Source organism: Hippocampus guttulatus, chromosome 5, assembly GCF_054856545.1.
Source record: "Hippocampus guttulatus isolate MCC_2025c chromosome 5, RoL_Hgut_1.0, whole genome shotgun sequence".
NCBI classification, from domain to species: Eukaryota; Metazoa; Chordata; class Actinopteri; order Syngnathiformes; family Syngnathidae; genus Hippocampus; species Hippocampus guttulatus.
Genome location: NC_141265.1, coordinates 4190888 through 4335066, shown reverse-complemented (window position 1 = coordinate 4335066; position 144179 = coordinate 4190888). Strand labels below are relative to the sequence as shown.

At 41.1% G+C, this 144179-nt stretch overlaps 2 protein-coding genes across 2 annotated transcripts in view; both read left to right on the top strand.

The window, feature by feature from the left end:
* Positions 1-29630: 29630 nt before the first annotated feature.
* Positions 29631-126447, top strand: sema4c (sema domain, immunoglobulin domain (Ig), transmembrane domain (TM) and short cytoplasmic domain, (semaphorin) 4C). Its single transcript, XM_086112086.1, has 17 exons — positions 29631-30080; positions 67283-67442; positions 89230-89438; positions 101636-101790; positions 105388-105450; positions 106199-106297; positions 106546-106642; positions 106985-107104; positions 109821-109972; positions 112785-112960; positions 114350-114494; positions 114841-115054; positions 120823-120938; positions 121999-122156; positions 122547-122638; positions 122863-125180; positions 125278-126447. Exons 3-16 carry the CDS (start codon positions 89315-89317, stop codon positions 123756-123758), a joined length of 2607 nt encoding a protein of 868 aa, XP_085968212.1. The 5' UTR covers positions 29631-30080; positions 67283-67442; positions 89230-89314; the 3' UTR covers positions 123759-125180; positions 125278-126447.
* Positions 126448-132853: 6406 nt separating this feature from the next.
* cdca2 (cell division cycle associated 2) overlaps positions 132854-144179 on the top strand; it is a 15440-nt gene continuing 4114 nt past the window's right edge. The window contains exons 1-13 of the mRNA XM_086112456.1: positions 132854-133012; positions 133484-133646; positions 133717-133853; positions 134913-135081; positions 135680-135831; positions 135972-136145; positions 136453-136579; positions 137260-137585; positions 141247-141298; positions 141395-141469; positions 142342-142469; positions 143111-143170; positions 143378-143446. Of these exons, the coding sequence (XP_085968582.1) occupies positions 133484-133646; positions 133717-133853; positions 134913-135081; positions 135680-135831; positions 135972-136145; positions 136453-136579; positions 137260-137585; positions 141247-141298; positions 141395-141469; positions 142342-142469; positions 143111-143170; positions 143378-143446 (1632 nt within the window). The 5' untranslated portion in view covers positions 132854-133012. The remainder of the gene's footprint in view (positions 133013-133483; positions 133647-133716; positions 133854-134912; positions 135082-135679; positions 135832-135971; positions 136146-136452; positions 136580-137259; positions 137586-141246; positions 141299-141394; positions 141470-142341; positions 142470-143110; positions 143171-143377; positions 143447-144179) is intronic.

Below are 144179 nucleotides of genomic sequence, written 5' to 3'. Positions count from 1 at the left end.
TGAGACACTCAACAATTTGTTTTCAAGCAGTTCAAAAAAAGTTTCCAGATGTACCCTTTGAATTAATTTGGTGGACGTAGTTGTATTATATATCTGTCAGCAATAAATCCCTCTTCGTTACTTTTTCCTACAATGGCAACTCAATGGGCTCCCTTTCCGTAGATAGCGCACATGCACTCGGCGGAAAAACTGGCGCATCTTCATTTTTGTGCCGGGGCAGTCTAGTTTAGACCAATATGCACATTGACATGCCATTTCACACATTTCAAGTGTGTTATTATTAAAATATGTTTCTGATTTGCTTTCCCACCATGATAATTATGGTGTTTAACATGCTGGACAACAGCTGACTGATAAACTGACCCATTTAGCATTCACTCTCCAGCAAGAGATGAAGACAGCTGAACGGGTGATACAGGAAGTTATAACAATCTGCATATAAAGATTGCTTTGACCCTCAGTGTCCAGCCCTTCACCGCCCTGCCCACAGCCTGAGTGGAAGCAACAGATGTTCGGGGAGCCAGAGACAGTGGAGGAGGGGAGTGGTAAGTAGACAGCTGTACAGTTTTTTTTTCCATGCCAGCCATTGTCTGGACTGAAGTTCAAACTCTAATTTGTGCCGCACTCTGGCAGGAATGACAATAAAATAACTTTGGTTCTGTCAGAATGAAAAGCTGCAGCCATATTGACAATTGGAGGATGGCTTTCAGCTGCGACAACCCTGTGTGTGTGAATCTTTGACTTCAAGTCGTGAAATATAATTCAATTAGTTCCTTCAATTGCCTCTTGAGACTGTATCATTTTTATTTTAAATTAGAATGATCATTTAAAAAAAATCAACCGTTATAAAGTGATAGTCAACATAGTGACCAAATATTTCACTCTTCACTTCATAGATCGTAGCGTTTCCTGATTGCAAGTAATATTTGCATTTGTTCAATCGAATTTGAATTTGGAAGAACATGAAAAGAGAAGGAGAATGTGTTTGTTGTTGTTGTTTTTGATTAAGAATAATACTAAGACCAAAAAGTCTGGAAAAATGAAAAACAATTTCCCAGATGGGGCCGTGATAAAAGTCAACAGAGTTTTTAATTTTCATGTCTGATTATAGTACAAGATTAACTCTAGAACTTTCAGGCCTGATGAGTATGGGGGTAGGGGGGGGGGGGGGGGCTGGATTAGTCGAGAAACAGATGGGTAAGCGAGGGCACACATACGGCATTGTGGCCAGCCAGCGCTGACAACTGAATGTAGGACACGCAGCAGGAAAATGCAAGGTCAGAGAAGACACCGCAAAGGGAAAATACATTTGATTCACATTTGATTATCAATATCAATTTACAGAAACACTAAAAAAAGGACGAGAGACGGGACTGGCTGATTTGTGGCATGTGACACTTTGGAAAGAGGAAAATAAGGCAGAAGAGAAGCACAGGGAAAGTATCAAAACGTCTTTTCCAAATGGCTGCAAATGCTGCAGCCAAGTGAGGGGAAATAAGGGACTTGTATTGGTGCAGGAAATGTCTGGAGAGCTGGAGAATGACATAGCCAGCCCTCTCCCTGGGGAAAAAGTGATGAGAGTTGTTCCAAACACTTTGTTGCAATGCTGACAACCAGAAAATTGAAGGAAGGATGACAGCAATTCTAATAGATATTTTTTCAGGTCATGATTTTGAGCTTCTAGGTGTTCAGGCCGAGGCAGAGAAGCACTGAGGTTGCCATGGGAAAGTGCACATCAAATATATTCGGAAAACAGAGTTCTGTTTGCTTCTTTCAAATGCGATGCACTCATTTGTTCTTGATTAGTGTACCCTGAAGTAAAACAATCTACCCATTTGACAGTCAACCCAGTGGCCGTCTGATCCCATGAATTTTTTATCCTGTACTGTCCTAATCCCATGATTAAAGGTACATTTGACTCCCATCCCATGGAATTCCCCCCCAAAATGTCAACCTCTAATGTACAATTTAAAGTTATTTTAAGAAGTTGAAGTACTCGTCTGCAGTCTCGCCTCCTCATTGGTGTCCTGATGGTGTGAGAGTCCACAAAACAGGGACACTTCAGTGAAAGTAAACCTGTTATTAAACACACTGTCACGTTATTCAGCCTGTGGCTCACACCCGATGACAGACATTCTTACTGCTTTTGTACCCAAAATCCTTTGCATTTCTACATATTACGGAAGGCTGACAAACACAAAATCCATAACACTTGGGAAATTAAATGACAACAATGAGCTGTCCTGGCGAATACGGCATTCAAAAGGAAGATGCATTTTCTGGGTGTAAGCATGGCTAGCTAGCTAGCTAGTTCCACACTGCAGTGGTCGTAATGGGCCAAGGAGTTTTCAAACTGATGATGGATCGCGAGCTAGCCCGCTAGCTAGCCAGCCAGCCCGACCGATTGCCTGAGAGAGAGAAAGAGCAATTAGATAATTGCACCGGATAAGCGTTGATGTGTACAAAGGGGCTCAAGTCCTTATATAGTTGGGGAGGGGCAACCAAGTGCACCACAGGGCCCTGTATTAACTAAGCCCATGAAAGCAGGAAGAAAGAAATTATGATAAACTGTTGAACGCTTCAGCTCCACAATCGAGTATCAAATAATATAGTTCCCAGTCATTGCATGTTTTCAGTCATTATTTCTAAACGTGTATGTAATGTACATTGAAACAAATCTCTGAATTCATGACAGGGTCTTTAATTGTGACCAGACCAGGGCACAACTGTGCAGTAATCATGGTCTTTTGTCATTATCCTAATTTGTCACAAAAGGATTACGACTGTGTCACTTTATTATTTAATAATACAGAAACCCCCTCGACTTTAGGAAATCTTCCGTATAGTTGTGACATAACTTCTGTGTTTTAAATGATAGATTTGTTTGGTGTAGCTATGGGGAGCACTAGAATCTTAATAAATGTCCTCCATTATATATATTTATTCCCATGAACAAATAAGAATCAGAATTGCCACATATTTTTTGTTGTGGAGCCAACCTGTCAATTTGCTGCCTGCATTCTATTGCACATTTTATTGAGCTATTGTCCCCGCAAATGAAACGATGCTCGTGTTCTTGTTTTAGGCTCTGTCTCTGTCTGCAGGCAGAATGCAGCCGCTTGTTTTTTGCTCAAAAACAGTCAGACATTCTTTTGAGCGGCAGGTCTAATGCAGGGCAATACAGTGCGTGGACCTTATCAAATATTTACAGGTACATCATCTCCCCATCGACCGTTATCTGCACTTGGTGTTTTGGACAAAAAGCCTGTCATGCGCATGCATGTCATAAACAGTTGAGAATAATTCACTTAAGGTGAATGATTTAGTATATTGATTTGAATCTATGTGGTTGTCATTACATTAAAGCAGCCAAGAGAATCACATTGGGAAATTGAACTAACCTTTCATGTTACATTCATTGCAAACATGTATTGACGATGCTTATGATCATAAATAATCTACTTTTCATACTACAGATTTCATCCGTATTTCCATTATTAATTTATGATAAACTGTCTTTGCTGATTGGCTGTGAGAAATGACAGGGTTCTACTGCCCCGAATGAGGAGTTCATTTGAAATAATACACTTTCTCTGTGTGTTGCATGTTCTCCAAGTGCTTGTATATTTTTTCTCTCTAACTACTCTAGCTTTCTTTCAAATTCTACAATTGCCATTCTCAGGTTAATTGAACACTCTGAATTGTCCATGGGTGTTAATGTGAGGGTGAATTGTTATATCTTTATGCGTGGCCCAATGATTCACAGGTGACCAATGCATGATATACCAGACCATTTACTCAAATTCAGGGAGCCAACTCACCCGTACTAAAAACAGATGGATAGCTCTGTGCCCTGTTAAGCGTTTCAGAATCCCTGCTGTCATTACACTAAAATGTCTTCATGTTTTGGGTTTTGTTTGTTTTTTTTGTTGTAGTTTTTTTACATGTACCCATATGTACACATCTTTGGACAAAAGATTTGGGAATTAGATGATGTTTTATGACTACAACTAGACAGACAGCTAAGTTACTAAAAATTGTAATTGAATTTTCATCTTACCAAGGTATTTTCAAAAATGTGTTACTTTGGCAAGGCAAGCATAAAAACATTGTTGGGTGAATTTTGTGTGGAAGAATATGAATGAGATCAACCCCATCAAACACCATTTTGGGATGTCCATAGATTGACTTGTCATTCGGGTCCTCTTGTCCAACAACACCAAACTCCGATTTTCGGAAAAAGACAAAAAATAAATAAATAAAAAGTCCCGAAGCACATTGAATGTGGTTATGTTTTATAAAATGGTGTGATTGGTGAGGAAAGACTTTCCATGTATTGTTAATAAATATGTTACTGCCTTCTGGTTGTAGCTCCATATTTAATCAAATCAGCGATAAAAACAGACAATAAAAATGGCAACAAATACTCAGTTTAAAAACCCATACCTGCACATTCAGACGCTCACACACACCGCACACACAGCCCATATTACCCGATAGTGTCAAAACATGGTAAGTCACTGAGGACCCAGGTGAGGAAAAACTACCCATGGGAGCCATCCACAGCAAGTGATGCTAAAGCCCTCAACCACAGAGGATGCCGCCGCATGACCCGGGTACACCAGGGTGAACTCTCCACAATGTGCTGAGCCCCCCAGACCTTGGATCCGGAGAATAAACAGAATAACATCCCAGCGGGCATATCGAAGACACTTCCCAGGCTGGAGGCTCCCATAAGGAGACAATGGAGTTTAACTTCAAAAGACTTAAAGACCATCGGACACGATTAAAAACAAACAAAAAACAAAAACAAAAAAACCTACAATAGAATACATTTTAAAAAATACTTCAAAACCAAGTGTGCTGGAGTACAATGCAGATTCCAAAAAAAAAAAGCCATATTACAGAGCAGTTAGATGAGCAAACGAACAGTATGAGCAATGAGAACCACACGCCCTATTGGCAACTTTTTGTTGAATATACAGTGACACACACGCACAGAACACCCAGGCAACAAACGTCGCCCTTTCCACGTATCCACATCTTGGAGTTTGATTGTAAATGGTCACTCAAGCAGGTAATTCTTTGACAATGAATAAAATAAGATGTCATTACTTTCAAGCTGTCACTTGTGAAAGAAAAGTAAACGAGCACACGAAAAACGTGTATAGCTCACGGATGTCATTATTTTTGAGCTGTTCATCCAAAAGGCCCACATAAACGCTTGGCAAATAAATTTTGTTCAAGTGATCAGTGGGAGAGGTTCAGTTCTATGACAGTGTGGTGTATTTGAAGGAGCTGAAAATAAGTCTGGCTATCATCACAGGAAATGGCGCAAAACATCAATTTTTCTGTCTCCCTGTCACCCATCATCCTTGCAGGTGTTATCTTTTTTTGTTCATTCAACCTTTCTCCTCTTTTTCTGCATCCTGAGCTGCATCTCCCCAAGTCTTCTTTCACTTTTCATCCCTTCACACAGTACACTTGCCGTTTTTTTGTTTTTGGCTTCACCTCAGGATATTTCTTTTCTCAGTTCTTCGATACTCTAGGTGTTTTCCATTATTTTTGGTATTTATCCAGCCTCTTATGCACTATCCACACATACACGGTTATTTTCAAAAAACACAATTTCTCCACTTTCCATGTTAATAGGAAAATAAAAAAGTGAAAATAATCTCCATCCACATGCACTTGTGTGGGTGCCAAAGTGACGAGTAGAACTTTAGATGAAAGCCCAGAACACCGACGAATATCCTTTCCCAAAAAGGCAAAAATTAGCATGACTAAAATAACGTTCATTGGAGTGGAGACTCTTTTCGCTAAACTTTTCAGTGTAATGTTATTTGTCCAGTTGCTCTCTACATTTCCCCCAGTGGAACTGAAAGGAATTGAAAGGAAGGAAAAAAACATTGACGAATGCTGTTGTGTGTCAACAATACTCTGCTTTGTGGGCACAAAAAAAAACCAGAATTATTATTAATGCACTTGTCATGTATTAATGTATTAATGTCATGAACACAGACAATTCCACACCCTTTTTTATTCACATTTGAATTTGAACGAATGCAGCCTGGCTTTTAATGCTTCTTTTCTTGGATTTGCTGTTCATAATTTGTGATTTTCTAGATGTTAGCAAGCTTTTTATACCATCCCAATTCCAATGAAGTTGGAACATTGTGTTCAACATCGATTAAAAACAGAATACAATGACTTGCAAATCATCCATCCATTCATCAATTTTCTGATCCACTCTATCCTCACAAGGGTAGCGGGGTGTGCTGGAGCCTATCCCAGCTGTCTCACAGCACTCACACCTAGGGACAATTTAGAGCAGTGTTTTTTTCGAGCCAAGGCACATTTCTTTCATTGGAAAAAAAAAATCCCACGAGCTGAAAATGTGAAAAAAGCTTATTTTAACAATTAAAGTGTGATATTGTTATTATAAGCGCATTAAAGAATACCGTAATATTATAACACCTTGAATAGGAATCAAATAAACATCAATCAAATATTTTATAATCTTTCATATTTATTCTCACTCAGTGTGATAAATGGTTTGGATGAACACAGATCTGATATCCTTTCATGGTTCTCCCGTTTACCTTTGCGGTTTTTCTCATGCACCTTGCTTGTTTCTCCGTGTGTTCACACAGGCGAACAAAATACTCCACATTTTTGTTTCGAAATGAAGGCTGTTTTGTTTGGAGATGGAGTTTAAGCTTACTTGGGGCTATAGCGCTGTTGGAGAACTTTTTTCACCACATACCAAGCACAACGGAGTCGGTGCTGTTGCATCTCTGGTAAAAGCAAATCCAAATGAAAGAGAGCTTTCATTCTATTGCCTCGCGCCAGAAACTTCGCTTGTCTCCAAGCACAAGGCAATTAGCTAGCTGCGGCTGCTACCTACCGGTATGGAAGAGTACTACATCATTACTCTGCCATGCGATAGACTACACAGGCATACAAATTGGATCATTTCCCACGGCACACCTGACAATATCTCAGTGAAAAACACTGATTTAGAGTGTTCCATTGACCTGCCACGCATGTTTTTAGAATGTGGGAGGAAAGTGGAGTACCCGGAGAAAACCCACACAGGCACGGGGAGAACATGCAAACTCCACACAGGGAGGCCGGAGCCGGAATGGAACCCTCCACCTCTGCACTGTGAGGCGGATGTGCTAACCAGTCGCCCACCGTGCCACCACTTCAACCCATATTTAATTGTAATACACTACAAAGAGAAGATATTTAATGTTCAAACTGATCGACTTTGTTTTTATCAAATGATCATTGAAGTATAATCTTATGGCTGCAACATGTTCCAAAAAAGGACTGCTCATCAAACATCTGTTTGGAGCACCCAACAGGTGAAGAGGTGAACTAGGAACAGGTGAGTGCCATGGTTGGGTGTAAAAGGAGCTTCCCTAAATGGCTCAGCCATTCATGAGCAAAGATGAGGTGAGGTTCGCCTCGTTGTGAACAACTACGTGAGAAAATAGTCAAACAGTTTCAAGTAAATGTTCCTCAATGTACTTTTGCAAGCAATTTACGGATTCCATCATCGTAACATCGAGGTAAATACCACCCTGTCTGTTGCAGCGATAAAATTCTAAGGCAGGGGTGTCAAACATACGGCCTGCGGGCCGGAAACGGCCCCCAAGGAGGTTCGATTCGGCCCACGGGATAATTTAAAAGTAAAAATAAGTGCATTAAAGACACAGAATTAATATTTTAAATAAAATGTAATTCGTGGATTATCCACTAGGAGCACACTGTTTTGATCACAGTAGAAGACAACATTGTTTTGATCGGGGAAGAAAACCGCAGTCTCGGTCTGTCACCGAGATAGACCCAACGCAGCAAATGATATGAAAGCGCCAATCAATGCTTCTTGAGACCAAAACAAAGGAAAGAGATGATATTACGGTGATTCATAGCACAGTATGGGATAATGTTAATCGTCCGGCCCACTTGACATCTACCGAGTCCGTATGTGGCCCACAATGTGAAATGAGTTTGACAACCCTGTTCTAAGTTAATGATTATTTGCTAAAAGCAATAAAGTTCATCAGTTTGAACATTAAATATCTTGACTTGGTAGTGTATTCCATGAAATATAATTTGAATATGATTTGCAAATGATCGTATTCTTCTTTTGAACACCACATGTTTACTTCATTGGAATTGGGTTTGCATATTCCGTCCATACACTTAAATCCAGGTCAATGATCAACCCAATATTCACCCCGAGTTGTCTGGAAAGCATCCGCTCGAGTTTTCTGCGGTATCATCAATGAGCTATTTGAAAGCCACCTTCACTTTTATCTCTGAGTGTGTATGGATCAAACCATTTTTTTTTGTATACACAGCACAGATGCAGGCATTGGCTTTGAACTGGTCACAAAAAGGCGCTCCTGCTTTGCACACCACACCAAAAGAAAAATTGAAGGCAGTTTCATCTGCTTCTCCCTTGGTCGTTTGCATCCTTACTTTAAGTGGCTCTGGAAGGAAATCCAGTTTTGTTTGGCTTTGTTACTTGAATCTCAAGGCAATGCGCATAATACACACACACACACACACACACACACACAAATAAGTGGGGCTCTTGCCGCATAAAGGTAAACAAGCACACCCATCACCATTCTCTCACATTTGCTTTTACCTTAGCTGGATGGGGTTGCGGGACTGGCGCTAGATCGTTTAACAAATTAGCGGCTCCCCGAGGCTGGTGTTTGAGGCTGCTCACTTCAGAGAATACCGGTGGAAAGCCAGGCGAAGCGGAGCATTAAGCAGGGTCCCCGCGGCTCTCCGGGGTCTACCCAGCACTCTCAAACGTAACAAATTTGCCCAATGCAACATGACATGGCGACGATTTCAGAGACAGAAAGGCAAGCAAGCAAGGCATGAGTACATACAGCCTGTGGATGAATTGCAACTCACGAAAGTTCATCTGGTTTCAGAAAGACAGTGAGTCAGACATGAACAACACGAGATGATAGCCTTTAACCTTTTTTGTAAGGATGAAAATAAGAAAGTAGTAATTGCTTTTCTTATCACAAGTTGGAGAAAACAGCGGAATGTGTGTCAAACTGATTTCAGGTTTGTTTTAAGACAATTCAGCGTGTGTTTACTTCAGGAGATTTGCTGTTGATGAAGATAATCATCCATCTGACAAATATAGCCTCCTTTGATGAAATAAATACTTGTAAACATGACATCGACATCACCAGAAAGGTGCAATCACAATCACCGTTCAACTGTTAACATAAACAAAGACATTTGAATACAGTTTGTGAGCATGTGTGTACATAAGTGAGATCTAAGTTTTTTTGCGGGGGTTTCCTACTTTTTCTACTTTTACTCTTCATCCACATAGAACATTCAGAACAGTTTCTTATTTGCAACGTTAAACTGGTCCAAGAGGCTTAAACAAAAGGATTTGAAGAATGTGCAAAGGAGGCTCCTGGACATATGCACAACCTTGTACAAAATACAAACGGGGAAAAGCGTTCTGGTCTGGGCAGAATGTACCGGTAGTTGGTTAAACATTATCCATCTCATGAGTGACTTTGCATTCAACGAGGACAACAAATATTGCAAGGCTATTTTATAATTTATCTTTAAGTTACAGTATATTTCTAATGCTGTCCCTCAATAGCATATAAGATGCTTTATATATGAAACTCTTGTTATATTAAGTGCAGTGGTTGAAATGAATAGGCAGTTGTATTCAGATTCTTTTTTCTTGTATGATGATTAAAATCTGCAAATTAACTCAGGGTTCAGGAAATGGAGAGGAGGTCTCAAACGTTGAAAACCCAATGAGAGTGCTTACAATAAAGCTATTAGCAAGGGGTCAATGTGGCATCAGGAAGTCTGCTTACTCCGAATGTTGAGTATTTCCACCAATGGTTTGGTCACATACGATGAAGTTTCAAATAAAAAAGGAGGTGACACAAGACCTTGAGATGTCAACCTGAGCCAAACATCATATCATTATTGAATATTGCTGAAAAGAAAATAATTTTCATATGGATTTATGCCAGTGAAAACATGTAGTGCAGTTTTTCACCGCTGAAAACAACAACCCAAATAATAAATACCATATGCCACCGTTTGTTGCTATCTCAGGGGCTGGCCGTTTTGCCACCTTCTGTCAACTGAATGACATTACAATTTTCCCAGGGCTCGGGTAACGACCAATCATGGCTCATCTGTTTTCTGACGCTGAGTAGCAAAAAGGCCGCCTCCTGAGATGGACAAAAACAGGTGACTTTTACTACTTAACTCATATTCCACGAATACAATATTACTCAGAATGCCGTTTAGAATAGTAGGGCTGCATAGAACTTATTATAGAAAAGAACATTTTAGGTTTGACCCCTTTAATTAGCCTTGCATGTCTTTCTGTCAGCATCGTTGTTGATATTCAACTCAGAGAGTTGGGAAACTGAGAAAAATGCATGTTTTATGCACAGAATAAAAATGCTGCTTGTTGGCAAGCTTCCCCAATTTATTACTTGTATGCTAACTCGTCTGATTCTGCCCATCCATCCATTTTCTTATCCGCTTACCCTCATGAGGGTCGCGGGTGTCTTGGAGCCTATCCCAGCTGTCTTCGGGCAGTAGGCGGGGGACACCCTGAATCGGTTGCCAGCCAATCGCAGGACACACAGAGACAAACAACCATCCACGCTTACATTCACACCTAGGGGCAATTTAGAGCGTTCAATCAGCCTGCCATGCATGTTTTTGGAATGTGGGAGGAAACCGGAGCACCCGGAGAAAACCCACGCAGGCCCGGGGAGAACATGCAAACTCCACACAGGGAGGCCGGAGCTGGAATCGAACCCGGTACCTCTGCACTGTGAAGTCGACGTGCTAACCACTGGACTACCGGGCCGCCCGATTTCCTTACACAAATGTGCAATTTACTTTTATCATTCACATATATGTATTGCAACTGATCCCACTGACTGTACAAAGGCACAAAACCTTAACAAGTAATTGGTATTGAAAAATATAATACAGAAATGCATTGTAAGATTAAACGAGCTTTATAAAGAAAGGAATTTTTAAACAATTTATTTACACATGTGCATATAAAATCTGAACTGAATGCCTGCCTACACCTTACAAACTAAGGAGAGTGCTATTAAATGTGTAAAGAGTAAAGTATTCACATCTCCTTGATAGCGTCTGCTGTGTTGGGTCTGTCTCAGTGACAGACTCAGATTGCTGCTTTCTTCTCTAATCAAAACAATGTTGTCTTCTACTCTGATCAAAACAGTGTGCCCCCTAGTGGATAATCCATGAAGTGTATTTTATAAAAAAAACATTTATTACGTGTTTTTTATGCATTTTTTCACTTTTAAATGATCTTCTGGGCCTGATCGAACCTCCTTGGGGGCCGGTTCCGGCCCGCGGGCCTTATGCTCGACACTACTGGGTTTAGAGTGTTCCATTGGCCTGCCATGCATGTTTTTGCAATGTGAGAAGTAACCGGAATACCCGGAGAAAAGCCACAAAGGCACAGGGAAAACATCCAAACTCTACACAGAAAGGCCAGAGCCGCAATCGAACCCTGCGCCTCTGAACTGTGAGGCGCACGTGCAAACCAGTAGTACACCGTGCAGCCCCAGTCTGATTCCTAGTTATTCTCATTGCTTCCTCTTCTGGAGAGGCATCACCACTCATTAGCCCCGAAAATAGTTTTAGAAATTCATGTCACACTTCTGCAGTTTATCTCTGAAAATTTTCTGCTGTCTGACTTACGATGCTCTGAACTCCTCATTTTATGTGACCTTTGAGGAATAGTTAACCGTAAAACTATTGCTGAATAACAATGGCCTGCCTTTAGATGTTTCACAATAATTCAATCAATTCAGTAACATTTCACTTGTTTGCATGATTTGACACATTTGACACAATCGGGTCAAAATGCATAGTCTTTAGATCGCACAACTTGGTTCATCGATGCGTCTTCATTCTCCATGCAAGTGCATTACTGTAGACACATACAGTGTGACGTTCGGACTCAACAACTGCCTTACAGTACCGAGTCACACTGTTCACCACGCTCAAGTCAGCAGTGCATTCACATGCTCCTCAGTACAACGGGGGCTCTATGTGGCTGTGTCCTCAGGGACAAGGAGTTCAAAATGTATCCAAAGGGCTGCGGCTGAGACAACAGAGGCTCATGTTATCCCGCTGCCGCTCTGCTCCTGGCCTGGTGGAAGGAAGCACAGGGGCTGCTGATGGAGAAGAGTTTCAGGTTACAAAAGGTGGTTTGCCTCCTTTCCTACCCCTAATGGCTTGGTGCAAGTGGATGTACGCTACACGGTGTGTTTATTATTGCATTAGGAATAGAATTTAAACACACAAAAAGAAAAGTGTATGGCATGAACATGTTTTCTCGTGTTTACGCAGAGAGGAACATGTCTGTATTAGAGCGGGGAGAAAGTTACATGGAGTCATTATGTCACAGAGTCAATTCAACTCATATGTGCCTTGTTATCCTGCTTTCTCCTGCCTGGAGTACAAAGCTTCATCATAGTGCTTCCATCACATGGTGAAAGTGAAGCCAGCCAGGGGATATCACCCGAGGGATTGACTGAGGGGATTTGAGATCAGGAAGTGTTTGAGTGAAAGCAGCAGGGTCTTCCCTCCCCCTTCTGCATTGTACTTTCTCTGCCATCTTAGATCCCTCTGTCCACCCCCCGATCACCCTCACAACCCTCACATCCACATTTCAACAACACTGAACTCCATAACCACGAAAATGTGATTTCATGGAATTGATATGAGCTTTAAACATCAATAAGCATAATTGGACAGCATTAAACAGATTGCATGCAAATTTACCAAAGTAGGATAAGTCAACTCGGACAAAGTCTACTTCAATCTACTGTGCACAGGTGGAAACCATGGAAACGATAAATTACATTAAACAAGATATTCAAAGAGCTCGTTGCTTTTTGGGGGATTGGAACATTGGGACAGTTCAAATGGGAATGCTTTTTAGACAGTAACTCATTCCTTGTTACGATTGTATGACTCTTCGTGTTTTTTTGTTCTGTGTTGTGTTATGTTATTTTTTGTTTACTGTTCTGTAGAGCGCTTTGGCGCTTTGGAACAGCTGCAGCTGATGTGAAAGCGCAACATAAATAAAAATGTACAGTATTGTTTTGCATTGTATTGTACTGTATTTGTTGTAAGAACAGGACTTTTACACAGTAATACACATTGTATGCGCATTTTAATTACAATGGTGATTGTTTGAATCCTTCCATCGTTCTGAAGGAAGCATTGCAGACTAAATTGAGTGATTAATATTAATTAACAGGACCGTGTGTGTGTGTGGGTGTGTGTGGTGTGTGTGTGTGTGTGTGCGTGTTCTCTCTTTGATGGCCATAATGTTGGACTGTAGTCCAAATCAGGGAACTCTATCCAAGCCCTTTGTGACAGATTTTTACAATCACTGAACAAATGATGTAAATAACGGGTGAAGCACTGTGCTGGGGGTCATTCATTGAGTATGTCTTCACAGAGATGACTTCCAAGGTATATTCCTTAGTTTTTGATGGTTAGAGAGGAATAATCATTTCAACTTCAGTCGAGGGCAGCAGGATTACCGATGGCGCTGCCCAGCCCCCACCTGCCTCCCCTTTCCTCCCAGGGTCTTACTGGGAGAGTTGTTAGAGAGCTAGTTCTGTTTTCTTTGTGTGGCCAGGCCTTACTATCACATTACTGCACACATGCTGATGCAGCAGCCCCACCTCCACCCCAACCAACCCCCATTCTAGTCTTTTTTTTTCGGAGACAACCAATAATGGAGAGAATTACTGTGTCAGTTTGAGGAACGCAAATCACAATGCGCCGTCACAGGGAGAGAATGTATCACTTTTTGTTATCACCAGTTAAAATAAGAAGTCAGGTTAAATCGGAATTATCCGAGAACTACAACCCACCTCCAAAACGCCCAGCCACCCTTATTAATTGAATTAGTCATCACACATAGCGGCTGAGTGTACCTTTGCCTTAAGGAAATGTAACTTTGATACTATTATGGAGAAAGAGGGAACATTGAAAATAAAATGATGTCCAGTTTTATGGCATATATAGCTAACAATCTTATGACGAAACTCGAAACAAGATAACAGTTTAAGTTGCCAGATGTTCCTTCTAGCTTTGGACTTTGCAAAAACCGCTTCCTCATTTGAATGCTGTAATGAAAAGTTAAAAAGTACATTGTGTGTAGAGGAATGGGACGTATAACACAGGGTGACCTGGGTGGACTGTATGCAAGGCAACTTGCATCCCCCCACTTCATATCTATCTATCTATCTCTCTATAGATAGAGAGATAGATAGATAGATATATCCATCCATCCATATTCTGAACCGCTTTATCCTCACAAGGGTCACGGGGCGTGCTGGAGCCTACCCCAGCTGTCTTCGGACAGTAGGCGGGGGGAAAATTGTTTGATCGAACTACAGCAGTTGGGCGGAGGTCAAGACACACATTGTGTGTGTGTGTGTGTGTGTGTGTGTGTGTGTGTCATGATTCGGTTTGGGACCAACAGGTGGCACTGTAGGGCTCCCCCTGCAGCTGCACACCTGTTGGTCATTAGGTAATTAGTGCTTTAAAAGGACTCCCAGCCCGACCACTCATGGTCGGGTCATTGTTTGCTCTTGCTACTGTCATGTTCGTTTGTTTGCTGTTGCTTTTTGCTGCTGTCATGTTTGTTTGACATGTTTCTGGTCATGTTTCTGTTATTGATAGTTTTGAGCTTCAGTCATGGTTTTTGTTTGCTACTTTGGACTTTGTTTGTTTAGGATTTCGTTTTCTGTGTTTTATCAATACACGTCTTCCAATACATGCTGCTCCTCTCTCCTGCCCACTTTTTGGGGTCCACCACCACCGCGCAATGTGACAGTGTGTGTGTGTGTGTTTATGTACTGTATGTATTTATAGAAATTTGTGTATTTATGCGTGTGTATTCATATATTTAAAATAAGATGTTCAAAACTCATTCAGCTTAATAAACATCTTTCCTATCCAGTATTCTTATAGTATGACACTCCAGCAGTGATGAATGGCGAGATCCCTGAGAAGAGTGACTCTTCCATTTTTTTGCTGCACACGTGAACAGAAGTTATAAGCTGCAACAAAATGTAAATAAAACTGCATTAGTTGAGTTTGAATTATTATTTCCAAATGAATTGCTCAGTTTTACGATTATTATTATTATAAGTAATTTAGAAGAATTTGGAAGTCAACATGTGTTTTATGTGATTACAAATCTTCACTACTTCTGACATGTGAATGGGAAAGGCAGCAAAGTGGATGCTAAGGGTTTGGATAGTATAGGGGACACATGAACCTGAAAACCATCAACTCTGGCGTGGCGCTGTAGCTGCAGTAAAGTCTTGTGTAAAACCATATGGCAGCATAGGAAAATGAAAAGGGATCAGTGAAGGGTGTTTATTTTTGCTCCCGGCAGACAAGGCCTCCGTTGATGGTTTTGGATATGCTGCCCATTTGGAGACACAGACTGGTTCAGGCCTGGCCTTTCTTTTCGTTAAATCAGCCCCTCTCCAAATCCCCTCCAAAAGTCACTCAGGTGCTTGAAGGGGCCTTATAAAAGTCAACAGCCACGCGATGTGTTATAAAATAATCCACACTTATTGGGATTCCCATGGGAGGGTAGCATGGGGGGAGTGAAGGTTAAGTGGTTATATAGCACAATGCACCTTTTTCAAGATGAAGCTTTGGTCTGCCACTGCTGACTGATACACACACATGCATACACTGAGAAAAGAGTTTTGGATAAAAACATTGTAAATTCTTGGAAGTCAAAAGTAGAGCATTGAGGTTAATGTGTGTGACTATACTGTATCCGCATGTGAAGAGACATCGATGTGATGTGATTCAGTGGTATTAAGAACATGCTGGTATTTAAACTGCTGCTCTGCAACAATAAACGGCTCTTGAGTTTCTGGCCTGCAGCCACAGTCAGTCCGTTAACGGGAACAGACATGATAGAGGGATCACAGATACAGTCTACGAATATCACTTCAGGGTTTTTTTCCACACTCAAAGTGAGTTTCTCTTGTCGCAATTGGTAAAGGGATATTAAATTGCTTCATTCCCATTATCGAATCCCCCCCCCCCCCGCACACACACACACACACATAGACATTACCAAACTGGTACAGCCATCCTTGACGAGTCGTTGCAACATCTGAGGATACATGTTTAGAAAGTGTAAAAATAAATACACTAGTTACTGCTCGCTTAACCTGTTGCAGTACATGTATTTGTCCATCGGCTCCACTTTGCTGCGGTGATCCGTGTTCATGCGCTCCGCCCATCAAATAAAAATGTTTTGTCTTACCGTGACCAAGGAATGTTCAGTGACCACCGTAGCTACTTACTGTTTTTCATGTGACTATTTTATAGAAGTCTAGAAGCTCGCTGTAAAAACTGGCACGTTTTCATTTACGTGCCAGGGTAAAGTCTCATTTACCGTGTTTGTGAATTCAACGGTGTTGCGCCAGACCAAAGGCATTTTCTTTGACATGCCTTGGCGCACCTGAAAAGTTTGTGACAGAAATTTGATTGGAAACCAGCAAAAAGCATGTGTAAATTGGGGCGCAGGTGGTGTAATACAATTTTGGCAGCCAGATTCTGAGCTCTGCTGACGTGTGGTGGATGTCATCACACCTCTGATTCCTTTAAGAAATCAATTAATTGAACACATTATGATGATGATGATGATGATCATTATTATTATAATTGTCAACTTTTTTTGACCACCCCTACTTCTAAGGGGCCGGGGGAAATTCTCACATGCGGACACGAACAAAGGCATTCCCCAAGTGCACAATTCACAGAGCTGATCTGTGATCGTCCAAGCCAATTTGACAACATCTGCAAGTGGAGGTCTGTTCGTACAGTAGTTCATTGTAAAAGTAATTTACGCAATCTTCTGCTTGGACTTTAGCAAGTCAAAGGCTTTGCACCCCTCTATTGTGCTGAATTTAAAGGGAATGAGTGAAGCTGCGGGCGGCCCGGTAGTCGAGTGGTTAGCACGTAGACTTCACAGTGCAGAGGTACTGGGTTCGATTCCAGCTCCGGCCTCCCTGTGTGGAGTTTGCATGTTCTCCCCGTGCTTGCGTGGGTTTTCTCCGGGTCCTCCGGTTTCCTCCCACATTCCAAAAACATGCATGGCAGGCTGATTGAACACTCCAAATTGTCCCTAGGTGTGGGTGTGAGTGTGAATGGTTGTTCGTTTCTGTGTGCCCTGCAATTGGCTGGCAACCGGTTCAGGGTGTCCCCCGCCTACTGCCCGAAGACGGCTGGGATAGGCTCCAGCACACCCCGCGACCCTAGTGAGGATAAAAGCGGTTCGGAAAATGTATGTATGAAGCTGCTTTCATTGGTCAGGAAGTAATTTGGCTGTGTTCACTCGCACAACGGCGCAAACAACCCATTCTTTCTGCAACCGTCTATGAAAAATACAAAAAGAAAGAAAACTCCACCCACGCACACAATTAGCCTGTAGGCTGTGCTAGATTTGCGCTGAGCACCAGAATAGGGCCCCAGAAGTAGTTTTCATCAATAATTTATAACTCACGGTCACCACGCTGCAGTAACGTAAGTTTTAGTGAAGTTGGCACAAATTCTGTTTATGTTGCTGGAGTACGAATGGAACCACGAAAACTGAGGACCCACTGTAAATAAATATTTATTTGTATCTATCTTTTATTTGTGGTGATTTCACACACTGTGTGCATATTTGTGACATACATCATCTGTTTTTAAATCATCAATTTCATGGACATGTCAAGCCACACACTGTGTACAAAAAATTGGAGTCGAGGCAGGACTGTGCAATGGGAAAGTGTCCAAAAACCTTCACAAACAGCCACACCAATGCAGCGTCTTCCTGTAAACATTTAAATATTTTACGTTGGTAATAGTATTTCATATTTTTAAGATAAGATATCCTTTATTTGTCCGGCAATGGGGAAATTACAATTTCCAGGAGCCTTTCCATTTTGTAACATGGGGGGATGTCAGTATGTCATTTCAGACACAGGAAACCTCTCAGTCAAGGTGTTTTGACTAAAGGTCACTGAATAAATGTGTCTTTGCAAGTTCAAACATTGCAGAAGGCATTTCCCACATCAGAGCTGAATGCCACTCGGCCCACGTAACACTCAGCCCGAAGGACAAAGAGCTTGGAGGAAAATTTGATACATTAGGAAAGGCCACTGTCAGTCATTTATTATTTGTTTTCCTATCAGAGACCCTCAGTGTTGCCATTTTACTGGGGACAGCATAAAAATAAAGGTTGTCGTGCTTAAAGGTTTTGATTACTGGTTTAAGTATTGCATCAGTTTTTTTCATGGCTGAGTCAGCTGCCCTTTAGGATTTCAAAGATGCCATGCCAAGGCATTCATACGCCCAAGCTCCCGAGAATGCAAGATATGGGGTAAGGCCAGGAGCTTTGGCAGACAGACAGAAGCTTAGTGTTTGTCCAGCATTGTCCAGCGTCTGAGGGGCCGGACAGGGTCACCGCAATAGAAAACGCCTCAGGAAGTACTGTCAACCTCACGCATTTGCCGCGCCCCTAACAAGATGAACCTGTAAAATTAGCAGCCAAAATGGGTAATTATTTCAGCGGCAAAGGCAACGCTGTGACGGGGATATTTCTCAGGGAACGGATTAAAGCAGATGGCTCTCTGAAACCTCCAACCAGTGTGATTAGATTTCCACCATGGAACACTGATTGAAGAATGATTGCATTAGTTGACACTGTTTTGTGGTCGGGGTGGGGAATAAGCCAAAAAAAAAAACAAGCTTGTTTTGAGCAGTATGCCAGCGTTATAATCCCAACGGGAACTCTGTTGCTTGCATGTGTATGCCTTGGCCAAGCCAGCGTGCACGGCGATCAAAAACTGTTATCTGTTATCACAGTTGGGTGCATGTGACCATTTGAGCCTGGGATGATGATGATGATGATGATGTCGGTCGGATCCATTGAAAAACTAATTTGACAAAAATTTGAAAAGATAATGTGACACAGGATATATCTGAAACTGTCTGGCAAGGTTCCTATAGTGAAAACCGGAGACATTTTTGTAGGAATTCATTTCTGGTTTCAAAGGGTTTGTATTGTAATAACTAAAATTAGACATGCTACCCTAATAAAAGTAGTACAAGCAGCTGAAGAATCTTTGATGATTGTTTGGCTAGGAAATTTAGGGTACACGCACACTTTATACATATATATATATATATATATATATATATATATAATTAGAAACAAAATCCAGCTGTAACCCACTCTGCTAAGCATAGTAGCCTTAAAATCTGCAATTTTTTGTGTGTGCCAAGCTGCAAAAGAAGATAGCTCATCAGTCTCTTTGCTGCAAGGAGATTGATGAATCAGAGGAAGAAGAGGGCTGATGTTTCTTGGAATTCTCCAGCTGAGAGACCGGAGGAGAAGAGAGATACAAAGATTTCCAAGAGGGCAGAGGGCAAACCGTGCCCATTTAAGATAAGACTGTTGAAATCCTGCATTTATTCAGTTTACGGTGCAATTTACTATACTGTACAGTAAAAACATCCTCAAATCCTTTCTCTTTACGGAAGACAGTAAATCACCATGCTGTTATGCCATCCAGAAAAAAAATTAGGGGCAGTAAGAGAATCTGTGAAGACATCTAAATGAAGCACAAATTCAATACTGATTTATGGCTTGGTGACAAGGTGAAATGAGGAGCAAAAACGTAGCTGTGAACCAGTGGTTAATCAATCCCCCCCCCCACACACACACACACACGTTGGACAAAATGAAGATACTTTCTAGTTTAGAAATGAGCTACCTGGACTTAAACAGCAGGCTCCTCTTTAGTTTCTAATCAAACACCGCTATTTTATCAAATAAATGAAGCATCTTTGTGAAGTGGCACTTGGCAGTAACTCATTTTTTTTTTACCATCTCAAAAAGGCACTGATTAAAACCTTTCTTGTCACTTTCGATCTGGCTTGAATGAATACACAAGTTGAATCCAATTATGGTCTTTGAACTGTAATTTCCTTCTTCCGCTGGGAAAAGGCAGGAGCCACCCATCATATGCGACATGCTTTAATACACTCATTTCAATAGATATGAAGCACCAGTCAGTTGCACAGGCAATGAAACATGTGGGGCATTCATTCTGAAAGAAGACCAGAAATGTTTACCCATGAAAGTGTAATGAGATGATTTGTGAGAGAAAGGAATTTTTACATGGTGGAGGGAGGAGGGTAGGGGTGATGAAATAAATATGTTACAAAAAGATTTAGAGATTGAATATGACAGTTTTAGTTCACGGTGATATGGGTTGAATTTCTTTTACAGTTAAAGTTATGCATTGTATGTATTTCAAGGGTTTTTTTGTGTCGCTTTTAAAAGAATGCTAAGAATGTTACTTAAAACAGAGTACAGTTAAAATAGGTTTTAGGACAGCAAGAGTTGGGTGATGGAGCAACTTGCTTTCATTCACAGGAATCATTGGGAAATGTTGTTTTATGATTCAAAGTACTTGGAAGTTGACCAGTGTCAAAGAAAGGATTGTTGTCAGAAGTGGAGCTTCCACAGTACTGCGCAGTTATTAGGTCAACTTTTCAATACCGATTGTAAAAGGGAAGATTTGTGAGTATGATTTTCACTGAAATACAAAAGTCATTCTGACCTTCACTTGCTCCGCTTGGCTGAGAAGGTGTGGCAACCTCGTAAAAGGGCTTTCGATACCTCAAAGATAAAAATTTGCCCGTTAACCAAAAGATGTCTCTGAGCTATAAACGCTGAGTCCGAATTGACTGTTTCCCACAATATCTTCCAGAATAAATTGTGTCCAAAGTAAACCCCGCCTGTGTTAGAGGACAAAAAAATTACTAAATAAAAAGGAGAAAATTATAAAAAGCTGATCCACACAGGAGATGACCTCTGCTCTACCTCATAATGAGATGTTAACCCACTTTGCTGGGAGGAAATCTGCTTTCTGACAATGCGACACACTCTTCTCAGTGCAGCTTGACACTTCATCAACCTTGGCACTGTCTTTTGTAGGGCACATGTCTGGTAGTGGAGCAAAAAAGAATAATATTGTCATCTACATTATGAGTCCGCAAGTTGTTGATCTTCTATGTGGAAAGAGCTACGTTCATTTCATGTGTTTAGCAGCTTTTGTTAGCAACATAATCAGGAAAATCTCCTCCTCGGCTGTTGCCGGCAAAGATTGACCTGAATCAAATCACTCAATTTAATCCCTCCTATGTGGAGTATATGAAGAGTGGCCTCTCCTGAGCCAGCCTCACCAGCCCTTCTCAAAAGCAAACAGTGGGGATTAAAAGTCACTGTGCACACGGTTTACATCTGATGGAACACAAAAGATGTTTAACAGTGAAGTATCTTTCCTTGTAGTGTGAACATACTGTATAGCCTCCGGAATGATCCTTTGTGCTTTGTATCGGTACAGGTACTTTGTTTTTTGTTTACATCTTGACAATTCAATGTGGTTCAATACATCATACAAGTATTACTTTAACCATATGCCGATTATGGTGGTATGAGTTTACAGGTGGGGCAGCAAGGTGGACTAATGAGTTGGCACGACTGCCTTATGCTTCTGCTGTTGAGGCTTTTGAATGTTGGCTACGTTCTTCCTTTGTGGAGTTAGCATGTTCTCCTTGGGTTTGTGCAGGTTTTCTCCACATATGACAGTCTCTTCCCACATTCCAAATACTTGCATGTTGGGTCGATTGAACAATCTAAATCAGTGGTATCAAAGTCAAGGCCCGGGGGCCAGATCCGGCCCCTCACATCATTTTATACGGCCCATGGGAGCAAATCATGTGTGTCAGCTATCATGATTCTTGCTGAAATGTGTACCGAAATGTCAAATTGTCATGAGTAATAAATAACCTTTAGTAACTTCTCTTGGTCACGGGCCACATCATAGTTATGGATACTCTATCAGAAGCCCTGAGCGTTGCCGCTATGACTCTGAACCCATGTAAATGTATGATCGCCTTGTAGTACCACGTATGCACAACAAATTGATGGAAAACTATTTTTTTAAATCAGAAGCATGTATATTGTTTCTTCAGCTATTGTTCAATTTGTTTATAGGGAGGACTGGACACAAAAAAATAATCTTTAAAATCATCTTTCAAAATTAGAGTCATATTGTTAAAGTAACAAATCTATGACAAAACATCATAATAGATATTAAGGCTCTCTGTCATGGTTTTGACAGGAGTTAGCCCCTGTGATAGTGAGAGGAGGTTGCATTTTAAAGTTTGGGGGGAAAATAAAATCAGCAAGTTTAGGCAGTAATTACGGCAGTCCAGTGCAGAAGATGCGCAGTCAGCTAATTGTGGTGAGGAGTAGCAGAAACAAATGACCTGTTGCTGCTCTCCTTCTTCTGGGCAGAAGGCACAACCCTAAGCATAACATAAGTGGTGGGAGGAGCTTCCCATTTTGTTTCTCTTCCTTTAAATGAGAGCTTCCTTCCTTGCGATTGTAGAGATGTTGCTGCTCCCAGATCACAGTCACATGTTTGACACGCTTATGTAGCCTGAGTCCATATTATGCAAAGCTTAGTCCAGCTCTTTCATCCTGCTGCATGGAGAAACTTAATCTATCACATTTCGGGCCTTATTTTCGTTCCGAGTGCAAGTCCGGTGGAAAGCACTGTTTACCTGTGGGCATGGGTGGAATTTACAAAATCTACAAATATGGCGCTGTAGTTGGCGGCCGCCTGCAAGATGTCTTCAAGAGCCCTGCTTTTTTCTGTTGTTGTTTTTATCTTTTGCTTTGTCATATGGTGTTTGTTGTCCGTGTGGACCCATCCTCGGCTGTTTTTAGTGTTTTGACCATGAATTTTGTCGAAGGAGCACAATCTCTGCTTGATGGTTGCGCTTTCTCGGCAACAAGTGTGTACCAGCACTGATTTTGAATCTCGGCGTTATTTGGCTGTCGCTGCTCGACAGCCCAGGGACGCTTGGGTTTTTTGCGCCTGTAACGACAAGCCTTTTGCACTGCCCCGTTTTGTTCAGCGATTATGTCAGCACTGCTGGACAGTCTTGGACAAGGAAAAAGGAGGATTGGTGTGGAGCGTGGCTGCGTATTTGGAACTGAGAGTCGGCGCTTGGAATTGAAGCGGATTTACATGGGACAGGAGCAACAACTTCTTGTTTACTTTCAAACTTAGCTTGTAGCAAACGTGTGGCGACGTCATGCAGGCTTTGAACATGACATCTTTGCTCCACTGGTGAAAGTACACTTTGATTTTCTCCTCTTTTATTTACAACTGCTTCAAACAACAAGACGTATGCAGGAAAAGTGCTTATGATTGAATGACTGTCCGTCTCTTATGTATTACGACCATATTTTGTTATTTTATGTTAATTGTTCTCTAAACTGCTTTGTTTCAGCTGCAGCTGTTTTGAAAGTGTAATATTAAAAAAAAGAAGTGTACTGTATAATATTTTTGGGGTATTTTGCTAGACTTTTGCACAGGTGGAATTGGGCAAAACAGGGTGTTTGCGGCGTTTTGAGATGGAAGTATTCTTTCCTCTGCCAATCCTAGTGGCATCCCTCATTCGCATCAAAATCATGCCGTACTTGGGCGGACTGCGTCCCAATACACTGTGCTTGACATTGCGGGAACAGAAATCGACTCACTGGGGTCCGTGTATGACACTGGCAGGTCAACCACAAACTCTCCCCCTGCAAATGTTGTAGTCAGCCATGCATGTTATGTGGGCAATTGGAGACTGCCTTGCACACCCAATTGTGCATTTGTGTGTTCAAGATAATATTTGGAAGTTGAGCAAGGATAGTTGTGTGTGAAGCCCGAATGGTATAAATTCAAAAACGATCCTTTCTATGGCGCGTTGGCCGATAGATTTGTTTGGCCCTAGTACAAAAGACAAAGAAAGATGCTACCGCATTACTTATGTATCCTGACCGATGTTATTCTTTCATCATCATCAGATGCTTTGACAAATTCCACTCCGCTGATGAGCAGCATTCTTTTCTCTGCTCAGTCTTTAGTTTTCAAATCATCCTTGCATACTCTCAAGGTTTTATGCACAAGGCTATGGCAAAGGGTTTTTGCCTTCAGCGTGTTGACATTGCAGCACAATGACTCATAAACAGAAATGCAGATGAATTTGAGGCTCCTTCCATCACCCTCACCGCAGGTGTTCAAACATAAATAGCATTAAAAAGGAATGAAAAGCTCTTGTATGAGTGAATGCAATTATTAAAGCCTCATAGCAAGCTGGCGTTGATTGTGGTACTGAGATGTACAGGAATTCAACATGTACACACAGAAGCTTCGGACATAGACAATAAATATTCCACAGGATGAACTTCTAAAAAACAAACCAAAAAAGTATGAGCCTATACAAAATAGGAAACTTAATCAACAACCGTAACTACAAGAATACAATAGGAGCTCCTTAGTGTATCAAAATCCCTTTCAAGAAATTCAAGAAAACTGTTTATTTCCATCAATGGGTCAGTGATGTGGTGTAGGTCAGCATTAAACATAATACATTAAATTTGGGTTATACCTGTCAAACTTGCATTGTGATAACTAACCATTATGGGATACTTGACAGAAACTTTGACATTAAAAAAAAAAACATGGACGGTGACTGGAGAAAGGTTCTGTCTACCTTTAGGTAACAATCGGTTTACGAAACACAAACTCAGTCAGACACTGAGTCAATAGAAATACTTAAATTTCATTCTGTTACTGTAGTTTGGCGCGATATATATTTTACTGTTTCCCATTAAATAGGATCTCAAAATATAAGATTAGAACTGTTCCATATTTTTTCCCAGTCCTTGGGAATGTAATGATTTACTTTGTGATGCTTTTAGGGGTGGAGCTGGACAGGATGCTGTTCATCAATTGGTTGAAAGGGAATCGGGTCTTTCAATGAACTTGTCAGTAGTCTAAATGTGAAAATGTAAATGATCTTCAAAGATATTTGTCTCCTGTAAAAGATTGTTCAATACGCATTTCGATATGTTTCAAAGTGGAACGATTGGGTTTGGTTCACTTCGATGCACTCACATCTTCGAAATCAAAACATGGTTTTCGGGTTCAAAACTGTTTTTCTTACACCCCTAACATATACAACAACAAGCATGCCTATAGCTCCCGCCTCTGCTAATTCAAAGGATCAGAATGGTCATTTTGAACCAGTCAGAGCAAATCATCTCCACTGATGTTGGCAGTGTTTGTTGTAGCTCGTGTCAGTAGTGTGGACTCACTTATGTATACAGTGAATGTCAAGACAACCAACAGCCTTTGCTCATGGGAGACATGTTGATATGAATTGCATTTTTGCTTCTGTAATTACACTTATCCGTGCTTTGCAGTAATGGATCGTGGGGAAATGTTTTGGTGGCAATCTGGCAGTGGGATAAATTTTCATCAGGTGTATGTATTTTTGTGTCATTCACTGGAATAAACATGGCATTTTGTATTATGGTTAACTCCTTTGTGTTCATCTTCAAAGAGGACCAAAGTTAACATGATACCTAATGTTCGATATTTTGTCCATGGTGTTTCTTAATGGGATGTCTTGTCACTGCACCAATTTTCCTTTTCATGTTTAACTCGCATTGGAGTCCAAGCGAGTTTACAACGTTTACCTGTCAAACAAATCTGTCCCAGAACATCTGCCACCTGATGCAAATGTATAATTGTGGGCATTGCACAATAATAAAAATCCTTGTTATTATGACGCCTTGTCCGCTTGAAAGGCCGTTTTTGTAACAATTTTGGATAATCTTTAAAGCATTACTGACACTCGGTCAGAATATACGTTCAAGCGGGACAGGGCAATTTATCGTTAATGTGATGCCTGTGATAGACACTCCAATGTGTTCTTACAGAAAGCGCAATTATAACAGATATGTACAGTATGTAGCCTTTGTGAACAACCTTTAAGGCGGTGTGTTTATTGATTTGGACTGGGGTTAAGAGCCCACATGAGGTCCTGTTCCACATAGTAAATTTCGTAGTGTACATTTTACTCTGCAAAAATCTACATTTGGTCCCAGAATAAAATTTACACTTGGGTGAGAGTAAAATATTCAGAGTGAATTTTAGTGGATTAATTGTACTCCAAATGATTACAATCTTCTTTTTTTGGGGGGGGGGGGGGGGGCGGGGTGAAAACATAAGGTACTCACACACATTTTACACGAATGAGAGCCTCACATAGTCTGAGTGAAGAGATTTGGACTCATTCTAAAGCACATGTGTCAAAGTCAAGGCCCGGGGGCCAGATCTGGCCCACCACATCATTTTATGAGGCCCGCGAGAGCAAATCACCCATGTCAAGTTCCATGATGCTTGCTGAAGTCTGAAATCAAATTTTAAAATTGTCATATGTAATCCACAATAACAGTCATTATTCTTGACTTTTGATTTTAAACGAGTTAGTCATCAATTTGTTGTGCGCTGTGTAAATAATATGTAGAGGGGATTAAACATTTATATGGTTTCCCAAAACTCATAACGGCCCTCCAGGGGAAACTGTAACTACAATGTGGCCCACGACAAAAATAAATTTGGAGTGATATTTAAAAATTGTAGTAAAGTTTTTTTTTTCACTTGAATAATCTAAGTACATTTGTAAAAGTGTTTTTCAGTACATTTTCGGAGTATTAGTTTATGAAATTATTTAGTTTGAGACCATCAGAGCCATGCAACTCCTGGGAGTTAGCAAATCGCTGATGTCGGGTGGAATGCGCCTACCTCGAAAAGGAAACCCAAGCATTTGGGGTTTCATTTTGCAGATTTACTAGCTCACAGTAAGAGTGGCATGGCTCAGGTGGTAGAGTGGCAGTCCCCCAACTTGAAGGCTGTTGCTGCTTTCATTCAAACCTTGAGTGGCTTGTTGTTTTCAAACTAATATTATGCAAGTGAAATGTGCTTAGAGACCCTCCTTGTAAAATTTAATTCGAATTTTGGAGTGAAAAAACTTTACTAGGTTTTTTTTCAAGTAAATATCATTCCACATTTTCTGTATTAAATTTACTCTCTTCCATTTCCTAATCCGCTTATCATCACAAGGGTCGCAGGTGTGCTGGAGCCTATCCCAGCTGTCTTTGGGCAGTAGGTGGGACACACCCTGAACTGGATGCCAGCAAATCGCAGGCCACACAGAGACAAATAACCATTCACACTCACAATCACACCTGGGGGCAATTTGGAGTGTCCATTAACCTGCCATGCATGTTTTTGGGATGTAGGCGGAAACCAGAGTACCCAGTAAAAACCCACGGAGGCACAGGGAGAACATACAACCTCCACACAAGAAGGCCGGAGCCAAAACCGAACCCTGCACTGCTGCACTGTGAAGCAGACGTGCTAACCAGTCACACACCATACCACTTACTCTCTTATGAGTACAAGTTTTACTCTGTTGAGACTGGAACTAAATGTAGTCATTAGAGGAAAATGTGCTCTATGAAATTTGCACACAATGAGAAAAATACACTTTGAAGTATTGTAATAGGGCGTATTTGGAACTGAGAGTCACCGCTTGGAATTGAAATGGATTTACATGGGACAAGAGAAGTGAACCAATCTCTTTTTTTTTTTGCCAATAGATGCTACAGCTTCTTGTTGACTTTGAAACTTAGCTTGTAGCCAATGTGTGCACATTTTGAGCATGACGTCTCTGATCCACTGGTGAAAGGACACTTTGATTCTCTCCTCTTTCATCCCAAATTGCTTTAAACAACAAAGCGTATGAGGGAAATGTGGTTAGGATTGCACGACTGTCCGTGTTTTATGCTATGTGTTGTGTTTATAAATTTACTTTATGGTAACTGTTTTGTTAAGCGCTTTGTTACAGCTGCAGCAGTTGTAAAAGTGCCATATAAATCTGGTTGTATTGTATTGTATTGTCATTCAAAACATTTCAATAAAACAAATCTCCAATATGTGGATTACGTTCTACAGTTACTGAATTTAATTTATAGGTCAAGATTATGCATCTGGTATCATGGATTTTGTTTCTTTTGGGCACACTACAGACATGGTAGAAAAAAATCATCAACAATTCCGTTTCTGAGCTTCATCCAAATTCTGTTGAGACACTGGATTGCAAGTAAACACAATTCAGGAGACAGAGACCATATCTTTGAACTTCTCTCAATCGCAAGCCATAGTATTTTATTTCTGATGTTGTTGGGTTTTTCCAGTTACATGCACTTGGTTGCAGAGAGTTGACAATTTTCTTACAACCAATGAACATAGTGTCGTGTGTCTCGTTCCGCCATAAAGTTACCATGCAGAAAATATCTTACCCTTGTGACTCAATGGAAACATGTCAAAACTTTGAACGATATGGATCCAATGTTTTTGCCACCCTCACAAAGTTTAGCACTGTCACAAAAAAAAAGGTCCATGGTTGGAATCTATTCTTGTGGTGTTTGTATATCTGTGTGGATTTTCTTGAAGTTTTCATGTTCATCCCATTGTCAAATAGTGGAGATGTGATCTCTGTTTGGCTAACCTCCAGACTGATGTTAAGTGGATCAGTCAGTGTGTGACTTCACATAGAACAGCAAAAAATTTTCATGAAAGCTAGCACCGTCCGTGTGTGGTGAGCACGCCTCGATAATACCAAGTAGTTTCGAGTCTTGCATGGGATGTTTCTGCGTGGAGTTTGCATGTGCTTCCATTGCTTTGTGGTTTTACTCCAGATACAGTAATGTGGTTTTCTTCCATAGGCCCAAAACATGCAAGGGATGTTAGTTGAAGACTCCAAATAGCGATGTAACAGAATCAAGGTTATCAGGTTATCTGGATTATCACCAGGTGGCTAAAGCAAATAGTGATACAGATCCATGCAGCTAGAAGACTGAAACTTTTATTTTGAATCCAAAAAATATACAAAATCAACAACCCTGTGCACATTTGGCAAATTGGAAATTGTAAACAGCGACAGCCAAACTAAATTTTCTCTTTCAAAATTCTGAAAATTGATCGTACAAAAGCTTGTATTTTAAAGAAAGAAAGAAAGAAAAAAGAAAGTGTACATTTCCTGCCAGTCTTGATTTTCAACTGCAGTGCCAACTTTCTACCCCTGCCAATTGCTCATTTGGAACTCGGTTAAAAGGACCAGGGACGTGTTAAAATAAAAGGTCAGACTCCAGGTTGGGGAGCGCCTCCTGAACAAGCCTTTACTTTACACACGCCCACAAAGGAAGTGGTCTTCACCGGGCAGCTAATGACCGCTGGGGGCCCCTCGAGCCTGTTTTGGGGTCCTTGTTCAGAGAGGCCAATGGGCGGGGATCCATTTGTCTGCTTTTGAAAAAAAAACAACACTCGAGTCCCGCTGTGATGCGTGCTGCAGGAGCGCACGCTGCGCCCCCGCCACCCCCCCCCCCCCCCCACACACACACACGCCGCACACACACACTCCCACGCGATCGCAAGCATGTAGACGCGCACGCGCACGCATTCCCAGTTGCACACACATTTTCAGCAGTCTGGCACAGCGACGCATTCAGCATAACGGCTACTGTGCAACGTGTGCCTTGGCTCTGGAACTTCAAGAGAGACGAAGAGGCAGTTTTTTTTGAAACTCCTTCAAGACTCTGGATCATAAAATCGCACTCGATTTTCTTTCCTTTTTTTCCACCCTATTTTCTCCTCCTCCTTCCTCTGGTTTCCTGTTACAAAGCCTTGGGAGGGAGTTGCGCGCACAGCCCAGTTTCTCCGTTGAAACTAAATGACAGGATCAGAAGCTCAGATTTTTCGGCATCGTACGGACATTTTATAGCAGCGGAGCAAAGAAAAAGATGAAAGAGAAGACGGCGCGACATTGACGAGGATGTGGAATGATTTATAACTAAAGAAACAGACGCGAGAAACAAATCCGCTGTTACGGGGAAGACGAAGAGAAAGCGGTTGCTTTCTATCGGCTGAGGAAACACACCATCGCCACTACCACCCGCCTAGTAATAGAAGAAGGTAAGTTTTTATGCATCTTAACCGTGATGGTGACCAGGGAAGGTACTGTGTAGTGCGTGTGTCCCGAGTTTTCATTGTGCTTCATGGGAAATCTTGGCATCGGTTTAATTTGGTTGTTTTTGCATTGTTTTTCGTAAATGGTCTTTTTTCGGGGTTTCATTGTGGTGCAACTTTATCTCCAGTCATAGCGCAGTGTAAACAAAGCGCACTGCGGTCAGCGGCAGTTGGAGAGGAATCAACTCGGGAGTCTAAATCACTTCTAAATTTACAATATTGGGGCTTTCTGTGTGCTTAAACTGGCCACTCACTAGCTTTTCTTCTGTAGAGACTCTAAAAATGAAATGATAACTTTTAATGTCTGTGAACTTTTACACGCTTTGGTATATCAACAGTTTTCTTAACTGATGACTTGATGAATTTAGGCACGTTGAAGGAACGGCAATCGTGGTTGCATCCCGCACCTTTCAACTCGCTCTTTCATGTTGTTTTCTGCCAGGCATCATATATGCAATATCAAATTGCAATATATTTCAGAATAGTAGCCTAGATTTTACACTCCAAAATAGTTTAACGACCTGTTGTCCCCCTCCGATGTTTTGCCATAATGAGGAAAGTATTAGCTTTGCTTGAGTGATTATTGTAATTACTGAGGTGGAGGCAGGCCGTCCACTCATGGAGGGCAAGGAGCAAAACTGTTTTTCAGGAAAAAAAAAGTGGTGGCTTGAGGGGGGGGGGGGGGGGGGTTATTTTACAAGCTGAATGGAGCCAGTGCCTGTTAACTAACAGACAGCGTGGGAGGGGGTGGTGGGGCTGCGTGGGAGAAGTTCGTGTTAATGCGATGGAGGAGGAAGTCTTAATTTTATGGCTTTTTACATTATATTTCCTGTGTGACATGAGGACATATTTAATACTCATCATTTGTTGTGATTTTGTTTTTATTGTGGGTCAGTGAAGCGATGGTTGAGATAACAGTATCGAAAAGAAGGCAGAACAGCGGAAGATTGGTCAATAAATTTCCCTCACAGTCGAGAAATCCCAGGTCAGGCGGTCCTTTGAGGCGTTTGCATGTTCTCGCTGTGCTTGTTTGGGTATTCCGTCTTCCTTCTACATACCAAAAACATGCATGTTATTTTCATACTGTATTGTGAATCATTGTTTATTTATCCTGCATGTGCCCTGCAATCGGGCTGTTGACCAGTCCTGGGTGTAGCCCGCTTTTCGGCTGCAGTGGGCATCAGATCACCTGGCACCATAATGAGGACAGGTGCTCTCGAAAGTTAACGAATGGCTAGGGAATATCAACTCAGGGTGTTAGCTTGATGTTGGCATTTGGATTGGGTGGAGCAGAGGATAATCCATCTCAAATTCTGTTGACTTGAGTTTTGTGATTTGGCAACTCAAGTCCACAAACACTTGAAAATAGACATAATCCCTGTATTTGAATTCGCAGAGTCGATTATATTTGATTGAGGAAGGTGAATTGAGAATTTGATCAAGAGGTAAATCAACCCCCCCCCCCCCCCCCCGCCGCCTCATTATTCCCAGTTTGGCAGGAATGTGTTAAAAATCAGTTTTCATCCACGACACTTACAACAAAGACACACACACACACACACACACACACAGGTAGCCCCTGGCCCGAGATGTTAATGACTCTATTGAGAGCACGATAGGACTCCTGCCGATTTGATATCTTCATTGTCGGACAGACAATGGACTCCACGTCCTGACAGCCAGCCTGCTTCCCATGTTGCCTCACGTACCCTTCCCTTCGTGTTCCTCTTTCTCTCTCTCTCTCTCTCTCTGTCACTCACACACACATTGATCTCATTTGTATGTTCCTATATATAGCCACTCGTCCCACGATTCGAACCCCACATGCAACATGCGCAAATATAAGTGGGCATGTTGTTGTGGTTCTGGACCATGCCTCTGTTCTGAACATTTTGTGATATTACAGAAGTTTGATTATTCTTCCATCGTCTATTTTCTCTACCATTCATTCTCACGAGGGTGGCAAGCGAAGTGGAGCCTATGCAAGATGATTTGGGTGTGGTTGGCCAGTGGATTGCAGTATAATCTAAAAATAGATCATTAAGGTTTTGGTCAGATGTATGATTTGTCAAAAAAAGTGTATTAAAATGGGGTTAAAAATGACTGCATAGATGGCTGTAAACAGGCGAAATTCTGTACTCTCATTTAGTTTGTAGTCTTTAAAGGCAACATGTCAGCTGTGGGAAGTTGAGCCTCCGACCAACATTGCAGACCTCCTCCATTGCATTCTACTCTGCATCGACATTCTGCTTGATAGGACACTGGTGACAAAACAGGAGTTCAGAACATTCATGAAAATGTGCTTTCACTCCATGGGAATTCATATGAAAAATAAACTAAACAACTTGACATCCCTCATAACAAAATTGCACCATTGATTCACTTTATTTGTTCCTGGATACGTATCCTCCAGCTGCCTTCGCCTCTGTTGGTTTTATATTTTCATCCACTGTATGTGACAGAAATGTGTGTTTTGACACCAAAGGGTCAACACTGCATCATGTCCGCTATGTCGCCACTGTGCCAGATGTCCACTGCCTGCTCTATGTTTAATTGTCATCAGTGTGTCACATGCATCACGTCAACGCAACAGATAGTGAAGGCCACATGGCGAGCAGCTGAATGCACAGTTAACTCCCGTGATAATGGGATGATTCCAGGTTATGTAACCCAAGAGAGGATTCACATACAAGATCACACACAGAGGCCATTTAGTCCTTGTTCACGCCTGATATGTCTCTGTGAGAGCAAGATGCGTCTGAATTTACTAACGATATGATGTGTTTTGGTTGGTTGGAAAGGCTTTATTTTGCGCTTCCTTTGCTGAGCAACAGCACCAGCTCCCTGCAGTCAAAACAGCCAAGCTCGCAACCTTGATGATTCGATTCATCCTCTGTCTGTCTTCCTGTTCCTTAAAAAATCCCTGTCAAAGGCAGATTAGATTTTGTTTCAGATGCTGTGTGTTTTGTGCTTGCTGCCATGCGCACTGCAACTCTGATGCCGACTCAACAGTATGACCCGACTTAGTTTGCTGTGACGCTTCACAGTGTGCGCTTGTGTTTGCGTACCAAGTTATGGTTCATGTCAGGCCAGATGCAAGGTCTGGAGAGTTGAACAGATGGGTCGTGTGGATGTGAACCTCTGTGCTTACGTGTGCGGCGGTGCGCGTGCATGCGTCTACGCCGCAGGGTAACAACATGAGGTAAGGCCATTCTGGACAGCCTGATGTTTGGAAATGAAGGAATACAAGTGCTTTGTGACCATGCTAATGTGCCAGCATTATTAGTGCAATGGATTCATTAGTAATGATGGGGCATACACTCACCAAGCACTTCATTAGGTACTTGTGTAAACATCTAATGAGAAGACTTAAACTATCAAGCATGTTGCCTCCCACCTGAATAATGCTGTGTTTTAATTGGTACTATGGTGATGTTGAAATGCATTGCGTCATCATAAGGAGAGCTGCTTGTGATATACAGTATGTATCATTATTTTAAACACGTATCTGAGCGAGCTGTGCTAAAAGTCAAAATGCAATATACTGTGTAGACCAAATTATACTTTGGCAAAAGAAGAAGCTGTTTTACTTTTACCTTCACTCATAGTACACTTCACAAACGGTAGTCTGCTCTGAGCACTTTAACGCCTGTTGAGACATTTCTGTCAGGCCGCTGGATGAATCCGGAGGGCTTTGGCAGGGGCTGCGATTGCAGTTGTTCCGAGACAAGAAGCTTTTGCTCCTCTTGCAACTTACCCTTCCCTTTGATCTCTCGCTCTCTCTCTCGTTCTCTTTTTCTCTGTCGCTCTGTCAGCGTATGCCTCGATCTTCCTTGCTGCTTGTTTTACCTGACTCCAGGTAGAGTGCTGGGGTCCTTTTAGCATTGCCAGAGAGTGAGCACTTAGTGCTTAAAGAGCTCAAACTTAATTGATCAGACAACTGCGTGGTCAGCGTGTTTTTGAAGCGAATGTGCCTGAGGAAAGCTGTGTAATAATCCGTATGGTGTCTCTAATTGCACTGCTTGTGCTTAAAATGTCCCAGCAGAAGCAAATCAATTCAGATAAATTAAATGAATTCTCATCTGTACCATCTTCCAAAGGGCTTTTGTAAACTCACATTATAGAGCATATGGCCGTAATAAATATTTGTCGCCCTGAATGAATGATGCAGCCCAGCCCCTGCAGCAGCAATCAATAAATGAATAAACCTTGAGGGGCAGACCCTTTTCCAGGAAAGTCATACTGGTGGAAAATTCAATATGGTCCACACTCATGGTCTGAAAGGCAAATCAGAAGAGCAAGTTCACTTGGATGAACCAAATCTTTTTTCCATTTGAACATTTTATGGAATAAGCCCTTTCATTGTCACCTGTAATTTCCTCTGCTATCAGGATGATTGGTGTCATTTTAAAATTGACACTGGACCATGGGGAGGAGTGTCACAATCCAACTACTGTTAGACACATTTGAATTGTTATATGGACCTTTAGATGGTGGCAAAAGAAGCTTTTTGAAGCACCTCACAGTGGCTGCACTTCTGCATAATGTATGAATGGTCCGATGGAAGTGGAGGAGAGGCCTGACCCGCTTACTTACTTCATACCAGCTGATCACGATTGGCCATCTGCTCCCAACCAGCCCCAGTCTCTATTTTTGTCACTAAAGCTATACCGCATCACTCTTTTGCACTCTCTTTAAATTAATACATCTGCATTATCATACTTTAAGGTCTTCCGAGACTCATTTAAAGGAGAATATAGAGCATCATAAATGTTCGCCTTTTTCTCACCGGCGGAAGAGCACAATGAGACAGTGACCTTTAAGAATGTGTGAACCCATAAATGTCCAAATTCATGTCTCATCTGAATGTTCACTAAAGATGTGTGATGTTATAAACCATGAGCCACAAGGTCATTTCGTCAGCATTTGCAAAGCCATGTTCCTATTACAGGACTTCCCTTGATTCAGGGAACTGCAGTCTTCACTGTGTACTGACCTAGGTGGATGACAACTGGGGGGCACAATTACGAGAGTATCAAGTGGCATCTGCTGTAATTTTAGAACAGAAAACGTACTTTAGTAGACACAAAATATGCAATAGTACAAATTGGAAAACGTACAGTACGTGATCCAAGGCCTCATTTGCAGTGGGTAACGGGTCGATCGCCGGAGTTTGGTTGTTCGAAAAGATGAAGGTTCATTGTGTATTTGCATCCAACGTAGTCATTTTGATAGTAGCCTAATATAGCTAATATTAATGTATACAGCATGTGTTGCCTTCACTTTAAGGCTTATATAAGGCTTTTAATTTTTTAGACATATTTGTTTTTTGTTTTTTTGTCCAATATGGCTCTTTCAACATTTTGGGTTGCCGACCTCTGACCTACACCAGTTGGTGACCAAACTGTTTTACAAAACCTCACATTCAGCCATTCACAATTTGATACACCAATGGGAGGCTGCTGCCATGCAAGGCGCTGCCTGGTCCAATAGCTGACATATTTTATATATATATATATATATATATATATATTAGAGCTGTCAGTTTAGTGTGTTTTTATTGGCATTAATTTAAATAAATTTTAACAGGATTAAATTTTTTCTCGCAAGATTAACGCGGCACACGTCACAGCGGATGTTACGTTGCTCGATAAATAAACTCGAAACAAAACAATAAGCGCGCTGCACAGGTCCACGCATGTTTGTTTTGCCAGCCACAGCAGCGCAAGACACTGAAAACGGATACTTAAAGAGTTTATGAATGGAAAGTTTACTTTTAAAAAGTTACCAGATTGTTCCACTGACAAGACCAAAGTTACCTGTATGTTTTGCAGTCGTAAACTGAGCTATCATCATAGCACGTCGAGTCTGAAATACCACTTAATGGCCAAGCACACAGCTGACGTGAGTACTCCGCCCCCTAGTCTCAGACAGACAGCTGTGGATCATTTCAAAGCGAAGAAAATGGATGACACGACGAAGAACAAATTTGCTGAAGCCATAGTTAAATGTATGGCTACTGCATGCAAGCCTGTCAACATTGTGCACAGCTCGACTCAAGCTGAAATCATTCGCATTGCGTCGAACGACTCCACAACAGATTGCCAGCGAGAGCCTCCATTACAAGCTGTGTACAGAGATTGTACATAGCGGAGAAGGCTTAGGTACACCAAGTGGGAGAAGACACCGTTTCGGGAGAGAAATAAGAATAAAGAGCTGGTCGCCTGTCGAATACGATGTATGCCACTGATGTGATTGTTACTTGTTTGGAACTATTTTGTGTGGAAGGTTACAGTGTTCCGTGTCCATATAAATAAAGCGGGTGGAGCTTCTCTGTGTTCGTCTGACTGATGGTGCGTTTAGGCACGTCGAGAGACACAAAACCGTAGAGAGACTTCCGCGCAAGAAGGACCAACAGAATCAACATAGCCTGACTGCTGTGTTCAAAGCAAACTTGAGAAAAACTAAGTCTGCAACCATGGCTTAAATCCACTCTAGGCTGAGTACTAGTTTACCTTAGATGTGCACTTTATAGTGTTATATTGCTCTGTTTTGATTCTATAAAAAGAGCTGTTAAAACAGCTATTGTGTGACAAAATATATTTTTCACTGTTGTTGATGGACAGTAATATTGTGTGAGAGATTATGTGTGAATAGCTCCCTCAAGTGAAAAATGTTCATGTAAAATTTAAAATCGAAATTGTTATATCAGTAAATATTTGCATTTTGCACATAGAAAACTGATTCATGATTCCATGTTGATGAGAGCATTAAAATGGGGAAAAATAGGACAAAAAAATATAAAAGGGAATTTTATATTTCGAAACGATAAAAAATGCGTGAGTAATCACGATTAATTTTTAGTGAATTTGAGTGAATTATGACAGTTGCATTTTTTATTAGATTAAATATTTTAATCGTTTGACAGCTCTAATATATATATATATATATATATACACACACACATACAGCGAAACTCCTCTACAACAAAATCATGTTTGCAGCAAGAACATTTTCACAACAGGGGACTTTTCACTGAAGCAAATTTTATCTCAGACATAAGCACACACACACACACACACACACACACACACACACACACACAAACTATATTTGGACTCTTTTTATTCCAATAGTGCATAAGTAAGAGCATACACTTATTTGACACTTCATATAGCCAGTGTAGAAAGAAAAAAACGGGAAAGAAATTGCGAAATTTATGATCAGCACTTTCACTTACATCAATTTCTTGCATAATGTATTTTACTTTGCTTCCTCCATCTTTCATTTTTATTCCTTTTATCCTGTCTTCAAGCGTGAATGCTTGTCTTTTCTTAACTCCTTGGTCTGAAAAGGTCTGTTTTGTAGCCATTTTATGCAGCGTTCATGCTGCGTCTGAAACTAATAACAAATACTTCCTCTACTACTGCGCATGTGTAAGCCAGTGTAGTGGTTGCTGTTGCCGTTTCCGAGCTAAGCATTAGCGGTGGCTGTGGCAGGCTAAGGTTGGATCAGACTTTTGCGGAAGGCTTGTTTTCGTTGTAGTGAACCTCGTTGCGAGGCAAGGGTGGAGAAAAGGATTTTGTATTATGCAACAGGGGGACTTTGCGTTGTAGGGGGAAGCAGAAAAGAGGGAATGGCTTTAATGCATGAAGATTTTTTCACACTAGGGGGTATTTTCACATATGTAGGTTTTGTTGTAGAGGAGTTTCATGTACACACACACACACACACACATACTGTACAGACGTGAATGTTAATGACTAACTGCAAAAGTCATTTTCTGGACTAGTATAATCAGATTTTTACCCATTTTTACTGCATTGAGTTGTTAACGTTCTTGTTTTGTTGTGTTTCCTGCGTCCATTCATCGTCGCTGTGATTGAAAACGGAAAGCCCGATTGGGGAGAGATGATAAAATTCTCAGGGAGATATCGTGTACATGAGCCAACTGTGTTTCGGGGGCACTGTGTAAGGTATTCATTGTGGAAGGTAATCTGTTTTCAGAGCTCATTGGCTGCAAGTTTTGTTCGCGCTGACTCAGCAGATGTTTTGGGGCTGAGTATCTACTACGTTTTTGTCTTCTTGTTTTATTACTGTATTTATTTTATTTGGGGTCTCATGTCAAAGCCATTTGGACCCTCAACAAATGCTGAGGTGCATATTGTTTTCGTGGCACTATTTCTTTGCATGTCTGTTTGTATGTTTTTTTGAATGCTTTTGCTTTGTCAGCCTATGCATTGTTTCTGATATGTCCAGAGAAGTACAGTCATCCAGTAGCGTGTGTGTGTGTGTGTGTGTGTGTGTGTGTGTGTGTGTGTGTGTGTGTGTGTGTGTGTGTGTGTGTGTTGTCATGGTGGTATCAAGACCATGGTATTTTGTTTTTATGACCGCCTTTTTTGGCATTGTTCTGGTCCAACAGATCTCACCCTCCCTACCGTGGGACTGCCCGTTAGTGAGCAGGAATTGCTGGTAGCACGCTGTTTGAGAGCACCCACATCCTGTAATGCAGAGGTTGTTCTGCATATACAGCCCCTCCCTTGCCATCGCCTCAAAGTTTTAAAAAGACAATAAAAAGTTATCCTGTGGCTATGAGGCTTATAAGCTGCAACTTATCCAGGAAGGAGCTGCAACCAGGGTAATGGCTTCTCTCCGGGGTAGGTACTGTACAGGGGCCAGTGCAGGGTTATCAGCTGCAGGAAGCCCCTTGCGTGGCAGCTCTATTAGAGCTCCCATGAGCTTGAGTGTGGGCGAAGCTTAGCTCTGGGAAAGTGCAAGCAACTTTTGCCTTTCCAGGCTGTGATTTTGGTGTTCTCATATTCGCGTTTTTGCACATTTTAAGTCTCACTACACGTTTGACTTGTGCCCTTTGAATTGAAGATTTTACACCCTGAAGTATATTTTCTGTGTCTGAAGCACTATCAAGCATTTTAAAGTTAAAAAGACTGATAACAAACCAGTGTGGCTCTAAGTTTTAGGTACAGTTAAACACTGTTTATTGTGGGGATACAGTGGGGTCCATACCCACCTGTGATTGGTGAAAATACATCATATAGACAGACCAACTACTTTTACTCATCACATGCTTTCAACACATTTGAACCTATTAAAACACACTTTTCAAAGTATTCCTGAGTAGTTGTATCATTAATATAATGCTATATAAATACTAAATACTATATAAATACACAATTCTCAATATTTTCTTGTGTGTGTGTGTGTGCGTGTAGATATATATATATATATTTTTTTTTTTCTGTTCAACCAAAGTCCTGGCAAATGACACTGAAGACGATGTATGTCTGGATTTAACTGCAGCGTTTCATACGGTGGATCACAGCACTGTATTCCTTTGGTTTGTTTGTCCACCCAGGTGGGCATTAGTGGTCGTGCCCTTGAGTAGTTTGGGTCCTATTTGGTTGACAGAAAATTTTATGTTAGCCTGGGTTGCTCTGAATTACAAACTGCCCCACTGTCGTGTGGTGTTGCACAGGGTTCAATTCCGGGGCCTCTGCTGTTCTCATTGTATCTGCTCCCTTTGGGTTCCATCTTTAAGGAAACACCGTATTTCCTTTCACTGCTGACTGACAGATTTTTGTCCCAATTGAGAAAAAAAAAAGATATTTTCTCACTGAGGCCAGTTGTATCCTGTCTCGTGGAAATCAAGACTTCAATCAAGAATTTCTTGAATTTCAATGAAAAGAAATGTTTTTTGGTTCCGGGTGCCGCATTAAAATTATTAAAATCAGTTTTGAGGTATGCATTTTTGAATTGACTGATTTTAGTGGGTGACACAACCGGCATGCCATTGTAAATTTGACTCGCCGGTGTTCTGTAAAAACAATGACTTAAAAATCAAAGATACAGCAGAGGCGCCGAAGATGAAACGTAATATAGCAGGGCTTCACTATAGTTAATTGCTGAGATTTTACTTGTTCAGAATTCATTTTTAGTGAATGTCTATTTATGAGCAACTACAAAGTCAGTAAGAAATGTCTAGTATGGTTTGGGGAAGTTGCTAGGTCGCATTTCCCCTCTGCCTGACAAATTAGATTCTACCTCACGTATGCCAGTATGGTAAGTGTGGAAACATGGGAACCCACATGCCACTCCTGCTTTTCTTCATTAAGCAGTAAGCGATACAGTGCTCACAGCATCTGCTGACTCCAACCTGACGCTGCCTCTGGGTCCTTACAAAGATTTATGAAACACGCCTCATTTTTACTCCAAAAAATAGATAAAAGCTCAAATATCTTGTCTGGGCACGCTGTTGTTTTTTGTTGACGATGCACGCTTTGCACCAGGACTGTCTCAATTTAAACGTATTCATTTCTGGAGGGGAAGTCTTGGGTGGATGGGGGATGCAGGGGTAATTACATTATTTATACAAATATACACTCATACTCAAGAGACAAAACCATATTTTCCGCACTATACATCACACCTAAAACATTCAATTTTCTCAAAAGCCGACATTGCACCTTATAAATTCAATGCACATTTGTTATAGATGCAGCGGTTGTGAAAATTCTATATTAGTAAAGCTGTATTGTATTGTATTCTCTTTAGCGTAGCTCCATCTAGTGGATGCATAACACAACCGCAGCCACTATTGTGGCTTCTATTCTATACACCTTATAATGGGGTGCGTCCTATATATGAAAACAGTTTTAAAATACGACATTTATTGAATGTGCGCCCTATACTCCGATGTGCCTTATAGTGCGGGAAATACAGTACACGTTTGTATGATAAGCCATACAGTATACTGGAAAACAGAATTTGCAATACATCATATCATGTGGTACCATTATGCATGTGATTGAAGAATTGAAACCTTGCAGAAACACACGCAGCACTCGCCAAATTACAATTAAATACTGTCATTGAAGTGAGTAGATCTAATAATACAAAATGTATCTCATAACATGCATCTACATCCCATAGAACTCCATGCTGCCCCGCCTGTTATAAAAGCTGAAAAACTGAATAGTTGAAACACCTGATGCTATTCATTACGGTAGCAAGATGCTAATGCGCATAATTTCAATATTTTGTTTCAGCTTTAAGGGAACGTGGTCTGCTTACATTAGAAGATATCCAGTCAATAATTGTCTCTGTTTATAAGTGCATTATTGAAAAAAATTAACACATATTGAATGACAAAAACAATTATAAATGGTGAAACATGACTTTGTCGGTGCAGTGTAACAGGTGGTCGCATATCACAGTCATAGGTTCTGGGTTTGCATCTTGGCAGTGGTGCTGGGTGGACTGTTCTCCGTCTCACCTGTGAGCCTGAACCGCATAGGCAGGAGCCCATCTCGGGAACGACCTCCATGCGGTGTTGGGCGTGCCTTCGGGCCACGAACAGTTCCCAGTCAACAGCCGGCAACTGGGTCTGCAGGTACCCGGGTCGCTGCGGATTTTGGAGCCATTTTGGGACCCAGTTGGAGGTTGCTCAACAGCAACAGCATAGGCAGGAGAAAAATGATGGATGAGTTGGGGGGGGGATTTCTGGAGTAAAGACAGTCGTACAGTCTCTATTCCACTGCAGACTCACCTTTGACCCGAGGTTGTTGCACTTCTCTAGTGCTGTTCTTTTTTTCCCCAAGTCCACTGCTCTTAGCAATATGATAGACTGTCTGAAGAGACAGATAGATTTAGATAAATAAACGTAAAGACATGGGACACTTACTGGGATGAAGCCACAGTGATGATAGTGGAGATACAGAAATTGGCAGCAAGAGCACTGGTGTGAGAGAAAACAAGATAGGGTTGAGTTGCCAGACAGCAATGCACGCAGCATGCACAGACATAATAAACGCAGCATGCACAGACAGGCTAGCTGGCGTCCTGGTCATTTTTTTTGTTTGTTTGTTTGTTTCTTGGTCTTCTTTATTTCTCCCCTTTATACCAACAATGCTCCATGTGCATTTAACCACATTGGGGCCTATTCTCCCATTCGCGCTCAAGTCGATTTCTTAGGCGCCTTTCTTGCTCACTTTCAAAGTCTTCTGACACACCTGGGAATCTGCGTGCAGCCATTGAAGAGGTATGACCCATTGAATTCTGAGGATTTCTGCAGGTCCCAGATTATGGAGTTTTCTAGAGACGTGAATTTCCATCTACAGTGGTACCTCTACTTAGGAAATTAATTGGTTTTGGAAGAAATTTCTTCAATAGAAAAGTTTGTAATAGAGTGAGCTAATCCGTTCCAAGCATATAAATGCATCAAAATATATAACAAATACATGTTACAATTAGATTATTGCACAATAAATGAGGGTTGAACATAATGTAAAAAACAAAGAATAAAGAATAAAAATAGTGATTATTTAACGTTTAACTGCATCCTCATCGTTTTCTGCTTTCTTTAGTTCATGTTCTCTCTCAGAAGTGGTTTTTGCCTGGCGTTTTGTAAAGAACTAATCCGAGGATGTTTGTTTTTGTCAGCTTTTCACGATCCTTTGAAAATGTCCAAGGCAAACATCAGCATAGTGAGCGACCGCCCAACTGGTGAACACTTTTTCTGGGTGATTCACATTTACGTGAAACTATCGGAACGCCTCATGGCCCGAGGGGCGAATGACGAGGACGCTGCCTAGGCACACATCTATTTGTCGATCTACGGTAACGGTCCGTCTTGGCCAATGGGATGCCAGGAAGATGCTAGATAATGGCCAATGGCAGAGAAGCTATGAGAAGTATGTTGCGTTCAGGAAACTCGGAGCTGCGATTCGCAGCCCATACTGTATTTTTACCTTTCGCATCTTGAAATTTATTTCGTAACAACAGGCAATATTTTCCTGTTGAAGCGTTTTGTAACTTGAAAATTTTGTATGAAGAGACATTCGTAAGTAGAGGTACCATTGTATTTGGAATACATGTCACATTTTAAATGTGAACTTAATTGCGCAGTAGATCCTGTAGTTAGACTGACCATCACCAGTGACGTGTGCGCGGCTTGTGTAACAGGCTACTTTGAATGATTATTTGTATTTTATTTGCATTCTGTTTGATGAATACAATAAAAGTAATTCATTCAGAGCAGTGTGCTCACGCCTGAATGCATTTTGCAGAGTTTTTCCATTTGTAAAAAAGCGAGTGAGAACGGTGTGATCGAAGCATTTTCTAGCAATGCGTCTCGCCGCAAACGCAGGAACATCCAAAATCCAAATAAAAACAAATACTTCAAAATCGAACTCACCCTTGGCCACCTTTACAATGACTGCAGTTGTTGTGAGCAAAATCTTGAAGCCGCCAACAGTAGTCAGCAGCTGCTCTGTCACGCGCCTGTCACCAGTGGAATATGCCGCTATTCAAACAAAATTAGTAACACTCACCTCGTAATTAATCAATAAGCGGTTGGGCAAGAGCACCTCATTCTGCCCGAGTCTTAAATTCTTAAGCAAATCAAGGTATATTGGAACTGGATATCTTTAGAGACGAACCAAAGCCCTGGACAAATGCAAGGACGGAAGGGAGGTTAAGAACGGAGCCGCAAAAATCATACAAGTCACAAACATTGCTTGTTGCGGTAACCCTTGACCGGGGTAAAGAAGACATTTTGGACAATTGTATGCTTACAACTTTGTGACAACATTTTGGGGAAGGCCCTTTTCTGTTCCAGCATGACTGTGCCCCAGTGGACAAAGCAAGGACCGTAAAGGGAGAGTATTGACTCCACCTCATCCCCATCAAAGACTTGATGTAAGCGCTCTTGTCCAACCTTGGTAACCTCTGAATATAGGAACAAAAAAATAGATCGTTTTAGACATTTTAAATATTTGTCAACTTTCTGTCAATCTGATGTCATCGGTCCTGCGCGTATTTTTTACGAGTTCCATTTTGAAGCTATATCTTTCTGGATATTATGCTTTTGGGGGAATTATTCACTCATACACAAAATTTTGATAGGTTGCATCTCTTGGTTCCTTGGCTATTTGTACAAAAAAAAAAAAAAGAACATACTGGTAATAATAATAATATCCCGTGAATCTATTTCCAATGATTCAGTTACTGGAGCATGTTTTCTAACATACAGTAATTATTTAATATCATTCTATATGTCATGTAGCGTGTTGTCATCCTTGCTTAATCAACATTGTAACAATACTGTGCCATGTTTCATGTACTAATTAGGTAAAATAATTTTAAAGAAGACTAGGGAGAAGATAAATCTATTCATTTTAGAATCAAGCCAGGCGTGCTGCAGTGAAGGCACAATGACGCACACACAGACACACATAGAACTCCTCTCGGCTTGTTTGTGTCAAAAAATCAATAACACTCTTAAAAGGGCCTGAAACTAATCGGAAGAGACAATGAGGAAGAAATGGGGGTGAATATCAATTAAACGCACACAAAGCCATCTTGCTTTGTATCTGCTGATCAGTTCCTCCCCTCTCGCTGGAGAAATTGCCATTTGAGTACAGTAGTAGGAGTTAAAGCACGCTGAATCTTATCATATTAAATCAAATGAATTAAATCGATTCTCCTTTTTAAGATGGATATTCTTTCAGTCTTCCACTACTCTGTCTGTATTCATTTTGTTTTTCCCCATTTCTATTGCTTAGCATCTTTGATTTGTGTACCAGGGTTAGGGTTCTGAAATAATTTGTTTTACTCCCTCTGGGAGATGGCCTAGCTTTTTAATTAATTGATTCTGAAATTCACTTTGCTGCTGAATGTGTGTGTGGGGGGGGGGGGGGTAAGGGAGACTTGGTTGTATGTGACTTATTTGCTGTTTTCTTCACCAAGCGTTCCATTGACATTGATGGATAACAGGAGGGGAGGTGTGTGCTCCTCTGAGGGTGTGTTTCTATGTACATGCAGCTGCTGAAATGTGCGCAGTAAATATAAATGTTTTGACCAGATTGCACCGTAGAGTCATGCAAAGTGGCAGCCACTTGCGTGAAAATAACGGCCAGGCGTTGTGTGCTGAAGTAACTCGTACAATTCTGGGTTTGTTGTCTTTAAACGAGACAGATCATGGACATTTGACTTTTTAATTACTTGTATACAAATACTTGAGTATCTGGAGGGTATCCAAACCCCCCCCCCCCCCCCAAAAAAAATCAAATGTATTTTTACCCATGTTTGTGGGCTCAGCTTTTCTGCTCACTAAATTATGACGCGACAATCAGAACTTAACTGACAACAGGTCCTGCATGAGCAAAACAACAACAATAAAAGCTAATGCACTTCACTTGTTGTATATGTGGGGGGGGGGGGGGGGGGATTACACAGAGAATTTTGAAACACCAGAAGCTGGTGATTTTATTTTTTGGGCAAGACTCTGTCTCTAAAAATTATTCTTGAGGCCAACAACCCAAAAATTATCTCCAAATATCTTACGTCTCCGAATCTGTTGTGTTATTGTCGCTAATGCTCTTTGTTTTACGTTCCTCCCCTACTTTGTTCTTCGTTATTTTTGTTAGCACAGATCGGAGTTCGCCTGGGGTCAAAAGCCGTACTCATCACTTGCACAAGATCAAACTGGCCACCTCAAAATTGGGTGATTTCATCTAAGGTGTGACACGTGGATGATAAGCAGGCTGTAATTCTTTATCTTTTGTGTATGAGGACTTAGAATGTCAGAGAGCATTTATTGAGACACCTGGGAGCTGCTTTAAATTGTGAAAAAAAAATCTTCTGTCCTCTTACCTGTGTCTGCGAGTACCTGAGCTCTTTGCTGTCTGTCCATGTGTGTAATTTGTCTTTTGCTTCTGCTGTATGGGCTGTTGTATTGTTCGCCATCTGTTGTGCGTTATTGAACGCCTCATGTATTATGCAGAATCAACATAGTCCATTTGTAAACTGCTTGCACTGTGGAGTATTGCTTCAGGTTTAGGCTTCATGAAGATTGTATTGCTCTTTGTTGGACCACTTGAACATTGCAGAACTGATTGTGGATTTGCTGTGTGCTGCCAGGTCCACACCGTCTGTCACGCTGTGTTTCTTTCTCTGTTTTAATATGTATGCATTTGCTTTGTGTCTGTGTGTGCCGCTTCCTTTGTTTCACTGAGCCTGCATGACTCTTTCTTTGTGGCTGCAATGGGAAAGGGAATTAGCGTTTTAACGTCCTAATGTCTTTGTGCCTCTGTTGGTGAATATTTCGACCCGTTATGTTTGAATGACAAAAACATTCAGTGGAATATTCAAACACATTCACACAAACTGTGTTAACGCTTATGCCCATCCTGTTGTATATGCTGCATCATCACACACACACACACACACACACACACAAAACCATTAAGTATAAATTGCATGCTGTTATAGTTTATGATGATTTATATGCCTGTCACATAAAGGTAGGCCAGCTGTTTCCCCCGACGCTAATGTTAACCGATAACTATTTCGCTCAATAATTTCACATGAAACTGTTCCTTGTCATTTATATCCACATATTCTTCCTCTTCTTCTTGCTGTATTGAACAAGTGGCCATTCTTTGCTTTGGATGAACATGGTTACCATGTTTTTTGTCGGGTTTAGGTGACTAAAAGATATCTTTAATCACCTTACTAATGTTTTTATCCTCCTTGGTGCTGTTTTCGTTTGTCCTATTTGAGGGGTCAAATTCGAGAAAGTAGTTAAATTTAGGTGCCAGCCTCTTAATTTTTTTTATTCAGGGGAGCCAAGTTAGCAATTTATGTCAGTCGGAGAGACAAATTGCACTCTATACCTAACTTGAATGCTGTGGTCTTGTGAAAGTGTAATGTGAACACGAGGGTGGCACTGAAGTTTTGCTTCTAGACTCCACAACTTGTTGGGAGCTGTACTGTAGGCTTTTAAGAGAATTTTCAAGTTGTCTTGTGTGTTCTTTTGTGAATAATGTATTTTTGTAAAACTAAATAAATGAATTATTATTAGTAGTAGTAGTAGTAGTAGTAGCAGCAGCAGTCGTCTCCATGACAACTTTGAATTCGTGCTTTGACGGTTGCCGAACATACCTCTTGGTCAAATTTCAAATTTACAGCTGCATAGAAAGCTGTTGGGTTTCTCTCAAAGAAAGACCAGCGATTTATTTCTGTTTCACAGTGGCATTCTATGCTCCTTTTCAGAATTTATTCACCAAACCAAGTGATACATTCAAGTTAACCATTGACATTAGCAGCCATTTTGTGTGTTCAATAAAGACATGAAAAAAAAATACATAAGGAGGCACACAGTTCTGACATAAACAGTAAAAATCTGTAACTCCCTCAAAAGATTTGTAATTTTGGATACATGCCACAAGATGGTGGCATTGATGCAAACAAAATGAAGAGGATCATAAAGCATCAACACCGTGCTTCTAACATGTACACACTGATGAGCCCTTGTTACACTAATGGCTGATTGTAAATCAGTACAGTCATACCTCGGTTTTCAACCATAATCCGTTCCAGAAGGCTGTTTGAAAACCGAAACCACGCTCTTTTCAAAAAAAAAAAAAAAATCTCTATTGAACACGTCTGCTCACAATGGAACGCTACACGAGGAAGCATCACGTCCTCGTTTACCCGAGGAAGCGTCACTCCCTCGTGTAAGGAAGGCGAGAGGAGTCAAGTGGCGCATTCAAGTGCGTTCAGTTTGGTCGAGAACCGATTTTCAGGCGTAATCTTAGGCATAAAAAAACTCGAATTTTTTGGTCGAAAACCGATTTGGTCGAGAGCAGAGACGTTCAAAAACCGAGGTTTGACTGTAGTTAATTTTTCAACACAAATTTTTGTTATTATTACAAGAGGTTCATCATTATTATTATCTAGTATAACAACCTAACGCGAACGCATGCTGACATGGCGAACAAATATGCACTCTAGCAATCTACACAAACGATGTTCAGACCACCTTTTGGACTTTAGGCACAATAACACACGCTAGGGAATACAGGCAAATTTTAAAGCAAGGTAGATTACACACGCTATTTGTAGCTACAATGGGTTAAAACGTACTCTCAATGCCACTTTTGACTCTATACGAGGTGCATTCAAGGGCTGCTGACCAAACAGTACATTTCAACGGCTGGTGATAAATTCTATCAATTATTTAAGAGTCCGCCCATTGGTACCAAAGTAATAATTTAATGGCTTTGGCCTTAGTAGGAAAAGCAATGAATAGTCAACATTTTAAGTGAATAAACGGAGGATAGGTTCAAAACACAAATGCGAATGACTAACTGCAAATATGTGTGTGTTCACTGTACTGCAATAAAAATAACAAAGATAGTAAAACGAAACCTCTATGGGCCAACAAATTACTTATTGTACAATAGAAGTAGTAAACACATAAATGAAAGAAGGAAATGGCACCTTCAGTGGTATATTTTCCTTTCCCATCAGTACCTAAGGGAGACATCAGTCTACTCAGGAAGAAGAAAGTGATGTATACAACTGGAAAAAAAAAACTATTAGATGCAAACATGAAAGCAAAAGAACATTTGTAAAATGAATTAAATAGGCAACTGTATAAAAGATAGTTTTTCAAAAAGACAGGTGGAGACTGATTTTATGACTTGATTGTCTTCTGCATACTGACTGCAGGCTTTCTGTAAATGGTCCTTGCATGGACACACACACACACTTGCCACAATAAACTATGCATCTTTTCCACCGCATCAACAACCTACTTCTATTCATTGTAGCTCATGCAGACTTTCTGGTGTGCAGTTGTTGTTTTGAGGCTTTATTTTTGTGAGCTTTTTGAAAAGTTGTTTTTCTTTGAAGACACTCACTATCTCGTAATTTCAGTCTTTTAAAAGACAAAATGACAGATCCTTTTTATTGACATTAATTTGTATCTGAACACTGCCGGCATGTCTGTGTAGTTAGTTAGCTCACCACTGGGTTGGGCTTTGTGCTGCTGATGTGGCTTCCATTAAACAGACCGAAGACAATTTTCCATCTCATACTGACTGCTGAGCTTTTGTTTCCAGTGCTGACAGCATGTGAGGCCTCCAAGTGAACATCACTTTTATTCAGAGGCAGGTTTGCAAATACAGTCGGGATAGGGACCGGGCCTGGCCATGAGGAGCAAAAAGCCGCATGTAATTGATGAGTAGTATAAATGCGATTGTGATTGGGAGGGTGAGATGTGTACCCTGCGATTTGCTGGCAACCACTTCAGGGTGTCGGCTGCCTACTGCCCGAGACAGCCGAGATAGGCTCCACAGCATGTCCACGACCCTGAAGAGGAAAAAGTGTTTCGGACGATGGATGGCTGGATGGATGAAATAAATAATAATTTAACAAAGAAAATTATTGGGAAAAAAATCGAGTGAAACCTCCAATGAGTAAATTGGGGGTTTTCTCGCCAACCTCCACCAAAGAAAACAAAAATATGATGGAAAGCAAAAAAAAAAAAGTACCAAATTAATTCATGTTTGGCTTCTGCTCCATGCCCCTTGCAAATGTTATTTTGGATTTATATTTGTCTGGTTGTCCCATTCAATAAATGACTGTAAGGGCATCAATGACCGCGGTTCGATTATTATTATTATTATTTTTCACTTCACTCGCGCAAGAAGTCTTGATCATAATTCAAAAAGCAAAAGATGAAACAAGCAACAGCTTGTACCTTGAGGAAATGGTAAGATATCATTTTACTCATATTGGTTCACATATTATAAGAACATCCGTGAATCTGCGATGATGATTATCCAGTCAAAGCTAATCTCACCCCAATACGCCGCATACGTGGTGCTAAACTGTCAGATAGCTTGTCTCAAACATCGAAAGGAACGTTGAAACCAGAATTATCAATCCGGTCGTCTTAGTTGTGATAGGGTTTTACTTTGATCAGCAAGACGTTCCTAACGCATCATCAACACAAAATTTGTATCACCAGGAAAGTTACTGAGCTTACAGTACATTTGAATTTCCACATACTTTCTAAAAGGATGGCATCAGTATGGCTTAAGTCAATTTTTATTCCTCTTCCCTAAATATAGTCAGAAGATATAAATAAATAACTAAAGAAATCTGCAAAAACAGCCACATAAGAGCTGCATGCAATGACAGTGTTCAGTACTCAAGCTAATTTTGTTATAGCCACATGTGACTGAGATGTACATAATATGAAGCAGTTATGTTTGTCAGCAGCTTCTGCAGCCCATAAAAAAAAAAACAAAACACGGTGGCGAAAACTGCCAGCCCATCTTGATGATTCTTTTTTTTTTTTTTTTTTTTAAATTGGATGTCACATGCTGGCGTAAATGTGGCTTTAGATTTTTCCACCCTGTCAACGATAAAATGCATGGAGAGAGAAAAAGAACAAATATTTGTTCTCACTGACAAAATTATCTCTCCAACACCTTCTGGTTCTCTCCTATGTACTTTGAACATTCCTCCTACACTGACGCACAACATATTATACAGGCCTAAATTACTGTCTTAATATATATGCATATATATATATATATATATGATCGTATAATGTGACTTCGTGCAAATGGGCTTATTGGATGTGACTACAACGTAAAAGCATGATCACCGTTTGATCATAACATCTTCACAAGTCCTGACACTTTTTAGCTTTGGCTACAGGCCTGCTTTGCAATGTCATGACAAGATATAAACCTTGTTGGTCATGGTGCCTGTGCTGACAGTTGTTTACCAGTTACTACGCGTCAGAAAATGATGCCGAATGCTGATGCCGGCATCCTGTCACTGTTTCTTGAGGAGCCGTCAAAGCTACAAACGCATGTAAGTAATTACCGATCGAGTCGTGCGAAAACACTGAAATATTACAGAAATAGTGTTTTGGAACGTCGCGGTTGCGTAACTCATCGTACCAACAGTGTCCTCATTGTCAGCTGATTTGGGTTTGTTTCATTTCCAACTTAACTCAGACATCTAAACCGAGCAGACAGGCTATAAAACAACTTTGGTTTGTGGGGAATCATAATTACTATGAAACTGTACTTTTAGTTGCTGCTAAAATTTTCCAGACACTTCACTGCAAAACATTGATCCGTTGGTGCTGAATTGTATCACATGCAATATTATGGAAGAACTGGTCGATTTGATGTGGCCTTAGCAATGACAATACAGTTCTTTATGTAGCATACAGTAGCATAGATAATGCATACAAACACTTAGCGTGCTTGCACTCACATGCTGTGACGGTGCATTAATGCGCAAGTAGTACAAGTCAACTTATTCGTTGATGCATTTGACTTTGCTGTAATGTGTCATGTGGGCCATGAGACTCATGTTTGCAGCAAGAAGAGAAACAACAGAAACACAGATCTAGTATCTCTTTTTAAGTTTCACCGTCTCCTTTGCTTTCCGAAGCCCTTTTTATTTTTTTTTACAAGATCAGTTTGGTTCAGTCTGGTCAGGCACCTCAAAAAATCTGAGCCACACTTACCACTTTTGGCGCCCTTTAGTTGGGTTATAAAATTTGCAAATTGAGTTTATACAAGGCACTCTGACATATGTTTTCTTCCATGGTGTTTTTCTCCACCGTGCTATGAATTCTAGTCGATGAAGTTTTTGCCTTTTCTTTACATTTTAACATTGGTACACGTCTTACCAAGAGTAGGAATGTATTTTATTTGCAAAAACATGCGGACATCCTTTTCAGTTTTCACCCTCAAATTGTCACTGTTGAGTTGAAGGCCTACAGTCTTTTGTAAGTCAGCAAGTAGCATCATGGGATGTCATGTGCCTTGTATTTCACAGTTATTCTTACTTTGAAATTGCCAGAGGGCACGTTTAAATGAGGCGCCAAAAAAAAGAAAAAAAGATCTGACTTAAAAATAATGCCTTAATTTTGATTCATTAAGAAAGAAAATTGCATTACAAAATCTATACATTTAATCACATATTTCTAGTTCTGCACAGAACTTTTCTTCGTGCCCTCACTCCTGGCACGTACATGAGATGCCTTAAGTGATGTCAGTGGACCAGAACATTAGGCTAACAACATGATGAAAGAAGACTGCATCGCTTGCCTGCTGGATGGGAAGTTCATTTTTTAACGGTGCAACGGTAGCACGGAAAAGAGCACTGCAAAAAAATGGAATGATATTTACGTGAAAGCGGAACGGTGGTTGACTGGTTCGCGAGTCGGCCTCACCTTGCATAGGTGCAGGGTTTGATTCCGGCTTCGGCCTTCCCGTGTGGAGTTTGCATGTTCTTCCCGTGCCTGCGTGGGTTTTCTCCGGGTACTCCGGTTTCCTCCCACATTCCAAAAACATGCGTGGCAGGTTAATGGAACACTCGAAATTGTTCTTTGGTGTGATTTTGTGTGTGAACGGGCGTTTGTGTATGTGTGCCCCGCCTACTGCCCGAACACAGCTAGGATAGGCTCGAACAGCCTCCGCGACCCTTGTGAGGATACGCAGATCAGAAAATGGATGGATGGATTTTGATAAGGAGAGTTTTTGAGTACCATAATTTCCGGTCTATAGAGCGCACCTGATTATAAGCCCCACCCACTACATTTTTCAAGGAAAAACGATTTCTGACACACACAAGCCGCACCTGTCTATAAGCCGCAGGTGCCCATATTGTAACGCAATATTTGCAAAGAAAGACACAGAAAGAGCTTTCAACATTGAAGAACTTAACCTTAACGTTTCTTTGCCTGTTTACGCTGCAGCATGTCGGCAGTAAAACAGCACTCACACGGCTGGTTTAAAAAAATAAAAATAAAAAAGGCCCTGTCGGTCCCTGTCAACCATTCCTTCATTAGGCTTTCTACCATTCACGCTTTTGTGTCAACTTTCAAGACAATGTCTTTCAGGAGGTTGTCTTTTGGCGTCTGTAACCAGGTGAACAATACTATGACTGTTGTAGTGAATGCTGCCTCGTTTAATATGGAGCGCTGTCACTTTAAAAGGAGCATTGGATGATCTTGTGGGAAATCTCGTGAGACTTGGACGAAGTCAAGGGAGACGAATGCTGAGCCCTGCTTATTCAGACCTGATGTATTTGCAATCGGCATTCTAACCCGGCTGATATTTAGAGTAAAATATCGTCGTTTGGGAGTTTGAACAGTTTCACACAGTGGTTTGTGTGAACAACCATTAAGCAGGCGAGATTAGTTGTTTTCCACGTGTTTTGAGCACATACAACAAGCAAAGTGGTCACAAGCCACTACTGTTGTCTATTTTTGTATACTTTTCTATTTTTTAGTCCCATTTGACATACCTCAGTCATTTTATTAATACTGTATTAATAAAATAATAAAACTTTGTTCAGTCAGGAATAAAGCCTTCAAAAAAATTATTTTGTGTTCGGTCAAGTCTGTCATAGACCCAGCCACACAGCTTTCGGATTGCAGTCCAGCTCAAAACATAGCTAAAGTGCACCCTCTCATGGCCCTTTGTTTTCATTGTGACACATGATAGCTTCTCACTGTTACCTTTTCTGCTCGAGCGCTCCCTGGCGGCCGTCGGAAAAATCTTTAAACAGGCCGCATCATTCAATAAGCCGCAGGATTGAAAGCGTGTGACAAAAGTCGCTGCTTTTCATCCGGAAATTACGCTAAATTTGACACCTTTGTTTATACAGCGCTTTCACAACAGCTGCAGCTGTAACAATGCACTTTCCAGAACATTTAACATAAAACAACAATAATACAACAGGACACTTGCATAGTATTGTTTTATTGAAAAAAAAAGTCACGAGGCTTGAGGAACATGAGGCACGAGGCCCCCGAGCAATAAAGCTATGCCTCCCGTACTATGTGCTAGTATATTGCAGTTGTCTACAATGTGTGTACAGGAAAGACTGGGAAAGTCAGTGCTTGTGGAGAGCAGGGATCGAGGGGGACACACAGAGGGCTTTATTTGACCTTTGCAAAACGTCGTTTTCAACGGGCCACGGAGGGGAATGCGATGTCAAATGACACGGGCTCACGGGACGCAGCTCTGTCAAGTAGTGCAGTGATTCTCAACCCATTGGCCATGGCACATTATTTATTGCGACTTGAGAGAACATCAGTTGCGCCATGGGAAATGATCCAAAATCAGTTATTCGGATTCAAAATGATTTGTTTTATAATTTTTAAGAAATGCTTTTGTTAATTGCTCCATGCTAACCACATGTAGTAAAAGGAAGAGCAATGAAATTCTCTTCCGCTCGACGGCAGTAGGTACATGATTAACCTGTATAGCCTTTTTTTGTGAATCATTTTGCTCAAGGGCATGCCGGGAGATTTTTTTTCCAATGTGAAACATGTGCTTTGGCTCAACAAAGGTTGGGAAATACTGAAGTACGGAATCCTCAGACGCATTTTTATCTTGTAAGATATTCAATTTGATTTAACGTCCATCCATCCATCCATTTTCCGAACCGCTTGATCCTCACTAGGGTCGCGGGGGGTGCTGGAGCCTATCCCAGCCGTCTTCGGGCAGTAGGCGGGGGACACCCTGAACCAGTTGCCAGCCAATCGCAGGGCACACAGAGACGAACAACCATCCACGCCCACACTCACACCTAGGGACAATTTAGAGCGTCCAATCAGCCTGACATGCATGTTTTTGGAATGTGGGAGGAAACCGGAGCACCCGGAGAAAACCCACGCTGGCCCGGGGAGAACATGCAAACTCCACACAGGGAGGCCGGAGCTGGAATCGAACCCGGTACCTCTGCACTGTGAAGCCGACGTGCTAACCACTGGACTACCGGGCCGCCCTTGATTTAACGTCTTTTCCTTATTTGCCTTTTCATGAGCATATGTTTTGGGGAATATGGCGTTGCGTCTGTCTGTGGCGTGGAGACACCACGTTGCTGCCACACCAAACAGTGTCCCACCTTGTCCCTCAGAATCATACCACTCCCCCCCCCCCCTCCCCCCTTGGGCTAATTAGCAGGTTGTCACCCTAGACCTCGGAGGTACGAGTGCTAGGTTTTTTGCAAGTTTTTTTTCAGTGAGCATGGTTATGCTCAAATTATCCAAGAAACACTTTGCTTATCACTGAAGCACTTCAAGGTTGCAGTATTTCCTTGAAATAAAACATGTTGCTAGAAGCACAAACACCCAAGCCCACAGTTGCATAAATTGCTGTTGTACGGACAAGCCTTGTCTTTTGGAATTAATTCATACGAATAAACTGATAATAAAGTGTAAGAATTTTGCTCAGGATAATGTGCTTTTAGTCCACCCATAAAGCCCTTAGTTACTTTTATCGATAACTTGAAATGAGTTTGTGCATCTTGTCAGGTTGAAATTGTATTTCTGTCATTGCACTTAATAAAAAAATAGCACCTATTTGTTTGCTTATATTTTAGCCTGAAAAATGTTTGTTGTTTTAGTTTGTTTAGAGCAGGGGTGTCAAACAAATTTTTGTCGTGGGCCACATTTTAGTTACCGTTTCCCTTAGAGGGCCGTTATGACTGAAACCATATAAAGAAGTCAAGAATAACGGTTCACTCCACTTTTGTTTGTTACTGTTAGGACGGGTTTGGTTACAAGAAAAGGCTTACAATATCCTTCTTGTTTATTACAGATGAGAATGTGAAATTTTGGTTCAGATTTTAGCTAGGATCATGGAAGTTCACATGTTTGATTTGCTTTTGCGGGCCACATAAAATGAGGTGGGGGGCCAGATCTGACCCCTGGGCCTTCAGTTTGACACTTGTGGTTTAGAGCATTGTCATTGAGAAATGTTTCTTAGATGTTTTGATTAAGTCCGATATTAAAATTTAAAAAAAAAAGTTTTACTTCAGCCCATCTGTGCAGTCGTATTCACAGAGCGTGATAAATACAAAGGGGAAGATGGAGGGCTCCGTTTTTGTGCCCAGCACAAGTTTAGCACAAAGCATGGTCTAATTTTGATCACAGATGGAGTATTTTCACAAACAAGCACACTTAGAAAGGGGCGTTTGCACCACTTTGGGTGTGAACACAGTCGACATGTGCGCTGTCTTCGAATATACAGCCTGGACTCTCTGGTATTAGTCTGCAGCTCATTGTTTTATGTATTACAGTACATTATAGCAGTATCAGCCAGTCTCCATGCTAGACTTGGTTCATGAAGACATTTACCCTTGAACCAAAAAGATTCTTAAATTATGAATGAGCTAGATCAGTGGTCCCCAACATTTATTGCGCCACAGACCTGTTCAAACCATTCTGTGCAAACTCATCTCGCATAATCCTGCTTCCCACATCATCACCTGCTCAAATGAGTCAACAGGATTGTTATGTCTGTTTTGAAGGACTTTGCACAACGCCTTCATTTACCTCATGTCTCTTTGGAGATACCGCTATACAGGCAACGGTGAGGAAACATTTTGTCGGAATCGTTTCATCTTGGGAAGATAACGGCAAGCCATGGCTGTCCATCAGCTGCGCGTTTGGCTATTGTTTACTTCTTGTTTCTTTTGCTTCCCGTCTACGTCTTCAATCTGCAAAACCAAAGTAGAGAAGGAAAACTTGCATTCAGATTAGCTGCTGCCATGCACATTTCCGCTATGTCTGAATAATCACAAAAGCTCACAGCTGGTCGCCGTAATATAACAATTCTTGACCTTGTAATCACAGAGCCCTATTTATTTTGCCCTTTGGAAGGTCATCGACAGAGTGGGAGGTATTTTGGCTTTCTGGGCAGATGTATGTGAGTCTGTCTCTCTGTGCGGCCCGCTATCAGTTCCCTGGTAGTGGGCCGCATACCAGTGGTTGGAGCCCACTGACCGAAGGACCTATTGCAGACTTTAGACTTGCAGGTTGAGTCATCGATTGCCAGCATGTCAGCTTAATCAATTCAATGTAGTCTGTCTGGCAGCAGTTTGTTCTTTTTATGTTGTTCTTTTCTCTTGGTGATCAAATATCCTCAGCTGTACACGTTCCGCTAGCACATCGATAAGTCAAACATGCTGATTGGACTTCATCACATCACCAGACCCTGCAGTCACACATTGTGAAAAACACCCCCTTGTACGGTTTAAATGAAGTTCTATGAGCACTTGCACCCAAACAAAAATACTCTGTTGCACAGAGAAGCTTTTCACAACGAATGATTAAGTGTGTGTGAGATAGCTCAGGGGCACTTCACCGTAGTCTCCATGATCCCGAGGTCAGGCTTTAATGTGCCAGAATAACCTCTGAAGAACACGCATGCATGCAGCACTCATTACCGAAAACATAGACACGAATGTTGACTTGTTCAGCTACAGCATAAGCCGATTCAATCATTCCTACGCTTTAATGCAAATTTTAGTTGCCTATATCTCCCTCACACACACACACACACACACCCACACACACCTGTCATCCTCCCTCAGGCTCATCTTGTAGAGATCCATCGCTCTCCTCTGCTGTCAGTGGGAACAAATGAGCCGGGGCATGTTTCTTAGTGCTTCTTAGTGCATGTGTGCAGGCCAAACTTCCTGTCTGTCTAACTTCACTTTCTTCTGTTTCACTGACACACACAGACACATGCACGTTCACGCACACGCACAAAATTTCACCGGCTCCGCACTGTTACCCACAGACAGATCACTGACACACAGTTTCCCGTTGAGGTTGCATAGTGTATGTGTGTGGAAACTGCACTTGGATGAATGTGTGTACGTGGCGTGTGCGTGTGTGTATGTGTGTGTGTGTGTGTGTGTGTGTGCGTGTGTAGTCACAGACTTCCCACCCTACTGTGTCAGTCTGGCAAGTGCCATTTCACAAGGAACTGAGGAAGGGGAGTCAGGATGGAGGGAAGGCAAGGGCCTTGATGCAAGTGTGTTTGTTGTCAGAGGGTTTATTAATAAAGATGACCTCAGCTGCTCAGAGGCTGTCGCTGTCTTCACTTTTTCTTCCAGCCTTTCTAAACACACACAAATCTCTAAAATAATTATCATTCCGAGAAGCTATTTTATTTGTGTATTCATGAATAAATAAATGTTCGTCTATCTTTTCTCTTTCTTCAGCTTTGTTTTTAGTTTTTTTTTTGTGCAACAGTCTGGTAAGACACTCATGTTTGCGCGGACGAACATTCTTGCGTGCTTGAAATCTGGGTCTACGTGAGTGGACATGACTCCTTTTTGTCTCGTGGTCCCTGGATGTGATTATGTGCATCATTATGTTGGGCTAAGTAGGTTGAGTCCTTGTATGCATGTGTGCAGATACCTGTGTGCAGCGGAAAAAGCAGGAATCCTCACACAAATATGAAATAAATTATTTTCTTTGTTTCAGACATCTTTGACGATCATCCCTACGGGGATGATTTTTTTCCATTGAAGGGTGTAACATTGCACTTTATTTAGTCTGGACAAAATGTGTGTTATATTTTTTTACAATCCCTGTGCTGTTACAATGGCAATCTACCATAGTCAGCCCAAATTGTAAGGCTCCAAGACTATAAATCTATGCTTCACTAACTCTCGCAATGTGGTCAATACTGTAGGGAAAAATTGCATAAATATAACTTTAACCACAGCCTATGTGTTTTTCAAGTCCTACCAGTTGCTTTGGTGCAAAAAAAATGGTTTAAACTAACTTGAGACATTCATTATTTTTTGGAGGAAGGTACCATTAAATGTTTTCATTCTTCAATGCAGAAGCTCAATACTGGATCCAGATTTATCACCTCTCCGTTTAGAGGTGACAATATCTCAATCCACATCAATATGGCGAGATTCAAGGCCCACTACAAACCAAAAAATATCTAGGGAAGCAGTAACCGGGTGGTATCGCCTGACTTGACTTGACTTGACCTCTGCCTTTGTATGCAGCGATGGCTGTTTGAAAGTGCTCTATAAATACTGTTGACTTGACTTGACTTGACTTGCCTCGCTGCTCTTGAGCAGGACATCCAAAAGTCAAATTGGCCAGGAGTGTGCACATACTTTGGATTTACACTTGGTGCATTTGATTGCTGTTTCGTGTGTGTAATGCACACTAATGAAATGGATAATAGCCAAGACAATAAAAGATTATATGTACCACGCTTTGGTATGACTGATGATACCCAAGTAATGAGCTGGCAACATATGAAGTGATCATTCATGTAATTATGTGTTGAATTGGTCCACAAAATTTAAATTAGTCTCCATATCAACTGCATCTGAAGGCAGATAGGGGTTAGCATACCTGTCAACATTTCGGAGCGCCAACCTGTATAAACTACCAAAAAAATCCTTATAAAGACCAAAAAGTCCTTATAACATACCAAAGAATTTAAATGTCAAAATAACGGCACCCCCCCCCCCCCCCACACACACACACACAAAATTTTCAATGCTATTTATTGTAGATCACCATAATACAATGTCTGGTTAATGTCTAATCATCATTCTACTTAGTGGCATTACTGTGTTCAGAGTTGTATTCCTGCGTTACTTTTTTCATCAACTCCAAATGCTGACCCATCGGCTCGAAGTTACAGCATCCATTCATATTTACTTTGGAAATGAAAGCATTCGAGTAGCCTAGCACTATTCTGGGCAAAAGCAAACGGAACTACCTGTTGGGGGGGGGGGGGGGGCTTTAATTGTCAGAATCCGTATGATTTGTGCGATACGGCCATATAGTAAGATTCACCACAAAATCCGTATGAACTATGGCTAAACCGTATGAGTTGACAGGTATGGGTTAGGTAGTGGGAGTTGATTTCAGTTGCAGGGCTCGGGCACCGGTCCCTGTGGGCTGTCACTTGAGAGTTTGTGCAGGATCCCAAAGGGCACAGCAGTTACCATGGAAGGGTTGGGCAACTTTGAGTTTCCTCCCCTGACTGAGGGAACGCATGCAGGCCAAAAGGGACTACGTGTCAACAGAGTAGAACCATAAAATGATATAAAGTATGGGAGTCATGTTGTCGTTAGCATTGAAAATACAATACATGCACATTTCAGGACAAATCCAAATAAACGATGTGCAAGGTGTGTCAGAAAAATTCCAGGACAAAAATATGAATCCATCAGGAGTCCAACAAATTTTTGCAGTCTTCCTGGTCCCGCCCCTCATGCACTACTGAAATGATTCTCCAAGGATCCCTTCCGTCCCGTCTTCACAGCCATCTTGATTTCCTACACAGGTCTTCAAAACGAGTCTCTTTGATGATCCCCTTGGGCTCAGAAAAGAGTAAAAAAATATATATATGCAGAGCCAACTTTGGTCCAGATGTTCCTTTGAGCAAGGAACTGTCAGATGCTCGGGGTAATGTTGAGCAAGCGGGTTGTCAAGGAGATTCAGCCACGTCTCGTCCCTCCACAATTCCCGCAACTTTTCACACACTGAACAAAGCATTCGCTACGGGATCTCTTTGAAGATGTGCTGGTTGATTGTCCAGCATGCCCTGAGGGCGAAAACTCATCCTTTACAGTCTGGGTTAAAAATATATCTTTTGTGACACTGGTCCTTTTACAGAATATTTTATTGCATGTAGATCAAATAGAATAGAAACACTGTCAGACATTGCATGAATGGTTAGTTGCATGGATAGATTTATAACACTCATTAACATTCTTACTTATTAAAAATCACCCAGCCATGTATGGTGAATATTTGTTTTTTTCACTTGGAGCTCCTGTTTTGGTGGAAAGATGGTGATTTATGTTGAAGTCGGAGTGGAAAGCTCATGAAAGGGGATATGGCTGGTTATTTTAAATGATAAGAACTGGAAAGATTCCGGTGAATTTTAACATGGGTGACTTCCTCAGTAACTTAACAGTATGGAGAGATTTGGTATAAACTTTATTTTGGAAATTATGCACATTTATCACGCATCCTACTCGTGATTCGTGAAAATTTCTAGTTGATAAACAGTATGGATTATGTCAGCGGTCCCCAACCTTTTCTGCCCCACGGACCGGTTTAATGTCAGACGATATTTTCAGGGACCGGCCTTTAAAGTGTGGTGTATAAATACAACAAAATAATATGATATGAATGAAAACTGTGATATTGACCATTTTCTAAATATAATAATAAACAAGAATCATAACCCGAGGAGCGTCCTTATCTGGCCGCAACACTCTCTGGTCGCTATGGTAACGGTTAGACGTGCCTTCAAATTAAGATACACTGCAAATATAAAGTGCATGAAAAATACAACTCACCATGGCCACATATTACGCAGAGTGTGTTTGGTGCGTGGGAATCTCCTGTTGAGATTAATACGTATTTTAAGTGGGACTCCGGATACTGTCTATTAAATGTAGCCTTCTTTTTTCTAGAAAGAGGCTCCTCTTTTGTCTCCTGGCTGGACCTTTTCCACTTCCCAAAGAAACTTTCCAATGGCATTTGTTTTATACTCATTTTGCAAGCTTCTGGGTTTCATTTTAGCAGTAACGTGTTACGCGACCGAGAAGCGCGCCTTGACCTGTGTCAAGAGTGACATACTGTAGAGGGAAGGATGTAACAGAGAATCCGGTAATTTTTCAAAATTAAAACAGATTCCAAAATGAATCATTCTTTCTGTGAGGCCCGGTACCAAATGACCCACAGACTGGTACCGGTCCGCGGCCCTGGGGTTGGGGACCACTGGATTATGTTATTCCCAAAGGACAAAGGAGGAGTCAATGGAAACCCAAATGCCGTCATGAACTAGGTGCGGACTGGGTTCAGAATCATCCTCAAATCAAAATGAACACTTAGATCACAGACGGATACAATTTCTGTGAATTGATGAACGTTTGAATGCAACTGATAAAACCACAAACTCGATTAGGCTAATTTTGTGTTCCCTTTCTTTTTTTGAGCAGGTGTACTTTCTGGCTAGATTTCCGCTGGGCCGATTCAAGAATCTTTAAATGTTCTGCATAACCTCACCATCCTCAGCCATAACTGGAGGGGGGGATTAAAATATGAAATAAAATGCCTTTTCACGTACGTTCTATAAATAGAGCACACTTAGGTATTAGTATGAATGAATAATAAGTTGTTGATTTTGACTGATTGTCAATGCGGAAAAACAGACGGAAGCCAAAGCGCTCCAGTGAAGGAAGCCGGAATGCTGCACATTTTATCCTAGTGCATGTCTTTGCAGAAAGGATTTGTTGAGCTTACTTTTATGAGTCAAACATTGGGACCTTGTCATGAAAAGGTCACGGTCAACATATAATAAAGCTTCTTTTTAATTGTTGAAACTCTTTACCGCTGACAGGTTGTTTTTATGACGATTACTTCCAAATAAATTACGCTTCACAACTTTACAACAAAGAGCGGGGAGAGGGCCGGGGGGTAACCTAGGAGCCAAAAACAATCCGTGTACTTTTTGCTTTTGCTTTAAACTACTTTTTCCCACTGCAAAAATCCAGTCACTACATCCTGGCTGGTTGTAATGCCAGCGGCTTTGATGGCATCTGTGCTGCAGGCTGCACTTACAAAGTTTGGAGCCGGGAGTGTGTGTTTTCTTGTGGTGACGGTAATGTAAGGGCATTCATCAAAATAGCAAAGAGCTCACCACCAATTTTCTGCAGTCATTTTACATCTTTGAGTAAAAGGCACGAAGTGAAAAGGTTTGACCTTACTTTCCAGCATTTGCACCAAAATTAAAATGGACAAAAAAATAAAGGCAATATTGTATGAACAGTTAAGCTGCAACCTCTGCTAATCATTGACACTTCACACATCACTGTACGTCCCCAATTTAATGGATGTTTGCTTTGCAAAAATCAGTTTCATTGTTTGATTTTTTTTATTTTTATTATTGTTTACATATTCAACCGTGAAGCCTCGATGAGATCTTTTGAAAAAGCGCTCTGTAAATGAACTATATTCTTATGATTATTATTCTTACATTGTCATTAATGCGTAAATTAATGCTCACATCATATTATGGGTGCTCACAAGCCACTGTGGCTAATCTTGTTTTGTGGCCATGATTCTGATAATGTCACGTAGCAAGGTGGTGGTGGACCCCAAAAAGCAGGCAGGAGGGAGGAGCAGGGTGTATTTAAAACAAAGAAAACTACATCCAAAAACAAACAAAGTCCAAAGTATCAAACAAAAACCATGATTAAAGCTAAAACATAACGATGAACTAAACATGACAGAAACTAAGAGCAAACAGCAACACACATGACAGTAGCAAGAAGCAACAACAACACACATGACAGTAGCAAAAAGCAACAATGACCCGACACTGAGTGTTCGGGCTGGGAGTCCTTTTAAAGCCTTAATTAGCAAATGGCCAACAGGTGTGCAGCTGCCGGGGGAGCCCTACAGTGCCACCTGTTGGTCCCTAAACCGAATCATGACAGATAAAATGCTTTTCATTCCATATCACATGTTCACTTGTTGCTTTTCAGAAGTGGACCCATCACTGAAAATGTATCGGGAGCCCAAAAAAAATCTTGCCAAATAAAATCTCAACACTTATCTTGAAAATCCTACATTTGATGAACACTATGTTTTTATTTTGTCGAAAATGCTTTATTTTAGCGGGCAGCCCGGTGGTGTTCCGGTTAGCGCGTCGGCCTCACAGTGCATGATTCGATGTTGGCTCCGGCCTTCCTATGTGGAGTTTGCATGTTCTCCCCGTGCCTGCGTGGGTTTTCTCCGGGTACTCTGGTTTCCACCCACATTCCAAAACATGGCAGGCTAATGGGGCACTCTAAATTGTCCCTAGGTGTGAATATGAGCGCGAATGGGTGTTTGTATCGGTGTGCCATGCAAACGTGACCCTCTTGAGGATGAGCGTTTCGGATAATCAAACAATGGTTCAAAAATACAATTCTCAAACAACTGTTTGACCTTCCTTCTTCTTTATGGACACACAGCAATACCAATGCAAATACAGTTAAAATAAAGCCCAAAAGCTCATGTGTGATATTAACTGACAAAGTTGAAAACAAAGGACACTTTTGCTGAAATTATCGTTAATTTTAGTTAGTTTTATGAACCTAAGATGTAATTCCAATTACTTTTCGGTTTTATACAAGCATTTTCTTTGATATTTTAATTCATTAACAAAAATGGTTTTGCAATTTTAGTTTGAGTTATTTAATTAGTTTTCGTTAACCAGTAATAACCTTGGAGCAGCAGCGAGATTCAAATGCATGGAAAGGTAAATTTGTCACCATTAGCTTTATATCGGTCATGACATGCTACACTGACTAATCGATACATTACTTGAGTATGGATGGACGACTCTCATGAGAAATCTTTGTGCCGATTGACTTTGTCGGGCTGCGGCGCTGATAATGGCCTGAGCAAATGGCAACCACCTCAATTTTGGCTGATAAATCACAACCTGCAGTAATGAGCTACACTTAAAGTGGTCAAAGTTTATGACTAAATCACCCCAGAGGACAAAGCCCGTAAAGCCTCACTGCAGACCAATTTTGGTGGGAGGTGGGAGTACACTCTGCCCTTGGCCAGATGTTCACCAAACACGGAGCGTGATTGTGTGTCATCAGGAACGTTCTCGGAGAGTGCTCAGCTCTAATAGATACTGGCATGCCATTTTGTTGGACTTTTATTGCCACATGCCTCTTCCAGTCCTTCACTTATTATAGTTGTCATTCCTGGCATGGGCACGTGCGGTTACGTGAACAAACTCCAGCACTTTGGCACACGCTCAAATCTTGGGCTTCTGCATCCGATTAGCATCCCATTGCATTGTCTTGCGGAGGGATCAAACTGAGCATCGAGTCGGGCCCCTGTCGGGGCTCGTTGGAAGAAGTGACGGTTACATTGTCGCTCCATTTTCACTCAGCTCATCAGGGGGCTGTCAGCTCTGACAATATCAAATTAGGCGCAATGCAATTAAAGGTCTTAGTTGACACAAGTGAGCCTGATGGGCAAGGCTTTTGTATCATATCTGCATGCTGGCTCACATATTAACAGACTTTAAGGCTTTGTTCGAAATGCACATTTCACATGTTAACACACATGAAAGCATGTCCTCCCCCACCTGCTAGCACGTGATTAGTGCTGAAAGTGCGGGTTTAAACTGTTAGTCATTGCTGATTCACAAGGCTCTGGCTGCTTGCCACATGGTCCCTCACGGCGCTGACTGTCAAACACACAGACCGGCAGAAAGAAGATGAAGGTGTGTGCACGTGCATCTCTGACAGGGTGTTTGGTGTGCTTAAAATCCCTTTTAGACCACTTTGCGCGCTCTCATTTTTTGGCCTCTCTCGCGTGTAGCTGCTTAGAGCCCTCGCTTGGAGTGCATTAGTCTTTCCGCACGTGGACGCATGCATATTTAAGTTTGCGTGTTTATGCAGAGCCTTTCAGTATTTTGGCTGCTCGGATCTCCCGGATGAAGCCGGTGGAAAGCTGATGTGTGGATGACTCACTTAATTAGGAACAATCCACCTGTGATGGTCAGTGTGCTGCCATGCCGTCAGATAATCATTTGTTTGCATACTAATTTGTGCAGATCTGAAATTGTTGATGGAGGCTCTGATTCCTGAGTTAGAGCGATCCCACAAAATGTTGAGCAGGTCGTAGTCGAAGCCGATTGCTGCACTTGCTATAGCTAGCTAGCCGTTGCATTGTCTCGCCTCGAGCAGCCGACTACTGGGCTGCAAGTGGCATACGCAGCCCGACGAACCTTTTCCGAATGGTCATTGCTGTTGAATTAAGGGGGAAACCTAAAAATCTGTGATTCTCAATTTTTGTCTTTTTCGTGTTTTGCTGAGGTTGTGGTTTGAAAGCTTACCCAGCAAGTCCTTTTATTAATCATTATTTTGTTCTTGTTTGTTTATTCTTTCCCAAAGCAGTAATATTTGTTTATTGCATTCACCCACCTCGTTATTTATTCATTTTCATAGACTTAATTTCGCACCATACCTCTGCAGTGTCGCATGACTACATATGATTCAATTCCACATGATTGTTTTTTAGTTTGCCACCTCTTGGCATCTGTGGCATAAGATTACACAGTAAAAGTGTTTGCCCATTGAATCAAGCTTTTCTGACAATCACGGCAAATGACGACAGCCGCGATAATAGATGAACGGCACGATAGACTCATTTCTGTTGTGGCGACTGTCCTTATGATGTTTTTAGAATACATTAAGAGCATAAAAACCAATAGCCATAGGTATGATTTGAATTTTTATACTGACGTTTGAGTACATGCGCCTGACTTAGAAGTGGTTGCAGCCGGCATTGAGTTAGAAACAACGTTGTCAGGTGCACGTGCCAAAGAACACACTCTCGCTGCACTGGAACGCCCATCTTATTGTCTTTTTATTTTTTTTCCGTCACAGATCTTATTCATTATGTATTACAGTAATGTCATAATCATAGCAATAGCAAATACCCAGACAAAAAGTGTTTTTACTTAAACTCCCTTGATAGTTTTCTTTGTAAATGGACTTATGTCAAGGTTTTCTGCACAATTGACATTTTCTTTCATTCTATCAATCAAACCTCCGGCACATCTATTTTATTTTTGTCCATATGGCACAATGCTATGAAGCTGAACATCCAGAAGCTAGTCTATTGACCTCAGTGACTGAAGTATGATGGTCTCAGAGGTTTTTGGTTCTTTCTTTGTTCACTGCCTCTATGTAACCCAAGCCAGCCCCTATGTCACTGACAGGATCTGCATGGCCCTTGGCACTCTCATTGTGTCTCGTGAGCCATTGATGTTGACATGCTGCTGATCCTGGTCTTTGCTCATGAGCACACATGCACATATAAAACCTGATCTGCAGTGTGAACATGAGGATCCACTCGATGTGAGCCTTCAGGGCTGCGGCTGGGTGGAACTGTGTGTGGATGTGTGATCAACCGCAATCCATCCCATTTCTGTACTGCTTATGCTGTTCAGGGATGCGGGAAGCTTGAGCCTATATCAGCTGATTTCAGGTAAAAAGTGGAGCATACCATGGACCGGTCACCAGTCAATCATAGGGTATATATTGTGCAGAGCGATGCAATCCCCATTCCTGTCGTTTGCTACACCATCAGAGATGCTATTGTCGACTTTCATGTGCAAATTTACGTCATTTTCTCCATCTTTTGAACGTGAGCTGAAGTCTTCATTCCTAATATCTGCCAGTCTTGGTTCATATATCGATCTCGTAGAGTTTGTGGAGTTGGGCGACTGTGTGATCTGCCTTTCAATGTGCCTTCAACATGCCTACATGAGACCACGTGTGTGCAAGTCTACACAACTTGCGGATAAGGCAGTAGTGTGTGTTTTACACATGTACATATATGGAAAATAAATGATGAAAGCACCTATGCAGAACTTAAATGAGCCTAAATTCCCTGACTTTACTCACTGCCCCTATGTTTGTGCCCTCTCTTTTAGTGACATGTGACCTTCATCTGAATAGAGTCTCCCTGTTGGACGTATAGGAAGACAGCTCACAGACACACTGAGGAGGAGAAGAAAAACACGGACCTGAAAACAGAACAAAGGGTGAAGAATAAAAAAAAAAAATCAACATCTGTGCTGTTCACAAATCCAGGTGATAAATGTAGAAAGGAAGAGTGTGTGTGTGTGTGTGTTTGTGAGATTAATGTGTGTGTGCGCACATTTGCGCGCATCGGGGGTGTAAATATGCAGATGGAAAGGAAATCCATGGGGGGAGGGTGGTACTTGTCAAAACAGGACTTGGAAATTACAGGCAATTTCAGGTACACCCGTGAAGAAATCATTTTAGTGTGAGACAAAGAGAAAGTAAAGAGCGGGGCATGAGCCGGGAGATAAGAAAGAGGCAAACAAAAAGACACGGAGAGAGACAGAGAGGGGGAAAATAAGGTGAGGTAAGATATTGGATGCCAGATCTGAAAGCATTTCATTTAGGAAAATACTGAAGGTTGTGTGTGCATGTGCGTGTATGCATTTGTGTGTGTATGTGTGTGATAGCGATGGTGCAACATTGCAGATGGAACACAAAAAACTGAAGTGAAGTTGAAATGAAGGGGGGAGGGGGGCGGGGATATACGAACATAAAATTTGGTCTGCAGCACCGCCATTAGTGAAGATGAATTTCCTTTTTGTGTTAATTTCTTGCATCCAGTTTGATTTTGGGAGATACATCAACTTCTTTGTGAGCCAAAGACCACCAAAAATAACAATCATAAATAAACCACAAAGAGGCAGCGTCAACTAAAAAGGAAAAAAAGGCTCATAATTCAACCAGTATCGTATTTTATATGTAGGGTTCCAAGCCTCTGACTCTCACCTTTTGGAAAGAAAATGGCCCTCCAATGATGACAATTCTAAACAAATTCAAGTTTACCACTACTTTTCCCCACATACAAAAGCCAGTGGTGCAATTCGGCGCAACCTTGGTTTCGATCAATCGAATCATTCAGACTTCTAGACAATTTGGAGATTTACATGATCCTAACATGCAAATGTTTGAAATGTGGGAAGAAGCCCAAGAACATGCATCAGAACAACAGAACAAAAATCAGAACTCGACTATGCTGCCTGCTGTTTGTTTTATTAGACGAAATGCTAATGTTAGCAATTATTATTATCCAGTCGGAAAAACCAAAATAATCCAATATCCGACTTGACAATTGAACATTAAAAGTCTTCATGAGAATTCTTCAGTGATAAATAATTTTCCCGACACCAAGTAGGCAGCAGGTCTTGTCTGTCAATGTGCGACTTTTTGGACAACATCAACTGTCTGTTGGAAAATGGAACCTCAAGCTTATTATATATTTTTTAATATATCTGTGACTACATTTCCATGTGATATTCATTAATATGGCGTTTGCACAGTACAATCCATGTCCTGGCCATCCCTCGAAACACAAAGGTGTTTGCATCTTCAATTATGGACGGAGTGTACTGAAGAGCTGGTGGCAGTTTTAACCATAAAATCGACAAAACCCCCAGAAGAGAGTCAGTTTATTATTTACGAGTCCCAATTCCCCTTCGGAGCTGACGCCAAACCTATGTCCTTGTCATAGCAGCATACAGGAGGTGAGGAAATATGGCTGGGTGTATGTGTTATGCCCGTGATGAATGACTCTCTTATTTACAATCTGTTGTCAGCTTGATGGGGCAAACAGGATCTACGGCAGACTTTAGTAAAGTGACTCCCTCAAAAAAAAAAAGTCATTTTTATCCAGTTATAAAATGCTGAGGTTCAGGAGCAAAATGATTTTCTGCTTAATTGCATCCGGAAAGGCACATGTGAAGAACAATCAACAGGCATGTCCCGAAAATAAAGATGTGAGGGGAAATTCAGCTTGCGGGTAATAATTCAGCAATCCATATTTGAACTCAAAGTCGGTGTGTTTGCCTCACTTTCTGAGTCCCAATGCGCTTATCTCACGTCCACTCCAATAATTGCTATCTATCCTTCTGTCTGTCACAGTTATGGAGGATATTGGTTGTCCAGGTTTTCCTCAGACAGGATGCCATCATTGAGCCTGAGTGAGGAAAACAGGCTCGGATGGGGGGGGGGGGGGAGAAAAGGGGAAAGGAGGGAGTTGTGACAGGGAGATGAGATAAGGGAGGAAATGGAGGGTGAAGGAAATGCAGCAAAGATGGTGGAGGTTATATACATCACAACAGCCTGACACTTGTCAGGTAGAAGCAGATTAAATGTTTCACTTAACAGCGTACCCTTTCACACGTTTTGTGACAACACAACCTTGTAGACACATGCAATACAACACTTTTGGCTTTCAATTATTATCCAATTTTGATAGCGCTTGTCTTCTTTGGGGTTTGAGGGTGAACTGGAGAATATCCCAGGTGACTTTGGGCTAGAGGCTGTGCACACTTTGGACTGGATTCCAGTTAATCGCGGGGCAGCTTTCAATGACTACAAACTGATTATTTTGAGTTGTCACTGGTTGCATTAACACGAAAAATCATGTCACACTCTGCGTACAAATGGCACCCCAACTCCAGAAAGGCCATATTATTCACCTTGCTGCAAATTTTCATCTACTTAGTTCATTATTCCCTTGTACCTCCAGAGTGCACAGTAGCAATACAGCGGAAATTGATTTTCTATTCATTTTTAAAAAATATTCTGTTTATAAATTAAAGGGATTCTGATATGAGCTTTGCGGAGACAACCAAACAACCATCCTGTGGACAATATCAAACCCCCCCTTTTTTTTTTTTTTTTGCGAAAAGGAGTTGCTTGTAGCCAAGGCTCGCCTGTTCGACGTGGTTGTTTCCATACCGAGTATTTCACGTACATATTTGTACACAAAGAAAAGCCGATGAGCAGTATGAATAGCAGCACAAGATCATTAAACACATTTGCAAAGAAGCATATTACTTCTCTCATTTCAAGGACGGGAAAGAGACACTGATATCGCTAAATTTCAAGTTGTGTTTGTTTAGAACTGTCGCACAATACATGTTGCTTATTCACATGCTTTGAGCAAGCATCGATGTTACATCAACCAGGCTGTGAGCTGCGAAGCGAACGACTCAAAGAAGGCCACGATATTTATTACTCCGAATATAGACTTACTTGGAGAGGTTTACTTGCTGTTCCAGAGAGTTGGTATCGACCCCAGGGTAAGTGAAAGATGTTCAGCTAACCCATATTTGTGTTGTCCCAAAGTGCTAAAATAGTCGTCAGTAAAAATCTTTGCCAGATTGTCAGAATGGAAATATTGTTTAGTAGGAATGTGAATTGATGTATTATTTATAATTAGATATATACACTAATTTAATTCGAATCTATTATCAAAACTGATTATAGACAAAATTTACTATCAATTTTTGGGTGAGGGATACAATAGAAACAATGCATGATCAGTTATTGATGTGAATATTATATAATAAAGAATATGCTTCTGCTTAATGATGTATATTTTTCTTTCCAGATGCAGGCAATTTTATTTTATGATTAGCAATTTTCTCTGGCCCAATTACTATATGTAAAATGTATATTTTGTAAATAAAAACAATGAACCCCCCCAAAAATACACAAAACATAACTACAAATGCAATTCAATAAAAAATATACAATGGGAAAAAAAATCCACCCAAAAAATGTGGTAGTGCAACCAGTTCGCAAGACTGTTTACTGTTGATTTGTATGTTGTAATGTAGTGCAATGTCCAATGTTGTTTACATCCATGCTCCTCTAAGCAATCCCAAAATCAAATATTTGGGGCCCATATAGTAGCCATGCTGCAGTTACATAATCTTCATTCATTTTTAATACAATGTTAGCGTAGCGCTTAACTCTTCCACCCAAAAAGAGCCCATGCGTGACGGTAGTCCTGCCTTAGTCTCAAACCCACGGTTCCACCGGCCTCTGGGTTGAGAGTCGAGTCCCCACAGGCTTCCGCTATCTCTCGCTCAAGGAGTGAGGTTTGACTAACACACTTTTGCACAGTACGAGCTGGTATCCATTACACAGGCACACTGCACTGACTCCGTTTCTTGAACTCAGCTCTCAAGTGACCAGCGTAATAGTGACAGTTGCCCCTTTTCCACATCCCCGCGCCTCATCCTGGCATGACTGATACATTTATGATTAATCTAACTGTTGCACCAATGTACAGTTGGATTAAGCATACGTTGATTTGTCATACCTGGACATGAATGATGTCATAAAAAGGCAACTCTTGTGTTCCTGGTTTGTATCTTGCATTAGTGTAGTGTAAATTGTGTCGCATTTTCCTGTTGAATGCAGTAAAGACAACATAGCGCGTTTGCTTTAACTTGTGTGTTATATTGAGTGCTATATTCACCTGTTGCATAGTTTTGGAATACATCTATATTTTGTAATTAGAATTGTAATTTTCCTCTGCATGGTTGTTTTATCTGTAATCAATTTTATTTTTTTTGGCGCGGGAGGTTCGTATTTTGAATAGGTAAACAAAAAATTACTACTACTTTGGCTGATATGAAGTACATTGTGATATTTTTTTCAGCCGTATCGCCCTGCTTTATTTTCCAACTTCATAGTGCCATGCTTAACAATGCATGTGTGTAGATTCCACAGGAAATACAATACAATACAATACAATTTTATTTATACAGCGCATTTCACATCGGGTGCAGCGGTAACAAACCACTTTACATATATCATAACAACTATACAACAAAAGAACTTGAAAACAGTAAATTCAAAAGCGAAATTAATGGTAGTAACTCATATACAGTTGATACCAAAAAACTATTAAACAGTTTCAGTCTCATAGTAGGTCAATAGCCAACACAATAAAGATATGTCTTCAAACGAGTTTTAAAAATAGACAGAGCGGGAGCTTGCCTAACATTTAACAGAAGGTCATTCCAGAGAGAAGGACCGGCAACAGAAAAGGTTTGATCCACTCTGAGGCTTCCCTTACTCCTCGGCACCTCCAGTAGCGTCTGGTCCACAGAAAAAGCTTTGGAAATGTCGCAACTACACACAATATTGTCTTTTTTTTTTTTCAAACATTCATGTGCTTCTGCGTAGCTCGGCTTGATTGACTGCTTAAATATTGAATTTAATGCTGATTTGAGGGCAACACGCTTTCATACATGGCGTGCACCCTCCACATACAGTATACTGTAGCAACCTTCACAAATTCGGTGGTTTCCTATGATTTTGGGGGGTTGTGAAGGGAAAAAGAGAGCGGATGATAGAGGGTGGTGGCGAGGGAATCCAAGAGAAGGGATAAATTACACTGGAAACTACGCACGGGTTAGTATTGTTGGCCTGACCCATTCTGACTCAAATCCGAAAATTCTTATTCAGCTTTCATTTTTAATGGCTAATTATAGCTTCTCAATTCGAGTCACAACCGATTTGTGAACAGCCCCGTGCAACACCTGAAGAAGGTCTCCACAGTCACTGAAAGGCAGAGATGGGAAAATGAAGCTTCATATTTGCTTAATGAAACTGTTATATTTTTTTCTGACTCCTATAGATGGCACTGTCAGTTTAAATAAAAGGGTTTAAGAAATGCTACGTCAGTGTACAATGTTGAACAGAGAGTTTCAGTGAAAGGTCTGCAAAGAAAAAGACCTGACTAGCAAAAGATGATGGCAACCAAGGTGCCCTCATACGCACACCGCACAGGTTTCCATGCATGAAGTTTGATGATGTAGGCAAGTGTAAACTGGCTGTTTAGCACTCCTCCATCCTCTTTTCCCCCTGTAGCAGAAGTCCTTGTCTCTCTATCGATCCGTCCCAGCTTATCTTCCCGTAAACCTGCAACACTTTCCCCTCATATTTGCCTATCCATCCCAGGCAGGCACTCCTCTCCTACAGTCACATTGCTATTGATCGTTTTATGTGCTGAAGAGAGCAGGTAGTGGTTAATGTAAAACTGAGTTTGGAGGAGAGCTGCTTGTGGTTCATCTATCGCCTCCCTCTGTAATGGACCCAATCAAGTTCGAATCGACCCTCGGTTTAAACATCAAAGCACACCACTGACTGCTTTCCCCCCCTCGCCTTTATTTCATGCCTCCATTTTCCTTCCACAGGACTCCTAGGGGTCCTTAAAGTTCATAAAAATCCATAAAAAAGAGGTGGTAAAATGATGTTCTTAATTGTACTTGATTTTCAGGGAAAGCATCTAAAATCAATAAAAATCCTTAAAATTATATTTTTATTTGAAAATAAATTTAAAAAAATTCTTAGTGTACTTTATTTGAGAATGAATTCAAGTTGTTTTCATTGTAGGAAAATGAAAATTTGACATACAGTATGTCAAATAAAGGGTTAGCTGATTGCCCCTAAAAATAAAGATGTGCCCTTCTTTTGGCAGCAGTGATTTGAACACCAGCTCAGTGAGATGTGTTTTTCTGTTCAGCCCGCATATTGCTGAGCGGGCATTATTTCCACCGTGAATCCGCTGCTGAATGGAGAATAAGACCTTAAAAATGGCTAAATTAGCCCTCAAAAGTCCTTAAAAGGTCCATAAATAAAAAGCAAGTGGAAGAGTGGGAACCCCGTTATACGCAATATCTCTGCAATGGCTGCTACGGCCATTCATACAAGTTGAATTTAGTCTAGTAGCCCTGATCTGTAAAATAAAAGATCTGCTGAATATGCATGCGTTTTCTATGAATTGACCCACTTTGCTCTGTTTGCATCTTTTCTGCCCAATATCATCAAACTGCTGCCTATTCACAGTTTTCATTGGCTCTTCTGCGTGCCTTTTAAGCAAGGCAGCGTCAGAATTTGTTGAGTCAGCAGTGCATTGTAAAGTGTAAGTGTAAATGAGTTTTTTTTGTTGTTGTTGTTTTTGTTTACAGTTTTAGTCCTTAAGTGCTTTAAAATGAAGACAGTAAAAAAACACCTCTGGAATTTAAGGTGCCTTCTAGCTGGAGTACATCTATGTAGATGTATTTTTAATTATGAATTTGGAAGCTGCATGCTAGTTATTAGATGTTAATTTTAATTTGTCAAAAATACGCACATCCACATCAGATCAACTGGCTCTGGTCCCCGTGAAAATATTGCAATGCCAAGCTTTTAATCCAGATTTGTTTTGGGAAGGGATAAAATATAGCCTCTTACCCAGCTGTTGAAAATGCTATTTGAATGATGATAATTTATGTTTAATTGAATTTATTGCCTCGTAACCTTGACCGGGTCTCCAACATTAATTTGATGACCGAAAGTGAAAAAAACTATCAAATCATTAATCATAACCACACTTTCTATCTTTGTCTAATTTGTTCACATACATCCAAATACACCGATGTACTGTCCATGTGTTTCTTTGAAAAACATAATTTACCATGCGAATTCACAAATCATGAATGGTGAGGTTTGTTGCAAGCATCATCAGTTTTTAAACATTGCATTTTTTAAAAGCATGCCTATTGCTGGGTTCCCCAATGTTTTGTTTTTTTGTTTGTTTGTTTTTTTGGTTTTTGTTTTTTTGGTTTTTTGTTTTGAGCTCAAAACTAAAAGTTGACATTTTGGGCAGCCCTGTTGGCCAAATATACAAATTTAGAGAAGCATTCCAAATTTAGATGCATGTAAATGCTCATACGTATGTCAGGCATATGAATAAGATAAGATAAGAAAACTGTTATTTTTCTTATCTTATCTTATCTTATCTTACCTTATCCATATGCCTGACATACAGTACATATGAGCATTTACATGCATCTAAATTTGGAGAAGTGGCAGCAATGCAGCAGTCAGTGTGGATGCAGAGTATAGACATAGAGAGTCCAGTATTTACTTAGCGCAAGGAAGAGAACCTTTTGTAAGTGTTACACAACATCATTGCAAGACAGCATTCCAAAACAATAGAAGTGATAAAGAATACATGATCTGACGTTATCATATAGACATGTACTGTATTCCATTTCAAGTTTATTAAAGCCATATCCCAATGATCAGCGAAGGTTTGCAAGGGGAGCGGATGTTGTTTTCCTCGCAAAGACATTCACCGGACGTTTACCAACTGTTTTTAATGGTCACAAACAGTTTTTCTTTTCGCAAGGATATTTCACATGTTCAACAAGACGCAAATATGGGTGTCCAGGACAAGTGGGACAGATGGATGGATTTTAAACTTTTGAACAGAATGCCACAAAGTTGCTTTAAACCACCTTAAATACAAAACTGTAATTGGTCCTCTCCATCTCTTTGAGTCCTTTTCAACAGCATCCTGTTGTTGACATGTACAGTATTTCCGTCACTTCTGTAGGAGTCCCCAGTTTGGTGTAACCTTTCTGCCCAACGCCACTTTACTGAGCTCCAGGGATCCTGACTCAGCATGATGTTCTGAACTCTTGTGAAAGTAAATGCCCGAAGAAATAAGATAAGGAGATGTTGAGGACAGGGAATGCTGGCGTGAAAGGAAAAGAGCACTCCTTAACAATAACCCCCGTAGGAGAACAGTGGGCAGCTTCGCTAAGCCAGAACACAGTAACTGAGGGCCAGAAACAAAGACAGGCTGTGGACGTGTTCTGTATTCCTACCCTACAGTTGGTCCGTACTGACACACTACTTTGACTGCCTACAGGCATCAAGAAAGCAGTTTATATAATTCAAAGCTAATTAAACCACTAAAACATACAGTCGAGAATACAATTTGGTGAGTGCTTGAAAAGCAATATAGAGGGAATTTTCTTGTTTGTTTGTCGGAACCTGGCCTGGAGGGAGTGATTTCATTAGTGCGTTGGTGCATGAGGAGCACTTTGTAACATTCACTAAAAGGTCCAACATTTTGGGACAACTTTAACCGTACTAAAAATGGATGCACTATCGGAAGTAAACAGTTACCGCTTTATGAAGACTTTTCTAGATGTTGGAGTTGACCTGTGAAATTGGTTAGGTCAATACATCAAGAAGAATGTGGAAGGGAGAGCATGACTCCGCATTTGTCTGTTCTAGTTAATCTGACATTGGGCAGTTGGCGAGGTACACCCTGAACTGGTCGCCAGCCAATCACAAGGCACACATAGACGAACAACCAACCGCGCTCACATTCACACATAGGGACACTTTAGTGTGTTCCATGAACCTGCCACACATGCTTTTGGAATGTGAGAGGAAACCGTAACACCCGCAGAAAACCCACGCCGGCACAGGGAGAACATGCAAACTCCACACAGGTAGGCCAGACCCTGCACCTTGGCACGCCATGATGAGCAACAGCCTGACAAGAAGGCATGCTACTCACTTTTGCAGCCTGTTAACGATCCTAGCTCACGCGTACCGTTTTAAAATGCTTCTCTCGGCCCTCCAGACTCCCATTCTTTGCCCGTCCCTTCGTTTAATTGTACAAAACAAACTCTGATCACAAGCTGCAACTGCAGACTGCTGAGCACTAACTTACGGTGACGCAGTGACACGTCACCGGAGGTTAAAGATACCTGCTTTATTTTGTTGTCTTTTTTAAATACTTTTTGTGAAAGTGAGACTGATAGAATGATTAGGGTGTAATGTGCATTAACACAAAAAATATATTACTAACATTCACAGAGACACAAATGTTTTGGTTTTTCCCCCTCTACACCCCTCGGATCGACTTGGGACCAGTCCGCGATCTACTGGTCAATCGCAATCGACGTAATGGGCACCCCTGCACGAATCAGTCAACCACCGGGCCACCCGGAGTTGAACTCATGACTCACAATTTCTCCCTCAACAAACTCACCTAACCATGTCTCTATAAACCTTGCATTGTGTATTGGGACAGAAAGGGTCTCCCCCTCCCCTCTTAAACTATGTGAAGATAAAATTATATTATATAAAACGGCTGAGATGACCCCCAGTTTTTCCTAATGCCAAATCATCAGAAGACGAATGAGAAGTCACTGTGAAGCACTTTAAACACTTTGTAGGTGAAAAAGCACTACAAGTGAAAGCCAATTTACCATAGGTCCACCCCTGATAAACTGTGTGCGTGTGTGTGTGTGTGTGTGTGTGTGTGTGTGTGTGCGTGTGTGTGTGTGTGCGTGTGTGTGTGTGTGTGTGTGTGTGTGTGTGTGTGTGTGTGTGTGTGTGTGTGTGTGTGTGTGTGTGTGTGTGTGTGTGTGTGTGTGTGTGTGTGTGTGTGTGTGTGTGTGTGTGCGCGCACGTCCATACATGTGATGAGCGTTGCATTTGACCAGTATATCTGACTCATCCGAGCACATACCTGTACGGGCTACATGTGCATTGATGTAGAGGCTCGAGGGTAGCTACTGCAGCCCGGCATCCCTGGGGCCGAGAGTCGCTGCTGGCAAGTTTTGAGTGCACGGGGATGTTACCTCCGCTAACTGCACTCCCGTGTGCAACAACATGGTCGGACTGTCAAGCACAAGGTCAAGCCGAGAAGGGATGGCAGTGGCAGACACATACTTTGTCAGGGTCATAGGACAGTTTCTCTTTACAGATTTCTTTTGTATCATGTTTTTACTTTTTTCCCCCAAATTCATAAATCAAATCAGACATCATTTATCTCGGCAACCTGAAGCAAACTCGAAATACCCTATCTGGCTGTGACAAACATTTTTATGATCACGTGACTGTAAATGCATGTGCTAGCAATATCAGAATCAACAGTTGAATTGGTGATATCTACTGATGTTGACTTGATCATTATTCTGTTAGAAGAGATAATGAAGTTGACCCTTTTGAATACAAACCTTTCAAACTGGGGATTTGCATTTCTCTTTGGTGTCAGTGGTCGATATAAAAAGTTGAAAAGGCACCCTCCTCAGTGCGAAGACGATAATGGGGGTACTAACAAGTATCCCCGATACAGAACGCTGCACAAATCACATGCTGAGGTGGCATTTTGCTTTTTACAAGTTGTGTCGTAACAAGAGAGGCATCCTGATGGTGCACTTACTTTTAAAGCAATATTGCTCAATCTCTGCACAAGAGAGAGGCTTCTATAAGATCCTGATCAGCACTTTCCAGCAGAGGGACCTGAGAGATACTCTGAGTGAGATTAGTTGCCGCAGTGATTGGAGAAAATGGACCTCCAGCAGAATAGCTGAGATCCATTGATTAAAGCTGTCCGTGAACACTAGAATGTCTTCACTCAAACTGAAACTAGGGGAAAAGAGAATGCTTTTCATTGATTGAAGTTTGTTAAACTCGCATAAATTGATTTTCTGGGCAGTTTGAAGTGGTGCAAAACACTGAGCATACTATCACCTCATAAAGTTAGTAAATAGCTGTCTTGTTGCTTGTGCAACACAGACAGGCATTAGTATTCTCTTGGATTTGAATTCCTGTCACTCTGAGGAATCCAAGACAATTATCCACTCTTCTCTTTACTCTCTTCTGGTTCTTGCAGACTCCATAGGGAAATATGTGACTCTTTATGTTCACAAGCTAATTGCTGACATTGTCTGTCTGAGTTTAAGTGTTAGACAGAAAGCATACAGTGCACTAATCAGAGTACAGTTAGACACAGTTCTGAGGGTTTTGCTCAAAAAGGTTGCTCCAGTGATCAGCGCCGCACAGACAGCTGAGAATAGTTTCACACTTTGACGTCATTTTCACTTGTCAGCTCGGGAACAAACAAACCCAAACACCAACCACATTAGCAACAATTTTGGATGGACCCGTTTTTTGGTGTGCAGCACTGGATCAAGTTCTGTCATGACTGATGATTATTTTTACGTATTAAAAAACTAAATTTAACTTTATTTAAAAAACAGTTTGAAAAAAGAGCAACCACAGTTGTAATCAGGTGCTGTGCATACTACTAATCAAAAACATAAAACACAATAAAAGAAATGTATATTTATCAAGAAGTAAATAAATCGATATGTAAGCAAGAGCTTAACAAAAGTCATTGGAACAGTGTTCAGAAAGTGGATTTCTTAATTATAGCTGGCTCTAAATTGCATAATCCACAAAAGTAAAATCATAGCAAATCTTTCATTTGTTGACAGACTTTACTTTAGCCCCGTGGATAAATCAAGTTTATGATTTGGAGCTGCTGCATGCTTTCGTAAACATTTCCATGACATTTGTGAATTGAGCGCATTCTTTTTCATCATCATATAACACAACATATACTTGCATTTGACTGAAAAAAACAAACAAACATAAAACACAAGTTCAACAATTTAAGAAAGGGGTGTTGCCCAATCCAATGTTTAACTACAGTAATGAAGAGGTGTATAATAAGACTTGAGACCAGAGATGACACGCACAGCATTTATGTAGGGATCAATGCAGGAAATTAGAAACATATTTCCTCTACTAAAGTACACCCCAGAATACTTGCTGCTCAGCACCATTTGCTGATTTTTTTCAATATTAAAAAAAAATAATAATTGTCTTTGTTTTCTTGAGGAGAAGCAAATTCCATGTTTTTTGCGGAAAATCTATATTGGAGCTTTAGCTGTGTTTTTTTTCTTGAATAGTTTGGGTTTACTATCCCTCTTGAATAGCAGGGTTCCAATATATACTTTTAAGAGTGAACGCTGGCGCGTTTTGGCTGCCGCTGCTCAACCCGTATTGTTTTGTGTTTTTTGTTATTGTAAAGTGTCCTTGGGTGTCTTGAAAGGCGCTTATAAATAAAATGTATTATTATTATTATTATTATTATTAAGTTGTAATGTCAACATTCACCCTGAGAAGGCTGACATGGCATCGTGCCGGGTCTTATACTGTCCTAAACTACAACATGAGGACGCCTGATGGTTTTTTTTTTTTTGTTTTTTTTGTGGATTTGCAGGACAGAAATGGTACCTCGATAATAATAAAACTTTGTGTGAATTGATTTTTGTCACAAAAAGGAACAGGAGTTCTTGCACTTAATGTCGGTTTGGTGCGCAGCAATTTTTTCATCCATTTTATTTTTTTTGGTATTTGAATGGTAATTTTAATGCAAGAGACCCCTTTGCGCAAGGTGGGGAGAATCACAGTATGTGATTATTTTATTGTTTGCCTCTAAAAGCTGTGTTGTTGAATTGCAAATATTTTATTCATGCATTGAGAAGAAATGTACTTTGTATTATGAAGAGTAAAATACATTAAGTGCATGTATTTTGCACATACTGTGCGCTCGTACATTTCAAATATTTGTCATGCATGTGGTTAGGAGGTGTGTGGTCCTATGTAGGCCCCCAATAGCACTGATGAACAATTATGGCCCCTTCCATCATTTTAAGTTGCCCGTCCCTACTTTAGACCAGAATTTATAGCCAGTATGTTGTACTATCATGCTGATCCATACTTCAATATATTACATTGTACAATTGACAGTTTGAGCCAGCTACGTCTGTATTGCAGTGTATGATATTTAGCTTTATCTGCTGTAAGACTTTTGTGATCAATCCACCCATCTATTATCCAAAATTCACTGTAAATGAAATGAATAAATAAATGAATTCCTATTTGCGGTGACATTTTATTTTGGAACGTGATAGAAGTGCACCATCTCCATACCGCAGCATAGATTGTAAATAAAATGTACTTTAAATCCCAACCACAGATGGCCTACTGTCCGTTTATATGGACAGCCAACCTCACAGGTTTCATCCCGCCTCGACATCCCTTTTTATCATTTGTCAAGTCCGAACAGGTGTTTGGCCTGTGGTCATAGCCCAAATCAGATCCATTTCATCTGTAATCAGATGGTGCCTCTGGCAATGATGGAGGAGATCAGAGAGGTGATCAAAGAATCATAAGTCGGCCACACCTGACCAACCGACCATGACATAGACAAGGCGGTGAGTGGGAAAGAGAATGTCCGTGCAAGCATCAGCCAGAGGAGGGATGAGAGGAGAAAATCCTCAAAGGCCCGCAGAGTTTCTGGAGGGGTAACCATAAAAGCTGGCTGGCTGCAGGGAGACAGTAACTGCAGCACCATGCAGTCCCATAGGATTTGTTCTCTGACATTCATCAAGTAGAAATGGGTTGTCAGGGATAGGTTTTGCTTCACTTTGAGATAATTACTATGGCAAGCGCATACAAGTTAAACTTTTATTGGAAATGCGGTGCCATTTACTTGTAAATCATTTGAACGGGTGGATGCGTCTGAGCTGTTTAGAAAATCTGTCATAAAATGCAAATATAGTAAATGTGCTTTGGTGCATGAACATTAATGGGTGCTTTGCTGATTGGTGATAATTTAATTTCAACCAGTTCTGAGATTTTGTTCACCCATTGGGGAACTGATCAAAACTGTCTTTGACGATCAATCTTTGATAGATTCACACGCTGCCGCCACGATACACCATCCATCCATTTTCAACACCACTTATCTAATGAAGGAAGCATTTAATTTTGCTGCCTCTCTGGCATAAAAATATGAACAAAGATATATTTCGAATCAACACATAATTTTATGACGAATTAAAATGGATAGTTACATGTGTGCCCTAATGATCTCTTCATCTTGCACAGTACATTAGGGTGCCACGGTACAATGCTTCGAATTTACTGCCTAAGTGTTCATTTGTATTCACAGACATGGTCGCTACTTAATGTCATTTTAGGCTTACTCATGCATCCTATTCATGCAAAATAAAGACACCCTTCTCATGTGTTTCTCACACAAAAGGGTTGGATGGATGGATGGACTTTCATTCCAAATATGTCGACTGTAAATGTTGGTGTGTCGAGCATTGGAGCATCCATTGTTCCTATAATGGTGCATTCAAGTCCCTCAGTATGAACTGCTTTCAATTTGAAAATGGAAAAAAACAAACCTTGAAAAACATAATGCGTCTGCCCAGATGTTCAACTTTTTAATAAACTGATACGTCATTCATACAAGCACAATAACTGATCATTCACTTAATGTATATTTACTACTATTAACCAATAATCAACAGATAGGACCAAGAAATATATAGGTTGTATAACATCAAAATTCTCTGAGGGTTCGCAAACACAACACATGGACTTTCAAAGGGGTCAACTGTAGTCTTCGGAATTCAAAGGAACATAGACGACAAAGACATTAAAAGTTGCATCACTCAGATACGTTCTGCCATCAAGTCGACCACATCGTTTTCTGATGCTCACCATCACAACATCGCAACAAATAGCGGTACGTGTCATTATTACACCCCGTTTGCTGCCCTCTTATGTGCAACGGCGTTAGTTTTAATTAACGCCCAGTGGGGGAACTTTTGTCGATTGCTATTTATTAGCCAACAACCAATACCCTTTGCCGCCATTCTTCACAGTTTACATTCGCGTGTTACGACGCGTTGTCATATTGTACTAATCACTTTGGACTATTGAGATTCAACAAATCCGGATGCCTATTCTGAAGGTAAACTTCCAAACCAGGACTTTGTATGATATGAAAGAAGCACTCGTGGCAGTGATCATTTGAACGTTCATAATTAATTCTCGTCAGCATTATTGCCTTTCTCTTATCTGCCGATTGAGTAAAAGCGCTATAAAGCACCTGGTGTTTTCCCTCAGTATTTAAGTGAGAAGTAATAAAGTCCTCGTTGGCGTTTCTGACTTCACATCTCACATCATCAATTTTGCAGAGAGTTCTGTAACGTGGTATATTTATTTTTTTATGGGGAAAGTGAAAGTTGTTTTGCTCTGGAGTTGAACCTAGATCAGCTGACTCAACTGTACACTTGTGCATTAATATTCCAGACGTTCGGTTAAACCTGCCAGGTGGAATGTGTTGATGCTGGGATCGAAATCACTTTTGGATGTTGTTGAGAAAGTTGAGTATATTCTAAAAGCTGAGCTGTGATCCAAATATTACAGCTGGAAAAAAAAATGCTTTCCTAGTTGTTGTTGAAATTATTTTGCATATTCTCTCTAGGCACCTATGGTATGTTTTGAAACTTGCATTTAACCGTTCTAACCGTCAGACTAACAAAAATGAAAGTGGGGATGAACTTAGGTCACAAATTACCATAAGGCAACGAATCATTTTTTAGGGTATTGTGTTTGGAGCGACATATCCTGAACAACTCTACAGCACAAAAACAGCTGTCTGAAACTGCTCTTCAGTCAGCAAGAGTTTTTTTTTCTTTTTATGGATGTTTTGATGTATGTATAATACATATTTCTCATTAGTTTTGCAGGTTTCCATTCCTTTTGTTTAATTGCAACATTATTATTTGTAACTTCCTTTGCACATTCTTCTTTTGAATATTTGAGAATGCGCTGGCTGAGTTTCACACTCATGATGACTATTGACCTTGATGGCGCTTGGATTATTTTTATTTTTTTTTAAATCAGCCATTATAATTAAGCATCTTTAGCGTTCGTGGAGCTATTGCTCAATGTGAGGAGGAACATTGCATCGTATTTTTCGGTCAAAAAGTGTGAACTTGTTTGATCCAACCAGTTTTTTGTTGCCAGTAAGTCTCTAATTTAAAAAAAAAAAAGGCCTTTAATTTATTTCTCACAAAAGACCGCACAATCAATCTGCAACAGAGAATTTAAGTCCAAAATAAGACAACTAACTCTGAATTTAAGATTTATTTGGAATGAATAAACAAAACTGCAAAATAAAGCCGAACACTTCCTGAACTGTAGTCCTTTATACTAAATAAATAAATTAAAGTGTAATAAGAGATTCAACTCTTTGCCATCAAGCATGACACAGAGACGTTTGGAAAATAGGACTGGCTGAAAGTGCTGAATGGCTGCTAGAAAAAGTGTAAAGTATTCGGGAACTTATTGTTTTCTTAAAAAAGAAGTACCTCATCGTGAAACACGACAATGGCGTTCCCATTTCTGATCGTGCTGGCAACCAGTTCAGGGCCCCCGCCTACTGGCCGAAGCCGACGGCTGGGATAGGCTCCAGCACGCCCGCAATCCATGTGAGGATAAAGCGGATCAGAGAATGGATGGATGATTACAATTGATGGATGATTTTTAAAAAAAAACATGTGCACGCGCGTGTGTATGTGTGTGTGTGTGTGTTTATTTATTTATATATTTTCCCAGGATTTTCAGAAAAGTCCACTTTCATCTCTGTAAACCTTATAAATTTACATATAACTTCATAAATTCCATTTTATTGGGCATATGAGAGGATTGATAATTTGACATGGATATGCTCTGTAATCCGTGCATGCCATTTAGTTCCTCAGAGTAAAACGGCCAATACCATCGTGAATGGCCGATACATTGGAATAAGGCTGTTATCGCCTCAATACCAAGACATTGAAATGAGGCTATTATCGTCCGATACCGATACTTTCTATTGGTACTTGCCCATCCCAAGTTCATTTTAATGCTGGAAAAGCAGTGAAAGATGTCTGGCTTGGCTTGGAGCGGAAGGGGTAGCCGGAAGGAAGGAAGAGAGCTGATGCTAGATGAAGTGTTTGTTTTGCAGGGAGGCGAAAGAGGAAGGAACAGGGTGGGGGTTGCCGTTTACTGCGTGTGTGTGTGTGTGTGTGTGTGTGTGTGTGTGTGTGTGTGTGTGTGTGTGTGTGTGTGTGTGTGTGTGTGTGTGAGAGAGAGTGCGCATGTGTGTGTGCATTCACGGGTTAATGGACATTACGCGATAGCTGTAGACCAGCACTGCAACCCACACAAAAGTCAGAGGTTGGGGGTTAAAAGTGAGACAGTGGCTTGACAATCAGCTGGGAGTGTGTTGGAGGAGGAGGGGAAGGAAACGGCTGTTAGGAAAACACATGGATAAAATAAAGGTGAGATGGAGGGCAGTGTAAAAAGACTTGCACACTAACAAAGAAAAAGAACACTTGAAGAATGAAGTTGAAAACCTCCCTCATCCTACCCCCCCCCCCACCCCACCCGACATCCGCCCCCACATTGACGAAACCCCACTACTTTGCTTCTCCCTTAAGGGAGTCATCTTACCTCAAGTAAGTACACGACAGTGTGTGTGTGTGTGTGTGTGTCTGTGTGTGTTCCAACCAAAAATGCACACAGGCTCAGAAACCTAATCAGAACATGTGGCATTTCAGTAGATGCTTTAATGAGCTTTCTTCTTGTGGAGTAGTGACTGATATTATTTAGGCTGCCATGCCGCAGCTCATTAGTTAAAGCAGCCTCAACAACAGCACCAGCCTCGAAAAGATGATTTAAATGAGGTGACACTGCAGGACCTCACAGAGGCAGCGTGCAGACACAATGCAATTGCATTAATGTGGTCATCAGCGGAGACCTGGGATGTATGTCATTAGCTATGGCGGCATCATGAGAAATCATAAGAGTAGGCTTGATTCAAAGAATAAATCATGTGTTTGTAAAGTTGTTTAGGTGCAACCGAATGACAAATGATGCAATTTTAGTCGGACATTGGTTTTGAGATTAAAGTCGCCAATAAAAGCCACATGGCATCTTGTTAAAATACTCTTTTTAATCGCCATAAATTATTCCCCTTCCGCACTGAGCCGCATTACGATTAGAAGTCGAGTCCATTCTATGCTTTGGAGTGCCTAGTGCGTTTGTCTATCTGTTGCTTTGTTTGTGTGTGTGTGGGTGTGTGGTTTTTTTTGTGGCAGGGGTGGGTAAAATTACGAAAGGCCATTTATGGCTTACTATTGATCTTGCCCCCACCCCCACCCCCAAAACATCTCAGGCTGTTATAATTAAATAGGCATTTGTAATTAATTTCATAGGTGTTTTTTGTATAGAGCAGTGGTTCTTAACCTTTTTCGAGGTACTGAACCCAACCAGTTAATATGCACATTCACCGAACCCTTCATGAGTGAAAAAAAAAAATTATAGATTCGATATATTTTTTTAAAAAAACACACATTTATTAAAAACAGAAAAAAGTCAATAAAATTTCAAGAGATAAGTATACTTTTTTTAAACTATATGACGTACTATCACGACAGTCACACGTTGACTACTAAGCGAACTAAATTTCCCACAGCACTGATTGGACAAGCCATGTCATGTGATCATCTGCAGCCAGTGATGGCCAAGCGGGCGTGTCACAACTAATTAACATGTTGAGTCACATGTGTCTTACCCTCCATTGGCAGAGGCTCCGTCGAACCCCTGAGACAACTCACCGAAACCCTTGGGTACCCAGGTCAAGAACCACTGGTATTGAGAATCATCTGTTGGAGAATTTACTGCAGAAGATTGCAGAGTTTTGTGCTTCATTTAAAATGTCATGAAATGGGTTGCAGTTTGTACAAAAGATAAGCAATTTTGTTTGGAATGTTGTTCCCATCTTGTGCAAAATGGGAAACAAAACATAACCCTCAATTGATACCACGTACCAAAGTTTCATTTTCGGGGGTGTTTCCTCCCCTCCACCCCATTGTAATAATTTTAATTTTAAACTATTGTTATTAATAACTATTACCTGTATATTGGGAAATTCTATGAGGATTTCATGTAAATGTAAACTATAGACCGCTTCATCCCTATTTGAACATGCAGAAGAATCTTCACTTAATCCAGCCTTCAGGATGCTCACTTCACTCTGTTACCCCTTTGCATAGTTCTCGAAAGAGGGAAAATTCCCGTAGGTTTTTATATAGCAGCACCCTCAATTTTCATCTCTTTTTTTTCTATCTGTTCAACCTTCCCTTCGACTTCCCAACCCCCATCCCCCATCTCTATGTCTTCTCTGCTCACTCAAGCTTTGGCCGCCCACTAAGGCCTCCAGCATCGATCCAATAAAGCCAGTCGCGTGCATTCCCAGATTTGCCGATTTCACACAAATGTAGCATTTGAGAATGGTCATTTCACAGCACATAACCATCATCTGATTTGGACTTACCCTCTTATTTTCTTCGTAAACATGGAATCAATAACAGTCATTTTGTTTTGATTGACACACACAAAAGCATGCAAACACACTCTCACACACACACATCTTCAAATTGCATTTTCCTGCACCACCTGTGAAGCAAATCACCCACATTTTTTTCTAGGAAATGTCATCTACTGTACATGAGGTAGGTGAGATGGGGATAAGGATGTAGGACCCAAAATTGTTGGACGTAAACAGTTAAAGTGCTTTGCATTCAGTTAGTAACGATTTGACATTTTGTGCTGGTTGTGAAAGGTCAACAGAAGCCTCCACAGTTTACATTATTGAAAACCATTTTGCTCAAAACACTACAGAGACAGAATTCAAAATTGACGGGATAGTCTTTGCAGAAGTCAACTCAAAAATTTACAGTGTTCTATGCACCCCCACTAGTCCAAACACAGTATTTGGATTAATAATGCATTTGTGAAATATGAATTAAGCAACAAAGTCCCCCAATTTTTTGTGCATTTTAGGGGACAGCCATTTTGCCACTTGCTGTCGGCTAAAAATGACATCACAGTTGCTCAGGTAACGACCAGTCATTACCTGAGCCCTGAGCAACTGTCATGTCGACAGAAAGTGATAAACCCCAAGATGGCTAAAACCGGGTGCATTCTCTTCCTCAATTCATATTCCACAAACGCAATATTCATCAGGATACGGCGTTTAGACTTATTAAACATAATGTTGAAAAGAAAATCTTTGACATGACTTCCCCTTTAAGGGAATGAGTCAAGGCACAACTTCATATTGCCATTTATCGTGGTTTTGGGTCACACCTCACACATGGCCATCCTGAAGAACTCATGACATTCAATCACGGATCTTAAATACTGGATGCAGGCTTCATGTATTTGGTGATCGATTCATCGTTTTGCTCTCATCATCTTGATCATTGATCAACAAAGACATGTTATTAGCCCTTCCAGACGACACTACATTTTTTCAGTTTTCTGATTGCTAACATTTCAATGCAATGTAAAGTTGAATCGTAAGTGTGAAACCTGTAATGAGCTTCAATTTACCACAATAATGCAATATGAGCTCCACAGTAAGCCATGTTTGAAAAAAAATACTGGATGCCACATTTTATTTTAAAGAAAGCTGCAGTAGTTTGTCATTAAAAAAATGTAAATCCAATATATTCACACAATAACTCATGACACCAAACTCATTGTTCAGAGGTGATGTTTTTCTTTCTTGAGTTTCATTGTGCTTCACTTTTTGAATTTATGTCAGACAAACAGTCTGCCTTTGGGACTCCTGTCATTGACTTTTAATGCCACGCAGTCGCTGTACACTTGACACGTTCATTAGGTATAAAGCTGTTCATTTACAGCATACTGCTATTGAATCGTCCTTGCCTCAACATTCATTTCCGAACGCATTGGCGTCTGAGGCATTGCCAGCGCAATTAACTCTGATAACGTAGCCCCAGTTTAATATACTGCTGCTGAATTGGCTCAACGAGAGTGCAGTGATAAGCACTTTCACAGCTTTTTGAGTGGCAATAGCTTTTATTATCAATGAGACTAAAGGAGGGACACAAAACTTTCCTCCGCTAAACTCCAGCCAAAGGTCATTAAGGTTTGTTTGGTTTTTTTTGTTTATTGTGGGCGGACACTTGCACAGATTAGGAATCTGCAGTGGTTTTGTCTGCCTTGGTTATTTGCATAATTTATTCTATACAATATTGTGATTGAAAATGACATGTCAGCAACGGTGACTGAGTGGTTGGCAGCTCTTCCTGCTTCCGTGTTTTTCCCCGCATTCTGCCACCGTTTCAAAAATATTCAGTTTGTTGAAAACTCTAAATTGTCCTTAGGTGAGTGAAAGAATGCAAATGTGAGTGCACATCATTTATCTCTATTTACCTCACGACTGACTGGCGACCAGTTCTGGATGCTACCTCGCCTCTTGCCCATGCAGAATCTGCCAAGACGCGGCCCTCATCCGTGACCTGCATAATGTAACGCGTTGTGGAAAATGGGTGTGTTTTTGTTTCGGTTTTTATGACTGCCCAAGTGTTACTAGTTACTGGAAGTCCAATTTATGCCTTCTGGAAAAATATCTAATGCAGAACTGAGTAAAGAGAATGGATTTCTGCCTCGCTCAAACTGACATGGTGTTTATTTTTTTTGTGTGTGTGTTTTTTCCTTTCGGCAGATTGCCAGGAGCCTCTCTGCTCTCCTGAGTCCTTCTTGATCATCCGAGTGAGGTCTCAGTCCCCCACTCGCACCATTTCCACCAAATGGGAGTTTACGTCAGAGAAATGGCCTGGGTGAAGGTCTTGCTCTTGTTGTCCCTATTTGGATGTGAAAAGTCTCTGGGACTTAACTGGAACCCAATCCCACGCAAGACTGTGCGCTATCAGGGTAAGTGAGCTGTGCAATACTGAGACTGTGTTTAACTTCGACGACAATTGAATTGTTGCATTGAAAGGTACGAAATATCCCCAAATCCCTCTTTGGAGTGGCAGAGCAAAATGCCACCGCATCTGTGGGATTGGATAAATGATCACGAGCTTGAAACCTTGTGACAAAATTGAAAAATTATCATGCAAACGGATGTGCGTCTTCTCTCCTGCCGTTTCTTCTTTTTGTATGTAGTCACAGCAGCCAGTGCAATCTGTCTTTTCCTTGACAGTTGCGGCATGCTGTTTGCGGTACAATAAAATAAGACACGCGGTCCTCCAATATGTTGTTTCCCGATAAGAATGCATGGTAGTAGGTCTGCGATTTAATTTTTTCACTTTGTCCATTTCCTTCTCGCTCAGCTGTGTCACCTCGGCATGCGGCTCGTTCAAGCAGACTTTCTACAAGGTGTTGAAATGTGACCATGGGATTGTTTTTCCTCACTCTGATGGATTCTTTGGTTAAGTGCGTCACAAACTATCAATATTCCCGCTGAATTTAACCTCCTTTGTAGTGTTAGAAAATGAATTGTGTTTGGACAGCCAAAGAGGCTTCCCCATTATCAGAAAAGGATGATGTCAGATTTTTATTCAGACGCTGTGCTGACCCAAAGTCAAATAGAAATGACGCCAAGCTAATCCTGATGCTAAACTGCATTTGCACTCTTTGCCTTCATCCTCCATTGCAGCCATGCCTGGCGTTCTTTACTGAACAATGCCAATTGTTGCAAGCGGGCATAGAAACGGTGCTTGTTTTAATCCGTCAAGAGGAAGTGAAGCACTCTCTTATTTGTGAATTTTGCAAATACATTTTTCTTTTAAGCCTCTCAGTATCATCTATCGCACCTTTCATCTTATTTATCCATCTTCCAGACTCCGTTCTGAATTTTTTTTTCCCCTTTTATCCTTCCCCTCCCGTTTTGCTTTGTATGCTTATTGAATGAACCCGAAATGCTCCTGTGACGTTTTCGCAAAGAGCTCAGATTTCCTCAACTCTCCAGGAGAACAATGCGCTTGTGGTTGTGTGGGTGCTATTTCAAAAGCTTTTTTTTTTTTGTACATTCCCGCTGAACTGAATTTGGAAAATAATCCAACTGCAATTTTTTTCCACGCTCAATATTGTAGATTGCGATTTCATATGCGTTTTCTTTTTTTATGTCCAAGGTATATTTCAACAAACACATGCAATTGATGAATCTTAACTCATTCACTCCCAATGACGTTTTTAAACGTCTTTTCAGATTTCGTCCAGAATTGGCTGGTACTGAATGAGTTAATGACAATAAACAATAGATATAGTATAGTCTTTTAAGATAATGGAAATTAAGCATTATTTAAAATGATAAACAGTTTATCTACCGACTACCTTTACAGGTGCAAATTTACTGAATACGTTGGTGTGCCGTCTTCTAAGCATTCACCACAACATTCTGCCAAACTAGTCTGGTGAATGCAATATATGTACATACAGTACTGTAAATTAGAATTAAATTGCACACATTAAAGTGCAGATAACAACAATGACATTAAAAAAAATCTGGTTTTAACATGTCAACATATCCAACTCGACATGTTTCATGAAACTTTGTTTTCTAAACGTTTCGACTGCACTTTTTAAACAATAAACTTTTTTCGGCTGTCTACAAAGAAAACTGTCATTATGTATGCGAAAGTGTAGGAAAAGTAAAATTACAGCATTTTGTATGATGTAACATCTTCTGATTCCAAAAACGGATCAGCGCCCGCAGGCATTATAAGTGGCCACGACAGCAGCAATCATCAATTAAAGGAAGAATAACCCCATTCATGAAATTGAATGACACAACATCCGACCACTTAAGGACGAAATGATCCTCTTAATATTTGACCGCTGACACAACTTCACACAGGGGCCACCATTTTCAAATCATTTGATCAGCAAATGTGTTTTGATTGGTCACAGTTTTAGGAGCGCTTTAGTAAGTTTTCTTACTTATTTTTACCTCATGAGGCGAAAAAGATCAAACATGTTCGATACTCACTTTAAGTTCTCGTGAGACGGAAAAAATTTGAATTATACGGACCTAGCATGGCAGGCTTTAATTACATTGCATTGCTGTCTCTGCAAGCCCTGGAACCAGTCAAATGGCAACTTTTTGCAATAAGCAAATCACATTATGTTATTTCACGGTTATAATGCAAATGCGATTAATCGTTCGGACCAATTATCCACCCGCCTTGCCAGCTGCTCGATTTCACGTGGCCATCCATCTCACGCCTCATATTCCTCAAAGCTCAAGTCACTTTTGATGCATCGTTTCGATACAAGAAAAGGGATTTGAATGAAGAAACTGTTGTTGTGAAATTTTCTGAGTGATCAATCAAGCATCTGGTGACATCCATCCATGCTCTGTCTTCAAGTGTACCTGCAACGGCCCATTTCAAGGTCATGATAGGGAAATATGAGTAATATAGTAAAGTGTGATAAATATCTGGTGTACCCATCATTGTTTCTTTTTGTTGCATGCCCGCAATCCCCTCGGTTAATTTTCACACAAAGCGTGCCTGTACTGGATATGCAGCGGGCACTCATTCAAGGTGCATGATTGGTTCCTCGTGCGACATCGACCAATGGCAGCACCGAATGGATTTATCCCATGAGCTGATTGGCTGCGCATCTTCGCAGCCCCGCCCAGCACCTTGAGTCTCGTCACGCTGGTGACTCTCTGGCATACTGTCTCTTCTGTTGTTTCTACAAGAGAGCGAGCGATAGAGGGGGCGGGAGTGACGGGAGTGACTGTCCCAAAGCAGCAGCACATCTCTCTTCGCATCCTTCTCATCAATACCGATTAATTGTCTTATTAACACATCGGCCGTGCTGGCCAGGAGCTAGCTGGAGGCTAACGGTGGCTACATTGTCAGAGCGTCAAATGAGGGCCGCCTTGTGCGCCACCAGCACAAGTCTCTTCGCCTCTCTCAGAAGGCAATGCTGATGAATGTTAATTACTGTATAAGGTTTTATAATTAAAGATTTAAGTAAATACATCTTTGTCTCAAATATGTAAAGTAAAAATACTGTTTACATATTTTAAACATGCTGGTACCCACAAACCCTTACACAAAAATTCCTGGTGGGGAGGCAAACCCTACGTCGCGGATCTTCCTCTTTCGCGGGGGGTCTCGGTCCCCATTAACCGTGATAAGTGAGGGATCACTGTGTGTATATATATATATATATATATATATATATATATATATATATATATATATATATATATATATATATATATATATATATATATATATATATATATATATATATATATATATATATATATATATATATATATATATATATATATATATATATATATATACACACACACACACACACACATCCATTTTCCGAACCGCTTGATCCCCACTAGGGTCGCGGGGGGTGCTGGAGCCTATCCCAGCCATCTCCGGGCAGTAGGCGGGGGACACCCTGAATCAGTTGCCAGCCAATCGCAGGGCACACAGAGACGAACAACCATCCACGCCCACACTCACACCTAGGGACAATTTAGAGCGTCCAATCAGCCTGACATGCATGTTTTTGGAATGTGGGAGGAAACCGGAGCACCCGGAGAAAACCCACGCAGGCCCGGGGAGAACATGCAAACTCCACACAGGGAGGCCGGAGCTGGAATCAAACCCGGTACCTCTGCATTGTGAAGCCGACGTGCTAACCACTGGACTACCGGGCCATATATATATATTTTTTTTTTTTTTTTTTGAGCCAGAAAAGTCCTCGGACATAGATTGCGGTGACGAAAAGTCAACTTTTAGATTCCCATTGAGTGTGACACAGACTTCATGTAACTGTGTTTCAAACATTGCTTGCCTACGGATGTAAATCTGTATTGTCTTTTTTTTTCCTCACTTGGTGACCCTAATAAGCTGTTGTAGAAAAGTTCTTCCAAAAAAAAACAGAAAAAGAAAAAAAGACTCCATTGCCAGGGATGCGTTGAAAATTAGACGCTTGTTTGCTTCATTTTCATCAGTTAGCGCCACACAAAATCCATGCAATCCTTTGTGAATTTGGCCCATAATCTCTCCAGTGTGAGACATGACAGGAACACCTCACCAAAGAGGCATCCGGGAGGCATCCTGGTCATATACCCGATCCACCTCATCTGGCTACTCTCAATGCGGGGAGGAGTGGATGACAAGCTTCTTACCCCTATCTCAAAGCAAAACAAAGTTACCCAAGTGTTGCTCAGCACTCACCTATTCTAGCGGTGCACCAAAGGGGACCAACAGTAGCCGACGAATGCCATTTTTCAGAACTCTCTGCCTCCTTCCTTTCTTCCTATCTTCCCCACTTCCCTACCTCTGAAACCACTGGGTGACATTAGAAGGTATTGCTCTTATTACTTGTGGTGCAGCATTGAGTCCTGAAACCGGAGAGAAGGCACATCAAGTCTCCTCTTATTGCCTATCCGACGTGATTTGACACTTGAGTGCAGAAAGACACTCGGTACAAATTGATTTATATTGGAAACGAGTAGGATTATCTTACTCATTGAGAGATTGCTCCACTCTGTGATAGAAAAATGAGATTTTCAGGCTCAATACCAGGGTAAATGACTGATATGGATGAAGGTGAAAGGAGAAAGATGAAATAGAAAAACAAAGCTGCAGAAAAAGAAAGGCGGGGCATGTTTCAAATGGCGATGGAGTAGAAATGAAATGGTAAAAAAGCAAAAAGGTAGATGGAGAAAGAGAGGGAGATGGGTCAGTCACAGTGCCTTAAAAGGACAAAAATCTGTGTGTGCATGTGTCTATGATTGTGTGTGCGTGTGTGTGTGTGTTTGTGCGTGTGTGTGTGTGTTTGTGCATGCATGCATGTGTGCGTGTCTACCTATCTAAGGATACATCTTTTCACAGACATACAAAATGCATTCTGTTTGTGTGTGTGTGTAGCTGTGTCGTCGTCCTTTGTGCACTGCTTACGCTTGCCGTATGAAGGTTTTTGGAGTTCTTGGGCAGAGCAGAAGGGGTGCTTGTCTGTTTTTATGTTTGTGTAAATTAGGAGGGTGATAGTGAAATCTAAGCTGAGATGGATGCAGAGATATTCTCCCCCTGCCCCCACCCCTTCCTACCAACTCATCACCCCTCCCTGCAATTACACAAAGAATACATGCGGATGCAGAACAAGAAAATAAACATCCTCTGCGAGTGTCCTGTTGCCATGTAATCTACTGTGCCTTCCTCCTTCCCACACTATTTGAAAAGTCAAATTTTGACATTTTAAATGTTAAAATGTTTTTCCTCGCAAGCCATTCATAACATTATAGGCACACAAAATTCACAATAATCACTGCACTTTGTTTTTAACTCATTCAGTACCAGCCAATTCTAGACCAAGTCTGAAAAGACGTTTAAAAACGTCTTTGGGAGTGAATGAGTTAACTAACTACTTACATATACTGTATGTATATATAACATTTCCATGTTTTGTTTTGATTTTATTGACGGTGTATAATTATGTGAGTACTGTGTACATTTCGCCATGAAGGTTCTGATTGTTATTTAGAAAATGGATCCTCTTCTTAGTTCCCGCCCATTCTATCTTGTCACGAAACATCAAGGCCAAACACAAAATGACCTGCCAAGACTTTGGCACGAAATCATTCAAAAAGCTGTATTTCATTGTAATTGGCTTCCCAAGTGCCAATGTGAACCATGCTGCATGACAAATCTAGTAAAATAAACCGAGGCAGCAAACGTGGCAGAAATGCAAAGTAACTTTCAACATAACTCAATGTTCTACGAAGTACCGCGCCTTACTTTTTGCCCAAAATACAACAAAAGGCTTCTGGAATCAGCAGACACACCCACCGTTTCTTTCAGTGTTTGTATTTAGCATTGTGACCACAGTGTTGTCTTTATTACGGTGATACAGGACTCTGTGATTGAACTGCAGTTTGAGGTTTTCAGATAAACATTAAATCTGTGGACTCAGTTGACACATGAAACTTATAAGTGCTTTTACTACGTTTAAGCTTGCAAGCAATATTATCCGAGAAGGGCACTTGTCATGAATCAGCCTGTCGTGTAAACTTGAAGTCAACTTTCCTGTGCGTCAAGTCATGCCTTTTTTATGAGCCTGAATATTTTGGGGGCCATCTTTCTTTTTTCATCTGTCCCTCAGACCTTGCCACACACACTAACAATTACGCAGCATAGCAAAGCCCAGTGACGAAGACCAGTGAACCAAAACTATGCCAAAATAAATCAGCTAAGGTTAAACAAAGAACAGAGGCAAAGAAAGCAAAGGACAGAGAGAAGAAAGGGAGCCCCAAGAAATGTAACGTGTTTGTAAATTGAGCCCCTTTCATGCATTAGGTCAACCCATGCAATTTTTAAAGGGACCCCAAAGCCCAAAAAAAAAAAAAGACTGATCTATAGATTGATGTAGAAATGCTGGGAGAGACAAATGGCAAGTTGTGAGTGTGGAAAAGGGACGGACGGGCCCCTGACCTCAAGAGAATCTCTCTCTCTTTCTCGCTCTTTTTTTCTTGCATTCTGTCCCTTCCCTATCTTCTCAAAGCCCCCAATTACAGTAATGAGTAGTTGAGAGCGATGCAGAGGAGGCAGAGCAAGGTTGTGCGTGACTGGCAGGACAGATGCGGGAGGAGGAAGAAGGAAGTGGAAAATGCATCGCCGCTTCTCTATCTGCGTTGAATGTCACTCATCTCCCGCTCCTGAGCTGATTGGTCAGGAGAGATTAACAACTTGGACCAGATGTCACGACCTGGAGTGTGCACTGTTGACACACAGACTCTGAAAGAGCCGATGTGTGACCAAGTGGGCATGTGGATTAAAGTGAAAATGCCACCCCTGGCTGCTCTCATGCAAAGCACTTCCTTGCAGCAGTATTAAAAAGGTTTTGGTTTTTTTTTTTTTCTGATTCCCTGATTTTCTGCTCTTGGCCCTATGTGCTGAAACAGTATAGTCCATTATATCTAGCCTTTAACAGAGTGAGAGGAGAACACCCTGAGGCCAAGAGAGAGATTTTATATCTTAAAGTGAATTAAACATACTGTATATGAATTTCACCCCCTGATGCACATATACTAAATAAGTAAAAGCATTGGCACTCAGCGCTTAATCAATCCCTAATTGGACTCGGTCTTTCTTTTGTACGGATGACATCATTCGTATAGCAGACGACATGCACACATTTTCCACAGAGGTTTATGTGTCCATTTCGAGAGAAGTGATTCTGCTTGGACTCAATCTGCAGTGTTATTGCACCACTTGATGGTTTTGGATGTAAGTGAGCTGAGCTCCTTAATCCGCCATTAAAGCAGAATTCGAATGGTCACAGAAATTGGTCGGTGACGCTCACGCTGTCAGGCTGTGTTTTTGTAAAAACTGAAAGCATCTGTTCTTTTGAGAAGCTCTGAGCAATCTGTAAGAAGTTCATCAAAAGAAGAAAAAAAAAAGGATTATTCTACTTATCATTGGAAGGTCATATTGTGTGTTATTGAACTCCTTGCCACATCTTTGCTAAGATTGTCAGGATTGCCTCTGTATTGCCGCTCGGCTCTCCGTGCTATGGGAGCATTTTGGCGACCCGGTTAAGAGAAGACAAGAAAATCTTGTCATTGGCGAGACCCAGACTATTTTCCGTGAGTGTATTTGGACAAAGAAAAACTATTAAAATCTGAACCATCTTAAACGAAATGCACATTTTGAGAAATGCCGCTGCTATTAAGTATTATTAAAAACGTGATGACCAATTACGAGACGAAAATAGCGCCCACGTCAGAGCTGACGATTTCTCAACGTTTAAACATTATTCTAAAATCTGATGACGAGACTGTTGGTCTTGTGCAAATCCAGTCAGTGAAAGCCAGAACATCTCGCTTCCCCGTGCACTTTTTCTTCTCATGCTCTCATTCTGTCTTCCACCTGACGCTCTTCTGAACTGTCGATGCAACAGAGCACTGACTTCCATCGCTGAGTGTGTTTTTGTGTGTGTGTGTGTGTGCGTGTGCTGTATTTATTTATTTTTTCAAAATATTTTCTGTGAGTTTTCTTTGAAAGTGGGCATCCTCTTCGATGAGGGCTTGTCAGTTTGTCTTGAGTCTCATGGCACTGTCCTACCCAGCGCCTCTCCCTCTTGTCTGTCCGTTTCTGCTTCCCATTCAGCGTTTGTTACTACTTCAAAGGTCTCCTTAAAATAGTCCTTTAATCATAGTTTGGTGTGTGAGCGGCCGGGCGGTTGCGAGCTATAAGCAGAGGCTGTATATATTTATAGCAGACGGGGAGTTCTGCTGCAAGGCTCATGGAGGCAGATCACAAAGTTTAGGGTATGAAGTCGACCTTCTCAGACAACAATGAAGCAACGTGGATCCCCCCTTGCTTCACTCCCCTCTCAGTCTCCACCTTCCCTGTTCACAATAATTTGTCTTTGCCTAAGGATGCAATATTTCCAGCTTTTGACCATTTCCCCATCACGTCAGACGATTAATTACAATCCTTGAGGCAGCTTCTGGTTTCTGTTCATATGAAAATGAGCTTTCACATCTTTTAAATCGAGCCTTTTCTGTTGAAGTGAAAGAAATATTTCACAGCTGCTGCCTCAAAGGAAAATTGGAGAGACTAGGGCCGGGCAAAATATGGCTGAAAATTATAATCACAATCTAAGCATTTCATATTGGTCGATATCAATAATTGTTTAGGTAATTGTATTTAGCATCTAATCTTTGAGTACATGGTCAATGCACCTATGAAAAAGCCAAATACTCTGATCAATATAAAGATTGAATCAGCGCCTTTTTAAACCTAGAGTAATCTGCTTGTGAGGGCTGGGTGATATGGCTGAAAACTGTTTCATCATATAACTATTTCATTACAATCAATCTTGATAATTCTACTGATTTCTTTTTTTTTTTTACCTGTTGAAAACAATTAGATTCATTAAAGCTAAAATGAAAAACCAATTCACTTGATTAACGGTCAAATGAAATAAGGGCATCTGAGCGCCAACCAGAGGAAAAATCCAATTCAAAATATCTGGCAGTTAAACTCATTTTCAGGGAATATACACTGTCGTTGTGCACATTGCCATGTAGTGTAATGTGCAACGTTTTTGATCGCATCCACGCCGACACAAAAATGGGGCCCTGAAACTTTACTTGAACTTAAGCATAGCCACCATCATGGTCAAAACGATTTAATGAAAGAAGTGTCAATAATGAATACACAAATAAATGATTCACAAAGATGGAAATTAAATTTAGTATGAATGAATTTAAAAAGTGTCATTTTACTGAAATGTACCACATCTTTGGTTACCAGGATTATTCATCAAATCAAATGTCTTCTCGGAAAAGGAAATACATAATAATCAAATGATTAATGATGAGGATCATTGTAATTTGACACGGTTCTCTAAATGTTAAACCTGTGCAGCTTTCCTTCCAGTTTCCAGCCCATTTAAAAATGAACATCCCTCCACACAGAGACAACAAAGAGGAATTGTAGTGTGTCACCCGTGATCGCGTCTCTTTACAAAATTGACCTCAACTCTATTATGCCTTTTATTTGTATTCCTCCACCTGTTTCACCCAGTACACATCCTTTTATCTTTGCAGTGTCTCATTTATGAATCCCTCTCTTGTGTAGTTCATACAGCTGGCTGTGTACGAGCATCAAATGCATCATCACATACTGTACACTAAACATTTTTGTAGCTTCAAAGCAGAGAAACTAGATAAATGCACCTCACATATACATTCATGTACAGTATATTTGCACGATCGAGAGCCACAAGAGGGCGGCCCGGTGGTTCACAGGTTAGGGCATCGGCCTCGCAGTGCAGAGGTGCAGGGTTCGACTCCGGCTCCAGCTTTCTTTTGTGGAGTTTGCATGTTCTCCCAGTGTCTGAGTGGGTTTTCTTCGGGTATTCCAGTTTCCTCCCACATTCCAAAGACATGCGTGGCAGGCTGATTGAACACTCTAAATTGTCCCTAGGTGTGTGAGTGTGGATGCTTGTTCGTCTGACTGTGCCCTGCGATGGGCTGGCAACCAGTTCAGATTGTACCCCGCCTACTGCCCGAAGACAGCTGGCATAGCCTCCAGCACCCCTCGCGACCCTTGTGAGGATAAAGTGGATCGGAAAATGGATGGATGGATGGATGGAGAGACATAGGTGTGAAATTTTCTTTTGCTCGCCCACAAAATATACGGCCTCATGATCACGACAGAGTAGTGGTGGGTTTGTATTTCAACTAGCTATACATTTCCATAGTGACACTAAAACAGGCCACATTTTTGGGTGGCCCAAAGTCGTGACAAGGTACTCCACGACTTATTCTGTTGTATGAATGGCAAGAAGTGGATGCACGTTTATTGTACCTTCTGCCTTCTAAGAGAAGAACATTTAATTGTTCTACCTATCAGGATATGTCACCGGCATAGATAGATGAACAAAGATATACAGTAGTTGCATTTAATAATATTGAATAATAATCTAACTAAAATACAATGTTACAATTTCAAATAATTGTATTTCATAATTATCGGTCTAACCAAATGGAATTGTTAAAGTTCCTGTGGCACACTTGAGGATCTCTCATGATACACTTGTGTGCCACACTACCAAGGTTGGGAATGGCAGAACTCATTGCGTACACCATGTGCATTATAATCAATGTGGATGCATCATGGATTTTGACGACAACTCTTAATTTTTATACGCCTTTCAGGGACAGCGGTTACTAGAATGGCCTAATGTGTTATCAGGTTACAGGTTAACATTATTGCTGCATGAAATGGTTAAGATTGTTTTGGAAATTATTATTTATAGAACAAGTGTGATGTTGAAAATTCTAATTCATGCTGTTGAAAGGTACCAACGTTTTTGTGTTCAAATCACACAAACATGTTATTTGACAACTTCGAGATGCTTTTCTCCTTGCTGTTGCTTTAAAGACTGGTGCTTTTTTCTTTCAAACTCCATGAAAAGAAGTTTTTTGTTTTTTTTTCCTCAGTAATTTCATGTTTGTTTGTGCAGCCTTGCTTACTGGGCACACCTTATCGCACTTCTGACATCCAGATCTGAAACATATCAGATTTTTCCATAAAAATAGCTTAACTAAGTTGCTGAAATAAACAAGATGTCTCTCTCTCCCCTTGATGTGAGTTTTGTCTCCATGAGCTGCTACCCCAAATCAAACTTAACCGAAAAAGCTCCCCTTTTTTTCACCAAATGAAAAAAAAATGATGATAGTAATTGACTATTATTTTCTTTGCCTTTTCCAACCTGCCTGCTTTAATGAGACAATGATTTATCTTTTTTGATTGCATTTAAATTCTAAAGCTGAGCATGTGAGTGCAAAGATCTGCAACAAAGTATATTTTAACTCCGAAACTCTAAATTGCAGAGACAAGCCCAGGCACATATCTAAAATTGTATACATCATTTGCACGCACGAAAAAGTTGTGGATTCAATTTTATAGATCCTCGGTTAAAGACTCACAAATATACAGTATGCACTGCAATTGACACATTTCAAATGTTTGAGCCTTCAGAAGTGTTGGGTTTTTTTTCCAAAATATTTTGGATGATATGACTTCGGAGGGGGCGGGGGGCTGTCTTTCAGTCTGCCTTTCACGCAAAAACCTTCCAGTTTTTGCGTATTTAATTAAGTATGTTATGCACGGTAAATATCATTGCCTTGTGCAAATGCGATTGCCTCCTCCTGATTATGGTGTCAGTTTCCAAACTGAAAGTGAAGAAACACTGAATGTGTTTACTGAAAAGTGCGAGAACATGTTTTTTTTTTTTGTATTGATTAAATAAGATCATGATGATTGCAGCGTAGGTTGAATGTAGGTGGAGGATGATGTGGGCTAAAATTGAAAAGCAGAATTATTGTACATCTGTGTGTTGCGTAAAAAGCAAGAAATGCGTGCGTACCGGAACGAGGTGGATAACATTAAGTTGGGGCTGTGTCGAAGGTGGGTGGATGCCAGGCTCAGTGGTGTGACTAAGTCGGGATATGGACACGTTTTGGACAATTTAAGTGTGAAATGTTCTCTTCCGTTCTGTCATCTGTGAGAGAATGTGGCAAGTAAAATGTTATTTTGGCTAATGTTAATACTTGTGTCTTCATCCAGATGTTTTGGACAGCATGGCCAGGTTCAGCATTCAGGGCATCTTCAACTACAGCATGCTGACACTGTCGGACCATGAGAGAGTTTTGTACGTCGGAGCACGCGAGGCACTGTTTGCCTTGGACCCCAATGATATTAGCAGACAGCTCCGGCCACAGGTAACACACACACAGCAAGTACATCCAAAACAGACAAACTTGTACTCCCGAAAAGCTATGTTGTTGTTCTTGCAAGATGACGTGGCCTCGTAGGATTTTGGCCTCGTCTGGAGCATCCATCCAAGTTTAATATCAGCACTGTGGATCACAATTTTGAAGTTGCCCCCCTTCCATTTTTATTGTATTACTTCACTGTCTGAGACCAGTGTCCTGCGGATTATTGATTGAAACTACTGCGGATCGCTAAGATCAAAAGTCATGCTTGTTTTTGTCAGAATGCTACTGGTTACTATAATCAAACAATTTTTGTCACACTGGATGACAATAGATCACACCTCAATGATCTTGAAGTTGAGCCTCACGTTGTCTTTTGGATAACAAAAGAACAACAATATACCATAGTAGTGCTTAAGTTTAAAATGCTCCTTGTTTCCCCTACCGCGCTGTGTTCAGGAATGGAATTTCCTAAAACCAAACTTGGCATTGTTTTTCAAATTTTGCAAACCGAAATCAGCCGGTTTGGGATTTGGTTGATTATTGGGTTTGCATTGCAGCCCTTTTATGATCCTACACGATGTTTTGTATTGGCATTTGGCCGTGGTGTAATTTTCATGGCTGAAGCTAAGCAGAGTTCTTTGATTACGCCAATTGAAGTTGGCCCCCAGCGGGAATGACAACCTCCTTATGAAGAAATGCTTGGACTTTTGATCTACCAAAGTGAACAAAACAAGTCTGGCAGCAAATAATGTGCTGATTGACCGTTCCAACCAAGAGACGCTATCCTGGCAAAGCTCCACAAGGAGTTCAGGAATGTCCAATCAAACCAAGGGGAGGGGATACTCGGGCAATAAGTGAAGAAACCCTTAATAAATTAAAAAATATATATTTATTTTAAATTTAATTTAAAAAAACATTTTTGATGTCATTGCTGCCAATGTCTTAAACATCCTAACAATTGAGAAGGATAAGGCATTTCTTTAAGATCAGAGTGAGGCTGGACTTCATGGGAAGTTTGGACCCATCGATCCTCAATTGACGGCTAAGGAAGCCCAAACTGCTCAACGTCATGAGCGGCAAGAGCGACTGAGGAAGCGAACAGCGGATGAAGCCAGTATATCCATGAGCAAAGTAGAATGTGAATACCTCATCCGCCCTCACGCTCCATTTTTTTACGTCAGCCTGAATCAGCCGAGTTGGACGGTAATCACTTGCTGTCAGTGGCTGTGAAGTGACTCAAACGTGCAATATGATAATTTGCCTCGGAGAGGCGCTACACTTTGGAAAAGGAGGAGACGAAAAGACGCTTTGGTCCACAGGGGAATGTGCGCACTGATTTGTCAGCGCCACACCTGGATGTCAAGTTCGCTCCACACAGAGTGCCTTCTTTTCATGAAGGTGCGCAAGTGACACACTTAAGTCAATCGGCGAATCTGTGCAGCCCAAAAAGTATGCAATAGCACACCTCTCACACCTGATTTGAGCACACCAGAGATTATGCACCATAATAATTTCTAACTCAAAAATTAAGTATGATGTTGTGCTCGAAGGCTTGTTTTAAATGTGCCTCAGTTTAGAAAACCTTTTTTAACCCTTTCAGGGACAGCGGTTACAACAGTGGACATCATGAAAGGGTTAAGATATGTGCATGAATTATGCCCAATGTACATTCAACTTGTTACTGAGCCCGACACATTTTGAATACAAATAACTCAATAGGTTCAATTCAATTTCTTTGAACGCTTTTCTGAATAAGGTCTTGTATAATCCCAGCCCTTGCCACACTTCCGTGCAGTATGTTAATTTGGACACTGGCCTCATTTTTTTTTTTTCCGAGGTTCTAATTTTCTGATTCAAGGACATCTGAGACCCCCCCCCCCTCATTCCCCCCCAAAGAAAAAAACTTCTGCAGAAAATGAAAGTGGAAAATAGTGCAATAATAATCTACATGAGTCATGCAAAATTGTTTGGCTTTTTATTAGTCATACCTGTTATTTTTTGATGGCTTACTTTTGCAGATGAGACACAAACTGTCAATTACGTATTTAAAATCTTTCTTAGAACATGTTATGGTACCCTCCTTGGGGGTTTGTCATTTTTACAGGTTATTGTTTCATTTTAAATATATTTAGCTTTCTTAGCTTAGCTTAAGACTCGTTCAGAAATAGTGTCAGCACGCAGCCAAATATTAAACTTGTAATATATGCTACTTTGGGCTGAAAAACAGACTAGTAATGCATATTGCTCACACTTTGGGTCGGCTCCTCATGCGCTTATCCCGTCCCCTTGTCTTGGCCAGATTTTAATATCTGGATCTCGTTTTGCTGAAATGCACTCTGTGGGAATTGTGTTTGTCTCATCCACGGCCGCTCATATATTCAGAGAGATGATGAAGCCTGAGAGACCCAATCTGGTTTGGCATTGCGTCGTCAATAATTGACCTGCATTGTGATCAATACAATTACAGCAGGTGAGTGAAGGCATAGTGAGCCTGCAGCAGTTAAGGGATTATTATCTGATTTACCGTAATGAGAAGTTATTACATGCTCATAGTGAGATGTGCCCACAAACCGAGGCACATCATGCAAGCACAGGCTGTTGTGGTTTATGAGTCTTGCGGTGAAGATAAGACCACCTGTTAACATTCCCCCCAGTGTGGAACGTCGAGGAAAGATGCCAGCACTCCGAAGTTTTACCCTCCACCGCCATCTGCTTATCACTCTGAATTTGAGACATTGTTTTGCAGTTTTAAACATCCCTTCGCGGACTTCGGTTAGTCAGTCGTCTTTGATTGAGTTCAATTATTGATGGTGTTCATGAGTGCCTTGTTGTTTTGTTCTCTGCTGCTGTAGCTATAGCTTTGATCAAACAGCCATAATAAAGCTTTGCATTTCCACGTTCCTGGGTGGGGTGTGTTGTGGGGGTTTGACTTCCAGATAGAGATCATTTGCATAGCGTATAAATAAAGAACCAATTCACACAATAACAATGCTAAATCTCATTAAATTTAATTGATAAATAATGTTTGAACAGTTTTTTTTAAATCAGTGATTAATTTGACTTTATTCTTTTCAAGTTCATCTGTTCTTGACTTTCAAGAATTACTCACACATGCTAGGTTTGCTTGTAAAAAAGTGCAGTGTTTATTTGCCTTGCTCAATTTCTATCATTATTTGTAAAAGCTGGGAATCCAGCTGCAATTGGTGTCAATGGCTTTTAACTGCAAGACATAATTGGTTTTTCGAAGAGTCAACGGATGCTGAAGTGAAAACTGAGCACAAAACGGAAAAACAAACAACCATTCCACCGCCATTATATATACAGTATATATACACACACACATATACAATGTGATGACCGCCCGATGATCAGTCCCAGATTATGTCCTTGACAGAATTTTGAACATATGTAAATTCAGATAAACTGCTCTGCAAGTGAATTTCTATGGATTGACAGCTCTGCCTCTCATGCTTCTACGATAACCAAAATACTTGAAATTCCCTCGATAACGTTGTAACGGGTCCATTATGATCCCCAAAAAAGAGCGTACATTGTACTATATCTCGGTGACATTGTGCGGTTTCTTTGACTCGCATGCAGATTGACTGGCCAGCTCCAATGGACAAGAAAAGGGAGTGTGTCGTCAAGGGAAAGAGCAATCAAGTAGGTTTACACCCCCCTCCCCCTCCACACACACACACACACACACACACACACACACACACACACACACTAAATATATGTAGGGCACAATGTATATGTTCATTCATCATTTTCGTGTGAAAACTGCCCATCATACCAATAATAAAATCAGGTCACACCAGTAAGAGTGAGCAAATCCTCCTGAATTCTGAATGCATTCAGGTAATGATGAAAATGCATTGTAATAACATTTGTGGTCAAAAGAAGAATTTTGACCTAAATCCGAATATTGACAGCATGGAAACGTAGTCAGTGATGTACTTCCAATCAAGTATTGGTCAAATCGGTTGTCATTTTGATGTTAAGCGGGTATCTGCTGAATGTGCCAAATTATGTAACTTGTAATCAAATTATCTTGTAAAATCAAGTAATCAGGAAAGTAATTATTTAATTATTACCAAATTATCTTGTAAAATCAAGTAATCAGGAAAGTAATTTAATTCTTTTTCAAATTAAGTAATCAGTAAAGAAATGAAGTTATCCTTTCATGGTGGCTGTGGCAGCACTAATTTTCTGACTGTAAGAATCGACTGCAACTGTATGAACTTGTCATCCTGACAAGCAATGTCGTGCTTGGGTGAGCTCTGCCTGAATGGCACAGCCGAATAAATGCCGGAATAGTGGCTCGACCATTTTGCTCCTCGTGTCTAATTTGCCACAAAGGCAATGTGAGCAAGTCAGTTCAAACAATGTTTCCTCTGTCCCTCAGACCGAGTGCTTCAACTACATCCGCTTCCTGCAGAACTATAACCACACACACCTGTACACGTGTGGTACCTATGCCTTTCAACCCAAATGCACCTTGGTGGTAAGAAGCTCCTGTAAATCCCAAGATAGAGAATAATACCTGACATCACTTCAGTTTTACTGTAGAATGCATCATGCTGCTGTGTCAATAAATGTACTTATCTTCACCATGTCCTAGTTGACTGCATGTTTCCGGATGTGTGAACACGAGATTGGAAAACATGCTCTGTAGCCTTGTGTCATACATATTGTCATAAAACCTGAATGAACCACCCACTTTCAACCGGATGTGTATGTGTATATGTGCAGAATGCAGATTATTTCAGTCTCAGCGGTGCTGTCCTGGATGACGGGAAGGGCAAATGTCCTTATGACCCTGCCAAGGGCCACACTGGCCTTATAGTAGGTGAGTCATTGATGAGTGCATGTATATGTGCGTACGCTCGTCCATTTCAGCTGCACTATGAGTTGAGGAACAACATGATTTACAGCGATTACAGAGGCACAAAACATACATCAAATCTCGACAAAGTACTCCTGCACACTTTCCACTTTGGTTTGCTGCCATGTAGTTGCACGGAGGGTCCAGAAGTCCACTGTAACTTTGCATGCAGCATTCAATTCAGAGTGCATGGTTTAACTGAACCCATAGGAACCCACTCTTCATTTTTGTTCCTCTAACGGACTGTTTACCTACGATATTTTAATTTGAGTTTGATTTAAACGAAGACTTTTTTTGTTGGTTCAGACAAGGAGCTCTACTCTGCCACGCTCAACAACTTCTTGGGAACTGAGCCAGTCATACAAAGGAACTTGGGCCAACAGCACTATAGTATGAAGAGTGAATACTTGCCGGCATGGCTCAATGGTAAGTGTCTTAGGAGGAAAAACATTGCAAATACAAATAGTATTGCACGAATGGCATACTAGAAGTAAAATACAGTCAAACCTCGGTTTTCGTCCATAATCCGTTCCAGAAGGCTGTTCGAAAACGGAAATTGTTCGAAAACCGAGACCACGCTCTTTTTAAAATAAAAATGTTTACTGAACACGTCTGCTCACAATGGAAAGCAACACGAGGAAGCGTCACTTCCTCGTGTAAGGAAGGCAAGAGGTCAGTTTGTTCGAGAACCGAAATTTGTTCGTCATCCGAGGCATAAAAAAAACTCGACATTTTTGGTCGAAAACCGAATTGGTCGAGAACCGAGACGTTCGAAAACCGAGGTTTGACTGTATTTGCAAAGTTGTTACGCAGAATATGAGAGCAGAAATTGGGGTTCGTTCAATATTTCTGGATAAAAGTATTGCATTAGCAACAGTGAAATAAGTGCCTTAACTACATACAACAGGGTAATAAAAATAGGCAGAGTAAACATAACCTTTAAATTGGCATTTCCCACCCTAAAGAGATTATCCAGCAAGGATGCTCAATTTATGTATTTTTCTTGATAACGGAAATTATATTAGCTTGTATTTTCTATTGTATCACTATATTATGGAAAAATCAGTAAGTAGTTCACGACTCTCCAAACGTCCCTTTCTAGTTAGCGATGCCCACCTCCTGCTTCCCAGCGGAGGAACCGGACACGATTTGTTCATTCTAAATCATTGTACATACATTGCTAATAATTTCCTAGAACGGTGATGACCATCACCAAAATGTATGTAGGCATCCTTACTTATTCCCACTTCAACCTCTGATAATATCACAAGGATTCAATTCGCCATGGCTTTTTTTTTTTTTTTTTTTACAAGAGATTGAGGAAAATAGTATTTTACACACATTTTCTCTCATGCCACATTTGCTTTCGTTGACAAGTCCCCAAGATATGAGCACGTGTTCCGACAGGCTTTTCGTCAACTCCGTTGTTTATTGGTTGTTATATATTACATTTAAATCGTTAAGGGTTAACTTGACTTAGTTTTTTTCATTCAAAGTCCACCTCCAGTGGCACGCTCTTCACCGCCTGGCCAAAAATGGCCACACTCAACTGCAGGGTCGGCCTCTTGTCTGGAAGTCTGGTGCTCTGAGTTTTTCAAAACCTGTCCATCCATGCAGCGTAAATCCTCATTCGGATCACACGCAGGCACGCTGGATTTCTCACGGTCCAAGTTTGAAACTTTACCCAGGCCAAGGCTTGACGCATCGCTGTATATCCAAAATTGACGCTTTCCAATTGGCCACTTTAGCTCCGTGACACAGAGCTGCTTCTCTGCCCGGACAGAATTAGCGGTCGGCCTGCTGCAGCTGCAGGAATGGCAAGCGACCACAATGCAATGGAGCTCCTCAGCTGTCTGAGAAGCAGGCGTCCGTGACACGGATGTCTGGAAGGAGGACGACCATGACGTGGCGCCCCTCTTGTAGGTTGAAGAGGACAAGAGCATGAATGTGCATATGAAATTTGGTGGCAATTAGGCGGCTTCTGCAGACATTTAGTGATGCTGAAGTTTCGTTTGACTCAAGAGGCAGGCAGCCATGAGCACCCCCCCCCCCCCCCACAGCTAACGGGCTAACACCACGACCGCTCTCAGGGCACCCACTGATCAACCCAAGGATAGCATACAAAATTATCTTCTTTCTGGTATAAGATAATTTCATATTGCTAAACTTGGCTGTATCAGTCGCCAAAAGCTAATTGTTGACATTCAGCGTCGCTAAATATCTGAAAACACGCCACCAAAATTCATATGCACATTCCTTCCCTTGTCTACTGCAACCGGTAAGAATGTAAAAAAAACAAAAAACAACAACAATCAGCACGTATTAGTCAAGACTTGCTTTATTTGTTGCAGTTTCATCAAATGTTTCAGCTCTTTTTCTCCAGTTGGTCCTCGTTAGAGCAGCAATTTTCTTAAATGTCGTCATTTCACAAATGTATTTTTCAGCAGGATAATCGTAATTCACTGCTGTGACACGTGAATGAATTACGGTGACCACATAAAATAAATTAAATAGATAATAGCGCCAGTTTGGACAGATTTTAATTAAAGAAAAAAAAGCCAGAAATGTCAAAGAACAAAAGAGAGAACGAATGAATTCATGAAATACAGCACAGCTCACCATTTCATTTTGTTATCTTTTGAAGGAAAGAAATGAGACATGTAAGAAATGAAGGGAGAAGACGATGAGGTCACAGCAAGTGGAATTGGTAATGAAAGGGCAGACATTACGGTTGGCTAAGAGCCAATAGACGGACAGTTAAAGAGAATTAGTGAGCGAGGAAATGCACAGATGAGAACGAGTGTAAAAGTATTACCGGTACATTAGCTAAAGTTTAAGCCATTTCTTTTGTGTCCCATTGTGGCTTAATGTACTGCTTTGGAGGTAGACAGTATGTGTTGAAAATAATGCAATCAGCACTGTAGCCAGGTAATGGCGTGTAATAAAATGTCAAGATCATTCACAACATGAAAAGAATTACATCCAAGTATGCAAAAAATGTGAGACTCATTGCATTGCTGTCAATTAAGAAGCAATGGGGAAGTAACAAACGGTTACAGATAGATTGTCGATCTGTCTTGTAATGCTGATGTTGCTTTGTGTGTGTGTGTGTGTCTGTGTGTGTGTGTGTGCGTGTGTGTAGAACCAGACTTTGTGGGTTCAGCCTTAGTTCGAGAGAGCAGCGGCAGTAAGGAGGGTGACGACGACAAAATCTATTTCTTCTTTGGTGAGCGAGCATTGGAGCTGGACTGTGACACTGAGCTCAATGTGGCAAGAGTGGCTCGCGTCTGCAAGGTAACCTTCAACCCACGGAAAAGATGAAGCCAAATCTCACGTTTTTTTTCACTTTGTTTTGTTTGGTTAGGACAGGTCTGTCAACCTCATTGTGGCTGGGGGACCACATATAGGTTAAGGGTCATTCCATGCTAAATCAACCCCCAAATCAGAAAAATGCAAACAAGCGGATTATGAGTTGAATGAATCTTCTTGGTGATAGTGATGGAACAACACCAAATGTCAAATTTCTGGTAAATCAGAGCAGGGTTTTGGGAGTTACGCCCCACTAAATTTTTATTATCCGACTGCTTAGTTTGGCAAAAAGGGTTGAAGCCGCCGACCTTTCTCAACCCTTGTATCTCAGGGACAACTGGGTGGACAACACAATAATAGAAAAAGTGACACAATAAAATGATATCCATCATCTTCGCGATATACTGCTCTGCATATCATCACATCGCCCAACTCTAGGCTGGACTGCTGTAATCTTTCAGCCCGCACAAGTGAATCAATATCAAGCGTCACTTCTTGAGTTGTTTTATTTTATTGATGGTGATTACAGACGAAAACATGTTACTGTTCAAACAGCTGGTAGCATCTAGTCTTACTCTCAAGTTTGTCGAAAGCAGAGGTCTTAAGGGGCAAATTTCAGCATACCAGGTAAATTCATTCATCCAAGTATCACAAGTAGGCTCTTGTAAGCCTGTTTGACGGGCCGGATTGAACCCCTGGTTGCAGCCCATGGTCCATATGTTCGTTAGCACAGTTCTGCCTCAAAGTGTTCCGGATAAGTACACAAAGACCAGAGTGGCTTGTAGGTACGTACTTAGGAAGACCCTTATGGAACCTTCCAGACCAGGAAGCACTTTTGTGTGTGAACAAGGGGATTACATAAACTACGTGGGTACAGAGGAAAGTTGCGGGATTGGTTCCTGCGGTCTGAAAGGCCCTTTTGACTAGCCACAAAGCTTCTGGGAGAATGTCATTTGGCCTGATTTGACAAAATGCGAGACTTTTTGCAATTAGATTAATGTGAAAGATATCGAAAGAAAATAGCATTCTACCAAACGTGCATCTGCCATATTATTCTTTCCTCTATGTTTTGGGGGTGTTTTTTTCTGAATTTTGGTGTCTTGAAATGAAGTGGGGACATAAAAGCTCAAGAATATCAAGGCATTCTATGAATTAGTGTCGAACTCATGACATATACAATGATAGATTAACATTTTCATGGACTTGGCTTTGTGCACTGTGTGTTTGCGGTGCGTAACTATGCTGGGACAGAAGTGAGCCTTGCCCAAATGGTTGATGAATGGCTTTGTCGCGATACTTTGTTCTATGTAGTACAGCCAGATTTATTTTCCTGCAGTGGTTAGCTGGTCCTTGTTATTAGTCAAAACGACAGAAGTTCTTGTTTGTTTGAGTTGAATCGCCTTTAACTGAAGCATTTTGCATGCAACCGTATCATCTCAAATGTTTCAAGTGGGCCAAATACAGCTGACGACTTGAATATTTCTCGATTGTTTGTGTATCGCCCCAACCCCGGGGATGAGTTGGAAAGTATTATAATAATAATAATAATAATAATAATGCTTTCAATGAATCATAGGGGGCGGCCCGGTAGTCCAGTGGTTAGCACGTCGGCTTCACAGTGCAGAGGTACCGGGTTCGATTACAGCTCCGGCCTCCCTGTGTGGAGTTTGCATGTTCTCCCCGGGCCTGCGTGGGTTTTCTCCGGGTGCTCCGGTTTCCTCCCACATTCCAAAAACATGCATGTCAGGCTGATTGGACGCTCTAAATTGTCCCTAGGTGTGAGTGTGGGCGTGGATGGTTGTTCGTCTCTGTGTGCCCTGCGATTGGCTGGCAACTGATTCAGGGTGTCCCCCGCCTACTGCCCGGAGATGGCTGGGATAGGCTCCAGCACCCCCCGCGACCCAAGTGAGGATCAAGCGGTTCGGAAAATGGATGGATGGATGAATCATAGGGTTTGATGCCTGCCTTTGGCATATTTATGAATGATTGTCTGTCTGTGCCCCGGTGAAATTGACAAAAATAGCATTAGACTACCAGCCCTAGTATTCAGTCAGGGTCCGAACAGGCATACGTTTCAACTGATTTTCTATCACCAACTTGTCGGGGCGTATCTGCAAGGGCAGACTCTTGGCGCATCGCAACTTTCAGTTTAGCGATCTGCCAAATCGGCAAACACGTGCAGCGAGGCTTACGCCTGCATGAAAATCAGAGTACGGCAGCATTCGCACATGCACCGTCGATGGAAATCAAGCTCTAATTGTTAACGGGGTGAAGATGTGTGTAATAATGCCCTTTAATGTCTGTCCATGAAGAACAATAAACCTCTTTGAATGAAATTAGAAACAGATGCCTACACTTGCTAAGCACTGGAGCAATGAATAATTCAGTCCATCCTGCTGATATTGGTTTTGCACCAGTGTGTTATGTCTCATTCTAACGGCTACATTATCACCATTGCCATGTTCTTTATCTTTTCCCTTGAGCACACACTATCACCGAGGACAAGGAGAATGACATTCTTTGGCACAATGGCGTTTCTGTGGGTGTTATATCAAAATTAATTGGTATGCTGTGTTCAGGGTAACCGAATAGTGAATCATTATTTTCCTGACACAGATGTCTTTAGCTGATGATAAAAGCAGTTGATATGACTCCTCATCAGCATGTGCAGTATTCAAGTGCTGCCGATGCTCAAGAAATGCTCGTGAATGGTTATTTGTCGAAATGTGCACTGATGACTTCAAACTTGGAAGGGCTCTCATATGGTTGTAAATGACCTGGCATGTCTCCTCTTCAGGGTGATCTTGGTGGCAGCCGGACCCTGCAGAAAAAATGGACCACCTTCCAAAAAGCTCGGCTGGACTGTTCCCTCCCCGAGCGTCATGTGTCCTTCAACAACCTCCGGGCTGTCTTCACACTCCCGGGGCAGGACTGGAGGGGGACTACCTTCTTCGGCATCTTTCACGCTCAATGGTGATTCTTCCACACCAGTGGTGAAAAAGACCACCCAAAAAATATATATATATATATATATATATTTTTTTTTTTTTGGGGTGGTCTTTTTATATATATATATATATATATATCATAACCAGTTTGGAATAGTATGATGCCAATCGGCTCGTGCGTATTAACAAACAGTACTATTATTTAATTCTGATACAAGGCAAGACAATACATGGCTCCAATAAATAATTCAAAATATGTGGTATTTATGCCATAATTTTGCATTTCATTCGCTGGTCAAATCAACCAACCAAAAATCAAAGCGGGCAACAGGCATTGGTTGTCATACTTTTACAATCATCATAAAGAAAGACCAATACATGTTGTTTCTGCTCGCCAGTAATTAGGGCATCCGACCCGTCTTAATCTTGATCTTAACACATGGATAAACAGATTGACGGATGGATGGATGGATAGATGGATAAATGAGACACAGACAGAGTGTCCTATCATTAAAGAAGCGCAAATGTCAAATTTGGGCCACTCTAAGTGTTGATAAGTTTGACCACAAAGGAAACACGAGCAAGGGCAGGAGGTTTTCTTTTTCAAAATTGAAACATTCCCCGTCTGGAGGCATTGTTCTTTAAACTGGACACTTTTGTATTCCTCGTTGAGATATCACGTAACCAGCTTTGAACTTAAAGCTTTGGTTCTCCATTCAGTGAAATTAATCCCAATCCTTTTTTTCTCCTTCTGATTTGCTGGGGATTCCTTCAAGCCCCCAAGCTTTTGAGAGAAGATAACACGAAGATAATTTGATACTATTCAAATAATGACTTACACTTTTAGTCATGATCTGAACTAATCTGCTATCTTTTTGACATGCTAAAATACCAGTGCTGCGTAAAGATTAAATTCATCCTTTTAAACCAAGGACCTATGCTTTGGCAATCATAAAGGCATGTACCTCACAGTACAAGTCCGAAAGATCCAGAGTCCATTTTGAAGTCACTTAGTTTACTGTCAAACACGGTTACTTATTCGATCAAGGGATAACTGTCACACCCGCAATGTATAAATGTCCATCTATGGACTTTTTAAATAAAGTTTACGTTGTCACATTTGTTTACGGATTAAAAAAGGCAATTAAGGCATATTTTATCGTTAACGCTTGTCAATCTATATTGATAACACTTATCTTTATTCCTGAACAATGACAGTTTATTTTACTCTCCCTTTGCCGTTTTTCTGTGTGGTATAACTCCCACTCTTCTTTTGCCGTGCTGGGTGTGCTGCAGCACAGACGCTTCTCGCAAGCAAAACGTCACCTCTCACCATGGGATGACAGCTAATCCGTCTCTCTCCTTTTACGCCACCGCACATCAGTAACTTCTTCCCTTCCCTGCAATGTTTCAGGGGTGACGTGGACGTGTCGGCGGTATGTCAGTACCAGATCAGTGATGTGAAGAAGGTGTTTGAAGGCTCCTACAAGGAATACAGGGAGTCATCCCAAAGGTGGGGGCGCTATACTGGACCTGTTCCCAACCCACGGCCCGGATCGGTAAGAAACATTGAAGGAAGAAAATATGGTTATACTGTTGCGGTGTGATGGGATTATGTGGGAAAACAGAGGTGACAAGACAAGAAAAGCTAGGAGTGTAATGATCCAGGATGACAGGGAAAATACACGGAAAGCGGTCTAATGGCAGGGTGTGGGTGTAGAAAAAAAAGGATTGGAAAAACAAACACAGGATGCTCAAAGGTTTTCTCCCTTTCTGTTTTCTTCTTGTCCCTTTCACTATAAACTCATCTTTCTCTTCCCCTCTTAAATCTCTCTTCTGCCTTGCATCCATTCCTCTCTTTCCGTGTCTTTTGCTTCCCCCCCCCCTCCCCCGTCTGTACTGCAGTGTATAACGAACTCAGACAGGGAAAGCGGCTACAACAGCTCTCTGCAGCTACCTGATGCAACGCTCAACTTTGCCAAAAAGCACCCGCTGATGGAGAACAAAGTACTTGCTCGCCCCCTGCTTCTCACCAAGGGTGTGAACTTCACAAGGCTGGTTGTGGATCGGGTTATTGGTCTCGACCAAAGAGCCTACAACGTTCTCTTCCTTGGCACAGGTAAAAACGACATCATTTCTAGTTTCCCCCGAGAACTATAATTTGTGCGATATTTGGCATTTTTCTCTGGGTTAGCATTGGTGGTGTACTGTCCGGGACTGGTGGAGTGGCTTTAGATTCAGTTCAGTACTCTTGAGTGCTCAGCAAGTCAGGGCTCCAGACGGTCACAGCCCCTAGATGGTCACATTTTGCCCCCAAAATTCAAGACAGTGCAACTCAATTTTTCATAAACTCCTGGGTGCGACAAGTAAATTTACCTTTTTTTTCTTCCCTTCACTAACATCATTTTTAAAAAAAAAAGTGTGTTTCTTCCAAGCCAGTTTGTCATTGTCGAGACTGTTGACATAGTGGCGAACAGAGGATCTAGTTGAATGAGTGACACTGTTTTGTCACTCATTTGTAATAAATTTGGGTTTACGACGTCAGACAGTGAGATACAAACAGTCGGCTGCAAATTATCGAAACCAATGCGGGTACCACGACCAAATTAATTCAGCATGCAGACACTCGGCAGCAAATGTTGCTCTGAGTGCGACACAGGAGTGGAAAAAAGTCATCCTCTAAGACAGTGTTTTTCAAATTTTTTTGAGCCAAGGCACATTTCTTTCATTGAAAAAAATCTCGCGGCACACCACTAGCTGAAAATGTGAACCCCCCCCCCCCCCCGCTTATTTTAACAATTAACGTGTTATATTGTTACAATAACCGTTTTTAACATTCAAGAATGACATTATAACAGCTTGAATTGGAATCAAATGAACACAAAGAAAACAGTATTTTATCATCTTTCATATTTATTGTTTCACCGTCGTCCTGCATTCATGCGTCACAAATTTGCTTGTCTCTCGTCGAAACACAAGGCAATTGGCTAGAGTGTTGCTGCTCCCTAGCGGTACGGGAGGGTACTAATGATTACTTTCTGGGCGAAAGACTGCACAGGCATACAAATTAGATATTTTCCCGCGGCACACCTGACAATGTCTCGCGGCACACTGGCACACGGGTTGAAAAACACTGCTCTAAGAAACAGACAATGTTAGCGGAATTTTTCGACAGTGTTTTCATGTGACAAAGTGTTCAGTAATGAAAGGAGTCGATGACTCTGGACATTGTCAATCAAGTTGCCAGTGTATTGTGCTGACACTGACCTATTTAATTGGTAGGTGTGTCTGAAACTGGGATAATCTGTCCTATTGTTTATCCATATGAATACAAGGTAACTCATTCACCTTTGCATTCACATTCACCATTGTTTTCCCATACCTGTCAACCTCGTACCTGTCAGCCCTTATAAATGATTGCGATTCCCCTTACAAAGCAATAAAAACCCATACAACGGCTTACCGCGCATGCGCACCTCATGCTTTATCAATCCGACCGTACGCAGCGATGAAAATAAATATCCGATTGAGGATTACTTTTTAGCTGGTTTGCCGTGTCAATAGTAGCAATCGATGACGGCATTGTCTTTGGCTACCAGCAGGTGAGACGATCTGGATTTGAGCCAAAATGGTCTTTGTGAGATCGGTTCATAATTGTTTGTTTGTTTTTTTTCCCCCCGTATAAAAGTTGTAATACGCCGTACATGATTTGAATTGATTAAAAAAATGTATAAAATATGGGGAAAACGTTCAAGTTGACAGGTATGGTTTTCCTCAAAAGTCTACACACAACATCCAATAATGACAAAGTTTCTCCATTGTTTTTGCAAATGTATTAAAAAAATACAACTCTGAAATCACATGTACATAAATATTCTCACAGTCTTTGCCAGAAAGCTCAAAATTGGTGCATTATGTTTCCACGGATCATCCTTGAGTGGTTAGTCAGGATTGAGGGAAAGACGAATGCAGCAATGTACAGAGATATCCTGGATGAGAATGTACTCCAGAGTGCTCAGGACTTCTAATCGGGGCGAACATTTACGTTCCAATAGGGCGACCCTAAGTACGCTTATATATTTCTCAATCATTGTAGATGATCACGAGGGGCTTCAAGTCAGAGATTGAATGCTATCTGGGCACATCCGCGATCTGAGTCATTCCTCTACATCTGCGATCGTCATGATAGCCCGGCTCACTGCCCACCACCCCCTGATGTAGTTGGTGTCAGAGTCTGGCTCAACAAATAATTGGGGCCAGCTTTAATTCCAGTGGTGGAAAAAGAAAAAACTGGTGCTAACCTGGGCACTAGCCGGGAACTAGCACTAGCACAATCGTGGTGGAAAAAGGCCATCTGTGAATGTCCTTAGTGGCCCAGCCAAAGTCCAGACTTGAATCCAAGCGAACATCTCTCGAGGGATCATTCCCGATCCAGCTCGATGGAGCTTGAGAGATGCTGCAAAGACGAATTGGCAAAACAGCCTGTAGATAGGTGTGCCGAGCTTCTGGCATAACATGAGGTTGTTATGACTGCCAAAGGTGCATCAACAATATTATTGATAGCACTTATCTTTAATAGTATTGGGCAAAGGCTGTGGATAACTATGAAACTATGTACATGTGATATTTTATTTCATTTTATATTTTTTAATTTATGTATTCATGTTCTCATTTTGGAATTTTGAAGGAAAAATGGATGAAAATGAGTTTATTCTATGTTGGGATGAAGCTACAACAAAATGTGGAAAAAGGGGAAGCGCTGTAAATATTCTCTGGATTCACTGTACTTCGTGGTGGTGTAACTTCATAAGAAAAGCGCATCAAGGAAGTTTGAACATTACAGCATCATAGCCGTGCTCCCGCGATCCACCAGTTCAATGTCAACGTCTCAAACCCACACACCTTTTCTTGCCTGCAGTAATTAACATGGCAACACTTTTTCTTGTCATATAACCACTTGATATCACATCACTCTCTCTGATTCTCTCTCACAAACGCAAATTCTCACACACGCACCCCAAATGACATGATGTGCAATAGCCATAACTGACCCAAATGTGAACAACACAAAATAAACTAGGTTCAAAATGAGTAGATCTCAGAGTTTGAAAAAAGGACATCACTCCCTTATGGGACCTTAATGGGAGACCTGGCAGGGACCTACATTTGTAGCGCGCAATGCTATTTTTGCGGAGCTATCGGCTGCCGTGTTTTCAAATGTCACTCCAGATTCTGTTTCTTTGCCAATGCCGTATTTGCATTGGAGAGAAAACAAGCTTTGGATGAAAATAAACAAAGCATATCTTCAGGGCTCTGACTTCTGGCTGTAAGTGACTGCTGACTACTATCAACTCATGTCATAAAGGTCATACGCTACTTCGGTTAAAGGCGACCTGCTCTTTTAACAGAACAGATTTTTTTTTTATTAACAGAAAATAGCGAATAAAAACACATGCACACACCCCAAAAAGTTTTCTTTCTTCTCCTTTTTTTTCCTCCGCTACATCCCTCACAGTTGACTTGGGATCAGTGCACAGCGGGCCAGTAGACTTTATTCGATTGGTTGAACATTCGGATCTAAAGCATCATATTGTAGATTTACAAAAATGTTTAATTTACAAAAATGTCATTAATTAAAAACTAGGTATCTGACCTGCCATGTAACACAAGTGTTACATGTTTTCATGAACAAAGTTTATTTTGTTTGGAAGCAGGACCTCTTATTTATTTTATGTTAGGTGACAATTTAGTTGTTTCCTATTAATCCCAAAGGGAATATTTTTGATGTTACAGTGTTAAACATTTTTAATATTTCATTGTTTTTAAATGGGACACTTCAGTTTGTATTAAAAGATTACAATTTTATAAAAATTGGAAATTGGATTTTTGGGGTGCGTCGCTGACAGTGTCGTGATCCACACGCCACACATGTGTGCGGGCAGCGTGGGATTGGTTCCCACTCAATGACGGTGTGAATGTGGATGTGAATGGTCGTTTGTCTCTGTCTGTGCCCTGCGACTGACTGGCGACCGATTCAGGGTGTAGTCTGCCTTCCGCCCGAAGTCAGCTGGGATAGGCTCCAGCAACTCCCCATGACCCTGTTTGGGATGAGTGATGTTGAAAATGGATTTTGGGGGGTTGGGATGGAGCCCAGGATTTATTTGAAGGCCATATCACAAACTGTGATTAGCCAATATGTCAAAAGAGGTACGTATAGCTTTCACGTCGCTCTTGTCAATGATGAACAATGGCAAAGAGTATCAATGTATACTTCCTCTCCAATAAACCTGGTGTACTACAAGACACGAATTACGATCAGTCCAAATTGTTTTGTTAGGGAAAAGTGATGGTGAACAAACGGAGGGAAATTTTCTTTTGTGGTTGACTGGCTGCCTATTATCAGTAATACAGTGAATAAATTAGAGGAAATGTGAATAGCCCTGCGCACATGTGATTCCACTGTACTTCGTCAAGTTTATTTATCCAAAATTATGAGATTTTAAGTCGAATTGAATCATACCGCTTGATGGAAATAGAGATTTTAAAGTTAATATTGTGTTATTTTCCTCAATTCTGGGATATATGGTGTCCAGGTGGTGAACATTAATTACAGTGCAGAGAACGATATTCCACATTTCCCGGATCCTGATAAATATTCGGGCCTGTGTTTGTCATTTAGATGAGCAGCACATACTGTTGTATTTGTTGAAGAGGTGAGCATTTTCCGCCTTCGGCAATGTACTTGGACAGGTACTAGCAACGGGCTCGGTGGCAGAAAACAACACGCCAGCTGGCCACATTTTAGCTGGGTTTAAAATAAGCGCTTGATTTGCATGCTGAGATTCATCCTCATGCGTCAAAGTAAATGTCAGCGAATGCGCGACATAATCTTTTGAGTGGCCGTCGCGCCCATGTGCTGGCGTCTTGTTTTGGCTTAAGTCAAAAATAATCAACAGGTATCCTCATCATGAATCGGACGGAAAATTTGGGGTGGTGTTTATTTGAATGCAGCGAGTCTTATCAATGAAAGCGGAACCACCAATCAGATAGCCGCAGTGATAAACTGACTGCTGTGTGACATGTGACTGTTTAGATGCGGCAGACACTGTGTTTGTACGGGCAACCCATGAGGCCAACACGCATTCACATTGGTGCACACACAGGCCCTGTAATACATGCTCGCTTTTCCTGAGCCAAGTGCAGATCCCCGCTCGTTGTGCTTCACAGCACAAACTCAACAGGGCCCTTGGCAGACGTGTGCTCATTGTGCCAGTTGGGCTGCCGGCTTGATTAGCTATTAGCTACAACACAGCGGCAGCTGACGGAAAGGAGAAATGATAGTTGGCGATGTTTTTTTATTATAACACTACGCCAGAGAATTTAGGAATTATCCGACACTCGTCTGCAATAGAGGAGTGTGATCATACTGTGTGCCTGTTGTGTGGGTGTGTGTTTGCTTCTACCAAGTTTTTGAAAGTTGCTGTTCCGACTTCCGGTCACCACAGTGAGTCACTCTGTGTTTGGCACTGCTTTAAACTGGATCACCTTCGCAATGCAAGCCCCGCGTTTTGTGGGACATTATGTGGGCAGCTGATGATTTCAAAGATGTATTTTGTCAGTAAATTGCACACCATTATCTGGTGTGTGCCCTTATGGTGTTGATTTTAATAAAAAAATACGTGTATCTTTTCCCAATTCAGTGTAATTGACTGAGCAATTATATTATGTATTGAATGTTATATATTGTCACCTTCCTTTCAGGGTGACACTATCGTGTCATCATGCTTGCTAAATGGGTTTTGCTTCGAAACAATCGATGAAACAGAAGTGAACTTCGTTTAATCCACTTTGTTTTTCCTCCTCCGCTTCCTCTTGTGTGTGTTGCAGCTGAAGGCTGGCTGCAGAGGGTGGTTATCTTGGGCTCTGAAGCCCACGTGATCGAAGAAATCCAGCTGTTTGACATCGCGCAGCCAGTTGACAGCCTGACTATTTCCCACTCCAAGGTAAATACCCATTTCGGCTGTTTCCCAGTGGTGACAAGATGTAAGATGTTCTGGTGTTGCACTAGTGGAGCTACTGTATGTCTAAAAAGGTTACCAGATTCATTTGTAATTAATATGTATGAATATGACGATATCATCCTGGTTCATGCAGGCTGTCACTCAGAAAATCAAAGTAATCATTTTTCAAACAAATGCCAGGCAGTCTAACTGGGACAAAATCAAATAAATGATTGACTGTTGTGAAATATGTTCCCAGTTTTTCCACAGAGAAATTGTTTGTTTCCCCCCCTTTGATTTGGCTTTTTATATATACGAGTTCAGTTCAAAACATTATGTCTAAACTCATAATGCTGCATAGGTTTGTGGCAAAATATATGATCATTGCAGCAATTTGTGATCATTTGATATTTTGTGTGGTGGATTACCAGTTCAGTAAATTTAGTTTGAACAACAGTGCAACAAAATTGGGGGTTTTTTTGTTTTTCAGATAGTTTCCATCGATAACATCAGATTGAAAATTCCAATACCGTCTGAGACGCAATACCTGAGGTGTCTCGGGATTCCTGTGCCAATGCCGTATTGAGCGCTATTTGTATTTATTTACAATAGCGCCTCACAATAACAGTAATTACAATCCGTGGCCGCTGTGGTAGATTGAACCCCTGCTGTTTATTCAGTCTTCTTGCCCTGTGTTGACACTGTCTTTCCCTGAGTCTCCACGGTGGCTTGTCCCCCTTTATCAACGGGTTTTTGTTGTTCTTGCTTTTTGTGGCCAGCCCTCGAAACCCACTCTTTATCTCATTGATGTTGACTTAGCCACAGCAGACATTTTATAGCAACTTTTGTTTAGTGCAGCCCAGATTGCACTGGGAAGAGGGTCGTGGGCTAAATGTTATTGTAATTGAGAGTGATTATCCCATTATCTCCTCCAACCCCGAATTGAATCTCTCTCTCTTTCTCGCTCTCTCTCGCTCTCTCACTTTCTCTGTTTCTCTTTCTTCTTCCTCTTCAACTGTCTCTGGTCTGCTGTTCTCCTTTTTCTCTCATTGTTTCTTCGTAGAAGTACATCTACACCGGCTCTCGTTCAGAGGTTCTCCAGTTGCCCTTAGCCAACTGCAGCCGCTATCAGTCTCAGCCAGACTGTCTGCTCGCCAGGGACCCCTACTGCGCTTGGGACAGTGAGGGTCGAGCTTGTGTTCGCATTGACCTCCATCGAGGGTATCAATTTCCACTCATTCATTCATTTAAATCTGTGGGCCCTTCTTGATCCTTTACAGGGCCGTTTATGTACTTTCCAAAGTGCAAACAAAAACCGAAGGAATAGGGTATCTATCTATATTGGACCGTGTGCAAACAAGTGTTTTTACTGCTAGGAGCAAACCAGAGCTAAAGACTTAAATAACAGCTTTGTATTTCACCAACCTTAAACATTTAGCTGTTGGCAAAAACGAAATGGCAATAGATTATAGAAATGGATCACATTGGGTTATGCACTGTAAAAGTGTTTGATTCCTTCCGCATGCCGTACAGACACTGGATCCAGTGTTGTTAAGAGTACATTTTAGCAAAAGACTATGATTGAACTTGAGCTCTATCCCTCCACTTCAGATCCACGTCTTCGCTCTCCCAAGACCTCATGCTGGAGAGATTCAGCCGTGGAAAAGCCAAGTTTGACAAGCCTGTCTCCATCCCAAGCCCCGGTGAGTGATGGGGTGTGCCTCGACGGTGGCCCCTTGTGGGGGTTAAATGTTAGTGCATGAACAAGTTGGAAAATCAAGAGGATTGACTCGATGTAATGAGGGAATGCTTTAGGCTTTCACGGAATAAATTGTGTTTACTCGACATTGCTAACAACAGAATATAAATGTGAATATTGAACATTTCTCTTGTCTCCGTCCCTCCTTCTTTCCCCGTCTGTCTCTAGAGCACTCCCGCCTTCGTAATGTCACAGTGGTGGTGGGGTCAGACATGGTGCTGCCCTGCCATTTGATCTCTAACCTCGCTCAGCCCTTCTGGGTTGTCAACGACCGTGAGCTCCTTCTCGGCGACCCAGAGGCCGGAGGGCCGCGCTTCGACCGCGCCCTCAAGGCCCTTGTTGTACCTGAGGCGGGTCAAATCCAAGCGGGACGCTACATCTGCTATTCCGAGGAGCAGGGTGTGAAGTTTCAAACGGAGCGCTATCAAGTGGCTGTAGTCGCAAGCGCTCCCGTCTTCATGGAAGCTCGAGCTCCAGACAGCAGCATGGGGCTCTTCTGGGTGCTGGTCATCACCCTCGGTGCCGCCTGCCTCCTGCTCTTGGTTGCAGCGCTCTACCTGCGCAGGAGACTGAAACTGGCCCTTGGGAAGGGGGCTGACATGAAGCCTCTCGAAAGTACCCTGGTCTATCCCATCACCCTCCCGAAGGAGCCGCCCACTTTTGTGCCCAGCAAAATGCCCACCGACGAGGACCGTTTCTGGGAGACGGGTGCCAATTACTACTACTCGGACGGCTCGCTTAAAATTGTTCCCGGTCACGCCCTGGGGCCCAACAGCGTCAGCAGCACGGCGTCACCCAGTGCCATTCCAGGCCAGCCCATCCACTCCCCCAGCCGTCTCAGTCTCACCAACATCCGAGGCTCCGGTAGCAACGGCTACATTCGCCTGAACCTGAGTACAGCAGGGGAAGAGAGGGCTAGCGGGTCTTGCGCTGGTGGCGGCGGGCTGGGGGGCCTGGGCATGGGTGGGAACGACTACTCAAGTCCATTCAAAGAGGAGCTAAGGCGCACTCTGCAGCAGAGGAGCGTGCTGCCTGACGCTAATCCAGAGGAGTCGTCGGTCTAGGTCCCAGTTTCCTCGAGTTGGAAAAAACAAAACAACCAACCTACCTCCCTCCTTTTGAGGATGCCTGCCTGCTCTCTCTCTCTCTCTCACTCTCTCTCTCTCTCTCTCTCTCTCTCTCTCATTCTGTGACACGTTGTCACCTACCAATGCTCTTTTCCCTCACCCTGCCAATGCCTGTTTGGCTCACTGTAGACATTTCTCGCATGTTAAATATAGACACTCACACCCATGGGTCGCCAACACGTGCTCACGTAATTATTGTGTGCTGTGCACCACCAAGTCTTGGACTTCTCTTTCCACTGTGTAATAGCCATTTGTCTAAACTGTGTATTTGCACACGAGTACACCGTAGGCATGGTAATCGAACCAACGGCATTATATGTTGTCTGAGGGGCACGTTTAATTCATGTTGGGCGGACCAAGTAAGACTTCCGGCATCTTTGCTGAGATCAGTTGATGGATGACAAGAACAAGTTCTGTTCCTTCCAGTCTTTCTTTCAGCTCGTACTGCACTTAAAACCGGAAGCTTGTCTTCCCTTATTTCTAATGGTGAGCCAAGAGGAGGCTAATTAATGTTGAAGCAAGAAAACAATCATATTGGTGTATGAGGAGCTCTGTGAGGACGTCAGAGACAATGAGAGGCCAATTGAAGTGAAATGAAAATGAGACACAAGGGAGTTGCTCCACGAAGGAAATTCTCTCTAAATGTTTTGGCCCAATTTCTTTTCTTTTTCTTCTTTGTGAATCTTTGTTGTGATGGTTGCTTTGAATTAAGACATTTCTCCGAGACCTTTTTTTTTTTTTTGTTGTTATTTCTTGAGGACCACTGCAGTCTTCAAGTGGTCGTCAAGTGACTTGAGTCTAACTTTTGTGAAGAACAAATGCTTACATTCCAGGCTGCACCCTGCACGGTGACCTTCAAAGCACCTTCAATGTACTAAAAGTGCATGAGAACCACGTGTTGTTGAAAATACATGTGAGATCAGCTGTTTTGGAGACTTGCTCATTCCGTTGGAAAAAGAAAATGCTGTTGGCATTCCGCAATAAGACAAAGACTGCACACATTTCAACAACACAAAGACAACAAGCATGGAGAATGTAGTTGAACTTTCACTGTGGCGACTGCTGTGGATGTTTCAAATAAGTGCTTTACGTTTTGTACGGTGACAGTGGTAACTGGCACTGCAAAGAAGGAAACGACCGCGCTCAGTCACACGCCCAACGCTTTGAATGTCAATAAGTGTGCAACAGGACACCGTGAATCCCATCCCTTACTGATGCCTCGAGACCAATTTGGGATCGTTGTGTTGTGGACACAGAGGTTAAGAACACCGAGACACACACAAGGCCTCCATGGAGGATGGAATAATTATTTCCACATGGATAGGCTGGAGTAGGACGGCGCCACTGAATCTGTTACAGGTATTTTTTCCACTTTTTCATGAACAGTTGAACTTTTTTTGTTGTTGTTTTGCACTGTTACTCAATCTTCCACGTTTTCTCTCTTTTGTCGAAACAGGGTGATTGTTTGGGACATGTCTGCATTGCGCAGGAGAGCAACGCAAGAAGTTAATATTGAGCTGTTATTGAGCACTGTGGACAGGGTTTTATAATGGCACGCATCCCAATGACCTGGTCAAAGAGGTTCTCGGCCGTCAGACCAACATATTGCATGACCAACAGCAAAAGGACTGTACATTTAGATCATCCTTGTACAAAAGCGTTTTTTTTTTTTTTTGATTGAGCATTTTTTGGATTTTTTTGATATGAAACACTACAGTATTGTAAAACACTAATGAGGAACTCTTTCAGGGGGAAAAAAAAGACTTGCTTTTTTGGTTCAAAGAAAGGATTTTGTTTCATGGCTGTGTTCCACGTGTCACTTCACCTTTGGGTAAGCCAAAGTAGACCGCAGATGGTCTTCTGTTGGCCCCCCAACCCCACACGTTACTTTTCTGGAATAGATCAATATTCAGCTGTCCGTCCACTTTGCAACACTGAGCTGATGTCTGCGAGCATTCTGAATAGTTTAACTGCAGCAAAATGTTGGCTCAAGGAAAAAAATGGCTTTAGGCTAATCGATTTCCTGTTTGTTTCCTGTTTACTTGGATTTTCAGTGATCTCCTGGACCCGATTCTTGTTCCTTTTTATGAAGGCTCACTAATGTACCAAAACCACGATTTCATTTGTTAACTGTCAAAAACCAAATATGAAGCTTTCGAGTGAAAGCAGATCAGTGCTAGAATGTGTGCACTTGATGGTATTCAAGACTTTGACGAAGTTAAAACACATTCTTTGAATACACTGGTACTTGGTCATGTCTTATTGAGTATTTCTTCTGTTATCAAGCTTTGCTTTACTTTGCATTTTGAAGGGGAAAAAAAAACAAAAAAACGATTAAACAAGTAGAGGTCTTTAGTTGGAGTAAAATGCATGTCTTAGAAGACTTCAAACTTCACATTTGTTTGCCATAACCACTCTAGTGCGGTATTTTCATTTGTGTTCATTCCAGTTGACCTAGTTTTGCTTGTATCTTATCAATCTTTTATGTTTGTTCTAAAGTAATGTTAAGTAACTTATTTGTTGTACAAACACATTGATATTTATTATCATTGTACATATGCCCTTATTTTTTATATGTGTGTGTGTGTATATATATATACACAAATAAAAAAAGAGATCTACTTGATTTGTGTCCTTTTTTTTTTCAGAGTCAGTCCATCCAGTCCATGCTGAAGGTATAAAGATAAAATGTTCACTCTGGAGGTTTTTTTTTTTTTTTTATTGAACAACCCAAAATAACATTTCAACAATTGAAAATTGTGTGGTTTTTTTAACTGTACAAGCCAGATAATCTGTTTTATTAGAAATGGCCAGCCAGTATACCATAGACATTGATGCCTTGAGATACGAGTGAAGCTACCTTTGTGGTTTTCAAGATACAAGCTGTTGTTCAGCCATTTTTTTTATGTTTTGTTTGGACTTGCAAGCAAAAAGTCGATATACAAGCACTGTTTGGTGGCAATGAACTCAACTCACTGAACAAGTGATAGTTTGGGAGAAAGTGAATAACTAAAAAAAGAGTCTTAAAGATGTTTTTTGCCATTCTCAATTGAAGTTTACTGTCAAACTAAAATAATTACACGTTGTATATTTAAACCCTGGAGAACCCACGGGGTCAAATTTGGCCCCTATAAATTCTGCTACTCAAATGCTACCATTAAATCCCAAAGGGTCAAATTTGGCCCTAATCCTAAATTAGGATTAAAGCATTAAATATTTGGAAAAACATATATTTTGGTGTTCAGTGAACATATAGCAGTCATTTAATGTAAAATTCATCATTTTCCAAAGAAGAAAAGGGTTCTTGGGTTCTCCAGGGTTAAAGTAAGTATTAAAGTCGATTGAGCTATAATTTATCATTTATATGTGTAATTTCATTCAATGTTTTGAACTTCAATTCCAGTCCTGGAGGGCCGTGATGTTGCAACACACCTGATCCAAATGATCAGATCATCAGCGAGCTCTGCAGAAACCTGATATTAAACCAGTTCATTTGAATCAGGTGTGTTGCAACAGGGAGAGATGGAAAACATGCAGGATAGCGGCTCTCCAGGACTGGAATTGCCCGCCCCTGCTTTCAAGTCACCCATGTGTTTTGTAGGGTACTTAAGGGAGTTTATGCGCATGCGCCACAGATCACCCAGGGCCCGCAAATAGTGGTGCCATAGCTGCCATCAACTGGAAGCTCGAGCTTTTATTTAACTGCTACTTAAGTGCCGTTTTAATGTCATTTTAAGAAGCAAAATAGCAAAAACAACTAGCTCTGCCATGTTTGATGACGCAGATCAAATAAATGTTACATGTTCCAATACTTTTGCTCACTTAAAAAGTGGGTGGGTTCAAATGAAAGGTGCTCTGTCCTGCTGTTGTTTAACTTTTGTCTCATATTCATCTTTTGACCTCAAACCCAAATGTCTTCAGTATCCAACAAAAATAAATGAAATGACCTTGCCGTTCCAGTACTTTTGGAGGCGACATATATGTGGGTGTACATTCTTACGCCCCCACCCATAGGAGAGAATGCCGCTCCTTTTACATGGAACAGTTCAGACCCTTTTGATTTTCTCACGCCTTCTCAGTTCGGCATTTCACAAAATATCCACAGTTTCGCTCCAGTCGCTCCACAGCACAAAGGTGAGCTCATTGTTGCAACTGTCATGTTTATAAAATTCACCAATCTATCCATTCTCTTGAGCGCTTGTCCTCAATGTTGCTGGTGAGCTGAAGCCTATCCCAGCTGAATGATACAGGTGAAATGGTCACTGGTTAATCGCAAATGTTCCATGAAAAATAGCAAGCGATTTCAAACGTATGTGCTTCTCGATCCACAAAGATGTACGACGAAAACACTCATTGGCTTCAATCCACAACAGTAAATGGGGAATCCATTAAACTGTGAAAGTCCAGAGATAAAATATACTTTGTAGTTGTATTCCAGAAATGATGAATACAGTATTATGTAATTTACCTACCATGTTGGCACTTGTTTATATTGCAAAAGTACTTCAACAAAGACTGAATGTTGGAAAGTGTCTTTCAGTTTTGATCGTCTGTCCACTTCGATCAAAAGGATGGAGGACTGAGGCTGGGCAGGCCGAGTCTACAGATTGCACAGGTGAGGCATTCCCATTTGTTGACATGCCCACCTGGTTAAAACCCCTTGTGGGAAAGAGCTTTAACATGCCAGAGTTGGATGAACTAAAACAGCACATTGGGGTAAATATAGCCATACCATCCTATATACTGCATGAATCTGTCTAAATTGGGCATTTACTCACACACTGGTGAATTCGGTGAGCAGTTGTTGTGGTCTAACTCCAGGTGAAACATCATTTTACAAACTGAGAGAAAATTCTTGCAACATTTAAAATTCAATATTCTTTCCCAATTTTTAACTCTTACAACAACAATATACCCTAATGAAGTGATAACTGATTGCCCTGATTTGAGCCCAATCGGGTAATCATTGATTCAGTCAGATTAGTCAACTGGTTCTGAATGACGACATTTATCAATTAATGGCATGCAAGACCGAAGTCAAAACTGACAGTTGGCTAGAATTCATGCACTGCTATGGATAAATGAATCAAATATGCCAATATTACGCACACACACACACACACACACACATATATATATATATATATATGTATATATATATATATATATGTATATATACATATATATATATATATATATATATACATATATATATATATATATATATGTATACAGCATATAGGGCGGCCCGGTAGTCCAGTGGTTAGCACGTCGGCTTCACAGTGCGGAGGTACCGGGTTCGATTCCAGCTCCGGCCTCCCTGTGTGGAGTTTGCATGTTCTCCCCGGGCCTGCGTGGGTTTTCTCCGGGTGCTCCGGTTTCCTCCCACATTCCAAAAACATGCATGGCAGGCTGATTGGACGCTCTAAATTGTCCCTAGGTGTGAGTGTGGGCGTGGATGGTTGTTCGTCTCTGTGTGCCCTGCGATTGGCTGGCAACTGATTCGGGGTGTCCCCCGCCTACTGCCCGGAGACGGCTGGGATAGGCTCCAGCACCCCCCGCGACCCTAGTGAGGATCGAGCGGTTCGGAAAATGGATGGATGGATGGATATACAGCATATATTTGATTATGATTGTTTTTTTCCTTGCCCTCCAGAATCTGATGCATATGGCTGAGAGTGGTCTGTGATCCATCGCCGAGTCGGGACGACAACTATGGAGGATACATCAAGACAAGAGATTATCTGTCTGGTAAATCATTGCCATCGGATTAAAAATGTAATTCCTCAACGGGTCAGTCGTTAGGCTTCCACATGTCCAAAGGCACGGAACAAAAACAGTGTCTGAATTAACAGTCTAACCCCAGATCAAACAACAAGCAATGGGGTCCCTTGTCTCTTTAGGATGTGGTGTACCACCTTTGCGGCTGAAGTTATTAAAATTAATCTTCGAAAAGTCACAAGGACAGAGACTAGAAATGTATTTGTTTAATCATTTTTTTCATCCATTAGTCAATTTTGTAGCTTCCAATTTTAATTTCCCCCTTCTCTTCTTCTCTTTAATTTGGTTAACATCATGTTTTTGTTTTTACAGAGGAAAATCCAACAGTTAAGGTTCATGTTCAAAGTCATCCGGTTGTTTTCAGTCACAATGGACTGTATGCCAGGCATCATATTCCGCAAAGGTGTGTCATGTCATGTGCTTCCGCTCTTCACTTGTTTCAAGCTACTGTCATGCCCTCAGGAGGGAAAATTAATTCATTCTTTAGATGTATATCAATGTGGATTTGTGAACTAGCTACATTTAATGGTTAGGAGCTGGTGATGTTAAAGATGGAAATATCATCCAACGTTGTGACTTTTTAAATACTAAAGGATTGCTCCTCGAGCCTTCAGTGGTGTGCAGGCCAATTTCGCTTGCATATTCAGCTCAGCTTTATTTGACCGCGCTTACCAGTGTACATGAGGAGATAGAAAGGTGATACATTTGGCATGAGAATGTCATTGTGGCAACGAATTGGCATTGTCCGTCTCTCTTTCCATTTCTCCCTGCTCGTGTCATGAAGCTGGATGCCTTCTCTCTCCCTCTGTCCCTGCTTTGCACCCGGTTAGCAAGGCGATGAGGTCGGCTGCTTCGTCACAAAGCTGTAGGCACGGGAATCGAGAAACTATTGAGCCATGAGAACATTTATCCTCATCCTGCAGTTAGGATATGCTTGTCACTGTTGTTATTCTAATATTGGCTGTTTTTATAACCTCAATTTTGTCTGATTTGCACCGTAGTACGTGACAATAAAGGCTTTGTATTCTATTTTATTCATTGGGTGTCTTTGTGCCCTGTAAACATAGTTGAATTGAGTGTGTCAAAATAAGTCATGGAAGTCTACGTTAACAAGAATCCATCCATCCATCTTCTACCGCTTATCCGAGGTCAGGTCGCGGGGGCAGCAGCTTTAGCAGGGAAGCCCAGACTTCCCTCTCCCCAGCCACTTCTTCTAGCTCTTCCCGGGGGATCCCGAGGCGTTCCCAGGCCAGCTGGGTGACATAGTCTCTCCAGCGTCTCCTGGGTCATCCTCGGGGTCTCCTCCCGGTGGGACATGTCCGGAACACCTCACCAGGGAGGCGTTCAGGAGGCATCCGAATCAGATGCCCAAGCCACCTCATCTGGCTCCTCTCGATGTGAAGGAGAAGCGGCTAGACTCTGAGCCCCTCCCGGATGACCGAGCTTCTGACCCTATCTCTAAGGGAGAGCCCGGACACCCTGCGGAGAAAACTAATTTCGGCCGCTTGTATCCGGGATCTCGTTCTTTCGGTCACGACCCATAGCTCGTGACCATAGATGAGGGTTGGAACGTAGATCGACCGGTAAATTGAGAGTTTCGCCCTTTGGCTCAGCTCCTTCTTTACCACGACAGAGCGATACAAAGTCCGCATCACAGCAGACACTGCACCGATCCGCCTGTCGATCTCTCGCTCTCTTAACAAGAATGGCTCATTAAATCAGATATGGTGCTTTGATTAGATTTTCTTCTTTTTTTTGCCCACACTTGAATCACTGGTGAGGAGAAAGATCAAACGTCATTTACAATAAGTCATTCCAGGAAGCTGTGAGTATATTACAAATTATGCTAAAAATCTTAAAATTATGTGTTCGACGAGTGAACGGAAGTTAATATGCCGTCACACACCAAATGCGGAAATGAGGTGGGAACAGAGGCCATGGTCCTCAAGCTGGTTCTGGCAAATCCCAATGGCTCACAAAAAGTGTTGCTTGTCTGGCATGCGTGCAAAATTATTACTTTGGTCAGTAGGTGGGGTACACCCTGAACTGGTTGCCAGCCAACCGCAGGGCACGAGCACACATAGACGAACAACCATCCGTGTTCACATTCGCACCTAGGGACAATTTAGAGCGTTCCATTAACCTGCCATGCATGTTTTTGGAATGTGGGTGGACACCGGAGTACCCGGAGAAAACCCATACAGGCACGGAGAGACCATGGAAACTCCACACAGGAAGGTCGGAGCGGGAATCGAAACCTTGCACCTCTGTACTGTGAGGCCAACGCTCTAACCAGTCGAACACCGGCCCGCCTTACTTTGTATTAGTATTTACTTTATCATTGAATTATTTCCTTTCTTACTATTCACATTTGTTTGCTCATTGCCTCTATTATTCAAGGCATTTTTGTTGGTCTTGTATCGATCCCCACTCGCAGATGTCCTCATGTGTAAAGATTTCGTAAAATGTACTGTACATTTTAAAGCATTTCTCCCAACTAAACAGGCATGTCTGTTCCTTTTAGTGGCTGGCACCGTGAGGATGATTGAAAGATTTACAATGCATATTTACCTGAGAGATGATTTTATGCTACTGCCTGCTGAGAATGATGTATACCGCCCAGAGGTCATTGTCTAAACTACTTGACTCATTTGAAGTACTTTTTTCAGTGTAGTTTTAAAAAAACAATCTAACCACTCTATTATTGTTATTTCATGTCAAATTTTCTACAAAGCGCTTTATTACAGTTGTAACTTTGTGAAAGCGCTATATAAACAAATATGTATATTCCCCATCATAGCAACATAACTACGGCAAGGAAACGGAGGCATAACCGCCTTGTTATTGCTCTATTTATTTATGGGTGATTGATTATCATACAAACTACATTAATTACGTACATGATACATCATGCACTAACGACGTGTAATTTATGCGCATAACCTGGATGGGTAACCGGAAACAAGGCAGTTGTGAGGGTCACGTGAGGCATTATCGTATTCCTATTGGACAATTCATATTAAGCTAGTTCTGGTTGAGTTGGATAAATGCGCGTAGAAGTTAGTACCTAGACAATAGAAAGTGTTTTGTTGTACTGTGATATTGACCCATTTTTAACAAAACTAACATGTGGTTTTCCTCATGAACCTATTTGAGTTTTTTATAGCACAACAAGAGGTATTTTTGTTTGGGGTGGGGGCTGTTTAAGTTTTTGGGATGACGTTTTTTTGCGGAAGGATCTGAATGCAGAAAGTGGTGTTGTTGTGGAGCGCAATTCGAAACTTGATTTGTTTTATTTTAATGTAATATACACCAGTGTTGTATTTTTTTCCCAACTATTCGTTTGTATCATTTGAAGATACATACTTTTTTGTGATAGGCAGACCTGCCTTTTCTATAGACATATATTTGTAAGTACTTGCTGTACATTCATCTTTCATCTAGAACTGCTTCAAACAGGAAAGCGTATGAGGGAAAAGTGGTTAGGATTGCGCGACTGTCCGTGTTTTATGTTATGTGTTGTGTTTATTATTTTACTTTATGTTAACTGTTTTGTGAAGCGCTTTGTTACAGCTGCAGCTATTGTGAAAGCGCGATATAAATCAGCATTTATTTGTATACAACTGATCGTCACTCACGTCTCGAGATGCCCTTAGTTATCGGCAAAACAGTCATTTTTTTTAATATTCGCATTTAGCAGGGAAAATTCCATCATGTAACTTATTGAAGACGCTCTGAGTAGCAAGCTTATCATTCTTTTGACCGCATGTCTGCATTGTTAGCCCCCCTCAGAATAATTCATTTTCGCCATGACTAATTGTGATCAACAGTTTTGAATTCGTAGTCGACCACAATCACAAGAGGGTTTATGTTTTATGCAGATGGCCATCGTGGACAAGGAGACAGGCGAGAGGAAAATGTTGTCTCCATTGGAGGAGGATTCTGGGTCTGTTTCAAGAGAGCCTCTTGATTTTCATAAACTCACTCCTACTCAGTTTGGCATTACTGTCCAAAGTTTCAGCCCGGCACCATCAGGAAGCAAAGGTGAGATCACTGGTACAATATATTTTAAGAAAGCAAATTTGACTAATCATATCTCTGGCTCTTGCTCCAGAAAAGTCTCGTTTGGCACAATTAAAGGCAAGAAGAAGGTCGAGTGTTGGTGTGAGGGGCTCACCAGAAACAAACTCGCTCATCCGCTTCATTGCACAACAAAAAATGAAGAATTCTTCAAACTGTCGAACTCCAGAGGTGAGAAGAAGTCACAACTAAGCAGTGTTTACTTTGTTGTCACAATTTCATGAAGTTGAGAGGCTTTTGATCATCTTTACGTTTACTCCACAAATAGCACTAGGGATGAATAGTCACTCAGCATTCTGATTCTTTTGAGCATGTCAACATGCTTATTAATTGAGATGTGAATTCTGACGGTTGAAAACAAACTTTCTCAAGATATGAAACTTTTTAATTGTGTCGCTGCAGTCAACTCATGAAATCCTTTAGGTCTGTCTTGCTTCACAATGTGGACAGCTACAAAAAATGTTTAGTTGAATTGTTTCATTGTTACATTCCACATGACTGTCATAATGCTTAATTGTCATGACGAACAAAGTGAAACTTTGGGAATACCGTTATACATTCATTCAGACTTGTACTGGTTTGCTATGGTTAATCTGTGAATCTTGAATGGCTTTCAGACTATGTATGTTATATTTGTAGTTAGGTAATGACAGCATGTATTTATTGCCAATGGTATTCATCCCTTTTCTACAACTGAAGAATGCATTATTCCTACCTTTGCTGTAGTATACATTTATCACAAGCACTGTAGAGGTGTGTGTAAATAAGGAAGGCAAACCATTGTGTTTCTTCATCTGCTTCTTGTTGACTTTGAAACTTAGCTTGTAGCCAACGTGTGCACATTTTGAGCATGACTTGTGAAAAGGACACTTTGATTCTCTCCTCTTTCTGCTCAAACTACTTTAAACAACAAAGCATATGAGGGAAAAGTGGTTAGGACTGCACGACTGTCCATGTTATGTGTTGTGTTTATTATTTTACTTTATGTTAACTGTTTTGTTAAGCGCTTTGTTACAGCTGCCGCTGTTGTGAAAGCGCTATATACATCAGCATGTATTGTATTGTATCTGTGCCAAAGAAGCTAATTTTCATTCAGATGAGGGAATCTCATAGGTTTGCTAGTCATCGCTACAAAAGCAATGTCAAGTAGGCACCTGTTTTGTCATTAATGTCAAAATGTTGAATTACAGCACTGAATAGATTTGTTGTGTACGCCATCTGAATTCTCAGCAACTTGTCGGAGGTAGCCCCTTCCTTCCTCGGGTAGCATCCACCCTGAAGCAGAAAATAGCTTCCTTCCATAGCCTGATGGGTGTGGAGGAAAGCAAGGTGTGTCAACTGATGCCAAGGCAAGGCGACAACACTGGAGGATACATGAAGACAAGAGATTATCTATCCGGTAAGTCATTGCTAGAGGATTAAAACTTTCATTTCACAACAATGGTCGTTTGCTCAGATGTCTACACGTCTGGAGCGCCATGCAAAAACAGTGCAATACAATGGGAACTAGGAATAACTGAGGGGTAGAAATATGTTTGGGTTCTTTTTTTAACTGTACTATATTACCCTAATCATGCTTGTCGTTAGCAAAAAGGTAAACCTCATGAAAATCAATTGTGAAATGAGCTAGTTGTGCTTTATTTATGATCCACATGCATTGCCTTTGACTGGAATGCGATTGCCCGCAACACTGTGACCACCACATGGGCATGTCGGTTACCCTACTGTTTGTAGCAGATTGAGTTGCTTCGTCTTTGAAGCCCATCCATTATTTGATCCGAGGTACACCCTGAACTGGTTGCCAGCCAATCACTGTGTCACTGCATTTTTAAACTGCTTCCCTTTCTCACAAACTATTTTGAAGTGGGTGGAATGCAGGAGCCCAAACACTAAACATACGTTCACATTTTCCTGTAACCATTTTGGCTTGTGTGTGTGTGCGTGTGCGTGTCTGTCTGTTTTTCAAACATTTCCATTGGCCACATCTTTCATTTCAGATGAATACAACCAAGAAGGGAAAGAGAACTATCATCGCCTGGTGTCACCTTCACCAAGCAAGAAGCGTCGTGTGGGCCCCCTCAAAGGCTGTGAAGTGCAGATCAGAGAAGCAGACACTCCAGATGTTCACTTCAATGGGAGTGACAAGGAGGTATAATCACTCTGACCATTGACTTCCTCGAGTGCCGTCATGAAACTCGGGTTCTGCTTCTCTCAAGTCAATTAAAAAGAAAAAAAAATACAGCCATTTTTCTCCCCTACTGCTTTGAAACGATTTTGTTGTCTTCACAGGGAGCTAAGGAACCAGTGGCAGGATGCAATGACAGTGTCCAAAAAGGACCACTGCAGTCAAGTGAGAGTGAAGAAGAAACCCAACTTGTGCTTCTGTCTACGCCTCTTCATGGTTTTTGTGAGCCACCCACGTCCTTGGAACATTACGCCTTTTCTTCCAAAAACCAGCAACAGGTGTGAGATTCTGTTCTACATGTGCACATGTTTAAAGAATTAACAAAATTGTGTGACTGACCTCTTAACAGTCGTAAACATCTGCAAAACATGTTGTGCTTTGTTCAGACATTTTCATCTTTTGGTTCACAAATCACAATGCAAAAAAAAAAAAAAAAAACATACGTTGTGTCACTAAACCAATAACCTTTCCATGGCCATACAGTTAGGGCGCAATGCAACTCAAGTGAATTCTAATGTGGGGTTCTGTATGCTGCTGTGGTATATTCGTGGTAGAATGGCAATGTAACTTATTTTATCTCAACAGGACATTGTGGTTGAACCGCAAAGCCCCAGCCGAGCACGTCCCAGGGACCTTACATCAGCTTCAACAGAGTCTTTCTCTGCTTTCCAGTTCCCATCTCTCACCTCTCAAATGGAGATAAAATCAGGAGGTAAAAATACACTAGCTGTTTTTAGTCAGTCTTTCATTTTGGTTTACAAAATCTTGACATTAGAGGTGTCAAAATTATTGGATGAATTGATAAGGAAACTAATTGACAGCTATTATGATAAGTGATTAATCCTTCATCATTTAACTATTTTCTGACATGCTGCAGACTAAACCAGAAACTGAATTATAAGCAAATGATGGGGGGGAAAAGAATAGCTGAATCAATTCAAAAAATGGGATTTGCACTCATAGTATGAATAAGGTGTAATTTCCATCCAGTATAACCTGAAGTAGCCTCAAAAGCGGATATTAAACTAGCAGCCCATTAATCAGTTGCAATATGTTGCTCTCATTTTCAAAAAGGTTGGTGAGTGCAACACATCACCCCATCTCGTGTAATCGTGCTTAATTAAGTTTTTAACTGTACAAAATTCAAAAAACAATAATCAGGAAAAAACGATTTTTGCAGTACAGTTTCATGCAAAATAAAATTGCATCCGATATGAATCAATTCCACAAATATTCGATAGTGACAGCTGTGTATTTGATCCATCATACTTTGTAAAATCCCCCCAAAAAGAATGGCTTTTACTCCAGTCACGGAATTGTCCTTACAAAAGGAGTGCACAGCTGATAACCCTTCTCGAATGCCTTCACTTTTCATCATTCTTGTGCATACAGAAGAAAATGAGTCCTCTGGGGCATCTGCAGCCAAGAAGAAAGAGAAGCGGGTGTATTTTGGATGCCCTCTTTCCCCTGAGTTCTTTGATCAGCAGCTGCCTCCCAGCACCCCATTGCAGAAAGGGGGGACACCAGCTCTGCCCTCCACACCAGGTGGGATCTTAAAGCTGAAATCAGCATTGAAGACACCGCAGAGAAAAGAAGCTTGTACCCCACAAGCCCAGGCAGATCTCGGCCATGTATTTGATGGCTCCCCGGTTCTTGCAATGTCTTACAACCACCGAATGCTACATATGGCAGAAGATGGAGTGGAGAAGTTTGAAAAGGTATGCTCCCTGTATTTTATTAAATGCAGTGTTTGAAAATTGCTCAGATTATGATGTGAGAATCACCCAATTTTTCTGGCCTTTGTAATTTCTTTATTCAACAAATTAGTGAAGCAAAACTGCCCCAAACAATTTTTCCATTAATAGGTACAATAAATCGCCCTTCATCGTGGTTTCTGGGTTCGCAGGCTCAATACTAACTTTTGCACTGGTGCTGCCAACTTTTTCAGTTGGTCACAATGCACAGGATGTGGTCTCACCCTATTTGATGGCAGGACAGAATGACCATATTTGTTGATATATGGTCATCTCAATTGGCACACCGTCGTTTCATATGACGTAACGATTGACAGTGACTCAAAATACAATATTTGCAAAACATTTTATGGTACATATTTACAACAACACGTGCATTTTATATACAGTGAATTCAAAAGAAGACTAAAAAAAGTTGGGGGGGGGGTTGCATTTTATTCAACACAGAGGGGGCCCAACTCTTATACATTAAGACTTATAGTGAGGCCTCCAAACATTCTTCCTTTTGGGAATAGCAAATCAAGTCAGGCCTCTCAACACTGTTTCGGATTAGGTCTTCCAAAGCAGCATTTCCCTACCAGGATTATATGAGCACATCGCAGTGACTGTGGAGAAACCTGTTACAACTCAAATGGCTGATGAAAATAAAATGTATATATTTTTCCTGATAAAGTTTAATGCCTGTTCAAATTGGACTAATTTAAAGGGTTAGGGTTGTTTGTGTGGTAAATCTTATAGAATGATATATAACAAAGGCAGGTCCTTTGGATTTATATTTTGTTTTAATTCATATTGTGTTGAAAAAGTGTCAGAGATGTTCGCTCGGACGATCGACAAAGGCTCGAACACAGGAACAGATTGTCTTTCTCTGCCGGCAGGAGGCACAGTTTTCAATGAAGCCACTCAGTGTGGGCTTCCCAACTGACACCTGACCTCTGCAACCTCTGCCGGCCTTTTTATTGATTGTATATGCAAATCACAAGAAACATCAGAAAAGCACTCCCATAACATGACACACCTCTGGACGGCCCCATTGGGTCGCCCCTCAGACAAAGCATTATTTTGGTACCAGCACGAACATCCGAAAACTAACAGGCACGTGTACGTTTTAATAATAATAATAATATAATAATGCATTTTATTTAAAAGCGCCTTTCATGCCACCCAAGGACACTGTACAGACAATAAGAAAATACAATGTAAAAATTAGTAAACGAGATATTATATAAAAACAGGACATAAAATCATAAAATCATAATCAAAATTTTAACGAGCAGTGTCTCCTTGAATTGATATATCTGTAATTCTGGCTCGTGACCCTTTCTCATGATGGAGTGTTCGGGTACTCACTTCCGTCCAAGGTTAAATCTTCCTTTCCAAGTTTGTCAGATAACAGGCACCAGTGTGTCTACTAATGATGTAGTCCGGTACCATCTGCTCGGGTCCCTTGATTTCTCTGTGCTTTCATTGTGTGCAAGATGTTCTGAACACAAGCATTTTGAGGTCAATTAAGTATGTAACAGGATGAAACTTTAAAACGTGACAACATTGTCTTTTTCTATTCTAACAAAAAGCTATCTTTAAATGTTCAAATTAAGGAAACAATATAAATTGATTTTCAATTAATCATCAATTGAAAAAGAAAAAAAAGAGCAAAGTGTACCTGAGCTTTTAATTTTACATGATAAGTTGTGGCTGGAATGTGAGTGTTGGGTCGATCACCTCTATTACTGGTTCTCGCAGGACCTGCGACAGATTTCCTATGTCTCATAGCCCCCTTAACGGTGAGATGAGCTTTTGGACTGTGGGACAAAATGATGTCAGAAACACAGTGCGCTTGCCTGCTAAAACAGCACATTTGAGTAATTCTGGTTTGTTCAAAATGGACTGGTAGCAGCAAGTGTATAATCCCAACATTTTCACCTCCATACTCTTCCTCCAAAAAACACATCAATACCGGTCCCGAATCAATACCACGGCAAAACATGTAGCTGTTGTTGCAATTATTTTGCTAGATTCATACTTGAGTTTTTTACCAATTTATTTTCCTGGTTGTTCCTTCAAGTTTTATTTAAAGTTGAGTTTTCAAGGGCTTTAGTATTTTCTTATTGTGGTACCAACACACATTTCCACATTCTATCGCACAAAATACAATCCCTGAGGTCCCAGGTCAGCTCAGTAAGTCCCAAGACGTGGGCAAACAAAATAATATGAAATAAATATAATAGAGATAAGGCAGATGTAAATTCATGGTTTACAAGTGTGCCAAAATGCAATGCAGCAAAGATGTGGCGGCAGCAGAATGAAAATGCAAGCGGCTGGAACTCTACAAGATATTTACACGGTCATTTTGTAATTGACAAAAAAGACAAGAGTCTTCAGGAATAAAGTGTTAAAATCTGCAGGGATGAATGGGAATGAGGCTGTTATGGTAGATTTGAGGAGTTATTAGAGTTATTAGTTTTGGTAGTTAAATTAATACAAAGCTGTGGAATCAATGAATAATTGTTAAAATGTTTTTATTACGGTAATCGTGATTTCAATGGCAATCAAAATAATTGATGTGTTTTTTCTCGAAACCTTATTTTTCCGATAAAGCTAATGAAGGGTAAGCAGTGCTGTTAAATAAGTGCCCAAGCAAGGGGGGGGGGGGGGGGGGGTGATTGTATCACCTTCCGTTGTCTTGGAATAGTAGTGGTTGGATCATATATATTTTTTTTCTTTATAACTGTCTAACATGGGCGGCCCGGTGATCCAGTGGTTAGCACGTCGACCTCAAAGTGCAGAGGTACTGGGTTTAATTCCAGCTCCGACCTCGCTGACTCTTGTGGCTTCCACACACTGCCTCAAACTCATCTCGCATTCCCATTTTGTGCTTAGGTACAGATGCTTGTGTAAAACAAGAATGTCAGTCCATATGTGAAGACTAGGGTGGCACACTCACAGTAAAGGTGAGCAGGGTTACATTCCGGCTCTCAGCCTGCCTGTGTGGAGTTAGCATTAGCAACACGGGTGCTTGGTTTCCTCCCACATTCCAAAAACATGCATGGCTGACTGATTGGACACTATATTGTCCCTAGGTGTGAGTGTGAGCGTGGATGGTTGTTCATCTGTGTGTGTGCCCTGCGATTGACTGGCAACCGGTTCAGGGTGTCCCCCACCGACTGCCCGAAGACAGCTGGGATATGCTCCAGCGTGCCCGCGACCCTCATGAGGATAAGCGGCTCAGATAATGCATGGCTGGACGGAACTATCTGACACTTTTATTGTATTCATAATATCAGCGTAACAGTATCACGGAATACATAAATTATTGTCAGTAAAAACTGCGTTTATCAGGGTGTAAATCAAATGTTCGTTTATGCCATCGATAGCATTGGCATCATGTGTCATGAAATATATCGATCTACAAATGCCGGTAGTGTTTCGGGTTACAAAGCTTTATTTCACGTGCTGTTATTTTTACCTTTCTTTTACCCAAAATGTAAAGGTTGCGCAATGTGTGTTTTTAATCCTTAATGCCATTGCACAATGAAATATAAATTCAGCTATTCATGATGCCTCAGTAGAAAATTCTTTGTTTGATTGAAAAACGATTCTGTGCTTTTAATATTTCTGCGTCTAGATCATTTTTCCTTCAGTAGAAGACAGGGACTCTGCAGTCATGACCGATACAGGTTGGATTTAGCATTTTATTGACCATGATAGTGAGAATCCAGCAGGATGCATTAATTGATTTTTCTTTTTTTTTATGCATGTGTTTATTTTTGCAGAATTAATTAATGATGTCCAGCTGAATTTAAATGATGCTTTTCATGATGAGACTCCTTCTCCAGTGGTAACATCAGGTAAAACCTCATATTTACCTTTTTGTAGATGTTGTGAGAATCTATTAAGACCCCTAAAATATTCACATTGTTGTGGTTTAGGGTTAAATTATTTACTTATAGATGCATTTTTCCCTTTGGACTCCATACTACATAATGACGGTACGAATGGAGCATACCCTTTGCTGTGACACATTAAATTGACCGGATTCAGACACAAAATTGGCAGACACTCAAACATTTGAACAAGCAGAACTCAACCTCAAGAAGAGATGGGCAGCTAGTGGCTGGGACCACACTTTGACTGGCCCCTTGATTAATTACACCGCCCTAGTCTTTTGTGTGTGTGCATGTCCGAAGGTAATCTAAAATGCATTCAAACTTTTACAGGTGAATTTAATGTGACCCTCTCTCAGCTTTTGAATGCACATGTCCAACTTTTAAATGGTTCATTACTTTTTGCACAAGTTGCTGTTTTCTAATGAGAAGCTTAACAGCAAAAATCACAACAGGCGTTTAATCTTTGAATTGACCAAAATCACTTAGAGCTGGCGTTTAACAGCCATCCTCATCATGCTGTTCACATTTTGACATCATGGAACCAGCGACACAAAATGCCTTCTTGCTGTCATTGCCCATCCTCCTGGACAGAGAAGGAAATACAGTAACGTGCTCAAAGGTTAATGTAGCAGAAAGATGTCGCAATTCAGCCAAATTTCAGAATTTTAAAAAAATCCACTCAACTGTAATATTGTAAAAGCTCTTTCCATCCAAGCATTGTACTCATTAAAATGAATGTAGGAACATAGAAAATCTCAGTTATATATGCCCAATTGTCATTTATTAATAGTTAAGCAACTGAATGTATTTATTTTATTTCCCGCCCCCCCTAGAAGTGAAGTCTGAGAAAACTCCAGCCTACCAGTCGAATGCCCTGAACAATCTTGAATCTTCGTCAGTAGAGAAACAACCTGAAACAGTCAGTACTGCTGCAACGAGATTGAGGAACCTGGAAAAAAAGGTCATCCGCCCAATCTTATTTGCTTAGATATGTTGCTGTCATTTTACAGTGAAACCTCAAATGCTGAACATGATTCTTCTTATATTTTTTTTTTCCAATTTTCATTAAATACATACCTCCAAACAAGTTCAAAAGCATCATGAGTAATTTTCGCACATTTCATAAAACGCAATAGACATCAAAAGGATTGACTTATTTTAACGTTTGCCTTTGACATGGATTTTTGTAATGTCATTACAGAAGAGGTCAATTAATGGAGAACAGTGAAAGATGTGAGACATTGGTGCTAAAAATGGAATTAAATGCATGTCACTTATTTTCCTGAATTTAACTTGTCCTAAAATGACACGATAGTTTAAGAACATTAAATGTTAATTTTGAAAATTGCCTTTTCAATTTGTTACGGTTTCAATATAGCCACAGTTAAAGCTTGGAGAAAATGAATATATGTAATGGGAAAAGAAGTGTCAATTAAACAAATAATAAAAACAACAATCAATTTAACACCCTTGGAAGTCAACGAGCAACACAAAATGGACTCCGTTCTATTTAGGAGGTTCCATTGTCGGCTAATTCTGAGTTTTTTGTTTGTTTGTTTCGGTTTGGTTTTCTGACCACAAAATGAATGTCTCCCATTACAGGCAGTGGCTGAATCTCAATCCGCTCATAAATCTCCAGCTGTGCGTAGTCGGAAGAGAAAGGTATTACGACTGCTGATCTCACCATTTAGCAAGCGTGATTTTCTTTTTATCAGTCAGCTTTATCTAACAGCTGCCAACAGATCTACTGTTGAATTCCATTGAATATGAAAGTAATCTCATTTCAGCGTAGCCACCTAATGTGCGTGTGTTCGAGAGTTGGTCCGTATCGTGTTCATCATCTTTCTGCCAATTTTCTCTTCCCTTTAGCAACCTGAGCAGAGCAAACCTGTGAGGAGGTCGACACGCTCTGCCGCCAAGCCTTCTGAGACGATTAAAGTGAGTTTACTGAGGCTCGTGTTGCACAGATACTGGTCAGAAAAGGGAATGTCTTTTTTATTTTTTAATCCATGCTTTTATTATACACATTTTGAGGGAGGTTTTATGCAACAAAATGAGTGTTTTTCAAGTAACTAAAGGTGTGTTTACACTGCAGTCGTGGTCTTATTGGAAAGATAACACTGACTATGTTTGCACACAGTCAACAACCTTTTTAAAAGACAAATATTGCTAGTATTCAGACTTTTAAAGCCATGTAAATGTGCGCAAAACCCAGAATATGCTCTTATTTGGGTTTTTAAAAACTTGATTAATTCACACCTTTGGAGCACGGAGGAAACTGACTGTTTTGTTTTGTTTTTTGCTGTGCTGAGTGACAGGAATATAAGGTGTTTTAGTGACGGTATAGAAAGTAACAGTCGAAAATGACGTCTATTCGCGCCACGACGTCCATACGCCGCTGTTTGAATCGGGTTATTCGAATACAGGAGGAACTATGCCTGCTCACGCATGCAAATAGGTTATTTTGAGTGTTTCAGAAATCAGAATTTTGACCTTAACCCGAATATTGACTAAACGTAGTCCCTGAGGCCTTAAATGACAACATGCTAGGACTGCCATAAACAAATCTTTGTAGAATAGATTATTCCATCGATTACTCACTCAAGCGATCATGATGTTTTAGTGGAAGACATTTGGCCCCCATAAGGTCGTGATGGATCGCACTGTGATG

Excerpts from the sequence above, each read along its gene's own strand:
- sema4c (XM_086112086.1), top strand. The coding sequence starts at position 89,315 with ATGGGAGTTTACGTCAGAGAAATGGCCTGGGTGAAGGTCTTGCTCTTG. Across the intron at positions 89,439-101,635 it reads CAAGACTGTGCGCTATCAGG|ATGTTTTGGACAGCATGGCC; the intron begins GTAAGTGAGCTG and ends GTCTTCATCCAG. Across the intron at positions 101,791-105,387 it reads GCAGACAGCTCCGGCCACAG|ATTGACTGGCCAGCTCCAAT; the intron begins GTAACACACACA and ends ACTCGCATGCAG.